At 37.5% G+C, this 144,179-nt stretch overlaps 1 protein-coding gene, 1 non-coding gene and 2 pseudogenes across 3 annotated transcripts; all 4 read right to left on the reverse strand.

Annotated features, from left to right (window-relative positions):
* Positions 1-6,818: 6,818 nt before the first annotated feature.
* LOC148210788 (uncharacterized) lies at positions 6,819-10,214 on the reverse strand (annotated as a pseudogene).
* Positions 10,215-38,427: 28,213 nt separating this feature from the next.
* Positions 38,428-38,534, reverse strand: LOC148210789 (small nucleolar RNA R71). Its single transcript, XR_015792005.1, has one exon. It is a non-coding gene; the product is annotated as a small nucleolar RNA R71 (small nucleolar RNA).
* Positions 38,535-69,750: 31,216 nt separating this feature from the next.
* On the reverse strand, positions 69,751-79,073 carry LOC111025445 (low-specificity L-threonine aldolase 1-like; annotated as a pseudogene). The gene is made up of 9 exons (XR_015791709.1): positions 78,435-79,073; positions 77,749-77,860; positions 76,607-76,657; positions 76,455-76,526; positions 75,089-75,221; positions 74,944-75,002; positions 72,814-72,917; positions 70,130-70,189; positions 69,751-69,796 (listed from the first exon to the last, which is right to left on the reverse strand). The product of XR_015791709.1 is annotated as a low-specificity L-threonine aldolase 1-like (transcript).
* A 34,034-nt stretch (positions 79,074-113,107) lies between these two features.
* Positions 113,108-113,482, reverse strand: LOC148210790 (uncharacterized). Its single transcript, XM_088125189.1, has one exon. The coding sequence runs from the start codon at positions 113,480-113,482 to the stop codon at positions 113,108-113,110; it is 375 nt and encodes a 124-aa protein (XP_087981315.1).
* Positions 113,483-144,179: the final 30,697 nt, after the last annotated feature.

Below are 144,179 nucleotides of genomic sequence, written 5' to 3' on the forward strand. Positions count from 1 at the left end.
AAAAAAACATGAGAGGCAAGAAAACGTACTTACTTTTTCGCGAGTCCCCACTATAGACATTAATTTTCTTTAAATGGGTGGTGTTAGCATCTTGGAGGGTAGTAGCCTACATATTAAGATGACTTCCTGAAAACCATTGTCGACGTCATTTTGTGCCAGGTTGCTACCTAACAAGTTTCTATGAGTGGCTGTGGTTTGAAACCGATGTCAGTGTGTGGAACACCTCAGGGGCTAGTAGCCATTCCACTTCTCTTCATGATGTAAAACTTTTTGAATCAAAATGGAAGTGTGCATATTCCTCGGTTTTGTAAAAAGTTTCGTGTTTTAGAAAAAAAAAAAGAGGATTTAGAATCATTTTTATTTTTAAAACAAATGATGGTCTATGGTTTATTGTCTTGAGATTAAAGTGAGGACGTTTAGCTTGTGGAGCCTTTCATCACACGTATATGATTCATTTACTTAGAATCTTTGGATTGTTGCTCATTCATATTTCTAGCATGTTGAGTATTTTAGATTTGTTGTTGCTGTTTTTGCTTTATGACGAGCAAATGACTAAGTTTGGGAGTGTGTTAGGGTTGACTTTTTACTGCATAAACATGTATTGGTAGCCCTGTTTGACCACATTTTTTACCCCTTTCCCATCATTACTTGCGAAAAAGAATTACATATTCTTAAAGTAGAACATGCATAGAACATTTTTGCATAAAAGTCAAGCTATGGTACTTTAGGAAAACTACGCGACAAATGCGAACAAATTTAGAAGAAAATAATAGTTTTCTATTTTGTAGGGATTGCGCCTGGCGCAATTTTGAAGTGCAATTTGGCAAAACACACATTTTGATTAATGAAGGGTAAGGATGACAGTTTCTACATGTTCAAAGCAACTCAAAACCGTGAGTCCAAGTCCAAGAGGGTTTGCTAGGTGAATCTGAACCCATTTCCTCCTGAAATGGTTGGGAGTTCAACCAACCCAAGGTGCTATATAAGGACGTCATCCCTCCACTTGCAAATCATCACTTCCAAACTCGTTTTCAGCTTCGTTTACATTCTCTTTTCGTTGTAGAACTCGTTATTAGTCTTAGATCCAAGTTTTAGTTATTATTTCCTTAAATTTTCATACTTTATTGCTTTTAGTTCAAGTTGTACCATTTGTTCTTCATTTATTATGTTATTCTTAAGTTCTTTAGCGAGTTTACACTCCCCTCACACTCGAGAAAGAAGAGGGCAAGCTAAAACTCATTGTACGGAAGGGATGTGATTCGCGGAGCAAAAGTGGATCTTCGTTGCTGATTTTCGAGATACAAAATTGAATTTCAAAGAAGGAAAATACAGAGGAAACCAAATACCTTTGAAGAACTTTTCTTCTACTGTTTCCCACGAACACCACCACGATGTCTTCCTTGCTACCCTATTGGGTCTCGGGATCGTGCTTATGGTAGCACCTTGATCGAAGAGAGGGAGAGATTGAGAGAATTTTTAGAGAATCGGATGGAAGTTTTTCTTTCTCTGTTCTATAACACCTGCTCCTCCTATTGTCCAACACTTGAAGAACAAGAAGGGTGACGTGGGGTAACTCTCCACGTCACAAAACCTCCCACCCCCTGCAATTTTGCAGGGGAGTAAATAATATTAATAATAATAATAATATATATATATAATAATTAAAATATATATAATATATATTAATTCATATATATAATTAATTTATTAATCAATCTTATTAATTAATTATTAATCTAATTAATAATTAACATATATATATATCAAATAAATAATTAACCCTTAATTATTTATTACATGAGTAGAATCATATTCTATATATAGCATTTCTCTCGTATAACCTATAGTTCTAATGTACATCTTATGCACATTATTATTTTTTAACCTATAGTTTTAATATGAATCTTATTCATATTAATTTTATTTGCATCTCATTCAAATAATTTCTCTCATAATATATAGTTTTAATTTATAATTAACTATATATTATAATGTATCAATATACATATAGTCCCTTAAGTAATTTGAACAGTTCAAATTCTTCCAAAAACTTGATACTCGTTTTACTCGTTATGAGCTAGCAAGGGGACCTAATGGACCTACAGATCATAAGCTCCAACGACGCAAGATTAATCGGTCAAACTCATTTACCGAGTTAGTCAAGATTCGTTAACTACGGGTCATTCCACTAAAGACCCGCAGTTGCACTCTTCTAACTGCCGAACGTTTTCGTGTCCATGGATATACGACCATTAATGACGAGTCAATCCTTCACGAGTGCTCGTAACTCAAGTTGGGTCAAATTACCGTTTTACACCTGAGTTACATCTTACTCCTTAAACACCACTGCTCCTCTAATGAACAACCCGGTTATGGTCCAACCAATAACCGGAAGTCCCTCTCGGCCAATGAGAGGGTGGGGCCCCCTTGTTCAAGTCCCGGAGTTAGTATTTAAGGGAACACTCATCTACTCCCCTAAAGTCGGGGAGGAGTGAATTCCATCTTGTGAAGTTATGTTCTCAGCTCCCCACTCGGTCTCGTCCCCAAAATGGTAGGAATGTTGAGTCGGCGACTCCGGCCACTCTCACCCATACAGATCAAAGGACGAGCCCTCACGGGCAGAAGTCCATAACTCACTCAGGATTGAGAATGAGTTGTCTGGTCATCCTAAGAAATAGCAATCTATTAGTTAACGATGTAACATCTAAAGGTTGCCTATTTCGCCGTCCGGTCTTATACAAACTCATTGTACAGGATACCCCCACTCGCATGTTTCCACACGAACGACCTGGATCGAGTCGTCTATAACCTTTACATAGTGGGCCGTATCCATGGTGTTGCCAGGATAAGGTACCCAGCCTTATCCATATACTATAGACCCTTTAGGTTATTCACGGGATATTATCCATTCATATATCAGGGGTATATCAAATATATACCCCGTATATCAAATATATACCCAGTATATATACTGTCCCGATTACATTAAAAATAACCTTGGATGTTTAGTTTATTGGATTTGGACAATGCAATGCTATGTTTCAACAACAAATTTATTGAATATACATTTGTTTTTACATAATACAAACTACAAGTTTAGGGCAACACACCCAACATGTACGACTTGTTAATTCGTATTAATTAAATGAAAAATACTTCCTTTATATCTTCATGCATTTTATTTCCTTTAAAAATGTTCTAAATTAGTTATCAACCTCTTTGTGGAATGCCTTTATCAAAATGATTTGATTTTCAACACGCTCGGGATTTGCCCAAAATTGTGTCTGACACTTTTTTGGATTGATTACAAAAAAGTTCTCTTTACGTGTTTTTTCCATTTGGCCAGTGGGAACTTGATTTATACACAAAAGCCAACCATTGAGTTAGGTAAAAAATATTAGGAAACCGATATGGGATGTGACTTAGACATAAACACATAACACATGGTTCTAGACATAGGCCCTCTGACCCATAATGCATGTGAGTTGATCATTATTATCTAGGATTATAATCACACGTAGACATAGGATTGTAGGTTACCCTAGCCTCTGCAGCAACCAAAGGCGGTAGTGAAAGAGTAGAACTCAGTTTCCCAAGAAAAGCTAGAATTGCACCTAGTGCATTTTCCCAACAAAGTGCGTTTTCCATGTTTTACATCAAAACTAAGGTAAGAAACAAAGAGGTTGAGTTTTATTACATTGCTTGATAGTTGAAACCCCAAACAGCAACATTTAATCACATTTTTCTTCCTAAATGACAATTGCATATTTGAACCATTTCATGAGTATTACTTGTGACTGTGTGTGCTTGCACGAGTCTTTAATCTATTTAAAGGTAGAGAAAGTCCCAACAGTTCTATACTTGAGTTACCATTATTGTCACCGAACATTCTTCTATTATTGTTCGTAGAAATTTGGACCATTTTAAATGAACAAATTGTTTTGAACCAAAGTGTTGTCAACTGAACCAAATCATATTGATATGAACCAAGGAGCTACCGTTGTTATGCCTCATGGACCGATTACAAGATTGAGAGCTAGGAAACTTCAACAAGCTTTGCTACTTCATGTCCAAGCGTTCTTGAACTCGACTAGAGAAATAAAGGAAGATGTGCAAGAAGTTAGAACTATGCACTTCAATTTGGTGCAAGTTATTCATTTTTAAGTGTTTTTATGGCAAGTTAAAGTCCACTTGGTTAAGGTCAAAGTCAACTCCATCTAGACAAGTCAAAGTCAACTTATTCAATTCAAAAAACCAAGTCAAACACTCACATCCCTCATTATGGACGGGATTGCAATTATTTTGGTTGGCTTTCCATGCTTTTAACCTTTTCATTTGCTTGTCTTTTCATTTCTCGTAAGTTATGTCTTTTCATTTACAAGTCTTTTCATTTCTTGTAAGTTACAAGTCTTTTCATTTGCTTAAGACTTTTCATATGGCTTGCTAGGATGGCTATATATAGCCTTGAGATGTCTTGTTGTAAGACAATTTGAAGTGGAATGAAAAGTGAGTTTTCTCATTAGCTTGGTTGAGAGATTTATCTCCCATTTCTTGTGCAATTTCTTGTGTCTTTAGAATTTGCATGTTAGGATCATTCAAGCGGTGTTGATCATACCTCTTGTGGAGTGATTCGAATCACGAGTTTAGAAACAAGTTTTCTTTAGTCTTGATATTGATCATCAAGGTAATCCGTTCTAAAACTTTTCCTTGGGTTGATTCCATACTTGTTTTCGGGGTTTTTGCGATTGAGTTCTATGGGTCTTGTTCGTTAGCAAGGTTCTTAGATCCAACTCTCAAGGGTTTCTTAACACATATTATAATTAACTAAACCGAATCTGGCAATAAAGAGATAAGGGAGAGCCAAACCAAACTAGAGGTAGACGAAACCAGCAGGACCAACTCACAGAACTTAACCAAACCACATAAACCGAACCAATCTAGTGTTTTTAAAAAAAAAAAAAAGAAACACACTTGAATCTAAAATCTTTTAGTTTTTAACATATGGATTTTGAGGAGGTGGCGGTTGCTGAGTCCACGAAGAATAGATCTGTGGATAATAAGTGGCGTACACGAAGTGTAACGCCCCAGGACTTCTTACACACTTTTAAGTCACATTAACTACCCACCTGTCTAAACTTAACCCCAAACACGAGATGACAACTCCCTGTGAAATATTTATATAAAATAAAGCTTCACCTCTCATCGATTTAACGATGAATCAACTCTATAGAATATCAATCAAACATCATCTGTGGACAACCTCATTAGGCAACTTTATAATTCCAGCTAGGATAACTCAATGAATGGAAGAAAACTAAAATAAACGCCTATTCAGCAATAAAGCAAACAACGAGTGGGAACCTCCCAATTATTCAAATAAGAACAAATAGTTTATTGACCAAAACATAAGATCTTAACCATATAAACTTAAGCTAAGCAAAAGTAACTACGCAACCTATGGTCCTCGCTCGTCATGTCTCCTCCGTCTCATCACCATGGTCGCCAACGAATCCTTCACCTGAAATAATAATTGTAGAGGGGGGGGGGGTGAGTATATAAAATATACTCCGTAAGTAGCCCTCACCAACAACACACACACATCATGCTCAACAGATTCATGAAACATTCATAGTCATGCTCTTCGTCACATTATGCAATCAAACATAGACACACTCTATAAGATTCGGCGTCAACCACAACCATGAACAAATTAGTTACCAACCTCGAGTCTCCCTAACATCTCAAGCACCTCTACGCTTATCACAGTTATCCTAGCCTTTCACAGCTAACTCCTTCGAGTACAATGACTCATCTAGTTGTAATGGTTCAGGATCCAAAAGGTGCGAAGGGTCACGAATGTACCTCCTCAGCATGGACACGTGAAACACATTGTGAACCGCAGCCAACGATGGTGGCAAAGCCAACCTATACGCGACTGGGCCGATACGTTCCAAAATCTCAAAAGGCCCAATGAACCTTGCACCGAGCTTCCCCTTCTTCCCAAAGCGTAAAATTCCTTTCACGGGTGCCACAAGAAGAAACACCCGCTCACCTACCATGAACTCGAGTTCCTTACGCCTGATGTCTGCATAACTCTTCTGACGGCTCTGAGCAATTTGCATCCTTCCCCTGATCTTTTGAATGGCACTGTTAGTCACCTGCACCAAATCCGATCCCAAGAGGACTCTTTCTCCGACTTCGTCCCAATTAACCGGAGACTGACACTTCGTCCCATAAAGTGCCTCATATGGAGCCATCCCAATCGTGGCCTGAAAACTGTTATTATAAGCGAACTCTATTAGGTAGAGATACTTGTCCCAACTACTACCAAAGTCTAACATGCAAGCTCTAAGCATGTCCTCTAAAACCTGGTTCACCTGCTCCGTTTGACCATTAGTTTGGGGATGAAACGTTGTGCTAAAGTCCAACTTAGTGCCAAGGGAGTTGTGTAAACTCCGCCAAAAAGTCGAGGTGAAACGCTGGTCGCGATCGGACACAATGGATACAGGTATACCATGGAGCCTGACAATTTCCTGTAAATACAGTTCCGCCAATTTTTCTACTGTATACGTGGCCTTGCCGGGAATAAAGTGAGCAGACTTGGTCAAACGATCTACAACTACCCAAATCACAGTAAATTCCTTAACCGTCCTTGGTAGTCTTGTAATGAAGCCCATCGCCACATCGTCCCACTTCCAGACTGGTATGCTCAAAGGTTGCAGCAATCCAGCAGGTCTCTGTCTTGAAGCCTTTGCCTGCTGGCATGTCAAACACTTGCTAACAAACTGAGTTATTTCTCTCTTCATGTTATGCCACCACTAATGTTTCTTGAGGTCTTGATACATTTTGGTGCTTCCTAAATGAACCGAAAATGGAGCATTGTGTGCCTCTCCCAGTAAGTCCTTCCTCAAAGAATAGTCTTTAGGTACACACAATCTTCCGCGAAAAAGCAAGGCTGCCTCACCCGAAAGAGTGAAATCTCCATGGCCCACCATACTAAAGCCTTTGGCCAAGCTAGGATCTTCCTTTTGGGCAAAAACGATCCTCTGTCTCAGGCTAGGTACCATTGAGAGTCGAGCCAACAACGCTGAGACATCATCCACTGCGAGCTCCACCTCCAAGCGTTCCAACTCGCTGTGCATTAGACTGCAGGTCACTACTAAAGATGCCACACTTGCCGCCTTTCTACTAAGAGCATCGGCCACAACGTTCGCTTTACCCGGATGGTAACTAATCTCACAATCATAGTCCTTCACCAACTCTAGCCACTGTCTCTGTTTTAAGTTAAGCTCATTCTGAGTGAAAAGGTACTTCAAACTCTGATGATCAGTGAAGAGCAGAATTTTCTCTCCTTAAAGGTAGTGCCTCCATAACTTTAAGGCGAAAACCACTATGCTAGCTCTAAGTCATGAGTGGGGTAGTTAAGCTCATGCACCTTCAACTGTCGAGAAGCATAAGCTATAACCTTCCCATGTTGCATCAGAACACATCCCAAGCCCTTTCACGAGGCATCACTGTAAACCACCAAACCTCCCGTCCCATTCGGGACAGTTAACACCGGTGCAGACACCAAACGCTTCTTTAGTTCTTGAAAAGTCTCCTCACACTCGCTGCTCCAAGTGAAGGTAGCATTTTTACGAGTCAACTGCGTCAACGGTGCCGCTAAACGAGAGAAATTATGGATGAACTTCCTGTAGTAACCAGCCAAGCCGAGGAAACTACGAATCTCTGTAACTGAACTAGGTCTTGGCCAATTGCTAACAGCCTCTACCTTGGCGGGGTCTACTGCAATACCATACCTGGTGACTATGTGACCTAAGAAAGCCACTTTGTCCAGCCAGAACTCACACTTTGAAAACTTTGCATACAACTTATTTTCTCGTAGTGTAGTCAAAACCTGCCTGAGATGCTCCTTGTGACACTCCTCAGTCTTGGAGTAAATCAGGATGTCATCGATGAACACAATAACAAATGCATCTAAAAAATCACTAAAAACCCGATTCATTAGATCCATAACGGCTGCCGGAGCATTTGTGAGTCCAAAAGACATTATGATAAACTCGTAGTGCCCATACCTCGTTCTGAACGCTGTCTTTGGAATGTCGGCCTCCTTTAACCTTAACTGGTGGTACCCCAAACGCAAGTCTATCTTCGAGAACACTTTCGCTCCCTGAAGCTGATAAAAAAGGTCATCAATGCGTGGTAGGGGATACTTATTCTTAACCGTCACTTTGTTTAGTTCCCTGTAGTCTATACAAAGTTGCATAGATCCGTCTTTCTTCTTAACAAAGAGCACGGGCACACCCCAAGGGGACACGCTTGGGCGGATGAAACCCTTGTCGAGTAATTCTTCTAACGTAACTTCAGCTCTTTCAACTCTGCAGGAGGCATTCGATATGGTGCTTTCGAGATGGGGGTCGTCCCTGGCAGCAACTCTATACAAAAGTCCACTTCGCGAAACAGAGGCAAGCTGGGAAGGTCTTCAGGGAACACGTCAGTGAACTCCTTAACTACACGAACCGCCTCAATGCTTGGCACAACTTTCCTTGCATCCACAACGATAGCCAAATAGGCCCAAGCACCACGCTGGAGAAGATAGCTGGCCTTCAATGCCGACACCACCATTGGGACCCCGGCCTTAACTCCTTTAAAGGTCAAGTTTTGTTCGGACGGCAAGCGAAAACTAACTTCCTTCTTCGAGCAATTAATATTGGCCCGGTTAGCAGCTAACCAGTCTATGCCTAGTATCACATCGAAATCCTGCATATCCAGTTGAATTAACTTTACCTCCAAGGTCTGACCATCAAAGGAATGCTGGCCTCTTTTCATCACTTGGCTAGTAACTAACACAGATCTTGACGTGTGGATACCGACAACAAAAGCCTAAAGATTCTAGCTCTAGGTCCGCATGTCGACCAAAGGTAGAAGCAATGAAAGAATGACTAGATTCAGAGTCAAATAATGCGTAAGCAGGCATACTAAGCACTAAAATAGTCCCTGCAAAAGTAACACGCATGCAATAAAGCACAAGCATATACACACAACTCAAGACTCACAAAGAGAAGGTACCTGTGACCACCGCCTCGGCACGCTCAACCGCCCCCTTGGTGAGAGCGAAGACGCGCGCCCTCTGGGTTCCACCTTGAGCTACAGCTGCCGCAGGGGTCTTCTGGCCTAACGCTTGGGTATTCGAGTCGGTCATCGGACACTCCCTTGCGAAATGTCCTTCCTTCTGGCACCTGAAACATATTCTTTATCCCAACCAACATGGCCCAGCATGGTTCTTCTTACAAGAAGGGCACACCGGAGGAGCAGTCTGTCTTTGCACATGGTGCTGGTGTCCTCTTGAGGGTTGACTGAAGGAGAACGATGCAAATTTCCTCTTGACCCCCGAGCTGGAGCCTATTACCTACTGAGACTGAGGCTCCTCGAGACATTTGTCCATAACCAACGCACACCTGACTGCCGCTGCGTATGTAGTTGGTTCCTTGAGAACAAGTAGCCCCTTGATCTCCCTACGCAAACCGTCGATGAACTTGTCAATCTTTAATTGCTCAGTAGGAATATATTGCATTCCAAAACGAGATAGTTCAGTGAACTTCCTTTCGTATTGGGCCACGGTTAGGCTCCCTTGAGTGAGATGGAGAAACTCTGCCCGTTTTTCATTCCTGACAGTCACGGGGAAATAGTACTCATAAAGTAGGTCTTTAAATCTTGCCCACGTGACGGGTACGTTGGCGTGATCCTCCGCTGCCACTACTGACTCCCACCAATTTACTGCTTCTCCCCGAAGCATAAACTGCTCCCCAGACCTTGAAATCGTCAGAGCATCCCAAATACACATAAAGGGCTTCCAGCTCCCTGACCCATTCCTCGGCCGCAGTACGCCTCTCACTCACCCCGTTGAAAACGGATGGCCCAAAGCGTTTGAAATCCCTGATAAACTGGACCTCATCTTGTGGAATTTGTGCCCGGCGAGGCTGCTGCACTTGACCTCCACCGACTCCATTCGCATTATCTAGTAGTACTTGCAATGCCTCAGCAAGCAACGCCACCTGGGGATTCACCTCGGTAACTCCCTGAGGAGCTGCCTGAGGGACCGGGGGTGCTACCCCTCCAAGAACTTCCGGGGGAACATTTGGATCTGCTGCTCCATCACCCCTAGGATTCGGATCCTCATAGTTGTGAGCTCTCGTGTTCCGCCGAAAAGCCATTATCTAAAAGAACAGAGCACCAAGGTCATTATCGCACTAACCGGGGTAGAACACAAGTGCAAAGTTCAAGCAAGTCTATATAATGAACCAAGGAAACACGCCAACCTATTTAACATCAGACAATAATGATATCTCAACCATAAGCAATGTAAGACATTCATGATCGAACAAACATAACTAGGAAACGTACCTGGTGATGATGAGGAGACTGACAAGGACCATACACTATCGACCTAGATTCTAGGACAGTCTACAGGAACAACTCCGCTCTGATACCAATTGTAACGCCCCAGGACTTCCTACACACTTCTAAGTCACATTAACTACCCGCCTGTCTAAACTTAACCCCAAACAGGAGATGACAACTCCCTGTGAAATATTTATATAAAATAAAGCTTCCCCTCTCATCGATTTAACGATGAATCAACTCTATAGAATATCAATCAAACATCATTCGTGGACAACCTCATTAGGCAACTTTATTATTCCAGCTAGGCAAACTCAATGAATGGAACAAAACTAAAATAAACGCCTATCCAGCAATAAAGTAAACAACGAGTGGGAACCTCCCAATTATTCAAATAAGAACAAATAGTTTATTGACCAAAACATAAGGTCTTAACCATCTGAACTTAAGCTAAGCAAAAGTAACTACGCAACCTATGATCCTCGCTCGTCATGTCTCCTCCGTCTCATCACCATGGTCGCCAACGAATCCTTCACCTGAAACAATAATTGTGGAGGGGGGGGGTGAGTATATAAAATATACTCCTTAAGTAGCCCTCACCAACAACACACAAACATCATGCTCAACAGATTCATGAAACATTCATAGTCATGCTCTTCATCACATTATGCCATCAAACATAGACACACTCTATAAGATTCGGCGTCAACCACAACCATGAACAAATTAGTTACCAACCTCGAGTCTCCCTAACATCTTGAGCACCTCTACGCTTATCACAGTTATCCTAGCCTTTCACAGCTAACTCCTTCGAGTAGAGTCGGCCCCTGACCATTTTTACCCAAAGCCCCAACACTCCTGCATCGGCCCTCGACCATTTTTACCCAAGGCCCCGATGACTTCACCATCTATCGGCCCTTAACCATTTTTACCCAAGGCCCCAATAGTTTTCTTTCCAACAGACTCCTCGCATCGACCCTCGACCATTTTTACCCGAGGCCTCGATACTCAATTAGTGACGTATCTGCCCCCGACCATTTATACCTGAGGCCCTGACACTCACCCTTTCACTTTTCCCAAGAATCCAACGTTCCTTATCATAACCCACTCCACATCAACCCCTAGCCTGCGAACAGGGTCCGAAAATATACTTTTATTACACCGACATCTGATAAGAAAATAATACGACTTAGACCTGCACGCTCGCATCATAAAGAAACGTTTATATATGCTCAACCAGCACGCTCACATCATAAATGAACATTTATATAAACTATACAAGCACGCCCACATCATAAGAAAGCATAATCACAATATTTCTATTTTAACGTGCATCCTTTGTAAACATACATTAGTCCTGCTAAGATTCTATCCCACGACGTTCAAGCCACGTACCAAAAGGTCTCCCAATAACGAAATCATTAGTCCTGTCTACCACCTCAGACAACTCACAACAAACAAAGCAACCAGTCTGTCCTATCACTTCAAATAAATCACAACTAATCTCTTAAAGGTATCGACAAGTCATTTTCATTCATACAAGGAGAGAAATAAAATTCACAGTTCTCAAACTAGAAAGTACCTGTCTCCTAATTCAACAATTATCATGTCCTAGTAATCATAGAGCTGGCACATACATCTAGATTCAGAACATGCATTCTATCACCCAACATGACCACTTCCAACCATTTTTAATCAGAAACCACCAACTACATCCAACGATCATGACTCAACACATTCACGTAATTTATAGGAACACAGCAAGATGCAAAGCCAACCGTATCTAGCAGAATTTCTCCAACCATGACCCACATCTATAAATATAAATGACACATGATTCATCTTAGAATGCAGCAACAAATCATTCCAATAACACAGCACAACGCACACACCCACCCCTGAAACTACTTACGCAATGGCCCTAACGCTACTAAGCTCGCCGAATGATTCCCTCAATCAAAGGCAACCAAGCTTGAGTTAGAGACGAACTAAAAAAACACTTAGTTTGCACCAACACTAATTTAGGAGAGTCGTTACCTACTAACTCACACCAAAACCTCTTGAGTTAAGAGTGGGTCAACGCCAAAGAGGTTCGGGCTTCCAAAACTGAGCTCGAATGTCCTTAGGCTTGCTGTTCCGATGTCAACAAGCGATGGGTAATGTTGGTTTGAGTACAAATAAGGGTGGGTACCGCGAATCGAACTCCGGATAGGTGTGGGTAAGTGTCTAAAGTCGTCAGAGGGGAACGAAAGCCACAAATCGGAGCTGTTTGTGGTCGTCGGAGTACACACGGCCAAGGGTCGTCGTCGGGACGTCGCAGAAGCGCCACTGCCACTGCAAGAACGCCGGAACCGCCCCGAGTTTGGATTCAAGACACAGTGTGAGACGCCGGAATTGGCTGGAAACGCGCCGCTGCTGCCGTCGACGACTGCCGAAGGGGTTTCGAAGTCGCGTCGCCGCTGAAGTTAAAACGCTGCCGTTGCTCGCGAACCCCGCCGATGGAGATCGTCGAGGGGTCGCGCTGCTGCTGGTTCGAGGAGACGTCGCCGCTACAGTTGCCGCCGTGAGGTGTGGTCGCCGGAGAAGAAACTCAACGAGGGGGGGTGACGGCGGCTAGGGCAAGAAAGGAAGAAGAAGATGGAAACCCTATGTCTTTTCTTTTTCTTTTTATCAATATTCTTTTCCTTTGTTTTAAAACCAAACCAACCCAAAAAGCTCAACATAACAAGGCCCAAGAGAAAAGAAACCCATCCCAACTTTTTACCAACCACGCGGAGCCCGATATATATAAATTTAATTAAAGTTTAATTTAAAAATAAATGAAAATCTCCTGATTCGAGACTAACTAACCTGAGGGACTCGGGGCGTTACACGAAGGGAATAGAACGACGGACGGTTGGTAGACAGAAGTGTATGACGATGAAGGGATGATGAACCGCGACCTAAGGAACGACAGACGGTGGGTGAACTGATCGAACAAAAAAATATATGTGAATGATGCCGACGAAATATGATTGCGATGGAGAGAATGATTGCGTAGATCTGCGTAGAGGACGATTGCGATAAGCTGGAGATCGATCAGTGTCGCGACGATAGGTGTGTAAATGTGACACTGCGGATTGACTGTGAGGATGGCAGATTGACGGCAACAGCTGCGTTGCCATGGGGACTTCGTCGGAGGTAGACTTACCAGAAGGAGGAATGGATGATTGCTATGGTTTAAAATTAGGGTTTGGTATTGTTTACAATGGCTACGGTTTAGAGAGTTATGGTTTATTTCCTAAGTTCTAAGAGGAGTAGTTCATGTTTATTATAAACCTATGCAAGGTACTCTTTCTTTTCAATATGGGTTCCTTAACATACCCACACAAGATCGTGGCTCTTTTGGCTCTTCGATCTTGGCTGGATTCCATTTTTGGACCGGTTGCTCATTTGAGCTTGTTGGGCTCTGATACAATGTCAATTTGAGTGAATATAAATATTATGCTATATTCAAACATATAACTTTTCTTATATAGGAGAATTACCTACTACAAACAAGGAAAGTAATAAATACCACAGAGACTAAATATCAACATTAAAGACTAAATATTAACAACTAATATTGACAACTAATATTTACACAAATATTGATAAATCCAACATAGAATTGTGTTAATTTCGCTAGATTAAGATAAATTAAGTTTTCAAAATTTGTAGGAGATTTTTAATTAAATCTTAAATCGAAGGTTTTGGGAAATTTAACTTTTTATTTATGTAATTTAGCGAGGAATTGAGTGAAGCTCCATTGAGGTACCCTACATATGACAAGGAACTCTATGCTTGTGTAAGAGCTCTTCAAACTTGGCAACATTATTTATGGCTTGAAGAATTTGTTATACATATGGATTATGAAAGTTTGAAACACTTAAACGGCCAAGATAAATTAAACCGTAGGCATGCTTGATACGAATCCATTTGTGACCAATACATGTACCAAATGAGCAATTACAAGAAGCAAGACAAGAAGATTCAAGAGGCTTTCACACCGCACCTTTAAAAGCTTGTTAATGCACAATAATCAACAAAGAGTTTTGAGCCCAAATTTGTTCATAATGTTACTTCAATGAGTAAAGAAGAGAATGGAGCAAAGATGGCATGGGAAAAGTTGTCTATTTTGAGAGATGGCACGGAGGACAAAAAATGTGTGCATAATTGTGAACAGGTGCCTTGGCAGATTACACCCCTTGGGAGTTTGTGAAGTCAAAGCTTGTCAAATGTCATCCAAATGTGAAGCGCCTCCTACAGCCCACAGATAAGACCATTTGAAGCGTGACTACGTTTTCTGATCTGCATTTAAATGTCTAGAATGATCTGCAATCAAGTTTTAATTTGCATGTCTTATTTTCTATAATTTGCATTAAGTAGTATTTTGAAAAACTTTTGGTGTTCTTATGTTGAACGACCATTTGGCCTATTTAAAGGCTTGTAATGCTCTTGTTATGGAGAACTTGAGATTAAACATATTGGAATTCAAGAACTTTTGTTCCTTAACACATCTGTTGTTGCTTCTTTCAAATCTTGCTTTAGGTTTGATGTTAAACCGATTCATTGGATTAGTCTTGATCAAGCTAATTCTGGAGTGAGTCGTCTTAGGATCTAGGAGTGACCATCGTAGATTCTAAGTCCGATCTAAGAGTGATTCATCTTCTAACCTTACTCTTGGTTGGAATCATTCGGTAAGTTAGTCGTTTTTGTGAATGTTTGCAAGGATCCTAGAAGGACCTCTAGCTTTGTAAACACGAGCAACCTTCGCGCTTATCACCAAAGCCCATTTAAACATAACCCAAATCAAGCCCACAAAAGCCCTAATCAGATTTCGAAAATCCTTTTTTTTCTTAAATTGCGACTGGCACAATTTTAAAGTGGCCAAGATCTCGATCCTGCAAAATTCAAATGCAAAAACAATATTAGATTTGAAACCTATACAAAAAAAATCCTTAAAGAAAGTGCAAAAAGTTTGCAAAAATAAGACCAAAAAATATTTTACATAAAGATTCCCTCAACAAGGTAATCAAGACTTGTGATTTCTCATTATTAGGCATGCTTAACAAATAGACAGTAGATTAAAGTGCTGCAAACAAGGTATGGAGTAAAATGAGGAGCATAGGGTCCGTGGAATGCTAATGTTTATATGACTCTAACTTGTAAGATTAAATATGAAACATGTTATCCACAACACATCTCAAGATGCTGTCTAACTAAAGGAAATACTTCTACCTATAAAATAACACAACTAAGCACACCTGAACAAAACAACATGCTTTCAACAATAAAACAAGGGTTAGAAAACTCCCTCAATTAATCTGATGAGAAAAACAAAAAAAGAGGGCCACCACGTGCCGCTTTTTCTAGGCATTCCATATTTAAATATTGTTTTATACCTTCTTATGGAAGAATGCTTGTTGCTCTTTGCCTTATGCCTTACTTATTTTATTGGGAACTCCAATCTTGTACTAAGAAAATGAAATTATTAAAATGTTCAGGACATAAAAAAGGAACTGAGAAGTAACCAAGCATGGAAGTAATGTATAAACTTCCCTTCTACTGATTTTTCTTTAAAGAACGTTGGAGGCTTTCAACTTTTACGCATTTCCTCAAACTCATTCGACCTCTCTTCTACTACTGTCATGTTGCAGTTTTGCTTTTTCAAAAGCACAATATGCTTGAAGGGGGTCAAGGGGAAGGTGACTCATTTGTATGCATTGGTTTATGAAAACTGGAATTTTGGGTGACACTTTGACGTAGAATCATTCGTCTGAACCTATCTCATCTTTTCCTAATTCTTCCTCTACTTGATCCATGAAATGTTGGGTCAACTCTCCCTTCTTTATGTCTTCATTGGTCTCCAAAGAATGTCAAGGAAAAGGGAAAAGTTGTCCACTATTGAGAGGTGACGGGTTTAGATCCATTTTAACCTCATGCACAATTCCCTCTACCTGTTTCTCGGGTTCAACTTCCTTATTCTTCTATACCTCGTTGATCACATCAGGGGTTGGTGGATCATCATTGTCCACTAGGAGCTAAGGTTTGCCATATTCAAGCTTGCTCGAAACATTGATTCCCTCACCTTGCTCATCTATATTGTTAGGCAATGCTTATGGTGGACTATTCCTAAACTCATCGACCATCAGCTCCACTTGGATCTGCAGCCTGCGTAACGCTTAATCATTTCTTGCCATAAAATCTATCATCGTCTCTTAAAGGCTCGAAATTTTCGATGATTTTATTTGCTTTGGTATCCATGGTTGTTCATACTCTTGTTGAGGTTGTGACGGGAATTCTAGCAGGAATGCATGATCATACGAATGGAATATACTTTCAGGTTTATGCTCTACCCACAAGAAATTTGAATCATCCCTCTAATCTTGGTTGTATGGAATTGAATGAGGGTTGAAATCTTAGTTCCCTTGCTGACCTAGATAATAAAAAGATGAAGGATTAGATGGACAATATTCAAATGAATGATTATCACCACAATTTAAACAATGGAATTGATTAGTAGGAACTTTCAGCATGTCACTTCTCATTTTAAGATTATACGTAAATTGGGACTTCATTTCAAACACTCCTGCTAGTTGTTGGTTCAATACAAGTAAGATCTCCTTTTTTTCATTTCTTTTTTTTTTTCGTTTTTCTTTTGTTTTCTTGACCTCTATTCTTGCCTTAATCTCCTTAGGGACTTTTCAAGAAAGCCTTTATGCTAAAAAAATAATGTACCCTTTAAGGTAAGATATAATAATTAATCTGAAGGAACAGAGGCATGCACAATCACAATAAAAACAATTCACTTAAAAAGAAAATGATTTTGAAAATTAAATCCCCAGCAACAGCGCTAAAAACTTGTAGGGACTTTCTCTAGAGACTTGTGCAAGTGCACACGGTCACAAGTAATAAGTGGGAATAATCCAAGGTCGAAATCTCAAGGACTTGTTGCTTTCAAAAAAGTTTTGAAGAAGTGAATGGTTCAAATATGCAATTGTTGTTTATGAAGAAAATAGTGATGAAATGTTGTTGTTTGCGGTTTTAACAATCAAGCAATTCAATAAAACTCAACATCCTTGCTTCCTACATCAGTTTTGATGCAAAACATGGAAAACACACTTTGTTGGAAAAATGCACTAGGCACAATTCTAGCTTTTCTTAGGATTTTGAGTTATACTATTTCACTACCACTTTTGGTTGCTGTTGAGGCTAGGGTAACCTACAATCATATGTCTATGTGTGATTACAATCCTAGAAAATAATTATCAACTCATTTGCATTATGGGTCAGAGGGCCTATGTCTAGGACCATGTTTTATGTGCTTATGTCTAAGTCACATCCCATATTGGTTTCCTATTATTTTACCCTAACTCATCCTTTTCAGGGTTGGGCTTTAGTGTATAAATCAAGTTCCCATTGGCCATTGGAAAAAAGACGTAAAGAGAAGTTTTTAAAACCCAACCCAAAAAAGTATCAGACGCAATTTGGGCAAAATCCTGAGCGTGTTGAAAATCAAATCTGACTGGTGGTTTATGCTGAACGCACGCACTAAGCGTGGTAACAATTCTATAGATGCAAGCGCACACCTGTCAGAGTAATATAAAATGGATGGAGTATCCAAGTATCGATCCTCAAGGACTTCTAAATAATTTCCAAACTCTAAAGTTTTAAAGAATAGTGAATGTTGAAATGAGTGATTCTTGTAAAATGGGAAGTGGTCACAAATAATGGTTTTGGATTTGGGATTTGGACTTATAATGGTAAAACCTAGCCCGAATTACTTCAAGTTAGCCAACAAATAATCAAGGATATGCTAAGGACGATATGCATTTTACTTTAGGAACCAACGACTACGCTTTTCACTTGACTTATGTCTAAGCAAGTTCAAAGTCCTAAGACATTCCCTAATATGTCTATTATGAGAGATATCTTAGTTTTAGGATGGAAATAGTCGCAACCTCGGGTTAAGGTCCTATGTCTAGGCTACTTAAGCGGAACCCTTATGTCTCAGGCGCTCCTCTCCTCGGTTTAACCACTCAACAATGCAAATAAGCAACCCTTTTTAGCAATAAAAGGCTAACTATCCATAACCGGGCTAGAGACGGGAATTTAGAAAGACATATTGAAGAAAATACAGCAAGTAAAATGGTTGAAATTGGAATGCATGTGTGAACAACAAAAGTTAACTAACGGAGAGTTTTTATCGGGATTGAGAGCTTCGCCCTTCTCTTTCAAGCAAGAGGGAGTGTCACGTGCTCTTTCCTCCAAAAACACAACTCTCTTAACTAAAAATAAAGTAAAGGCAAAGGGAAGATAAGTAAAGTGCTGGATTTTTATATATTTGAATAAGTAGAAAATAACTAAGTACAAATGGAAACAAAACAAAGCTCAATAAAGGAATGTAAAGTGCTCGGGATTTAAAAACCAAAAGCAACTAATGAAAGCAACTCAAAAGTACTTAGAAAGCAACAAAGAAACACTAAAAATGATCAAGAGAAGGAAGCAAGGCTTGATGCCTTTGGTGGAGAAGCTGCTGGAATTTATAGCTGTGCAGAATTGGTTAGGTAGGTCCTAAAACGATGGTGAATCACCCATTTCCAACTCTTTTGCTGACCAAATCGTGCTCAAACTGATAGTGGAACACTTCTTCTACACGTATGCATCGGTTGGAACCACCAAAACGCATTGGAAGACCGGTTTCATTAAGGGCAAAGTTGGAAGAAAAACTGTTTTTCTGCAGGCTTCCCAGGCGCCTGGCGCCTCCCATGATGTTTTTTCGTCTTTTTGCTTCTTTTGATTAATTTCCACTCCCAAATGGTCGTAAAATGTCAGAAATATAATATAAGCCAACGACAAACCATCATATATGAATTTTGCATGAATTGGAACTCAAACGACCGAGAAAAAGTCCGAAACAAAGTTAAAACATAGTAAAAACAGCATCTAAAACCTTCTTTTTACGCATGTAAACAAGCGTAATCACACCCCCAAACTTAACTTTTTGCTTGTCCTCAAGCAAAACATAGCAACTTTAATCAGCTTTCTAACACATGGACAAGGTAGAGCAAAAGCAACCGAGATGTTCAATCATAAACTGTCTCAGGGAAAAGATGTCAAAGCCTACCATTCTGTTGCCTTCGTAAGCTTGGTCACTATAAACCAAGTTTGAAATGATAAAAACTTTCTCTTTCAAAATCCTTTTTCCTTTCAAAAACATAAAACGTTTTCAAATACCCCTAAGGAATCTGCACACTCCCTTCTTACATTAAGACTTTTACATCTGAAAGACCGGCTACTAGCCCCTGAGGTTTCCACACACTAACATCGGTTTCAACCACAGCTACTCGTAGAAAGACTTTGAACTAACAGCTAGGTCATAAAACGACGACAATGAGAAACACGAAGCCACTTATCACCATCCTTACTACTATTTTCAAAGTCAACACCCAACCTAAAACTAAATGGGTGTCTACAGTAGGACTCGGAAATCATAAATACATTTTCTTTAACTCTCATTGTTTTTACCACTCTTTTCTTTCTAACACAAGTCTTTTCCCCACTCTTATTTTCTCTCAACAAGACTCTTTTTACTCTTTTGCAACCTTTTTTTTCTTTTTTTTCTTTTTAAGCTAAGTGCCTTTCAACACTTTCTTTCTGTAATAGCTTTTTCAAAAGAAAATAGCATGAGTTTTCAAATATAAATAACACTTTCTCTTTCTGAAACAACGACTGACACAACGACTGTCCCCCCCAAACTTAAGAGAGACAGTGTCCTCACTGGGAAAAGACTTTTGCATCGGATGAAAAAGGCTTAATAGTAAAAAGGACAAGGACTTCCTATATAGGGGTAAAGAAAAAGTTTAAAGTCTGTAAAGATCAAAAAGACATAAAAGAAAATGGGTTTATCACATAAACAAAGGAAATAGCTCAAAGCTTAGTCAGGCATAGAACAGAAAACTCAGCAATCTCTTAGAATCATCATCGACATGAAATCACATGCACAACACATATGCTTCAAAGTAGGCATGTGAAAAGCTAAACAAAGGCTAAGTGAAGGCATACTTTAAGTGATCAGAAGATAAACGATACTAATTTATACATGCTTCAACTAAGCTCGAAACATAATCAATACAAAAAAACATGCGTAGTAATGAGAATATGCAAACTACGTCATTAACCAAAAGAGTAATACACAAAAAAAATTAAAAAATAGCAAAGAAAGAACCTCCCCTTCATGAAGTCGGAGGTTGTGGACTAGGATCTGTGTCGGTACTGGAAGATGGATGACCAAGGATAGCAGCTAGCGCTGGAGGCCATGAAGGTAAAACCGCAAAATCCAATGAAGCATTCAAGTTGGATATGTTGCACGACTTCTCGAACCTGATCTCGCAGCTGTTGGTTCTCCTCTCGAAGACGACGGATCTCCGATGTAGGAGACATCCCAGTACCTTCCCTTCTTTGTAACGCATGGGCGATAATACGCCGAATATTCTTCTCTTCCACAATTGGGGCATCTCTCTTAATTTGATCCTGAAGGAGCTGTACACCTTGTCGCAAGCATAAAGAAGTGACCAAACGTGGGTGATAAAGCTTACCACGTGTCCGGTAGGCACACTCATGGATACTGGTATTGATCAATTCTCCATAATTCACATTTATGCCCTTTAGCATGGCATAAACCAGCAGTGCCCTATCCTGAGTGACATGCTCTGATTACGCTTGTTTACATGCGTAAAAAGAAGGTTTTAGATGCTGTTTTTACTATGTTTCAGCTTTGTTTCGGATTTTTCTCGATCGTTTGAGTTCCAATTCATGCAAAATTCATATACTATGGTTTGTGGATGGCTTATATTGTATTTATGACATTTTAGGACCATTTGAGAGTGCAAATTAATCAAAAGAAGCAAAAAGACGAAAAAGTATCATGGGAGGCGCCAGGCGCCTGGGATGCCTGCAGAAAAACAGGTTTTCTTCCAACTTTGCCCTTAATGAAACGCGTCTTCCAATGCGTTTTGGTGGTTCCAACCGATGCATACGTGTAGAAGAAGTGTTCCACTATCAGTTTGAGCACGATTTGGTCAGTCAAAAGAGTTGGAAATGGGTGATTCACCATCGTTTTAGGACCTACCTAACCAATTCTGCACAGCTATAAATTCCAGCAACTTCTCCACCAAATTCATCAAGCCTTGCTTCCTTCTCTTGATCATTTTCAGTGTTTCTTTGTTGCTTTCTAAGTACTTTTGAGTTGCTTTTGGTTTTTAAATCTCGAGTACTTTACATTCTTTTATTGAGCTTTGTTTTGTTTCCATTTGTACTTAGTTATTTTCTACTTATTCAAATATATAAAAATCTAGCACTTTGCTTATTCTCTCTTTGCCTTTACTTTATTTTTAGTTAAGAGAGTTGTGTTTTTGGAGGAAAGAGCACGTGACACTCCCCCTTGCTTGAAAGAGAAGGGCGAAGCTCTCAATCCCGATAAAAACTCTCCGTTAGTTAACTTTTGTTTTTCACACATGCATTCCACATTCAACCATTTTACTTGCTGTATTTTCTTCAATATGTCTTTCTAAATTCCCGTCTCTAGCCTGGTTATGGATAGTTAGCCTTTTATGTCTAAAAAGGGTTGCTAAGAAGTAGTGTTTTTTGCTTTCCATTCATTGCTCAACATGTTTTCCCAAAAAGTTAGGATTTAGAGAAGGCCACTGTAAGTCTTAACAAGTCAATACTGAAAAGGTTGCTTATTTGCATTGTTGAGTGGTTAAAACCGAGGAGAGGAGCGCCTTAGACATAAGGGTTCCGCTTAAGTAGCCTAGACATAGGACCTTAACCCGAGGTTGCGACTATTTCCATCCTAAAACTAAGATATCTCTCATAATAGACATATTAGGGAATGTCTTAGGACTTTGAACTTGCTTAGACATAAGTCAAGTGAGAAACGTAGTCGTTGGTTTCTAAAGTAAAATGCATATTGTCCTTAGCATGTCCTTGATTCTTTGATGGCTAACTTGAAGTAATTCGGGCTAGGTTTTATTATTATAAGTCCAAATCCCAAATCCAAACCATTATTTGTGACCACTTCCCATTTTACAAGAATCACTCATTCCAACATTCACTATTCTTTAAAACTTTAGAGTTTGGAAATTGTTTAGAAGTCCTTGAGGATCGATACTTGGATACTCCGTCCATTTTATATTACTCTGACAGGTGTGCGCTTGCATCTATATAATTGTTACCGCGCTTAGCGCGTGCGTTCAGCATAAACGCCCAGTCATGCTCATCATGCTCCGTTGGCAGAATTCTGTTTTTGACTATGTATAACCATCCTGCAGCAGCTAGGGAAACATCCTCGGGTTTTAGTCGTACCTTGCCATGAGTAGTCATATCCCAAGTGGTAGAGGGCTTCCCAACACATTCTAGAGCCTCATCAAGTTGTGCTAGAGTCGGAGTCACTAACATCTTATTGCCCACAGCATCTCTGATATTCTCAATGTTGAAGGTGTAGTTGATCTGAGTGGCATCAAACCGTATTTCCTTCCCTCGCACTATGGCTATATGTGACTGGGGATGGACAGCAGCATAGAACTCTCTCACTAACTCCAAAGCCTCACATTGTATGGGCTGAATGAGTGATCTCCATTCTTTGTCTCTAGCGGTCTCCCTCCAATCATTAGGCACATCTCCTAGAGTGAGATCGAATCCCAATTCTGTCATAATCTTACGGGATTTCATTAATGAAGTTCGAGTGGCTAAATTTGCCGCGTTTCATTTCGTCCCGACCTCCTCTCCCTCAGACAAGTCCAGTTCGATTGTATCAACTGGCCCAGGTGCCACTACCTTCTTCTTAGCTTCAGCTGCTTTAGCTTTCGCAGCTCTCGTTTTAGGTTCATTCACGGGCACTGTTGGCTTCTTAGCCTGAACTGCACGACGTTTTGAACTCTTTTTCTCTCGTCTCTTGTATTGGAACATTTCCCTTATCGTCTGCGTGTCCTCAGGATCTTCTTCGCTAGTAGGTTATTGAGTACTATTCTCCCCAACCTTGGATCTACCTGTATCACACCCAACGGGTTAACTGCATTAGAAGGAATTGTGTGAGCATCCCTTACCCCTGGTAGAGTGGCCATCGGTGTGACATACTCATCTGTTGCCAACGGAGTAGATCCAGTTGCCCAGTAGGCAACTCTTGGTGACTACAAAACGCTCCTTCTGTAGGTGTATCCAATGGAGAAGGTTACTTAGTATCTGTTCTCACCACTTCGTTCTCGGTATCCTCTGTTTCCGGCATATTTGAACAATGGCCTCGTGAAACCAGTAGAAAATCATCATTACCATCTTCCGGTGTAATAATCAATGGAGATGAATAAAACTGCTCCTCGTCCCTGTTCTCCATAGACGAATCCTTAGGCGTCAGACGCCTACTACTCCCATCTTCCTCAGTTTCTGGGTCTGTCATCACCTCCTTGCCCTTCCTCTTTTGCCCTATCGAAACCCCAGGCTCTAGCCTATGGCTATGGCTCTTCTCTTGCTCTCCTCCATGCTCATCTCCTGCATCCATTGGCATATTGGTTGGGGTTGGCATCCTAAGAGGCTCTAAGGGTTTTAGTTGTCCCATGTTGAAGGTACTCAATATGTTAGGGTTCAATTGTGGTGCTTGAGGTCCTTTTTCTAGGAATGGAAGTTGAGGTGGTGGGGGAACCCTAGGTGAAATCATCCCATAATTTTGTGGAGGTACCCAATGACCCATTCCATAATAAGGTGGAAGGCTAGGAAATAGATTAGATGGGTTTGGCATTCCATAAGGATGAACACGACCTGGAATTTGCATTTGGGACAAGGGAAAATGATAGGAAGGAACCAGGTTAAACATAAACGGTTGGTACATACCCGGATTGATCATTGGACGAAGTTGTTGAGGATTTTCAGCCCTAAACTCACTGTTTTGAGGTATATTAAGGGTGGGTAGTTGCTGCAAATTAACATAACCATGTGGGCTCATTATAGAATGTTGTGTAGGACCTTGGGATGGAGGACATTCAAATGTTTGAAGCGGGTTTCCTCCCCTAACAGTAGCTAGCCTAGAATCTGGAACCATGTGGTGTTGGAAGTTCTCCAATGGTGGAAAGGGAATGCTTGTGGCATTTGAAGCTTGAGTAGAAGAGGTAGGAAGTGAAGTATATTGAGAAGAAGAAGCCATAGATGTAAGCAAATGCTGGAAATTTCTTCTTCTTTTTGGTGGTGGCTGAAAATCGAAAACAAGGGTAATGAAGGGAGTGGGTTTTGCCGAAAAAAAACAAGGGGTAGAAGAGAGTTGTGTGGGTTTTCGTGGAATTGTAAAGCTTAGGCAATGGGTCTATTTAAAGCTTTCCCCAAACTAAATCCTAAATGGAAAGGGATTGAGATTTAAGTTCAACTAGGTGTCCTAAACCTAAAAGGAAAAGAAAACAAATTTGAATACCAAATAGGATTAGGGAAACAAAATTTGAGTTTGAAGAGAAGTTTTAAAGTTAAATCATAGAGGATTAATATTTGACCCAAAATAAAGCCCATATTATCGAAAATTAAAACCCAAACCGTGAAGGAAAATATTTTCGAACTTCTGAAAAACAGAGCAGGCGCCGGGCGCCTGCGTTAAAAAAATTTTTTCAACGTTTTTTTTTTCTTTCTTTCTTTTTGTTTTTCAACGTTTTCAAAAACATTCTCTTAATAAGAAAAACTTTTTATAATTAAATAAAAAGAATGTAACATACTAAAACTTCCTTCCTTTACTTTTGTTCTTTCAAAACGGATAAAAAGGAAAAACATTTTCGCAAACATTTATTGACCTGAAAGTTGAATAGAGGTTTTTCCTCTATCCACTGGTTCTCCAAAATATGGCTTAAGTCTCTGCCCATATACTTTAAAAACACTTCCCTTAGAGTCAACTAGATCCACTGCCCCATATGGGTAGACTTTAAAATCTTTAAAGGGACCAGACCATCTAGACTTAAGTTTCCCAGGAAAAAGTTTCAACCTAGAATTGAATAACAGAACCAGATCACCTTCTTGAAGATTGTTCGGCCGAAGACGCCTATCATGCCACTGTTTAGTTTTTTCCTTAAACAACTTAGCATTCTCATAAGAAAAGTGTCTGTGTTCTTCTAATTCCAAGAATTGTAACTTCCTTGCTTCCCCTGCAGCCAACAAATCAAAATTTAATTTCTTAGTAGCCCAAAATGCTTTATATTCTAGCTCAAGAGGCAAATGACACGCTTTTCCAAAGACTAGCCTATAGGGGGACATGCCGAGGGGAGTCTTAAATGCTGTCCTATATGCCCAAAGTAAATCATCAAGCTTCAAAGACCAATCCCTACGGTTAAGATTTACAGTTTTTTCTAAAATGTTTTTTATCTCCCTATTAGATATTTCGGCTAACCCATTCGACTGAGGATGATATGCTGTTGCAACCCTATGACGCACATTGTATTTAGTCAGCAACTTTTGCGGCCTATTCACAAAATGAGCCCCCCCATCGCTTATCAGACAACGCGGGGTTCCATAACGCTTAAAAATGTGCTTTTGCAGAAAACGAATGACAACTTTAGAATCATTGGTAGCAGTTGCAATGGCTTCTATCCATTTCGAAACATAATCTACTACTAACAATATATAAAGCTTACCATTAGAAGATGGAAATGGACCCATAAAATTTATACCCCACACACCAAATATTTCAATCTCCAGGATCGGGGTTTGAAGCATTTCGTGGCCTTTAGATATATTACCTGTCTGTTGGCATTTGTCACAAACCTGGGCAAACTTATGTGCATCTTTGAACAGAGTGGGCCAAAAGAACCCACTTTGCAAAACTTTGGCTGCGGTTTTGTGTCTTGCAAAATGTCCTCCATATGGAGACATATGACAAGCATCTAATATCGCCTCGTGCTCTTCTTCTGCGTAAGATATCGTCAGGTCCTAGCTTATATAAAAAAGGCTCATCCCAACGATAAAATCGAACTTCATTTAGAAACTTCTTTACCTGTTGCTTGTTGAACTCATAACGAACTATTCGACCTACCAAATAATTTGCTATATCGGCATACCACGGAACTGAATCAACTCGCAAGAGTTGCTCGTCAATAAACTGTTCACATCTAACAGTTCCATCATCACAGAGCGGGGATTCCAATCTAGACAGGTGATCAGCAACTTGGTTTTCAGTACCCTTCCTGTCCCTAACTTCAATATCAAACTCTTGAAGTAACAAAATCCACCGTATCAAACGTGGCTTCGCATCTTTTTTAGCAAATAAATATTTTAAAGCAGAATGGTCAGTAAAAACAACGACTTTTGTGCCTATTAAGTAAGACCTAAACTTATCAAAAGCGAACACAACTGCTAACAGTTCCTTTTCAGTAGTAGTGTAATTGAGTTGTGCACCGGTCAGAGTCTTACTAGCATAATACACAGGATGCAAGATCTTGTTTTTACGTTGTCCTAACATAGCTCCTATTGCATAATCACTGGCATCACACATGAGCTCAAAAGGTAAATCCCAATTAGGTTCGATAATTATAGGGGCTGAACTTAGAGCAACTTTCAACATTTCAAATGATTTTAAACAGTCATCATAAAAAACAAATGGTCTATCATGTTCTAACAATTGACACAAGGGTTTAGAAATTTTAGCAAAGTCTTTTATAAAGCGGCGGTAAAATCCCCCATGCCCTAAAAGCTTCTAATCCCTTTGACATTTGTAGGAGGAGGTAGCTTTGAAATGATGTTTATCTTAGCGTGGTCTACCTCTATTCCTTGCTTGGAAATTTTGTGACCCAAAACAATACCCTCTTGTACCATGAAATGACACTTCTCCCAATTTAGGACTAGGTTTGTTTGTTCACATCTTTCCAAGACTCTCTCCAAATTAACTAAACATGCATCAAAAGAATTTCCAAAAACAGAAAAGTCATCCATAAAAACTTCTAGAATATTTTCTACCATGTCAGAGAAGATGGCCATCATACACCTCTGAAAAGTCGCGGGTGCATTGCATAGTCCAAAGGGCATTCGCCTAAAAGCGAACGTACCATACGGACACGTAAATGTTGTCTTCTTCTGGTCTTCTGGAGCAATAGTAATTTGATTATAACCCGAATATCCATATAAAAAACAATAGAAATTCTTACCTGCCAGACGGTCGAGCATCTGGTCAATAAACGATAGAGGAAAATGGTCTTTCTTCGTTACCTTGTTGAGTTTGCAATAGTCAATGCAAACTCTCCACCCACTCACAGTTCGGGTTGAGATGAGCTCATTCTCCTCGTTGGCCACCACAGTTATACCCCATTTCTTTGGTACACACTGTACTGGACTTACCCAGCTGCTGTCGGATATTGGGTATACAACACCGGCGTCAAGCCATTTAAGAATTTCTTTCCTTACAACCTCTTTCATCTTCGGGTTCAACCGCCTTTGACTCTCAATAGAGTTCTTTGCATCTTCTTCCAATAGAATTTTGTGCATGCAAAAGGCCGAGCTTATCCCTCGGATATCTGCTATCGTCCATCCAATGGCCTTTTTTGTGCTTCTCCAAAATCTGCAATAAAGAATATTCATTAGTAGGTGATAAATTGGAAGCTATAATAACTGGTAAAGTGTCGTTATCCCCTAGATACGCATATTTCAAATGCGACGGCAATGGCTTCTGCTCCAACGTGGGTGGTTCCACTATGGACGGATGTAATGACTTGCATTCTTCTTTTTGTATTTTTTCAATAGGATTAGTCACATCTTCCGGTCCTTCTGCTATCTTATCAAGCTCTTCTTCAATCTCTGTAACTAACAAGTCACAAAACTCATCAAACATAACAGGATTCAAGCTATTTATAGCAGAGCATTCTTCAAAGTCTCCTGGTAATTTCATGGCGTCTAGAACGTTAAATTTAACTTCGTCATTATTTACCCTCATTGTAATTTCTCCCTTCCTCACATTAAAAACTGTATCCCCAGTGGCTAGAAATGGTCTTCCCAAAATAATGGGAACGTCTAAGTCCGCCTCGCAATCTAGAATGATAATGTCCGCAGGGAAAATGAATTTGTCCACCTGGACTAAAATATCTTCTATCTTTCCTTCAGGTCTTATGATAGATTTATCTGCTAGTTGGAGGGTAACCATAGTAGGTCTAGCTTCTCCTATGCCTAAAGATTTGAAAACTGATAATGGCATAAGATTAATGCTAGCGCCTAGATCACATAATGCCCTGCCTAAGTTTTTTCCTCCTATGGAACATGGAATGGTAAAACTGCCAGGATCGTTACACTTCATGGGTAGCGGGCTGCCTACAGCTTCACTACTACATTTTGTCATGGCTACCAGTTCATGCTCTCCTATCTTTTTCTTCCTAGAAACTATATCTTTCAAAAACTTAGCATAATTTGGCATATGTTTTAGAGCATCTACTAATGGTATATTTATATGCAATTGTTTTAAAATATCTAAAAATTTTCTAAACTGGGAATCATTATTTTTCTTAAATAATCTTTGTGGAAACAGGGGAGTAGGCGTAAAAGAAGGTTGTACCTATGGAGGAACACTCGAGGTTTCCTCATTACCTTTTCTAATATTTTCTTTTCCTGGTGTTGTTGGATTCTCTGGTATCTTTACAGTTGGTTCAGTGGACGGAATCTGTACATCTGTTGTTGGCATTGTTGGTCCATCATATGCCAGTCCACTCCTAAGGGTGACATCTTTGCACTATTCTTTCCCTTCTCGTCTTGGTAATTCAGTATGGCCTGGAAAAGAACCTTGATAAGCGCCAAGGTTGCTCGTGTTTACAAAGCTAGAGGTCCTTCTACGATCCTTGCAAGCATTCACAAAAACGACTAACTTACCGAATGATTCCAACCAAGAGTAAGATTAGAAGATGAATCACTCTTAGATCGGACTTAGAATCTACGATGGTCACTCCTAGATCCTAAGACGACTCACTCCAGAATTAGCTTGATCAAGACAAATCCAATGAATCGGTTTAACATCAAACCTAAAGCAAGATTTGAAAGAAGCAACACCAAATGTGTTAAGGAACAAAAGTTCTTGAATTCCAATATGTTTAATCTCAAGTTCTCCATAACAAGAGCATTACAAGCCTTTAAATAGGCCAAATGGTCGTTCAACATAAGAACACCAAAAGTTTTTCAAAATACTACTTAATGCAAATTATAGAAAATAAGACATGCAAATTAAAACTTGATTGCAGATCATTCTAGACATTTAAATGCGGATCAGAAAACGTAGTCACACTTCAAATGGTCTTATCTATGGGCTGTAGGAGGCGCTTCACATTTGGATGACATTTGACAAGCTTTGACTTCACAAACTCCCAAGGGGTGTAATCTGCCAAGGCACCTGTTCACAATTATGCACACATTTTTTGTCCTCCGTGCCATCTCTCAAAATAGACAACTTTTCCCATGCCATCTTTGCTCCATTCTCTTCTTGACTCAGTGAAGTAACATTATGAACAAATTTGGGCTCAAAACTCTTTGTTGATTATTGTGCATTAACAAGCTTTTAAAGGTGCGGTGTGAAAGCCTCTTGAATCTTCTTGTCTTGCTTCTTGTAATTGCTCATTTGGTACATGTATTGGTCACAAATGGATTCGTATCAAGCATGCCTACGGTTTAATTTATCTTGGCCGTTTAAGTATTTCAAACTTTCATAATCCATATGTATAACAAATTCTTCAAGCCATAAATAATGTTGCCAAGTTTGAAGAGCTCTTACACAAGCATAGAGTTCCTTGTCATATGTAGGGTACCTCAATGGAGCTTCACTCAATTCCTCGCTAAATTACATAAATAAAAAGTTAAATTTCCCAAAACCTTCGATTTAAGATTTAATTAAAAATCTCCTACAAATTTTGAAAACTTAATTTATCTTAATCTAGCGAAATTAACACAATTCTATGTTGGATTTATCAATATTTGTGTAAATATTAGTTGTCAATATTAGTTGTTAATATTTAGTCTTTAATGTTGATATTTAGTCTCTGTGGTATTTATTACTTTCCTTGTTTGTAGTAGGTAATTCTCCTATATAAGAAAAGTTATATGTTTGAATATAGCATAATATTTATATTCACTCAAATTGACATTGTATCAGAGCCCAACAAGCTCAAATGAGCAACCGGTCCAAAAATGGAATCCAGCCAAGATCCAAGAGCCAAAAGAGCCACGATCTTGTGTGGGTATGTTAAGGAACCCATATTGAAAAGAAAGAGTACCTTGCATAGGTTTATAATAAACATGAACTACTCCTCTTAGAACTTAGGAAATAAACCATAACTCTCTAAACCGTAGCCATTGTAAACAATACCAAACCCTAATTTTAAACCATAGCAATCATCTATTCCTCCTTCTGGTAAGTCTACCTCCGACGAAGTCCCCATGGCAACGCAGCTGTTGCCGTCAATCTGCCATCCTCACAGTCAATCCGCAGTGTCACATTTACACACCTATCGTCGCGACACTGATCGATCTCCAGCTTATCGCAATCGTCCTCTACGCAGATCTACGCAATCATTCTCTCCATCGCAATCATATTTCGTCGGCATCATTCACATATATTTTTTTGTTCGATCAGTTCACCCACCGTCTGTCGTTCCTTAGGTCGCGGTTCATCATCCCTTCGTCGTCATACACTTCTGTCTACCAACCGTCCGTCGTTCTATTCCCTTCGTGTAACGCCCCGAGTCCCTCAGGTTAGTTAGTCTCGAATCAGGAGATTTTCATTTAATTTTAAATTAAACTTTAATTAAATTTATATATATCGGGCTCCGCGTGGTTGGTTTTATCTTAAGTTGGGATGGGTTTCTTTTCTCTTGGGCTTGGTTATGTTGAGCTTTTTGGGTTGGTTTGGTTTAAAACAAAGGAAAAGAATATTGATAAAAAGAAAAAGAAAAGACATAGGGTTTCCATCTTCTTCTTCCTTTCTTGCCCTAGCCGCCGTCACCCCCCCTCGTTGAGTTTCTTCTCCGGCGACCACACCTCACGGCAGCAACTGTAGCGGCGACGTCTCCTCGAACCAGCAGCAGCGCGACCCCTCGACGATCTCCATCGGCGGGGTTCGCGAGCAACGGCAGCGTTTTAACTTCAGCGGCGACGCGACTTCGAAACCCCTTCGCCAGTCGTCGACGGCAGCAGCGGCGCGTTTCCAGCCAATTTCGGCGTCTCACACTGTGTCTTGAACCCAAACTCGGGGCGGTTCCGGCGTTCTTGCAGTGGCAGTGGCGCTTCTGCGGCGTCCCGACGATGACCCTTGGCCGTGTGTACTCCGACGACCACAAACAGCTCCGATTTATGGCTTTCGTTCTCCTCCGACGACTTTAGACACTTACCCCACCTATCCGGAGTTCGATTCGCGGTACCCCCCCTTATTTGTACTCAAACCAACATTACCCATCGCTTGTTGACATCGGAACAGCAAGCCTAAGGACATTCGAGCTCAGTTTTGGAAGCCCGAACCTCTTTGGCGTTGACCCACTCTTAACTCAAGAGGTTTTGGTGTGAGTTAGTAGGTAACGACTCACCTAAATTAGTGTTGGTGCAAACTAAGTGTTTTTTTAGTTCGTCTCTAACTCAAGCTTGGTTGCCTTTGATTGAGGGAATCATTCGGCGAGCTTAGTAGCGTTAGGGCCATTGCGTAAGTAGTTTCAGGGGTGGGTGTGTGCGTTGTGCTGTGTTATTGGAATGATTTGTTGCTGCTGCATTCTAAGATGAATCATGTGTCATTTATATTTATAGATGTGGGTCATGGTTGGAGAAATTCTGCTAGATACGGTTGGCTTTGCATCTTGCTGTGTTCCTATAAATTACGTGAATGTTTGAGTCATGATCGTTGGATGTAGTTGGTGGTTTCTGATTAAAAATGGTTGGAAGTGGTCATTTTGGTGATAGAATGCATGTTCTGAATCTAGATGTATGTGCCAGCTCTATGATTACTAGGACATGATAATTGTTGAATTAGGAGACAGGTACTTTCTAGTTTGAGAACTGTGAATTTTATTTCTCTCCTTGTATGAATGAAAATGACTTGTCGATACCTTTAAGAGATTAGTTGTGATTTATTTGAAGTGATAGGACAGACTGGTTGCTTTGTTTGTTGTGAGTTGTCTGAGGTGGTAGACAGGACTAATGATTTCGTTATTGGGAGACCTTTTGGTACGTGGCTTGAACGTCGTGGGATAGAATCTTAGCAGGACTAATGTATGTTTACAAAGGATGCACGTTAAAATAGAAATATTGTGATTATGCTTTCTTATGATGTGGGCGTGCTTGTATAGTTTATATAAATGTTCATTTATGATGTGAGCGTGCTGGTTGAGCATATATAAACGTTTCTTTATGATGCGAGCGTGCAGGTCTAAGTCGTATTATTTTCTTATCAGATGTCGGTGTAATAAAAGTATATTTTCGGACCCTGTTCGCAGGCTAGGGGTTGATGTGGAGTGGGTTATGATAAGGAACGTTGGATTCTTGGGAAAAGTGAAAGGGTGAGTGTCAGGGCCTCAGGTATAAATGGTCGGGGGCAGATACGTCACTAATTGAGTATCGAGGCCTCGGGTAAAAATGGTCGAGGGTCGATGCGAGGAGTCTGTTGGAAAGAAAACTATTGGGGCCTTGGGTAAAAATGGTTAAGGGCCGATAGATGGTGAAGTCATCGGGGCCTTGGGTAAAAATGGTCGAGGGCCGATGCAGTAGTGTTGGGGCTTTGGGTAAAAATGGTCAGGGGCCGACTCTACTCGAAGGAGTTAGCTGTGAAAGGCTAGGATAACTGTGATAAGCGTAGAGGTGCTGAAGATGTTAGGGAGACTCGAGGTTGGTAACTAATTTGTTCATGGTTGTGGTTGACGCCGAATCTTATAGAGTGTGTCTATGTTTGATGGCATAATGTGATGAAGAGCATGACTATGAATGTTTCATGAATTTGTTGAGCATGATGTTTGTGTGTTGTTGGTGAGGGCTACTTAAGGAGTATATTTTATATACTCACACCCCCCCCCCTCCACAATTATTGTTTCAGGTGAAGGATTCGTTGGCGACCATGGTGATGAGACGGAGGAGACATGACGAGCGAGGATCATAGGTTGCGTAGTTACTTTTGCTTAGCTTAAGTTCAGATGGTTAAGACCTTATGTTTTGGTCAATAAACTATTTGTTCTTATTTGAATAATTGGGAGGTTCCCACTCGTTGTTTACTTTATTGCTGGATAGGCGTTTATTTTAGTTTTGTTCCATTCATTGAGTTTGCCTAGCTGGAATAATAAAGTTGCCTAATGAGGTTGTCCACGAATGATGTTTGATTGATATTCTATAGAGTTGATTCATCGTTAAATCGATGAGAGGGGAAGCTTTATTTTATATAAATATTTCACAGGGAGTTGTCATCTCCTGTTTGGGGTTAAGTTTAGACAGGCGGGTAGTTAATGTGACTTAGAAGTGTGTAGGAAGTCCTGGGGCGTTACAATTGGTATCAGAGCGGAGTTGTTCCTGTAGACTGTCCTAGAATCTAGGTCGATAGTGTATGGTCCTTGTCAGTCTCCTCATCATCACCAGGTATGTTTCCTAGTTATGTTTGTTCGATCATGAATGTCTTACATTGCTTATGGTTGAGATATCATTGTTGTCTGATATTAAATAGGTTGGCGTGTTTCCTTGGTTCATTATATAGACTTGCTTGAACTTTGCACTTGTGTTCTGCCCCGGTTAGTGCGATAATGACCTTGGTGCTCTGTTCTTTTTAGATAATGGCTTTTCGGCGGAACACGAGAGCTCACAACTATGAGGATCCGAATCCTAGGGGTGATGGAGCAGCAGATCCAAATGTTCCCCCGGAAGTTCTTGGAGGGGTAGCACCCCCGGTCCCTCAGGCAGCTCCTCAGGGAGTTACCGAGGTGAATCCCCAGGGGGCGTTGCTTGCTGAGGCATTGCAAGTACTACTAGATAATGCGAATGGAGTCGGTGGAGGTCAAGTGCAGCAGCCTCGCCGGGCACAAATTCCACAAGATGAGGTCCAGTTTATCAGGGATTTCAAACGCTTTGGGCCATCCGTTTTCAACGGGGTGAGTGAGAGGCGTACTGCGGCCGAGGAATGGGTCAGGGAGCTGGAAGCCCTTTATGTGTATTTGGGATGCTCTGACGATTTCAAGGTCTGGGGAGCAGTTTATGCTTCGGGGAGAAGCAGTAAATTGGTGGGAGTCAGTAGTGGCAGCAGCGGAGGATCACGCCAACGTACCCGTCACGTGGACAAGATTTAAAGACCTACTTTATGAGTACTATTTCCCCGTGACTGTCAGGAATGAAAAACGGGCAGAGTTTCTTCATCTCATTCAAGGGAGCCTAACCGTGGCCCAATACGAAAGGAAGTTCACTGAACTATCCCGTTTTGGAATGCAATATATTCTTACTGAGCAATTAAAGATGAACAAGTTCATCGACGGTTTGCATAGGGAGATCAAGGGCCTAGTTGTTCTCAAGGAACCAACTACATACGCAGCGGCAGTCAGGTGTGCGTTGGTTATGGACAAATGTCTCGAGGAGCCTCAGTCTCAATAGGTAATGGGCTCCAGCTCAAGGGTCAAGAGGAAATTTGCATCGTTCTCCTTCAGTCAACCCTCAAGAGGACACCAGCACCATGTGCAAAGACAGACTGCTCCTCCGGTGTGCCCTTCTTGTAAGAAGAACCATGCTGGGCCATGTTGGTTGGGATAGAGAATATGTTTCAGGTGCCAGAAGGAAGGACATTTCGCAAGGGAGTGTCCGATGACTGACTCGAATACCCAAGCGTTAGGCCAGAAGACCCCTGCGGCAACTGCAGCTCAAGGTGGAACCCAGAGGGCGCGCGTCTTCGCTCTCACCAAGGGGGCGGTTGAGCATGCCGAGGCGGTGGTCACAGGTACCTTCTCTTTGTGAGTCTTGAGTTGTGTGTATATGCTTGTGCTTTATTGCATGCGTGTTACTTTTGCAGGGACTATTTTAGTGCTTAGTATGCCTGCTTACGCATTATTTGACTCTGGATCTAGTCATTCTTTCATTGCTTCTACCTTTGGTCGACATGCGGACCTAGAGCTAGAATCGTTAGGCTTTTTGTTGTCGGTATCCACACGTCAAGATCTGTGTTAGTTACTAGCCAAGTGGTGAAAAGAGGCCAACATTCCTTTGATGGTCAGACCTTGGAGGTAAAGTTAATTCAACTGGATATGTAGGATTTCGATGTGATACTAGGCATGGACTGGTTAGCTGCTAACCGGGCTAATATTAATTGCTCGAAGAAGGAAGTTAGTTTTTGCTTGCCCTCCGAACAAAACTTGACCTTTAAAGGAGTTAAGGCCGGGGTCCCAACGGTGGTGTCGGCATTGAAGGCCAGCTATCTTCTCTAGCGTGGTGCTTGGGCCTATTTGGCTATCGTTGTGGATGCAAGAAAGGTTGTGCCAAGCATTGAGGCGGTTCGTGTAGTTAAGGAGTTCACTGACGTGTTCCTTGAAGACCTTCCCAGCTTGCCTCTGTTTCGCGAAGTGGACTTTTGTATAGAGTTGCTGCCAGGGACGACCCCCATCTCGAAAGCACCATATCGAATGCCTCCTGCAGAGTTGAAAGAGCTGAAGTTACTGATTACGCTTGTTTACATGCATAAAAAGAAGGTTTTAGATGCTGTTTTTACAATGTTTCAGCTTTGTTTCGGATTTTTCTCGATCGTTTGAGTTCCAATTCATGCAAAATTCATATATTATGGTTTGTGGTTGGCTTATATTGTATTTATGACATTTTAGGACCATTTGGGAGTGCAAATTAATCAAAAGAAGCAAAAAGACGGAAAAACCTACATGGGAGGCGCCAGGCGCCTGGGAAGCCTGCAGAAAAACTGGTTTTCTTCCAACTTTGCCCTTAATGAAACGCGTCTTCCAATGCGTTTTGGTGGTTCCAACCGATGCATACGTGTAGAAGAAGTGTTCCACTATTAGTTTGAGCACGATTTGGTCAGTCAAAAGAGTTGGAAATGGGTGATTCACCATCGTTTTAGGACCTACCTAACCAATTTTGCACAGCTATAAATTCCAGCAACTTCTCCACCAAAATCATCAAGCCTTGCTTCCTTCTCTTGATCATTTTTAGTGTTTCTTTGTTGCTTTCTAAGTACTTTTGAGTTGCTTTCATTAGTTACTTTTGGTTTTTAAATCCCGAGCACTTTACATTCCTTTATTGAGCTTGTTTTGTTTCCATTTGTACTTAGTCATTTTCTACTTATTCAAATATATAAAAATCCAGCACTTTGCTTCTCTTCTCTTTGCCTTTACTTTATTTTTAGTTAAGAGAGTTGTGTTTTTGGAGGAAAGAGCACGTGACACTCCCCCTTGCTTGAAAGAGAAGGGCGAAGCTCTCAATCCCGATAAAAACTCTCCGTTAGTTAACTTTTGTTTTTCACACATGCATTCCACATTCAACCATTTTACTTGCTGTATTTTCTTCAATATGTCTTTCTAAATTCCTGTCTCTAGCCCGGTTATGGATAGTTAGCCTTTTATTTCTAATAAGGGTTGCTAAGAAGTAGTGTTTTTGCTTTCCATTCATTGCTCAACATGTTTTCCCAAAAAGTTAGGATTTAGAGAAGGCCACTGTAAGTCTTAACAAGTCAATACTGAAAAGGTTGCTTATTTACATTGTTGAGTGGTTAAACCGAGGAGAGGAGCGCCTTAGACATAAGGGTTCCGCTTAAGTAGCCTAGACATAGGACCTTAACCCGAGGTTGCGACTATTTCCATCCTAAAACTAAGATATCTCTCATAATAGACATATTAGAGAATGTCTTAGGACTTTGAACTTGCTTAGACATAAGTCAAGTGAGAAGCGTAGTCGTTGGTTTCTAAAGTAAAATGCATATTATCCTTAGCATGTCCTTGATTCTTTGTTGGCTAACTTGAAGTAATTCGGGCTAGGTTTTATCATTATAAGTCCAAATCCCAAATCCAAAACCATTATTTGTGACCACTTCCCATTTTACAAGAATCACTCATTTCAACATTCACTATTCTTTGAAACTTTAGAATTTGGAAATTATTTAGAAGTCCTTGAGGATCGATACTTGGATACTCCATCCATTTTATATTACTCTGACAGGTGTGCGCTTGCATCTATATAATTGTTACCACGCTTAGTGCGTGCGTTCAGCATCAACACCCAGTCAAGTTTTTGGCGCCGTTGCCGGGGACTTTAGTTTTAAAATTATTTTCAAATTCTTTTAGTTTTTATTTTTGTGAATTGTTGTTGGGTGTAATTTCCATCCACCGTTTTTGTTCTATATTTTTGGTCGTTTATCTCACAAGGGTAAGTTAAAGTGCATGAGCACAAGATCTTTTCTTCTACCCCTTGACCCTGAGATTGAGCGGACCCTTCGAAAAACTCGAAAGGAGCAAAGACTTCGAAAACAACTAGAAAAGCAAAAAGAGAGAGAGAAGGTGAAATCAGTCCTGAAAGTGAGGTAGAGAGTACGAGCACATCAATGGCAGATATTCCACCTCGTGATCCGGTTGATCCACCTGCTGTTAACGGTAATATGAGGGATCATGCGAGAAATGATGAATTCAACCATATCCAGATGGCGGACAACAGAGACGTGGCAATGCGAGAATATGCCGCCACGGCTTTTCAGAACTTTGATTCAGGGATAGTCAACCCTATTCCAGCCCACAAACTTTGAGCTTAAACCAATGATGTTCCAATGTTGCAGACAATTGGACCTTTTGGAGGGCAGGAACATGAGGATCCACATGATCATCTGAAATCATTCATTCAAATTGCAAATGCATTTCGATTACCTGGTATAACAGACGATGCTCTGAGACTAACACTTTTTCCATTTCTTTGAAGGACCAAGCTAGAGCATGGCTCAATGCATTTCCACCGGGATCCATCACCACATGGGGGTCGTTAGTGGAGAAGTTCTTAACAAAATTCTTCCCACCTACTCGCCACGCTGATATCAGAGAGGAGATCATCTCCTTTAGACAGTATGATCGTGAACCTGTTCACGAGGCGTGGGAGAGATTTAAAGAACTAATCAGGAAATGTCCGAACCATGGCTTGCCGGCATGCATCCAGATAGAACATTTCTTTAGAGGTTTAGATCATCCTACTAAGATGATGCTAAACAATGCTGCCAACGGAGCCTTTACAAAGAAGACATTCAACGAGATAGTTGACATCCTAAATGACTTAGCTTCACACAACGAACTATGGTGTTCGCAAAGATCTAGGGCAGCACCAAAGAAGCAAGATCCAGCTAGAGTTTTGGCTCTGGACATTGCGACCTCGATGCAAAAAGAGATGGTTACAATGAACCAGAGGCTGAAAGAGATGGCATTGGGAATAAAAAATCCATTAGCCACGCCGATACAACCTGTGCAGTCGGATTATTGCACTCCTGCCCCTGTTTGCCAAGTCAACGATCTCATTTGTTGATTTTGCAGTGAAAACCATATTTATGATAATTGTCCACATAACCCTGCTTCTGTTTTTTATGTAGGACATGGGAACAATAGGAACTTTAACCCATATTCGAACACGTACAACCCAGGTTGGAGGCACCACCCTAATTTCTCATGGGGAGGACAAGGAGGTTCGAGCGGTTTTAATCAAGGGCAGAGCCAGCAGAACAAGCAGCCCTATGTTCCACCTACACAGCAATACATCCCACCACCGCAACAGCAGTACAATCAGAGAACACAGACTCCACCAGTTCAAAATAACAACTCAAATCTTGAGAATATGATGAAGAGTACATGGCCCAAACCGACGCAGTGATACAATCCCAAGCGGCATCAATGAGGAATTTCGAGACCCAATTGGGACAGCTCGCCAATGAATTGAAGAATAGACCACAAGGTTCTTTTCCAGGCCATACTGAATTACCAAAACGAGAATGGAAAGAACAGTGCAAAGTTGTGACCCTCAGGAGTGGACTGGCATATGATGGACCAACAATGCCAACAACAGATGTACAGATTTCGTCCACTGAACCAATTGTAAAGATACCAGAAAATCCAACAACACCAGAAAAAGAAAATATTAGAAAGGTAATGAGGACACCCCGAGTGTTCCTCCACAGGTACAGCCTTCTTTTACCCCTACTCCCCCGTTTCCACAAAGATTAGTTAAGAAAAATAATGATTCCCAGTTTAGAAAATTTTTAGATATTTTAAAAACACTGCATATAAATATACCATTAGTAGATGCTCTAGAACAGATGCCAAATTATGCTAAGTTTTTGAAAGATATAGTTTCTAGGAAGAAAAAAATAAGAGAGCATGAACTGGTAGCCATGACAAAATGTAGTAGTGAAGCTGTAGGCAGCCCGCTACCCATGAAATGTAATGATCCTGGCAGTTTTACCATTCCATGTTCCATAGGAGGAAAAACTTAGGTAGGGCATTATGTGATCTAGGCGCTAGCATTAATCTTATGCCATTATCAGTTTTCAAATCTTTAGGCATAGGAGAAGCTAGACCTACTACGGTTACCCTCAACTAGCAGATAGATCTATCATAAGACCTGAGGGAAAGATAGAAGATGTTTTAGTCCAGGTGGACAAATTCATTTTCCCTGCGGACTTTATCATTCTAGATTGCGAGGCAGACTTAGACGTTCCCATTATTTTGGGAAGACCATTTCTAGCCACTGGGGATACAGTTTTTAATGTGAGGAAGGGAGAAATTACAATGAGGGTAAATAATGAAGAAGTTAAATTTAACGTTCTAGACGCCATGAAATTACCAGGAGACTTTAAGAGTGCTCTGCTATAAATAGCTTGAATCCTGTTATGTTTGATGAGTTTTATGACTTATTAGTTACAGAGATAGAAGAAGAGCTTGATAAGATAGCAGAAGGACCAGAAGATGTGGCTAATCCTATTGAAAAAATACAAAAAGAAGAATGCAAGTCGTTACTTCCGTCCATAGTGGAACCACCCACGTTGGAGCAGAAGCCATTGCCGTCGCATTTGAAATATGCGTATCTAGGGGATAACGACACTTTACCAGTTATTATAGCTTCCAATTTATCACCTACTAATGAATATTCTTTATTGCAGATTTTGGAGAAGCACAAAAAGGCCATTGGATGGACGATAGCAGATATCCGAGGGATAAGCCCGGCCTTTTGCATGCACAAAATTCTATTGGAAGAAGATGCTAAGAACTCTATTGAGAGTCAAAGGCGGTTGAACCCGAAGATGAAAGAGGTTGTAAGGAAAGAAATTCTTAAATGGCTTGACGCCGGTGTTATATACCCAATATCCGACAGCAGCTGGGTAAGCCCAGTACAGTGTGTACCAAAGAAGGGGGTATAACCGTGGTGGCCAACGAGGAGAATGAGCTCATCTCAACCCGAACTGTGAGCGGGTGGAGAGTTTTCATTGATTATCGCAAACTCAACAAGGTAACAAAGAAAGACCATTTTCCTCTCCCGTTTATTGACCAGATGCTCGACCGTCTGGCAGGTAAGGATTTCTATTGTTTTTTAGATGGATATTCGGGTTATAATCAAATTACTATTGCTCCAGAAGACCAGAGAAGACAACATTTACGTGTCCGTATGGTACGTTCGCTTTTAGGCGAATGCCCTTTGGACTATGCAATGCACCCGCGACTTTTCAGAGGTGTATGATGGCCATCTTCTCTGACATGGTAGAAAATATTCTAGAAGTTTTTATGGATGACTTTTCTGTTTTTGGAAATTCTTTCGACGCTTGTTTAGTTAATTTGGAGAGAGTATTGGAGAGATGTGAACAAACAAACCTAGTCCTAAATTGGGAGAAGTGTCATTTCATGGTACAAGAGGGTATTGTTTTGGGTCACAAAATTTCCAAGCAAGGAATAGAGGTAGACCACGCTAAGATAGACATCATTTCAAAGCTACCTCCTCCTACAGATGTCAAAGGGATTAGAAGTTTTTTAGGGCATGGGGGATTTTACCGCCGCTTTATAAAAGACTTTGCTAAAATTTCTAAACCCTTGTGTCAATTGTTAGAACATGATAGACCATTTGTTTTTTATGATGACTGTTTAAAATCATTTTGAAATGTTGAAAGTTGCTCTAAGTTCAGCTCCTATAATTATCGAACCTAATTGGGATTTACCTTTTGAGCTCATGTGTGATGCCAGTGATTATGCAATAGAAGCTATGTTAGGACAACGTAAAAACAAGATCTTGCATCCTGTGTATTATGCTAGTAAGACTCTGACCGGTGCACAACTCAATTACACTACTACTCAAAAGGAACTGTTAGCAGTTGTGTTCGCCTTTGATAAGTTTAGGTCTTACTTGATAGGCACAAAAGTCATTGTTTTTACTGACCATTCTGCTTTAAAATATTTATTTGCTAAAAAATGCTAAAACACGTTTGATACGGTGGATTTTGTTACTTCAAGAGTTTGATATTGAAGTTAGGGACAGGAAGGGTACTGAAAACCAAGTTGCTGATCACCTGTCTAGATTGGAATCCCCGCTCTGTGATGATGGAACTGTTATACGTGAACAGTTTATTGACGAGCAACTCTTGCGAGTTGATTCAGTTCCGTGGTATGCCGATATAGCAAATTATTTGGTAAGTCGAATAGTTCCTTATGAGTTCAACAAGCAACAGGTAAAGAAATTTCTAAATGAAGTTCGATGTTATCGTTGGGATGAGCCTTTTATATAAGCTAGGACCTGACAATATCTTACGCAGGTGTGTCGCAGAAGAAGAGCACGAGGCGATATTAGACGCTTGTCATATGTCTCCATATGGAGGACATTTTGCAGGACACAAAACCGCAGCCAAAGTTTTGCAAAGTGGGTTCTTTTGGCCCACTCTGTTCAAAGATGCACATAAGTTTGCCCAGGTTTGTGACAAATGCCAACGGACAGGTAATATATCTAAACGCCACGAAATGCCTCAAACCCCGATCCTGGAGATTGAAATATTTGATGTGTGGGGTATAGATTTTATGGGTCCATTTCCATCTTCTAATGGTAAGCTTTATATATTGTTAGCAGTAGATTATGTTTCGAAATGGATAGAAGCCATTGCAACTGCTACCAATGATTCCAAAGTTGTCATTCGTTTTCTGCAAAAGCACATTTTTACGCGTTATGGAACCCCGCGTTGTCTGATAAGCGATGGGGGGGCTCATTTTGTGAATAGGTCTATGCAAAGTTGCTAACTAAATACAATGTGCGTCATAGGGTTGCAACACATATCATCATCCTCAGTCGAATGGGTTAGCCGAAATATCTAATAGGGAGATAAAAAACATTTTAGAAAAAACTGTAAATCTTAACCGTAGGGATTGGTCTTTTAAGCTTGACGATTCACTTTGGGCATATAGGACAGCATCTAAGACTCCCCTCGGCATGTCCCCCTATAGGCTAGTTTTTGGAAAAGCATGTCATTTGCCTCTTGAGCTAGAATATAAAGCATTTTGGGCTACGAATAAATTAAATTTTGATTTGTTGACTGCAGGTGAAGCGAGGAAGTTACAATTGTTGGAATTAGAAGAACACAGGCACTTTTCTTATGAGAATGCTAAGTTGTTTAAGGAAAAACTAAACAGTGGCATGATAGGCGTCTTCGGCCGAACAATTTCAAGAAGGTGATCTGGTTCTGTTATTCAACTCTAGGTTGAAACTTTTCCCTGGAAAACTTAAGTCTAGATGGTCTGGTCCCTTTCAAATTTTTAAAGTCTACCCATATGGGGCAGTGGATGTAGTTGACTCTAAGGGAAATGTTTTTAAAGTAAATGGGCAGAGACTTAAGCCGTATTTTGGAGAACCAGTGGATAGAGGAAAAACCTCTATTCAACTTTCAGGTCAATAAATTTTTGCGAAAAATGTTTTTTCCTTCTTATCCGTTTTTGAAAGAACAAAAGTAAAGGAAGGAAGTCTTTGTATCTTGTATTTTTTTTTTTGTTTAATTATAAAGTTTTTCTTATTAAGAGAATGTTTGTGAAAACGTTGAAAAAAAAAAGAAAAAAAGAAAACGTTGAAAAAAAAAAATAAATCACGCAGGCGCCTGGCGCCTGCCCTGTTTTTCCAGCATTTCGAAAACTCTCAGGTTCAAGAAGTCGTGCAACATATCTACAACTTAAGGGCTTCATTGGATTTTGCGGTTTTACCTTCATGGCCTCCAGCGCTAGCTGCTATCCTTGGTCATCCATCTCCCAGTACTGACACTGATCCTAGTCCACAACCTCCGACTTCATGAAGGGAGGTTCCTTCTTTGCTATTTTTGTGTTTTTTCTTCTTTTGGTTAATGACGTAGTTTGCATATTCTAGCATTACTACGCATGTTTTTTTTGTATTGATTATGTTTCGAGCTCAGTTGAAGCATGAATAAATTAGTATCGTTTATCTTCTGATCACTTAAAGTATGCCTTCACTTAACCTTAGTTTAGCTTTTCACATGCCTATTTTGAAGCATCTGTGCTGTGCATGTGATTTCATGTCAATGATGATTATAAGAGATTGTTGAGTTTTCGGTTCTATGCCTGACTAAGCTTTGAGCTATTTCCTTTGTTTATGTGATAAACTCATTTTCTTTTATGTCTTTTTGATCTTTACAAACTTTAAGCTTTTTCTTTGCCCCTATATAGGAAGTCCTTGTCCTTTTTACTGTTAAGCCTTTTTCATCCGATGCAAAAGTCTTTTCCCCAGTGAGGACATTGTCTCTCTTAAGTTTGGGGGGGACAGTCGTTGTGTCAGTCGTTGTTTCAGAAAGATAAGGTGTTATTTATATTTGAAAATCATGCTATTTTCTTTTGAAAAAGAGTCAGTTGGAAAAACAAATGCTATTAAAAAAAGAAAGTGTTGAAAAAAAAAACACAAAACAAAAAAAAATAAAAAAATAAAAATAAAAAAAAAATTGCAAAAGAGTAAAAAGAGTCTTGTTGAGAGAAAATAAGAGTAGGGAAAAGACTTGGGTTAGAAAGAAAAGAGTGGTAAAAACATTGAGAGTTAAAGAAAATGTATTTATGATTCCCCGAGTCCTACTGTAGACACCCATTTAGTTTTAGGTTGGGTGTTGACTTTGAAAATAGCAGTAAAGATGGTGATAAGTGACTTCGTGTTTCTCATTGTCGTCGTTTTATGACCTAGCTGTTAGTTCAAAGTCTTTCTACGAGTAGCTGTGGTTGAAACCGATGTTAGTGTGTGGAAACCTCAGGGGCTAGTAGCCGGTCTGTCAGATGTAAAAGTCTTAGTGTAAGGAGGGAGTGTGCAGATTCCTTAGGGGTATTTGAAAACGTTTTCTGTTTTTGAAAGAGAAAAAAGATTTTGAAAGAAAAAGTTTTTATCATTTCAAACTTGGTTTATAGTGACTAAGTTTACAAAGGCAATAGAATGGTAGGCTTTGACATCTTTTCCCTGAGACAATTTATGATTGAACATCTCGGTTGCTTTTGCTTTTCCTTTTCCTTGTCCATGTGTTAGAAAGCTGATTAAAGTTGCTAAGTTTTGCTTGAGGACAAGCAAAAAGTTAAGTTTGGGGGTGTGATTACGCTTGTTTACATGCGTAAAAAGAAGGTTTTAGATTCTGTTTTTACAATGTTTCAGCTTTGTTTCGGATTTTTCTCGGTCGTTTGAGTTCCAATTCATGCAAAATTCATATATTATGGTTTGTGGTTGGCTTATATTGTATTTATGACATTTTAGGACCATTTGGGAGTGCAAATTAATCAAAAGAAGCAAAAAGACGGAAAAACCTACATGGGAGGCGCCAGGCGCCTGCGTGCCTGCAGAAAAACAGTTTTTCTTCCAACTTTGCCCTTAATGAAACGCGTCTTCCAATGCGTTTTGGTGGTTCCAACCGATGCATACGTGTAGAAGAAGTGTTCCACTATCAGTTTGAGCACGATTTGGTCAGTCAAAAGAGTTGGAAATGGGTGATTCACTATCGTTTTAGGACCAACCTAACCAATTCTGCACAGCTATAAATTCCAGCAACTTCTCCACCAAAATCATCAAGCCTTGCTTCCTTCTCTTGATCATTTTTTAGTGTTTCTTTGTTGCTTTCTAAGTACTTTTAAGTTGCTTTCATTAGTTGCTTTTGGTTTTTAAATCCCGAGTACTTTACATTCCTTTATTGAGCTTTGTTTTGTTTCCATTTGTACTTAGTTATTTTCTACTTATTCAAATATATAAAAATGCAGCACTTTGCTTCTCTTCTCTTTGCCTTTACTTTATTTTTAGTTAAGAGAGTTGTGTTTTTAGAGGAAAGAGCACGTGACACTCCCCCTTGCTTGAAAGAGAAGGGCGAAGCTCTCAATCCCGATAAAAAACTCTCCGTTAGTTAACTTTTGTTTTTCACACATGCATTCCACATTCAACCGTTTTACTTGCTGTATTTTCTTCAATATGTCTTTCTAAATTCCCGTCTCTAGCCCGGTTATGGATAGTTAGCCTTTTATGTCTAAAAAGGGTTGCTAAGAAGTAGTGTTTTTGCTTTCCATTCATTGCTCAACATGTTTTCCCAAAAAGTTAGGATTTAGAGAAGGCCACTGTAAGTCTTAACAAGTCAATACTGAAAAGGTTGCTTATTTGCATTGTTGAGTGGTTAAATCGAGGAGAGGAGCGCCTTAGACATAAGGGTTCCGCTTAAGTAGCCTAGACATAGGACCTTAACCCGAGGTTGCGACTATTTCCATCCTAAAACTAAGATATATCTCATAATAGACATATTAGGGAATGTCTTAGGACTTTGAACTTGCTTAGACATAAGTCAAGTGAGAAGCGTAGTCGTTGGTTTCTAAAGTAAAAAGCATATTGTCCTTAGCATGTCCTTCATTCTTTGTTGGCTAACTTGAAGTAGTTCGGGCTAGGTTTTATCATTCTAAGTCCAAAACCCAAATCCAAACCATTATTTGTGACCACTTCCCATTTTACAAGAATCACTCATTCCAACATTCACTATTCTTTAAAACTTTAGAGTTTGGAAATTGTTTAGAAGTCCTTGAGGATCGATACTTGGATACTCCATCCATTTTATATTACTCTGACAGGTGTGCGCTTGCATCTATATAGTTGTTACCACACTTAGCGCGTGCGTTCAGCATAAACGCCCAGTCACTGAGTAACGCAGGGCGTTACATCTCCTCGCTGCACTATCTCCCGTATAAGGTGGTACTTCCTTTCGATGTGTTTGCCTCTCTTGTGGCTTCGAGGTCTTTAGAATTTGCCACAGCACCACTGTTATGACAATAAAGTTTGATGGGCAAGTTCATGTTTGGAACGACTTCCAAATCTGTCAAGAACTTTCTAAGCAAAATCGCCTCTTTTGCTGCTTCACAAGCTGCAACATATTCAGCCTCCATGGTGGAGTCTGCGATACGTCCTTGTTTGATGCTTCGCCAAACTACCGCTCCTCCGTTAAGAGTGAATACTGACCCCGACGTGAATTTCCTTGAATCCTTGTCTGTTTCGAAGTGAGAGTCAGTGTATCCTATAAGGATCCAATCCTTAGCGCCATACACGAGTTTGTAATCCCTCGTTCTCCGTAGATACTTGAGGATTCCTTTAACAGCAATCGAGTGATCATATCCTGGTTGGATTGGTACCTACTGACTATCCCTACCGCATAGCAAATGTCAGGCCTAGTGCACAGCATAACGTACATCAGACTGCCCACTACTGAAGCATAGGGTATACGTCTCATATCTTCAACTTCTTGAGGTGTCTTAGGACACTGCTCCTTAGACAGATGAATTCCATGCCTGAAGGGTAATAAATCTTTCTTGGAATTCTGCATCGAATATCGAGCAAGCATCTTGTCGATATAAGTTGCTTGAGACAGCGCTAAAGTTCTGTTCTTGCAATCCCTTAGAATTTGGATGTCAAGAACATACTGAGCTTCTCCCAAATCCTTCATTTGGAACTCAGTCGCTAGCCACTTCTTTATGTCAGTAAGGTATCCTACATCGTTCCCAATGAGTAGAATATCATCCACATACAACACTAAGAAGGCTACAGTGTTGTTGACGATCTTCTTGTATACACAAGGCTCATCAACGTTTTGGTCAAAACCATAAGATTTGATCGCAGTATCGAACCTTATGTTCCAATATCGAGATGCTTGTTTTAGTCCATATATGGAACGTTTAAGCTTGCAAACCTTTTGCTCTTGACCTTGTTCTATGAACCCTTCGACTTGAGACATATAAATACTTTCTCCAAGATTGTCATTCAGAAAAGCAGTCTTGACGTTCATTTGCCATATCTCATAGTCATAATATGTGGCAATGGACAAAAGTATTCTAATATACTTAAGCATAGCTACAGGGGAGAAGGTTTCTTCATAGTCCACCCCTTCCCTTTGTGTGTAGCCTTTTGCCACAAGTCTCGCCTTATAGGTCTGTACCTTTCCTTCGGCGTCTCGTTTTCGCTTGTAGTGAAGGGATGTGAATCCCTGAGCGGAAACGGATTTTCGTTGCTGTTTTTCGGGATACAAAATCGAATTTTACAGAAGAAAAACACTGGGGAAAAACAAACCTTTGAAGAACGTTTCTTCAGTAAGTTCCCCTTGAACACCACTACTATGTCTTCTTCGCTATCCTCTTGGGTCTCGAGATCGTTCTGGTGGGAGCAATCCTTTGGAACGAGAGGGAGAGATTGAGAGAAAAATTTTTCTTTTGAGAGCTCTGGGAGATTTTTTTTATTTTTTTTTTGGTTCTGTAACACTATCCTTCACCTTCTCCAACACTTGGAGAAAAAGAAGAAGGGTGACGTGGGGTAATTCCCCACGTCACAACACCTCCCACTCCCCTGCAGAGTTAATATTAATAATAATATTAATATTAATATTAATATATATAATATATAATAATATATATAATATATATAATAAATATATATATATAATTAATCAAATTAATTAATATATACATAAATAATTAACACTTAATTATTTATTATAAAATTAGAATCATATTCTAAAACATTTCTCTCGTATAACCTATAGTTTTAATGTACATCTTATGCACATTATTTTTAACCTATAGTTTTAATATAAATCTTATTCATATTAATTTTATTTGAATCTGATTCAAATAATATCTCTCATAATATATTGTTTTAATTTACAATTAACTATATATTATAATGTATCAATATACATATAATCCCTTAAGTAATTTGAACAATTCAAATTCATCCAAAAATTTGATCCTCGTTTTACCCGTTATGAGCTAGCAAGGGGACCTAATGGACCTACAGATCTGAAGCTCCAACGATGCAAGATTAACCTGTAACGACCCAGAATTTCCCACACACTTCTAGGTCACGTTAACTACCCAACTGATTAGACTTAACCCCAAACACGTCATGCCACTCCCTATGCAACAATTATATAAAATCAAGTTCCACTTCTCATCAATTCAACAATAAATCAATTTCATAAAATATCAATCAACAACATTCGTGGACAACCTCACGAGGCAAATTTTATTATTCAAACTAGGCAAAACTCAATGAATGGAAGAAAACTGAGATAGGCACCTATTCCGAAATAAAATTAACAACAAGTGGGAACCTCCCAATTATTCAAATACGAGCAAATAGTTTATTGACCATAACATAAGGTCTTAACTAATAATTTAAGCTAAGCAAGAGTGACTAAGCAGCCTATGGTCCTCGCTCGCCATGTCTCCTCCGCCTCATCACCATGGTCGCCAACGAGTCCTTCACCTGAAACAATAATTGTAGAAGGGGGGGGTGAGTATATAAGATATACTCCGTAAGTAGCCCTCACCAACAATACATACACATCATGCTCAACTAAATCATGAAACATTCATAGTCATGCTTTTCAACACATTATGCATTCAAACATAGACACATTCTATAAAAATCCGGTGACAACCACAACCAGGAATACATTAACTACCAACCGCTAGTCTCCCTAACATCTCAAGTACCTCTACACTTATCACGGCTGTCTTAGCCTTCCACAGTTAACTCCTTCGAGTAGAGTCGGCCCCTGACCATTTTTACCCAGAGCCCCGACACTACTGCATCGGCCCTCGACCATTTTTACCCGAGGCCCCGATGACTTCACCATCTATTGGCCCTGACACTCACTCATTCATTTCCTCCAAGAATCCAACCATCACCAGAGTCTTACTATATACTTTCTTCAGCCATTACCCCTACATATTTCAACTCACAAATACAATTCAGCATGCTTCCACAACATAAACAACATTCTAATAATGAACTAATAGACCAATCATGCTCTCACAAAATAACTTTTCTTAACAACGGCTCCACAATGAGTTTCGTCGCAACAAAGCATAACCAAACAAATTTTAAACCATTGGAGTCCGACATAGTTCACCCAAAACACTTAATATCCAACATCAATATTCAATAAGCATTACTAAGTATAATAACACACAAGGCACACCAAACAACTCATGCATATTCAGACAACAAACCTTTCCACAGCACTACTCAGCAGTTTAGCAAAGAAGAAACCTCACCATTTTCCACCGACATATATCCAACACTACTCCAAGTATACCGAGTAACACAACGAGAGTTATTTAGCACAATGACGTAACAAAATTAATATTAAACGCCACAAAACCAGCACATTAGAGACCATTTAACATACATTAACGCACGCACACGCCCCTTGTCTAGTTACTCACAACCGCGCCCTTAAGTTTTTCGTCGATCTCACACCTAAGCACTAGAACAAAAAAATACAGCAAGTTACGTACACTATTTTAGCCTTCAAAACAAATTCTAAAAGGGTTCAAATGACTCATTACCACCAAAACCGACTTCGTACAGGTGTGGGTCAACGCCAAAGAGGTTCGGGCGTCCAAAATTGAGTTCGAATGTCCTTAGGCTTGCTGTTCCGATGCCAAAAGCGATGGGCAATGCTGGTTTGAGTCTAAATAGGAGTGGGTACCGCGAATCGAACTCCGGATAGGAGTGGGTAAGCGTCTAAAGTCGTCGAGGGGAAGCAAAAACCACATATCGGGGCTGTGGGTGGTCGTCGGAGCGCGCACGGCCAAGGGCCGCCGTCCGAATGCCGCAGAAACGGCACTGCCACCGCAAACTGAACGCGCGCCGCTGCTGCCGTCGACGACTGCCGATGGAGCGCCGCCGCTGCTGCTGTTCGATCCGAAGGAGCGCAGCTGCTGCTGCTGTTTGGTCCAAAGGAGCGTCGCAGCTGCTGCTGTTCGATCCGAAGAAGCGCCGCCGCTCGAGGGTGTCGTCGGCCGCCGCTGCACCTCGCCGGAAAACGGACTTGTGGCTGCCGAAAGTTTTCAACGAGAATGAGGGGGTGGGTGTGACGGTGGCTAGGGCAAAAGGAAGAACGAGAAGAAGAAGATGAAGTCCCTCCCTTTTTTGTTTTCTTTTTCCTTTGTTTTAAAACCAAATTAACCAAATAGAGGCCCAACAAGTCCAAGCCCAAAACATAAGAAATTCATCCCCCTTTAAAACAAGACCCACCACACGGAGTCCGATAAATATAAATTTAGTTGGAGTTTAGAGCCCGATAAATATGTATAAATTTAATTAACAATTAATTTAGAAATTAAATGAAAAATCTCCTGATTCGAGACTAACTAATATGAGGGGCTCGGGGCGTTACATAATCGATCAAACTCATTGACCGAGTTAATCTAGATTCATTAACTACGGATCATTCCACTAAAGACCCGCAGTTGCACTCTTCTCACTGCAGAATGTTTTCGTGTCCATGGATATACGACCATTAATGACGAGTCAACCCTTCACGAGTTTTCGTAACTCAAGTTGGGTCAAATTACCGTTTTACCTCTGAGTTATATCTTACTCCTTAAACACCACTGCTCCTCTAATGAACAACTCGGTTATGGTCCAACCAATAATCGGAAGTCCCTCTCGGCCAATGAGATGGTGGGGCCCCTTGTTCAAGTCTCGGAGTCAGCATTTAAGGGAACACTCATCTACTCCCCTAAAGTCGGGGAGGAGTGAATTCCATCTTGTGAAGTTATGTTCCCAGCTCCCCACTCGGTCTCGTCCCCAAAATCGTAGGAATATTGAGTCGGCGACTCAGGCCACTCTCACCCATACAGATCAAAGAACGAGCCCTCACGGGCAGGAGTCCATAACTCACTCAAGATTGAGAATGAGTTGCCTGGTCATCATAAGAAATGGCAATCTATTAGTTAACGATGTTACAACTAAAGATTGCCTATTTTGCGGTCCGGTCTTATACAAACTCATTGTATAGGATACCCTCACTCGCATGTCTCCACACGAACGACCTGGATCGAGTCGTCTGTAATCTTTACAGAGCGGGCCGTATCCATAGTGTTGCCAGGATAAGGTACCCAGCCTTATTCATATACTATAGACCGTTTAGGTTATTCACGGGCCATTATCCATTCATATATTAGGGGTATATCAAATATATACCCCGTATATCAAATATATACCCAGTATATATACTGTCCCGATTACATTAAAATAACCCTGGATGTTTAGTTTATTGGATTTTGGACAATGCAAAGCTATGATTCAACAACAAATTTATTGAATAAAACTTTATTAAATAGATATTTGTTTTTACAAAATACAAACTACGAGTTTAGGGCAACACACCCAACAAACTCCCACTTGAACTAAACTCGAGTGGGGTGTACATTATCATAAAGCAAAGGAAAAAACAATAAACTAGGGCATACACTATACCCAATTACATTTCTCCCACTTGTCCTAGACTAACTGTACAAAGCTCGTAAACCTAGACTTTCTAGATGGCCCTCAAACACTTTAGCCGTGAGTGCCTTTGTAAAAGGATCAGCAATATTGTGCTCTGTAGCGATCTTCGTGACAATCACATCTCCTCGCTGCACTATCTCCCGTATAAGGTGGTACTTCCTTTCGATGTGTTTGCCTCTCTTATGGCTTCGAGGTTCTTTAGAATTTGCCACAGCACCACTGTTATCACAATAAAGTGTGATGGGCAAGTTCATGTTTGGAACGACGTCCAAATCTGTCAAGAACTTTCTAAGCCAAACCGCCTTTTTTGCTGCTTCACAAGCTGCAACATACTCAGCCTCCATCGTGGAGTCTACGATGCATCCTTGTTTTATGCTTCGCCAAACTACCGCTCCTCCGATAAGAGTGAATACTGACCCCGACGTGGATTTCCTTGAATCCTTGTCTGTTTGGAAGTCAGAGTCAGTGTATCCTGTAAGGTCAAATCCTTAGCGCCATACACGAGCTTGTAGTCCCTCGTTCTCCTAAGATACTTGAGGATTCCCTTAACAGCAGTCCAGTGATCATTTCCTGGGTTGGATTGGTACCTATTGACTATCCCTACCGCATAGCAAATGTCAGGCCTAGTGCATAACATAGCGTACATCAGGCTGCCCACTGCTGAAACATAGGGTATACGTCATATCCTCAACTTCTTGAGGTGTCTTAAGACATTGTTCCTTAGACAGATGAATTCCATGCCTGAAGGGTAACAAACCTTTCTTGGAATTCTGCATCGAATATCAAACAAGCATCTTGTCGATATAAGTTGCTTGAGACAGGGCTAGCGTTCTGTTCTTGCGATTCCTTAGAATTTGGATGCCAAGAACATACTGAGCTTCTCCCAAATCTTTCATTTGAAACTCAGTCGCTAGCCACTTCTTTATGTCAGTGAGGTATCCTACATCATTCCTAATGAGTAGGATATCATCCACGTACAACACTAAGAAGGCTACGGTGTTGTTGACGATCTTCTTGTATACACAAGGCTCATCAACGTTTTGGTCAAAACCATAAGATTTGATCGCAGTATCGAACCTTATGTTCCAAGATCGAGATGCTTGCTGGAGTCCATATATGGACCGTTTAAGCTTACAAACCTTTTGCTCTTGACCTTGTTCTATGAACCCTTCGGGTTGAGACATATAAATACTTTCTTCAAGATTGCCATTCAGAAAAGCAGTCTTGACGTCCATTTGCCATATCTCATAGTCATAATATGTGGCAATGGACCGAGGTATTCTAATAGACTTAAGCATAGCTACAGGGGAGAAGGTTTCTTCATAGTCCACCCCTTCCCTTTGTGTGTAGCCTTTTGCCACAAGTCTCGCCTTATAGGTCTGTACCTTTCCTTCGGCGTCTCGTTTTCGCTTATAGATCCATTTGCACCCTATTGGTTTTATCCCGTCAGGTTGATCTACAAGTTCCCAAACGGAATTGAAGTACATCGACTCCATTTCCAGGTCCATTTCTTTGACCCATTTGTCCTTGTCAGTATCTTCCATTGCTTTCTTATAGATCAATGGATCCTCGACGCCGTCATCAGGTATGACAACTTGAGTTTCAGTTAAACCCACGTAGCGGTCAAGTTGTGACACAATCCTCCCACTACGTCGAGGCACCCTCAACACTTGAGGTGGATGTGACTGACGCGATGTGCTGGCTTGATCAACAACTCTTATTGTAGTGCCAGTTTGATCAACAACTCTTGTTGACGTGTTTGTAGCCTCTTTGGAAATCTCGTTAATTACTACCTTACTTCGTGGTTTATGATCTCAAACATGGCCTTCTTCTAAGAAAGTAGCATTTGTCGATACAAACACTCTGTTTTCTTTATGATCGAAGAAGAGACCACGTCTCGTCTCTTTAGGGTAACCTACGAATAGGCATACTTTTGAACGAGGTTCCAGTTTCTTCGGGTTAGTCATGAGCACGTGTGTCGGGCATCCCCAAATGCGAAAGTGACGTAAATTAGGTTTACGACCCTTTCACAGCTCAAAGGGTGTTTCGAAACACTCTTTGATGGAACTACGTTCAAAATATAAACTGCAGTCTCTACTGCATAACCCCAAAACGAGTTAGGCAACTGAGAATAGCTCATCATTGATCGAACTATGTCCAACAGGGTTCTGTTTCTCCTTTTTGATACACCATTTTGTTGAGGTGTACCAGGGGCTGAGAGTTGGGACGTGATTCCATGTTCTATCATATAGTCCTGGAATCTCAAGTCCATATACTCTCCACCCCGATCTGATCAAAGTGTTTTAATGGTTTTACCTCATTGATTTTCAACTTCAGTCTTGTACTCCTTGAACTTTTCAAGGGCTTCAGACTTATGTTGCATTAGGTATAAATAACCATACCTTGAATAATCATCGATAAAAGAGATGAAGTATTCATACCCTCCTCGAGCTGTAACATTCATCGGACCACAAAGGTCTGAATGTATAAGTTCTAAGGGCTCTTTGGCTCTATAACCTTTTCCATTAAAAGGTCTTTTAGTCATCTTGCCTTCAAGACAAGACTCAAATGGTGGTAAAGAATCGTCTTCTAACTTACTTAGAATGCCATTCTTAACCAACCTTCATGTCCTATTGAGATTAATGTGACCTAATCTTAAGTGTCAAAGATAGGTATCTTCCTTTTGAGAAACTTTTTGCCTTTTATTTTGAGTTCTAGCATTTTTAAACAAGTTGGTATTTAAAACTGCTTTCGTTATGGTTGGTCTTAGCACATACAAGTTGTTTTCAAATAAAGCTCAACAAATATTAACATCATTTCTTGAAATGAACGCTTCATTTAAATGAAATGAACTTGAATACATCTGTTCCAACAAACAAGAAATTGAAATTAAGTTCCTTTTAATTTTAGGAACAACGTACACATTATCTAATAATATATACATATTCTTGTTTGTAAACAACTTGAGCTCCCCTACCGCCACAGCTGAGACGACCTCTCCCGTTCCGACCTTGAGAGTCATCTCTCCGGCGTCAAGCTGCCTCCAGGAACTAATTCCCTGAAATGAAGAACAAACGTGATTAGTGGCTCCTGAATCCAGTATCCAGGCGGAGTCATCATTCTCCACTAAATATGTTTCCAATACAAGTAAATCATATTTACCTTCGTTGGCTTTCTTCTTCTCGGCCAAGTATTTTAGGCAGTTGCGCTTCCAATTGCTCGTCCATATTGCAGTGGAAACACTTTCCTTTCTCTGCAATCTTGACCTTGCCTTTCGGGCAGCAGCAGCTGAGTCAGGTTTAGACCCCTTACCAGCAGCTTTCTTCTTCTTAAAAGTCTTACTTCTAGAAGAAGAGGGCGCAGACTTAGTTCCAGAGGACGATCCTCTGTTGAACCACTTTGAGGTGGCAACATTTGCCTCCCCTTCTTGTCCCTTACATTTCATAAGAGACTGGTAGGTCTGCAGCTCGTTTAGGAGCGTGGTAAGAGTGTACTCCAGCTTATTCATAACCGCATTGCTACAGAATGGAAGGAAACTCTTCGGAAGAGATTCCAGAATAAAGCTTACTTTACTCTGCTCGTCTATGACGGCCCCATTCGACTCAGCCACGTTGAAGTGGACCATCAGGTTGAGAACGTGTTCTCGCACTGTTGAACCCTCCTTCATGCAGGAGTTGTAAATGAACTTAAGGGCTTCATGTCGAACCTGTGAGGACGGTTGTCCAAACATGCTCTGCAGCGAGTCCATGATCTCCTTAGTGGTGACCATGTCCTCGTGCTTCTTGGCAAGCACATCAGATATGCTCGCCAAGATGTAGACCTTGGCCTTGTCATTGGCCTTGATCCACCTGTCATAGGCGTTGCGCACCGCCACAGTGGCGTTAGGCGCAGGAGCTTGAGGACAATCCTTTTACAAGACGAACCTAAGATCATCTATCACGAGAATAGTATTTAGGTTTGACTTCCATTGTTTGTAATTTTCGCCATTAAGTCTTTGCGCGGCTAAGAGTGCAATAATAGAAGTAGACATGCTGAAACTAAAAACAACTCTATATTAGTTTCATGTGTTAGCCTTATAAACCCAATCAAAATTTTAGCAAAAGTAATTAAGCACCCTAACAAAATTGTTTTGCAACGACGCTTCAGTGATTTAGAGCAACAGCCACTGTAGGGCGGACAGGTACTCCTTCACTGAATTGAGACATTCTCAACTAAATTTTACACCAGAATAACTCTTATTCCTATAAATTTTAGCCATCGTTTATTTGGTCAAGAAATTGCTAACTAACTTAACAACTCCTCGTAAGTGTGACCCAACATTTTCGGACCTTAGAGGTCCACCCCAATAATCCTGCCGTAGGGAAGGAAAATATTGGAGCAAAACCTAAGAGACTCCTATCTATTTCTGGAGTTTGCCTTGATTTTGATTTCCATACAATGAACCCTCCATAGGGATGGTCGCTCCAGGACGACACGCAGGTCATGTATGAAACCTCACGGTGCAAACCAATGGCGTAGACCGCAGGATGTGTTGTCACACGTCCTTCTCCCACTTACTATGAACACTATCTCCATTCACCTCGATATTGAACCATGCAAACACCTTCCGTAGGGAGGCCGCACCCAGGGCGACACGAGGCCGAGCATGGAACTCACAGCGTGAATTTAAAGGAGAACGTGAGAGAGAGAGTAAAGTATGTTATATATACTTTGTATATCAAATATATACGCTGTATATTACATATTCTCTTTTGCCCCCACTTAGTATTCTAAGACTAGGCTATATTACTTAGATAAATCCCAGCTAAGTGAAATTAACTAAGTGAATTTTTAGTCGGCCCAATATAACTATTATATCGGAAGTTGTACAATAATGTTTTAGTTCGTTAAACACTTTAATAAACCAACGACATTATTGCTTGTATATAAAATATTGACTAATTCAACCCTCAGGTCGGTTCCCACGTAGAGGTGTTCCCTTACGGTCAGCTTAAATACCTCAACCTAGACAGAACCTTCCTTAGACAGGGTTCCCTTATAGACAACATTTTATATTTAGTCTTTTGTTATTTCATTTTAAACCTAGTTAAAACAAAATAAAAGACTACCCTCTAATCACATTAGAAGATATAATCTAAGGTCTAATTAATTTTAAACCCCTTTAAAATTAATTAACTTAGACCTTATGTTTGCATGCAACTCTTTATTATAGATTTTAATTTATATCTACCACATTTTATAACTCTTATAAAATTTTAAGAAATTAAAACTATAAACATTCATTGAAAGCATACATTAATATAACAATTATATTATCCAAAATAATGTCATGCTCAATGGAACTTTATTTTCATCTAATTAATACAACACTTATATTAATTATGTAAATAAAACATGCATACATACATTATAACATTTATAACTATATGATCCATGACCATACATACATACTATATATCAAACATACATATTATACATGTAACCTATGGTGGGATTTTAAAACTATATGGCATACAATATGCTATATGATTTTAATTAAAATATACATTCATAATGCATAAAATAATTAAATAGCAAAGTTGGAACGGTTTTTGGAACCCTAAGAAAACGAAATAATAAAAAATAAGAAAACCGACTGCATCCGCCCTCGAACCGCGAACTGGAGCCTCGGAACCGCGTCGAAAAACACCCGGGACAGCGCCTCGGTGCCTAAGGGCAACGCCACGGCACTGCTGCAGCAGCAGCGCCGCGGCGCTACAGTGCAGCGCCATGGCGCTGTGTGCTGTCCCCGCAGCGCCATGGCGCTGTCTGCGCAGTCTGCTTCGTCTACTTCGCTCTTTTCTGCAACTTTTGTCCAATCCGACGCCACGAACGACTTTCGAGCGACCCGGACTTGCAGAAACATAATGCCCAAAACACCGGGCCCTTACATGATCGAATCACGAAGAAAAACACTATCTAAGTACCAAAAATCAGAAATTTTCCAACAACCCATATTTCTAAAATATGAAATCACCCACCAAACTTAGCGATTTTGATCCCAAAAAATCATAACTACAACCTGGCTCTGATACCAATTGAAGGGATGTGAATCCCGGAGCAGAAGCGGATCTTCGTTGCTGATTTTCGGGATACAAAACCGAAATTGAAAGAGGGAAAATACAGAGGAAACTTTACCTTTGAAGAACGTTTCTTCAACGAGTTTCCCTCGAACACCACCACTATGTCTTCCTCGCTATCCTCTTAGGTCTCAGGATCGTGCTTGTGGGAGCGTCGATTTGGAACGTAAGAGAGAATTTTGAGAGAGAGAACTTTTTTCTTGAGAGAGATCTGGGAGTTCCACTTTTTTGTTCTGTGTTCTGTAACTTTTGTAGAACTGCAAAAAACAAAAGCAGTGACATGGGGTAACTCCCCACGTGACACTAACCTCCCACTCCCGTGCAATTTTGCAGGGGAGTTTAATATTATTAATATTATAATATTAATAATATATATATATATATATTTATATTTATATAAATAATTAATATATAATATATATATAATAATTAAAATATAAAATTAATTTATTAATTAATTATTAATTATTAATCCAATTAATAATTAATATATATATATATATAAAAATCAAATAAATAATTAACATTTAATTATTTATTTAAAAAATAGAATTATATTCTATAACATTTCTCTCGTATAACCTATAGTTCTAATGTACATCTTATGCACATTATTTTTAACCTCTAGTTTTAATATGAATCTTATTCATATTAATTTTATTTGAATCTCATTCAAACAATTTCTCTCATAATATATAGTTTTAATTTATAATTAACTATATATTATAATGTATCAATATACATATAATCCCTTAAGTAATTTGAACAATTCAAATTCTTCCAAAAAATTGATTCTCGTTTTACCCGTTATGAGTTAGCAAGGGGACCTAATGGACCTACAGATCAGAAGCTCAAACGATGCAAGATTAATCGGTCAAACTCATTGACCGAGTTAATCTAGATTCGTTAACTATGGGTCAGTCCACTAAAGACCCGCAGTTGCACTTTTCTCACTGCAGAATGTTTCCGTGTCCATGGATATACGACCATTAATGACGAGTCAATCCTTCACGAGTGTTCGTAACTCAAGTTGGGTCAAATTACCGTTTTACCCCTAAGTTACATCTTACTCCTTAAACACCACTGCTCCTCTAATGAACAACCCGGTTGTGGTCCAACCAATAACCGGAAGTCCCTCTCGGCCAATGAGAGGATGGGACCCCTTGTTCAAGTCCCGGAGTCAGCATTTAAGGGAACACTCATCTACTCCCCTAAAGTCGGGGAGGTGTGAATTCCATCTTGTGAAGTTATGTTCCCAGCTCCCCACTCGGTCTCGTCCCCAAAATGGTAGGAATGTTGAGTCAGCGACTCGGGCCACTCTCACCCATACAGATCAAAGGACGAGCCCTCACGGGCAGGAGTCCATAACTCACTATGGATTGAGAATGAGTTGTCGGGTCATCCTAAGAAATAGCAACCTATTAGTTAACGGTGTTACATCTAAAGATTGCATATTTCGTGGTCCAGTCTTATACAAACTCATTGTATAGGATATCCCCACTCGCATGTCTCCACACGAACGACCTGGATCGAGTCGTCTGTAACCTTTACAGAGTGGGCCATATCCATAGTCTTGTCAGGATAAGGTACCCAGCTTTATCCATATTCTATAGACCCTTTAGGTTATTCACGGGACATTATCCATTCATATATCAGGGGTATATCAAATATATACCCCGTATATCAACTATATACCCCGTATATATACTGTCCCGATTCATCATAAATAACCTTGGATGTTTAGTTTATTGGATTTTGGATAATGAAAAGCTATGATTCAACAACAAATTTATTGAATAAAACTTTATTAAATAGACATTTGTTTTTACAAAATACAAACTACGAGTTTAGGGCAACACACCCAACAGATGATTGGTTAATGTTTTAGTGTTGGTCTCAACACAGACAAGGGCATCTTCAATAACTGCATTTACCTCCGTCATATACATTTTAAGATCATACTTTAATATTCCACTTTTTTAATTGATGTGGTCATTCTTGCAGTAGTAAAAACATTCGACCTCTTTCTTTCGATTCCACTTGCTATGCTTTTGGTGTCGGTCGTCGGTTACAACCTTCTCTTTACCTTCTTGAACAGTAAATGTTGAGTCTTGTTTGGAAGTAGACTCTTTTTCGATCTCCTTCGTATGAATTTCTTCAGCAATTGCTGAATCACAAATTTCTGAAATATTTGTGATATTTATGTCATAATGAATTGCACACTGCAGTCTTCATTGTTTCCCAACTTTCAAGTAAAGATGTTAGCAAAAAAGTAACATTTACTTCATCACTGCAAGTAATCTTAACTTATATCAATTCATTGATTAAATTTAATACCTCACTTATATGGGGATTGACAAAAGTATTCTCTTCCATGCAAATGTTAAAAAATCTCCTTACGAGATATACCTTATTATTAGCTAAGGGTTTTTTTGTACCTATTATCCACTGCATTCATGAGACCTATTTCCGCAGTGTAATTTGCCACCAGACTTTCCACATTCATCGACAAATACAATCTGATAATGGCAACTACATCTTCGTTCGTCTCTACCAAATCTTCATTTTTCATCCTTGCTGGTCATTCCTTTAAAGCTTTTTGTAACTTATTGCATGTTAGAAAATCCTTCATCTGCATATTCCAATATCTGAAATTGATCCCATCAAACTTCATGATTCCTTCAAAACCTTACCTCTTTGCTGATCCCACGACCGTCTGAACCTAACGCTCTAATAGCAATTGATGGGGAAATATAGAAAGTTTTTCAAATAGGAACTATTTTATTTTCCTCTTTAAGGCTAAAAATAGATAGGTGAGTAACAATTACAAAGGAATAAGAAATAGGGATAGAAAAAGCTTAACACCACACGGATTATACTGGTTCGCTCCAATCGTGGGACTACGTCCAATCTTCTACAAAAAAGACAGGTTCCACTATAGTTGGGAATATTACAATGAAGATCTCACTCAAGATATCGTTATACAATGGCTACTTAGGATTACACAATTGAAAACACCTCACTAAACTCACGGGATACATACTCCTTTTCACACACTGCCCATAACCGCTCAAGGCTTTTATATTTGGATTCTGTACAAATAAACCTTAACAAAAGAACTTTATATATAGGAAGCTAAATATCCTAAACCTTATCAAAAAGAATAATATTGTAATCCTTATAAGACAAAAAATATCCTACTGCTTGTAGGAATTCATAGTAGTGTTGGAAAGTCTTATTCACGTAGGACATGGGTCATCTGTTTTGGTTCAATTATCCTAACAATTGTTTGGTTTTTAAAATGTGTAAACAAAGTCCCACATTGGATAAGGAAGAGAGTGATCCATGGTATATAGATTAGGACAATTATCTTCATTAGTATGAGGTTTTTTGGGTGAAACCAAAAGCAAAGCCGTGAGGGTTATGCCCAAAACAAATAATATATACCATTGTGGAGATACTTGGGGGTACGAGGATACCGTTTCCCTTAAAACGTGGTATCAGAGTCATGGTAAAAAAAACCTAGTTATGTGGGAGGAATCCTTAGGGGCCGAACAATATTAACTGGTAAGCCTCATAGTCATTACGAACTTGTGGATCGATCTCAAAATTGAACAAAAACTACTCGGGTGACGAGTAAGACATGCCCTATCAAGTTAGGGTAGATTGATAGTCAGCCTATCATAGTCGAGTAGATTGATAGGAATAATGAGGCATCTTTGTTCGAGGGAAGGAGATTGAAGGTGCGATAGAACGACACTTGGTGTTTGCAAAACGTTGGTCCGTGTAGCAAGTGATATATCTTGAAGGGCTCGATAGAAACAGACTCTCGTTGTCAGCCGGGAGTAAATGAATGCATGACTATTCGAGGCAAGATACAAGTGGCACGTTGTTCATTGGGAAGATTGTTAGGTTTGTAAAGTTTGCAAACAAAGTCTCAATATAGATGAGTACAATTATCTCCATTGATAAAAAGGGGCTTTTAGGTGAAACCAAAAGCAAACGATAGTAGCGAAACAGTTTAATATGTTTATCTTTGTAGTACATGATGCTATTTTTCAAGAAAATCCGAGAGAAAAGAAACTAAGTGGTGATGCACTCACCGCATCTAAAAAATAAAAAATCACGTTCTTGTGTTTTTTGAGTTTATGAATAAAGTGAATGTAATCTTCGTGTTAACTCTAAAAATCTTTTGTTTTAGCTGACTGCGAATCCTTTGGATGATGGCTAAATATAAATAAATCGAGTGGTTTGGTTCTTTTGCTTTTTCTATGCATAATGCCTACACTGAAACGTGAATTTTGCCTTTTATTATTCAACGATAACTTAAATTCATTTTTATTTGTACATGTGTTTTTGTTTTTCTCGTTTCTTTTATTTTCTTCATTTTGTTTTTATATGTTGGAAAGAGTAAAAAAATGAAATATCACCCTAGCAAAATATAGGAATTAGAAATCTGCCATAACAAAGAAAATGAATTTTTAGCATATACTAGTATCTTAGCACGTGCAAGGCACGTTGTACTTTAATTCTTTTAATCTAAGTGAATAGTTGTTATTATAATTACTTTAAATAAACATGTTTTAATAAACCATTTTTTTAATATTTAAATATGATCAATTATATTGTAATGAATTATGTGTGCATATATATATTTACCTTTTACCAAAGTTCATGACCACTGAACAACGACCAATATGAGTTCAATGGTAATTGACACCTATCTCTAGCTAAAAGGTAGTGAGCTAGAATCGTGTGTACCTATATTTACCTTTCATCGATGTTCAAGACTACAAAACAACTTTGCTATGAGAAATTTGAATGTAATCTACTCTAATTTCAAAATTAAGAAACCTTACAAATTAAAAATCTATCAGAGACTAAAGTAAAAACAATAATAATAAAATAAAAGTAGAAGAAGAAAAGGAAAGAAACCAACGTCAAATAATAAAATAAAAGTTGAAGAAGAAGAAACAAACAAACCTCAAATAATTAATTATGTGTAGGAAGTGATTGGAAGAGAGTCTTTTATAGTTGAAAGGAAGGAAGAGGTTTTAAAAATGTTGAGATTATAGACTATTTTAATATCCTTTAATTAAACACTATTAATTGAAATTTTTCATACAATCAATAAACATACATGTATATTATAAGTGAAATGCAGTTGTGTGTGACAATATCAAGTAAAAAAAATGCTAAATATGTTTAAAAACATTATTAATCTTTGATAAAAAAAACAAAAAGAAATTATTACTCTTTTGCTCAAAATAAACATATTTATAATAAACAAATTTTTGAATATTTAAACCTGATCAATTATGATATTCTAACGAATTGTGTGTACCTATATTTACCTTTCACCAATGTTCAATACTACAAAACAACGTTGCTATGATAAATTTGAATGTGATCTACTGCAATTTCAAAATCAAGAAACCTTACAAATTAATAATCATTAGAGACTAAAGTAAAAACAATAATAACAAAATAAAAGTAGAGGAAGAAAAGGAAAGAAACCAACTTTAAATTATTGTGTTAGAAATGAATGGAAGAGAGTCCTTTTTATAATTGAAAGGAAAAGGATGAAGAAGTTTTAAAACTTTTGAGATCTCACCTCTTTTAATATTTATAATGAAACAGTATTAACTAACGATGTGAAAAATATTTTTTATGGAAAAACGAATGCTAATAGAATTTCAAAATGCGAACATTATAAAATAATGATAGGAGATTTTTTCACATCCTAATTTTTTAAATTCAAAACAAAATGAATGTAAATAGAATTTCAAGAGACAACCCTATTAAACATGTTTAATTATATATAAGTGCTAAAAATAAATAAAGAAAAGTTAAAAAATTTAATGAAATCAAAATTTGCCAGCAAAATATAAAGTTTGAGAAGTTTATTTTTAATGTCAAAATATAATATTTTTGTGTTTTGAGGGAAAATGAAAAACTTTTGTATGAGTTCTTATAAATAAATGAGGTAGGGTGGAGAGTCTTTTATGGTTGAAAGAAAAGGTTTAAAAACTGTTGAGATTCTAAACTTTTTTAATATTATTTAACCAAACATTATTAATGGAAAATTTTTTCATATAATCAATAAAGATGTATGTATATTATAAGTGAAATGCAGACACAAACTCCTTTGGCCATAGGTAATGTTGCCAAGTTTGTAATGCTCTTACCAAAGCAACAACTCTTTATCATATGTTGGATAGCTCAAAGCAGCCTCATTCAACTTCTCACTAAAGTACATAATGGGTTTTTGTTCCTGCATTAAAACTGCTCCAATTCCTATTCCACTACCGTTACACTCATGTATTTTCAAAATTTGGCAAAGACAAAAAAGGTGGAGAACTTAATTTTTCTTTTAAAATAGCAAATGCCTTTTCTTGAGATTCTCCCCATTTGAAAACAACATTCTTTTTAACCATTTCATTAAGTGGTGCAGCAATGGTACTAAAATCTTTAATGAACCTCCTATAAAAACTAGCTAAGCCATAAAATGATCTCACTTCACTAGCATTTTTATGTTGTTGTCACTCCTTAATAGCTTTAACCTTGTCAATATCAACTTCAACACCATTTGCAGAAACAACGAATCCAAGAAAATTAATCCTATCCAAACAAAATGAACACTTTTTCAAATTGGCGAACAATTGAGCTTCCCTCAATGCAAGCAAAACCTTTCTAACATGCTCGACATGCTCTTCTAATGACTGGGAATAAACAAGAATATCATCAAAGTAAACTACCACAAATTTTCCTAGAAATTCACGCAAAACATGATTCATGAGATGCATAAACGTACTAGGTGCATTGGTAAGACCAGAAGGCATAACTAACCATTTATACAATCCATGTTTGGTCTTAAAGGCAGTTTTCCACTCAGCACCAACTTTCATCCTAATTTGATGATATCCAGATTTCAGATCAATTTTATTAAATAAAATAGACCCATGTAATTCATCTAACATATCATCAAGTCTCGGTATAAGATGACGATACTTTACCGTAATCTTCTGAACATTGACTAAGACTTTCCCTCACATATCCTTTGGCAAGCAACTCATCAACTTGTTGTTGAATCTCCTTTGACTCAGTAGGATTAGCTTGATAAGCTGGCCTATTTGGAATGGCTGCTCCAGGGATGAAATCAATTTGGTGATCAATTCCCCTAAGTGGTGGCAATCCACCTGGTAGTTCTTTAGGAAATATGTCCTTGAATTCCTGCAACAAACTCAGAAAAATACTAGGCAAAGAAGTTTCTAAGTCACAAGTTAGAAAACAAGGTCCTTTGCACAAAAGTACAAAGATCGGTTTTGTTGAAAACAAAGCTTTCCTAACCTCACTGTTTCTAGCTATCAAACTCTCATTTCTTACTTTTCTCTCTTTGAGCACTTTCTCACTCTCTTTGCTCTTTTCTTTTTTCCACAATTGTTTTTCTCACTATTTTTTTCTTTGAAATTCTTTTCTCTCTTGCTCTTTTCACTCAAAATATTTTTACTCTCTTGCTCTATTTCCTCAACCTCCACTCTCATTTTCTCTACCTTACATTACTCTTCAAATACATCCTTGGTTGACAAAGGAAGAAGAATTATCTTTCACCCATCCTTGGTGAATTTGTAGCGATTAAGATAACCATCATGCACAGTTCTTCTATCGAATTGTCATGGTCTTCCCAAAAGAATTTCTCCAGCATGCATGGGTGCAACATCATATAGAACATCATCCTTATATCTTCCAATAGAAAATGGCACAATGCATTGTCTATTAACTCTAACTTCCCCACAATTGTTCAACCATTGATGTTTGTATGGTCTAGGATGTGGTGTTGTAGGCAATCCTAATCGTTTGACAATCCCTACTTACATGCCCTACCCCGTGACATTTCCAGCATTTAATATCCCTAGTTCTCTCCTTATGTTCATCTACCTTCTCTTTCCCCTTCATTGAATTCTCCCATTTCTCAATTTTCCTCTTAGGTTTCTCATTCCCCTCTCGATTTCCATGATAAACATCACTATTCTTACTATCCTTTCTTCCATGTAGCACTAGAGTTGGAAAATTATTTAGAAGAATACCGTTGGGACTTCCGTTGGATTTGTCTCTCGATCTTGATTGCTAAATGCAACATCTCCTCAATGTCAAAGTAAGGTTGTAGATCAACCTTGTCAGCAATCTCTTTGTTTAGGCTATTAAGAAAACGCGCCATGAGTTGCTCCATGTCCTCATCTAGATCAAGTCGATCCATCAAAGTGTCCATCTCCTTGTAATAATCCTCCACTTACTTGTTTCCTTGTCTCAACGCTTGCAATTTTTGTGCCATGTCCCTTTCAAAATGTTTTGGAACAAACCGCTTCCCCAAAGACTCCTTGAACTCGTACCATGAAACAATTGGTGCTTCAAGATTCCTTCTTCTACGAGACATTAGCTTATCCCACCATGTTTGTGCATATTGTTTAAATCGAGCGACACATAGTTGTACCTTCTTTTCTTCATTGAAATTATGGCATACAAAAACCGACTCCACCTCCTTCTCCCATTGGATATATTCTTCTGGATCAGTCATGCCAAAGAACTTTGGAATCTTCAATTTGATGCTCCCTAGATTACGATCAACTTGAGCCTCTTCTCTCGGAGCTCTCCTCTGATAATTGTGTTGTCTTCCACGACCTCTCCCTCTATCCAAGCGATGTCCAGCACGTCTATCTCCCCTTCTATGCGCGGCTAACAAGGTAACTTGGTCATCCTCTAGTTGATCAGACCCACCTTCCTTAGATTCATTCACTCGATATAAAAGATGGTCATCCATAACACGTGGTGGTGGTGGTGGTGTCCTCTCCTACGCTTGGTTTTGAATCTCCAACCTATGCATTCGTTCCGATATGTCTTCCATGGTACAAATCATTCGCTCCATAGCTCTTTGTTGGGCCTCTCTCATCCTACCATTCGATATGTTACCTTCATTTTCTTCATTTGCCATGCTGCAAAAACAAACACAAAGTAAAAATGGACCTTACAAGCACTCCCTCACGTGTTTTCTCTCTTGTAGTCTTTTAGCTCTAGCTCTTGTGATTGGACATTGTAAATGAGTGATCACGGAGTGCACGGGGAAAGCCTATAAGAGGAGGATGCTCAAATCAGCTCAAATGAAGCTTATGCTCAAAGTCAACCCAATCATGAGCCAATCATTATGCCACAAGGTCCAATCACAAGAGCTAGAGCTAAAAGACTACAAGAAGGGTTGAATGGTCACTTCCAAACTAAGGTGTTAACAATTGGTGAAGAGTTGCATCCCTTAAAGCTTGAAAAGACATCTTGTCATCCAAGAAACTTCATGAATCTAAAAATCTAGATTCATCCACATATTTAACTTATTATGTATTTTTCAAGGGTTGTGTCTTTTCATCCAAGGGTTGTATCTTTTCATTGTGTCTTTTCAATTACTATAAATAGGGATGTACATTTGCTTTTCAAATACAACATTTGATGAATGAAATTTCAGATTGAGTTTAGTCTCTCTCAAGTTTTAAGCTTTCTTTGTATTCTTGTGTTTAGAATGCATGTTTAGAACTTTCAATCTAGTTTGATCAATTAGGTTGTGGAGAGTTCGAAATCTTGAAGATAGGAACAAGTTCTTTTTTCTTCTTGATCTTTGATCATCTTTTCCAAGCACAAATATGTTTAGCTTTCTTGGGGTTGATTCATTATCTTGTTATTGGGGTTATTCTTATTATTGTTGTGGGGACCTTGTATAAGAGAGTTGTCATGCATAATTGAGTTAGTTCCTTTATCATTGAGGCTTCTCAGCCGCAGGAATAGAGAACGAATCCTCCTCCGCCCCAAAACTGACCCATAGCACTTCGCGCGCAAGGTGAGAATATCAAATAAAAGAATGCTAAAGAGGTTTAAAAACATTATTACTCTTTGGTTCAAAAAAATTATTATTAATCTTTTGCTCAAAATAAACATATTTATAATAAACAAAATTTTTAATATTTAAACATGATCAATTATGATATTCTAATGAATTGTGTGTACGTATATTCACCATTTATCGATGTTCAAGACTACAAAACAATGTTGCTATGATAAATTTGAATGATATCCACTGCAATTTCAAAATTAAGAAACCTTACGAATTAAAAATCATGAGAAGAAAAGTGAAAACAATAATAAGAAAATAAAAGTAGAAGAAGAAGAAAGAAAATACCAACCTTAAATTATTGTGTTAGAAATGAGTGGGAGAGAGTCCTTTTTATAGTTGAAATGGATGAAGAAATTTTAAAACTTTTGAGATCCCACCGCTTTTAATATTTATAATTAAACATTATTAAATAATGATGTTAAAATCTTTACTATGGAGACATCAATGCTAATAGAATTTCAAGAGACAAACTCCACTATTAAATAATGATGAGAGAATTTGTCACATCCTAACTTTTTAAATGTAAAACAAAATGAATGCAAATAGAATTTCAAGAGACAAACCAATTAAACATGTTTAATTATATAGAAGTGTTAAACTTTTAAAAAAAAAAGGTAAAAATTTTAATGAAATCAAAACTTACCGACAAAGTTATGAAGTTTGAGAAGTTTCTTTTTTAATGTCAAAATATGTTTGTGTATTGGGAGAAAATAAAAAACTTTTGTATGAGTTTTTATAAATAAATGAGGTAGGGTAGATTGAATACGGGGTATGGACAACAAAAGGTGATTAAGAAAGTTTTTTTTTTTTTTTGCTTTTATAGTTTTTTTTTTATATTGTACAACTTGTATAATATTCTATAATTAATTATTATTAAATAATGATGATATAATTTTTCATATGCAAAACAAAATGAATGCGGATAGAATTTTAAAAAACAAACTAAAAATTTTTAATATCTATAGAAGTGTCAAAAAATAAAAACTGAAAAAATTAATGAAATCAAAGCTTGTGGCCATATTTAATATCTTTAGAACTGTTAAAGAAAAAGTAAAAAATTTTAGGAAAACACAACATAGAATTGTTGAAATAAAGGAAAAAAAAATTAACCAATGCCGTGTTAAAAAAGGAAAAAAAAAACAAGTAAAACTAAAAAATGAAATCACAAGTCGTTTAATACCTATTAAAAAAAAAGTAAAAAAATTAATGAAAGCACTTGTCACAATCTTTACAACCTATAGAAGTATTAAACAGTAAAAGAAAACAAACAAACAAATTAATGAAATAAAAAATTAACGCAATGGAGTATAAAAGATATACATGGTATTTAATAAAAAGTTAAGGATAATTTCTTCCATGTTCACGCTTTTATGTATCATAGATCTTTATGATAGATATAGATATAGATATGGAGAGATTATATTATGAAGCAACAGATTCCACTCTGTTTATTAGAGGGGGAGAATTTTCATTCTTTTTATTAGAGAGGGAAAGTTGCGACTAATTGCCATTTCCAACTAATATTCCACTCAGAGTTTGCTCCAAAAAGTCAAAGGAGAGGAGTGAGTTTATAAGTTACCTGTTGAAAGAAGAATTACAAGGGGTAGGTTTGTGAAGAAAACTTATTATTAAGTCCTTTTTAAAAAATAAATATCTAACATAGGTTGTAAAATATTTTAAACTATTAATTGAAATTCAAACAATTTTTAAATTCCTCAAAATAGATATATAAATCTAGATCTTATTAAACAAATTATTCTGTTAAAAACGTGTGATCTTTTGATATATTAAAAGAGGTACTGTACTTTTAAGAATAGCATTTGAAAATATATAACATTGTTATTAAAGAATCCAAGAATTAGTATAGATCATCTGGAAGCAAGATAAAGTATAATGAACATCACTTATTGATATGTGATGATGGACAACAATTCTAGCCCTGCAAAAATTAATTTGCGTAAATAATAAATCAATTTGATGACAAATTCAATATTTTCTTTTGGAATTATATTATATCATAAATATAGGGTGAGAATTTAAACCTAGGCTGAGATGTGTTAAATTATAATGTTAGAATATATTTTTTAGTCCATGTTTAAGGGGCTGTTTGGGTGGCAATCTACATCCTTTTTAGAGACACTTAATCAATTTATTCGGTAAATATGCATTTGTCAGATTTATTTTTAAAAAATGTTTTCGAATTTTGTAATCTAAATAGTGAAAATTCTGAGAACAATATTTTTGTTGTGTTGGTTTCATATTGTTTGGAACCTTGATTTGCAATCCCTGGCAAATCATACTGATTTTTAAATCATTTAGACTATTTGGTTTGAAAAAAAAAATTAACCAATTAGAAATCACATCTTTTGTCAAAAGAAAATTTTCATTTCAAATAGGTTGGATTTGGAATGATTTGAAATTAAAACCTAACAACTCCCAAATTTATGCTATTCTATAGGAGAAAAAATAGATATTTAATTTCTTTTAATTTATTCACATCACTCCACCTTACACCTTGATAATTATTTATGAACTTTTCTGTGCTAAAAATTTTCAAACATATTACAATTGTTTTCTCTTTTGCCCTTCCCCATACATCTTTTTGGATCACCATTCAATCTTTTTTTTTTAACACTAATTTGAGTTAAAAGAATTTTCGTTCCAAATACGATGGATTTGCAATGAAGTCGATAGTTTGATACATTTAAAATTTCTCTTTTGTTTTCATGGACGTGCACGCACACACATATATATATATATCTATATATATATATATAGATACATATGTATGTATATGTGTACACATATATTAGTTGAAGTATTGTTTTGTTTTTGTTTGTTTTTTTTTTTTTTTTGCATATTCTTGTTTTTAGTATGACATTTGTTATGTTGATTGGTTTTTTTCCTAATAAATAAAGAATTAGAATCAGGACAATAAGAAGAAAATAGTGAAAAATATGAGGAAATTTTGGTTTATGGTTTAAGGAATTTTAGTTATAAACATAATGCGCTTACATTTATATATATATATGAATTGAAATATATACACATTTTTTTGTTTTTTCTTTAATTTCATTGGAAGATTAAATTTATTAAGTTGATTTAATTAAAGGATTACATTTTATATTGGTTTCGTATTAAAATATTATATTATTATTAATAGAATACCATATAAAATAATAACGGCATAATAGTCAAATGTTATATTTTTTTTCAATTCTCTTCAAATAAGAAATTTTAATTTCAATAATTTAAAATCAATTTGTTCCAAACTCAATCATGAATTTGAAACTATTTCTATTATTTAAAATCTCGGAATTTGAAATCATTTACTACGAGCAAACGGAGCATAAAAAAAAAGTATACATATATTTTGGATGAATGGCTTTATTAGCATAGTTTTGAATAATACCCTCTAATTAATTTTTTTAAAAAAAATTCGTAAAAAGTCATTTTCCGAGTTAATTTTAATATTCCTGAAATTAAAGTTTCATTTCCATTAAATTCTAAACTTGAAAAATGATGAAACTAATACTCTCTCAAACTTAAATTAGAATTTTAGCCTCTGATTTTTTCATCACCTTGAAATATATGAATGAAAGGAAAATATTTAGGTGTAAAATTTTGTAATATTTCCATTTCTCATTTTTTTAAAAATATCTGAGAATTATCTTTTCGATTTAAAAATAGTAAATATTATTGTATGGACATATGTATAAATGAAGTGGGAAAATAATTCATTTGTTTTTTCTTATTTTCCATTTAAATTTTGTAAAATCATAAATCAAAATAATAGTTGAATAATTTAAAATGCATGTATATACCAACAATTAAATAGAACAATTTAATTTTTAAATTTTTTAAAACATATTTTTCATGTAAAACTTTTATTTTGTTCATTTAAAATTCGAGAGAACAAGGAAAAATCAAAGTTATTAAACATGTTTTTTTCTTTTTTGAAAACAGAAGCATGAAACAAGAGACCAGAAAATAAAACATTATCAAACTTACTTTGGTTTTTTTTTAGACCATGTGCACACGAAAATTTATATTTATAGCTAAGAAAAATCAAAACGGAAAGCCTATTATTAAGACCGAGTGAATTAGACATATTGTTTAGGGACAAATATTTGTAATTAAAGTAAAAAATAAAAATAAATTGAATTACTTTTTAAAGAAATTATTTGACTAATTCTTTTTTTTTTTCAACCGTTCCCATAAAAGATATATTTGGGAGTATTTTCAAAATATGTTACTAATCTTTAATATATGTGTGTGTAAAGTACAACATGTGGGAATGAAGAGTCGAGCTCGTGCCTTAACCACTTGAACTATGTTTATGTTGGCAAAATATTTTAATTATATAAACCTTCGTAAGAAGTGACTAATTTTTTATATTTTTTCTATACTTTTAAAAATAATTTTGAGTATGTTCCAATGAAGCACTTAGGCTTAAAGTAAGTTGCTTTTAATTTATCCAAAACAAGAAAAAATAACTATCATGAATGCAAGTATTCAAAATGAGGATAACAACATAAAAGGGATTGGATTTTAAGAGTAGACCTTGTTGAGCTTTCTTGCATCATAAAAATGCCTCGTTCTTCCAAACTTCTACAGAATTTTTCCACTGAGATTTTGCAGTCAACGTCTTCTAACTCAAAGAATATCTGGTCATAAAAAAAATTAAAGGAAAAAAAAGTGACAAGTTTTAGATCTTGTAATGATATTCCTTACTTAAAAAAAACAAAACAAAAAACAAAAATGAAAATTGATCAATTCATTAATACACAAACAAATATGGGTATTTGTGATGGGTAGCTAAATTGTTTCGCCATGTTTACAAATATGGTAACCCTTTTGCAAATATGATAAAATATTTAATTTTTTATTCTCGAAGTTTTGCTGGTTATAATTTTACCATTAGGTTTATATCTATATCATTAAGCTGGTATATAGGTATTGATGTACTCAATGCTAGGTATATCAGTTACTCATGTACCTTGATATACTTCATATTAGGTATATCAAATATATCACTTATATACGTTATTCGAAATACTTCATATAAATGATATAGATATATCAAGTATATCACTGTTATACCATATTCAAATATTATACTAATGATATATTTTATATTCCGTATATTTGTTATAACGTATATACGTTAATTCAAATGTACTACGTACTAGATATATCAGTTTTAATTAATATACTTAGTATTGAAATACATTATAACTTATTTAACTTATACAAAAGTATGTCACATATCAATCATTATCAATGATATAATACGTAGAATGTAGAACACCAAAGTATATCAGTTATAACCGATTTACCTTCTAAAACGTATATCATTTATATATTTCGTATATTTATATACCTTTGTATGGATAAAAAATTTAGTAGTCTTAAATATGTTTTAACCTCTAGATTTTTAAATATATTCATGGTATATCAAATAAGGTAAATCGTTATAACTTATTTACTTGATGTATTATATAATATGTATATATCAATTATAACTGATTTACTTTATAAAATAAATTGTTTTAGGCAAAACCTTGCTATATTTACTTAATGTTAATTAAAGGCCAATGTATCACTTGAAAGACATCCTTTAATTCTAAATGATAACAAATTTCAAAAGGTTCCTTCACTAAATAGTTCGTCTCGGGGAAAGAGTTTTTCTAATTTTCTAATGTTATTTAAAATTTAAAATTTTTGCTCCTTAACCCAAAATTCTAAATGAACTTTTGTTGGTGGAATAAAACTTAACATAAAGTATATAGTATACTAGCATTGAAATCAAATTGAAATGAGGTATATCAATGATATATAAAATTATTTTTTTTCAATTGTAGCGCATATATATATCAGTAATTAAATAAGGTATATCAATAGTATGACTCAATCGGATATCAACACACATATGTATCAATAATTAAATAAGGAAAATATTTGTCATATTTTGTAAATATTTGGCTTTTACGAAAAATATCTTAAATATGATCATTTTTCGGTTTTTAATACATATATATATATTTATTTATTTATTTCATCCTTCTAGATTTTTCAGATATATCAATGGTATATAAAATCAGGTATATCAAGTATATCATTGATATACCAGTATTCATATAAAATATATTGTTAAAATGAATTTACCTTAATGTACTGAATACAAGGTATATAAATTATAATTGATTTACCTTGTACAAAAAGTACCTTAGTTATAATTGTTGGGCTAAGTGTTCTTATAAGGGTAAATCAGACTTTTTCATATATGATGTATGAGCTGTATCTTCAAATTTTACTATTTTTGTAAAATTGAAATGTGATTGTTAATTCTGCAAATAGATACTTGTTTTTTTTGCTACTTTTTCAAATATTGAGGTAAAAGGATGACATTTAATCACCTAAAATTGATACTTTTAAATTGTTTAACCATATTCAACAATTTGTACTCGAGACCAATGAGCCACTTATGATAGTTACTTTTTAAGTGTCTAAACTTTCTAAAAGTACTTATTTCTATCCAAATATGAACGATATTTCGTATAAGAAATTAAAAAACAAATTTACAGTAGTTAAAAAGCATGCTCTCCAATACAGCTATCAATAAATCTTTGAAAGATTTTAATTACTATCCATAAATCTTCGAAAGATTTCAATTTTATTAAGGATACTCACAATATTTGTCTCAACTGATTTCGGATCCACCTTTAATCCATTGATTTCAGACAACCCACCTAAATTGACCCAAAATAGAATAAGAAAAAAGAAAGTGAATAATTTAAAATGTAGATATGAATGAGTGAAGAAAGTGAACACTCACTAGCAAGTAGTTTGGCTTTGTGATGATCATCTTCAAGTTTTGGAAGATTCTCTTTTATTGCTACAAGTGCAGCAGAGCAAAGGATGCCAATCTGCCTCATCCCACCACCCAAAGTTTTCCTAACCCTTTTAGCCTAATATTTAAGACAGAACAATTTCAACATACATAAAATCTCTTATATATGTGAGAATATAATAAACGTACGCGTGTGTCTACATATATATATAATTTGGAAAAATTACCAAAAAGGAAAAAAAAAAATTCTCTGAACTTTGTCTCTGCTACAAAAATACTTCTATTGTTTCAAAAGTTTAAAAGTTTAAGTAATTGTATTGAGCTTCCATAAATTAGTATAAAAATATTGTTTTAGCAAAGAACGGTTAAATGCTTTGAATGAAAAGTTGACACGACATAATCTACAACAACCTGCAAATTAACCATTCATTTTTGTCCTAAAAGTCTTCTTATTTTGGGAGAGTTTGTTTCTCAGCTGCCTGCCAAATTTGGCTCTTTTAGAAACAATAGTTTATTACCCACTTTTTCTCTTTTCATACTTAATTTAGGTAAATTTTCACATAATTGTCACATGTTTTTTAGATTCTGCGATGTCAACTTTCTGTTCAAAATATTATTGGATGTTTGTTTAAATGATATTTTTGAAATGTTTATGAAATGTCAAGAGTAATATTGAAATTTTGAAAGGATAGGGGTAAGTTTTTAAACTTATGACAAACTTCACGGGTTCTTTTTTTTTTTTTTTAACAGTTAGCCGCCTAATAGTTTTTACTAATTACAACCATGTTTCAATTTTTCACCATTTTTCGTCACATATATCAAAAGGTAGATCACTTTAGAAAATGGGGAAGATATTTTTGGAATAGTGGAAAGAGTTTTTTCTAGGCAAAATCACGTTTTGAATTTTGTATGATGTTTACTGTTTGATTTCTACAGTAAAAAATGTTGTGAAAATTGTCTAAAAACACTGGAAAAGCAATTTCAAAGGTGCGTTTAGAGAAATCACTTAATTAATGTATTTTTTTTAGCTAATGTTCTTAATCTATGGTAAGAGTTATAATTCTACTCTTAACAGCTTTAAAACTTTCAAGATTACCCCAATCTCTCAATTTATTTCAAAGAAAATTTTTTACGAACAAGTTCCATTAAAATATTTAATGATGTTAAAAGACTCAACATAGAATTAAGATTTTAAAAATATCATAAGCAACATTTAAACCGGTTATATATTATATTCAATCTTTTCAGAAGTCATGCTGAAAAGTATTCTATTTAAAACGCAGTAATACATCCCAATAGCATTCCCAAACATAGTATTAATATCACTAAAAAATTAAATTTAAATGTTTACTTTGGCAATAAAACTTTTGGAACCAACAATAACCGATCCAACCGGTGCACCCAAACCTTTTGATAAGCATACCTGAGTCAAAGAATCGTTTAGTCGAGACAATATAAAAGCTCGAGAAATATTCAAAAAACAATTAATGTAGATCAACATACTGATATTGAGTCAGCAGCTTGTACCAATCGATCAATTGGAACCCCAAGTGCCTGAGAATATTTTTTGTTAAACATATGAAAATCTCTTTTATAAGATGATTGTTTTTGTATGAAGGAAAAGATGGTTCAAAAGCTATATTTAAATAAGTTTAAAAAGAAGAAAAGATGTGCTTAGGTTTGTTTATTAATTTATATTGTTTATGAATCTACCACATTCTCTAACCAAATTAAATAAAGGAAAATACTTTGTTACATATAAGCCAGAACTAATTTTAACCACCTTTCAATGTTTGATTGACAATCAAGAGACACAAATGAAAAAACAGATTTTTTTTAAATAGTAATGAATTGTCAAATTTTCAATAGTAGTGAGACAATGATTTAACCGTTGTTAAGTAGCGAGTATTTTCCTTAAAAAATTGACAGCTGCACGGTTCCGTATATAGGTTTTCACATATTTTTCCGTCCTATATCCCGTTTTTTTATGTTTAAATTGAATCCAGATTTTGATCAATTTAATTTTGTGTAACAATATTGTTTGCGTAATCTTTTACAAAATAATTTAGAGTAAAGAGAATAATTGTAAGTTAAAGTATATAAAATTTAAAATAATTATCTTAGAGTTATGACAAATTTAGATAATAAAGTATCAATAAATCACAATAATTTAGTGTTAATTTACCAAACCGCCGTAACTTTCATTTTCATATATTCAAAATGAAAACATACAAGGACAATAATACAGTTGATTTTTCTACAGTACAGTTGCCGACCATTACTTTTAAACTTCCACCGTAATCCCAAACTAAACCTAGCATGACTACCAACGGTGGGAGAAAGAAAAATCATGACATGGTTGTGAAGAAAATCTGAAGTTGAATAGGAGAGTGAGAGAAAGAGAAAGAGAAGCTCAAGCTCGAGTAGAGAGATTAAAAAAACCCTATTAGTTAAAATTTATAGACTAAAAAATATATTTATTTTAAAATAATCTTGAAACTAAGAACAGAGCCTAACTCAACTAGTTAATGCATATATATATATATGTATATATATCCATCAAAAGATAGGAGGTATAGATCTAATTCATTCCTACATATTATTGAACTAAAAAAAAGAAACTCCCTTTATTTGGTAGTACTCACAATTGAGGCATTGAAAATACGAGCTCCATCGATGTGAAGTTTCAGACCATGTTTCTTAGCTAACTCTCCAACTTCATCAGTATATTCTACCGAAAGACATTTTCCTCCAGAACTGCATTTCACCGTATAGTTTCCATTAATCAACTATATCGTTTAAGAGAAAAGCAACCTTTCTACCATCTAAATTGTGGCTAATAGTTCATTAGTTTCGTCAGTTTAAGACTTATATCATATAACTATTTAAGTATTACATGGCAAATTCATTTCAAGTCGGTTTAAGCATTGGGTTGTGTAAGCATTACACTAATGGAGTAAATGATAGAGACCTATTTTATTGATCTTATTAGAAACCCTTTTAAAGTACAAGGACTGTATAGACAAAATTCTAAACATCACCCTAAAAGTTCACTTCATCGTCACCTTTTCAATGATAAGCATTTAAAAAAATCTTAAACTATTCCTTTTCTCAAGTACTATACTACTACATCTGGATTCCAAATGTAGACATCACATATCGGGTAACTAAACAAACATATAAAAATGTCAGGTTTTGTTAAATAATTCTAAAAAATTAACGACAATTAGTAAAGTAGGTAGCTTTTTTTAACGTAAACTTCAAGAGTAAAAATAAAATATTTGAAAGTTTAAAATGAACATGAAAGTCATAGATATTACACTATCCTTACTTCGCATGTGAATTCATATGAGCCTTGTTGTTGGGAAGAAAAGCTCGCCCTTTGGATTTCTAATGGCAGCTTGAATCAAATCAATGTCTATTGTTCCATCAGCATTATTCTTCACTGTTCTTGGATGAACTCCTCCAATGGTGGCAATGCCTCCATTTTCCAATATATGGATATGGGAACGGTCTCCTAAAATTACTTCACTCCCTCGAATCTCACAGTGAACAAGGACACTTATGAGATTTCCCATAGTGCCTGATGGAACAAATAGAGCTGCTTCTTTCCCCATCATCTTTGCCATCTCTTCTTCCAACTCCAAGGCTATGGGGTCATTTCCCAACACATCATCGTCAACCTCGGCCATCGCCATCGCAGCTCGCATTGCCTCGGTCGGTTTCGTCACGGTGTCAGACCGTAGATCTACAATTCTACTCGACATCTTTGCCAGCTTGTAGAGATCAAACTTTAAAGGAACATTAGTCATTTAAACAAATAGTTTTTTTTTTTTGTTAATAACATTATCTTTCTAGTTGCAAGAAAGATAAAATGTTAAATAAGAAACGGGAAAAATGGAGGGAAAAAAAAGAAGACGAAAGCGTTGCTAGATGGATAATAGCTAACAAATGAAGAACTAACAACAGAGAATAGCCACCGATCAAATATTTCTCATAAATTGGAAACAATAAATATCAACCTAATCTTTCATTTCATATTTTATATTTCTTTACAATTTTTGAGAAACATGATATCCACAATAAATAAATAAATAAAGATATATATATATATATATATATATTTAACCAATGCGACATTGTCGATGTTCTTGTAATTTTATAAATAATAGGAAAAAGAGAAAAAAAAAGTAACGAGAACATTATAAAATAAATAAAAGAATATAAGTGGTAGAAACCACAAGAAAAAGATAGAAGCTTTCTCTCTTTCTAATAGACCAACAACCAAATATTACAGCAAAAATAAGAGAAAACTTACTAGCTAGAGTTGATTTTAGAAGCAAGGCTCAGCTGCATAAAAGAAGCCCAAGAAGTGCTAACTTTTAAACCCAAAAGTAAATGAATTTCTTTGTGATGGTCCCAAGCCAAGAAAGCTACTCCAAAATGATAGATTACCACTCATTAATTATGAAATAGAAATTATTTAATTGAGGTAACCTGAGTGTATTATTGGAACTCTTTAAAAATTCAATAGATACATGTGAAACACGAATAGAACACATTAAATATGAACCGAACTTTTTTATCTTTAACTAAATTATTGAATTCGTGTCACAATATTTGTACTTTGTATCGGTATCTCTTTATAATTCTATATTTTATTATGTATCAAAGGAATGAAGCAAACGTGACCAATTTTGATTTTGTTTCTCATTGGATTTAGTTATGACTTGTTAAATTTTCCCACCATATCATAAAAGATAAGTATCCATGTCGATTTACATTTTAGGCCATTATAATGTGTCAAGTTTTCTATTTCATTCTATTCTTTAAAAATTATTTCTAACAAATAGATAACTACATAACCACTAGCTTTAAATTTATTTTATTTTATTTTTTGATACAAAGCTTTAAATTTAGTAAGCCATTTTCCAAGAAAAAAAAAACATCATTAAGACTTCTTTTTGTAAATATTTTTGTATTTTTAATTTTTTTATAAAGACTTCCTTTTTGTATTGGATCAGCATTAATTAGTCAACCTTATAGTCGGTTATCTAACCTGTACGTTATTATAAATTTACTTACATGAATTATTAAATATATATTATTTAAAATTTAATAAGCTCATAATAATTTTATTAAGTTATTGTTATATAATTTAGATTTCTCAATAATTAATCCTGATTTAGTAGTTTATTTTTTCCCCTGAAATACTGATTTAGTAGTTGTTATACATGCATGTAGAAAGAAATTAAAATCGTGGTCAAACTGATTGCAATATTTACAATTTTGTTATAAAAAAAAATAATTTTGCGTTCACGTCGACAAATCTCGATTTTTGATGATATTCTCGTAAAATATTTTATTTCGTGACAAACGGCAATCTATCAATTAATATCATTGTTAATGTATTTATATATGAATTTTTACATTTATGCTATTCTTGTAAAATATTTTATTAGGTGAAAAATTACGCCAAATATATTATTATGGCAAAAGTTGGATGTATGCATGTATGTACGTACAAACATATATCTTTTGCTTTCCAAATAAAGCCGCCTTAGGTAGCCTTTTTGTTTCCTAAATTCATAATATATATATATATATATATATAGAGGACTCCAGCTTGAAACCTACAAGCGGCAGGCTTACACACCTACAGATGAAGGCACCAACCACGGTCTGTCAGGAATGTCCATCCTCTGTTAGAGCCTAGTACAGCTCGGCACCCCTGTCCATCTACAATTGACCTCCTTCCTCGTTGGCCATTTGCACCTATAAAAGGGAAGGACTCTCACTAACACTAAGTAAGTGAAAAATCTATCACTGAAATCCCAAGGCGCACACTCTACTTTACTCCGATTAGGTGGGACATCGCATCGAGGTCGTGTTTTCTGGTTGTAAGTTCATTTACTCCTTGGCGAACACACTCATCCGTGAGACACGTGGACCTCTCCAAAATCACCATCAACAATTGGCACCGTTTGTGGGAACAATGTTTTCAAGCCAAACAAAAGCTCATTCCCATCACTAAGACACCTAGACGATGACTGCGGACAAGGAGTCATCCTTCAAACAATCCGTTGACGATGAGCGTCAACACGATGAGCCTATCGACAAGGCAGTCCCTACTCCCCATGCTCTGCACAAGGTTAAAGGAGCTAGGGATACTGCCTACCCGCTCTGCCGTTTTGGTCAACTCGGAAAATGAAAAGTAGGAAACCCCCATAGGAGAAGCTGGGGTTTCAGAGCGAAATATGGGGAATGAATGCCAAAATGTCCACCCATTGGGAAATTTATCGAAGTGATCTTGACTGACTGGGCTCAGAGAGCCCCAAACCCCGAGAACGAAAATGGGAATAACAACGAAACCACTGAAGGGGAGCCCCGGATGGCTCCAAAAGAGGGCCCTACCGACGAGGACCCCATCATGACACTCGAACTCCCCAAGGGATCGAGGGACCTCCAAAACAAGGTCAACGCCAAGCAAAAACAATGTGGGTTGACTGGCTTGAACGTGGAATCCCAAAGCGGTACCAAGACATCCAACCACTCGAGTGGGTCCCACGTTTGGATCGACTTGGAGGAGTTGGTTCGCATCAAGTAGGAAATCTTCAACCAGGTGCGAATCAAGCTCGAGACTGGGAGTAGAGGACCCACGATCCATTATGAGCCTTCAAAGATAGCGTAGGAGCTATTCACCGCCAGCGTCCTACCCATCGAACTCTCAAAAGGCTTCAAAAGACCGCAATTTGACAAATATGACGAGTTGACATATCTTGTAGATCACAAAACCTCATATAACGATGCCATGAGAAAGGTAGGATACATCGATGTCGAGAAGTACCGAGGTTTCTTCGGAACACTCATTGACTGTGCTAGGCAATGGTTCCAAAACCTGGCACAGTACTCCATCGCGATTTACTAGTTCCACTATTCGTGAGTCAACGGATGAATGGAAACCGTCCTAAACTCGTGGTTTGTAAATGTACAAAAAATCCACATCACAATCAGTGGCCACTCTTAACGGAAGGGCTGTAGTGTGGCTGAGCATCAAACAAGATGCATTGTAGGCTTCACTATGGAGGTCGAACACGTTGCTGCTAAAAGGCTGTATGGCTTACGAAGTTCTTAACTGATTTGGAAGTTGTTACGAATATAAACTTACCCATCACTCTTTATTGTGATAATAGTGGTGCTGTAACAAATTCTAAAGAACCTTGAAGTCACAAAAGAGACAATCACATCGAAAGGGAGTATCATTTGATATGGGAAATAGTGCAACAAGGGGACGTGATTGTCACAAAGATCGCTTCGGAGTACAACATTGCCGATCCATTTACGAAGGCTCTCACGGATAAAGTGTTCGAGGGTCATCTAGAAAGTCTAGGAGATATGTACAATGTAGTTTCGGGCAGGTGGGAGATTTGTAATGGGCATAGTCTATGCAATAGTTTATTGTTTGTACTATCGTACACCCACTACTTCAAGGTTTTGTACCCAACTAGCTAGAGTTTAAGCTCAATGGTGGTTTCAACCAAACTTTAGATTTATCTTTCAAGATTCTTTGAATCTCACACATTATTTTTAAACTAAAAAGATCTTTCTCGAAAAATTTGAATACAATCTTGAAAATATTCTTAAAGATGATAAATAAAAAATATTTTAAACTGAAAACATCTTTCCTCTAACAATTTGAATACAATTTTGAGAATATTTGTTAAAAATTATAAATAAGAAAGAGTGAATAGTTATGATAAAACAAATATTCTAATAATTTTTTTTACATGTAAATATTCTAATAAGTTAAAAACAATAAACCATAAATGGGAAGTGGAACATTACAAAAATTTATTCCTAAATATTTTCATATACTCATATGTTTATCTATTTATATTCATGTATGTTGGTGAGAAATTCAGAGGCTAAAATTCTAATTTAAGTCAGAGAGATATTAGTTTCTTTGTCATCTTTCAAGTTTAGAGTTTAATGTAATCAAACATAAATTCGAGGATTCAAATTGATTTGGTAAAATGATTGTTTAAAATAAATATAAAAAGTTAATGAGAAGGTATTATTCGAAACTATATATTCTAATAAATTGATAAACAATTATAAAAAGTTATCATCAGCAGAAGTTTTGCTTCAATTTTCATGGCGTAGTGATTTTTTATTTTTTAGATGCAATGAGTGCATCACCACTTAGTTTATTTTCTCTTGGATTTTCTTGAAAAATAACATCATCTACTACGAAGACACACATATCGAAATGTTCAGAAAAGAAAATACTAGATTTTAAATAAACATTAAACTAAAGTAAAGAACATCCATTCTATAGATTTTACTTTTAAGAACGTTTGGAGGCTAGCTTTCGACTTTCAACTCAACTCATGGCCATTCGATCTTTCTTCCACTACTGACTATTAAGGACAACGGTGTCCTCATACCCTTAAGTATCTCCACAATTGTATAATATTGTTCGCTTTGAGCATAACTGATTTTCCTTGTTTACATGGTAAAAAGAAGCTATTTTGGTGCTGTTTTCTAACTTTTTACATTCTGAAACTGTATTTCAAGCTTACTTTAGTGTCAAAACCTTTTCATTTAGAGTTATCTTAGGTTATACATACATATAGGACATTTTTACATCATTTAGAGTTGATTTCTAACTGAAATGGTGATTTTGTGTAGGAAAAATCCAAGCTAGGCGCCTGATGCCTTGCCCAATTTCGAGAATGCCCTTAATGTAAACGTAAGATTCGGTGTATTTTGAAGCTTCCCCCAGCCCTTCCACGTGTCTTCCATGTATTGATGATGGCTAATTCAACAACAAACCCAACTTAAAGATCTATCAAAGGAATGACCCTCCATGAAAATCTCGACCTCCTAGTGACTTCAAGCTCCCTATAAACATAGTATCTCTCTCTCATCATTCATCATCCCTAAAGTGATCATTACAGCTTTAGATATTTTACACTCAACTTATTTACGTTTTTCCTTTAAGTTTTTAGTTGTTGTTCTTTTAAACTTTGCTTATTTCAAGTTCATTCTTTATTTTTTGGTTTGTTACTCTTCAATTATATTTGCTTTCGATAAATTTACGTCTTATTTGATAGGAACAAACGTAATTGTTTATACTGACCACTCTACTTTGAAGTATTTGTTTGCAAAGAGGGATGCAAAACCGCGTTTGATACGCTGGATCTTGCTACTTCAAGAATTTGATATAGAAGTAAGGGACCGAAAGTGAACGAAGAACCAAGTGGCCAACCACTTGTCTAGGCTCGGAGTCCCCACTTCAGGAAGATCAAGCAAAGATTGGGGAATAATTCATAGATGAGTAGTTACTTCATGTAGAAAATGTCCTTCAGAATGCCGACATTGCAAATTATTTGGTAAGTCGTAATTATTCCCCATGAATTCAGCCTGCAGGAGGTAAAAACGTGTCTTCATGATGTTAGGTATTATAGGCAAGATGAGCTTTTTTTTTTACAAACTTGGTTCTGATGGAATCTTACGCAGGCGTGTAGCTGCTAATATCTTTTCAAGAAAATGGCGCGAGAATCCGCGGTGAAGAAACAAGGAAATCTTAGGCTTTGAAATAGGAATAGTTTGGAATCTTTTGAAAAAGTTTTTGATGAGGGGAATCACCAGCAATAGTCGATGATGGCAATCAGTAATTAATATGCACTACTTTATGAAATGCTTCGACCCATAGTAGTGATGAACTTTGCTTGCATCAGTTTGTAGTCGTCTAAGTGATGTGCCTTTGTTTAAGGGGGGCAAGCAAGCCACGAATCATTAAATCAATAGAAAGCGAAAGACTGTAAATTTGTTGAAGTTTTTCTACGTAGGTTCGAATCCGAAGAGCAAAAAGCAATCATGGAAGCTTGTCATACGTCTCCATATGGAGGTCATTTTGCAGGACAAAAGACCGCAGCAAAGGTACTTCAAAGTGGGTTTTTCTGGCTCACTCTATTCAGTGACGCCCATAGCTTCCCCTAGGTTTGTGATAAGTGCCAAACGACAGGTAATATTTCTAAACAACGAGATGCCTTTGAACGCCATCTTGGAAGTATAAATTTTCGATGTATGGGGTAATGATTTCATGGGTTCATTCCATCATTCATAAGGTAGGAATTATATTTTATTAGCTGTCGATTATGTGTCCAAGTGGATAGAAGCTGTTGCTACCCTCACGAATGATGCTAGGGTAGTTGTTCAGTTTTTACAAAAATATATCTTTACTCGCTACGAAACCCCACGATATTTCATAAGTGATGAAGGGACTCATTTTTTTAATAGAGCGGTAAAAAGCTTGTTGTTGTCCCAGTATAATGTCCGTCACAAAATATCCATAACTTATCACCGTCAATCCAATGGGTTAGCTAAGGTGTCAAATGGAGAGGAAGTCAATTTTAGAAAAATATGTCAATATCAATAGAAAAGATTGGTCTTTAAAACTAGACGATTCCCTATGGACATATAGGACAACATCTAAGACTCCTATCGGCATGTCCCCATATAGATTGATTTTTGGTAAAGTTTGTCATTTGTCGTTAGAGTTAGAATATAAAGCTTTTTGGGCGACAAAAATACTGAATTTTGATCTTTTTTTCCTGCAAGAAAATCAAGGAAGCTCCAACTCATGGAAATTGAGGAGCATAGAAATTTTTCTTATGAAAATGCAAAGATTTTTAAAGAAAAACTAAGCAATGGTATGATAGGAGGCTTAGGCCTAAATCTTTTCAAGTACGAGATTTAGTGTTGCTTTTCAACTCTCGTTTGAGATTATTCACAGGAAAACTAAAGTCCAGGTGGTTTTGACCATTTAAAGTTTAAAAAATTTGCCCTCATGGTGCCATTGTACTTGAAGAATTTAGAGGTAACATTTTTAAAGTTATTGGCCAGCGTGTAGAAAGGTATTTTGGAGAATAATTAGATAGAGGAAAAACCTCTATCCATTCTTCAGAAAAGTAAGAGATTGAAAAAAAAAATTTTTTTTTGCCCCTTCCTTGTTTAATTGTAAATATCTTTTAAAGGATTTTTTTTTTTGTGTGGAAATTAGTTTAACTTAGTTTTCTTTTATTTTTATTTTTGAATTCCACTTGTTTTCAATTGTAGTTAGGTGATTTGGGCTGATATTAAGGTTTTAACAAGTTGTTCGGGTGAAATTTTGGAAAATTCGAATCTTTTATGGAAGGGGCCTGGCTCCTCGTCCCGTTCCAAATATTCGAAAAATTATGACTTTAATTTTGGGAGTTAGTGTTGACTTGAAATAAAGGAGGGTGCAATCATTTTTCGTTTTTAATCAAGTTTAGGAGGTTTAAAAAAAAGTATGTGTTCTTTGGGCTTTAATTAGAAATGAAGAAAGTGGGCTTTTAATTGTTCAAATCTTTGTAAGTCTCTTTTTTCCAGAGGGGTTTTTGTTTAATTAATCTAAACTCTTAAACACTAATGTTTAAAAAGAAAAAAAGGGGACACATCATCTACCTCAAGGTCTAGTAATTTGGCTTTTGAAGATAGGGAGAAGATAAGGTTTTGATGATCTTCCTGAGACACCGCATGAAAAACAAGTCTAGTTTATCCTTATGTTCGATGTTGCTTATGGTTCTCGCATGTGATTTAAGAGATATTATCTGTTAAGTTTGCGTATTTACTTTTCTAGTTAGAGACCAACGTCTTGGAGCTAACGTTGGATTCGCTCAAGGACCTATTGGTTTAGGTAAATATCTAATGCGTTAAGGATATAGCAAGTAAGCAGCAAGATTCTCTTTTGTTGACCGACTACAACAAGCTCGCAATCACTCATTCTTAAAACCAGCATTCCTAAGACCAAAGAGGCGGGCGGAAAAGGGGGGAAAGCTCTCCGTTCTTGGTTCTCCTGTAGCTGGATTCTCCAGAACCACAAGAATCCTTAATTATAATGGGATTCTAACTCAGTACCTTTTGAGATTTTGAGAAGAGTTGCTCTGGAGGTGTGATTTCCGTTGTTTACAAGGATAAAAAAAGCTAGTTTGATGCTATTTTTTAACATTTTACATTTAGAAACCGTATTTTATGCTTACTTTAGTATCTAAAACCATTCATTCGGAGTTATCTAAGGTTATACATGCATATAAGACAATTTTACATCATTTAGAGTTGATTTCTAACTAAAATGACGATTTTGGGTAGAAAAAATTCAAGCTATACAATTATGTTTTGTTCATTAAGTATGAAGAGGGAGAGAGGGGTAGTAAGAGAGGAGAGGGGAGGGAGCGGAAAAAAATAGATAATTAAGATAAATTGCAATGGGTAGCAAAAATCATTTATGTATTTCAAAATATATCACGTATTTTTAAAATTTTTAAATCTAGCAAAAATTTTCACTTATATCAGTGGTACATCAGATGGTCATATCAGTAATGTATACGTAGTATATCAGATACTCATATCAGTAGTATATTAGATGTATATCACATGCGTATTGTACAGCCACTCATATTAGTAGTATATCAGATGTATATCATGTACATATTGTAAGTATATCAGACACTCATATCACTAGTATATCAAATGTATATCACATATATATTAGTAGTCAGATATATTACAAATATATTATAGATATATTACAAATATGTTATAGATATATTACATATATATTACAGATATATATCACTTGGGTAAAATTGTCATTTTTTAATTCGACTTTTGTTTTTTTATATAAAAAAAATGCTATATTTGAAAAAACTAAATGTGGTTGTTGTTTTACTAATTTTACAAAATGTTTTTCTATATTTGCAAGTGCCCATAATTTTTTCAATCACGATTGTTTGTGTATAATTTTTACTATTTGAAAGTTAAAGCATACAATTTATTCAATCACGAAAGTTTGGTGGTTTAATTTTAACCATTAAAAATCGATTGCTACATTTTGTCCACTTGTAAAAGTTCAATGGTTTAATTTAATTTTTACAATTAAAAGTTTGTGGGTGCAATTCTAACAATCATTTAAACTTAATTTACGGGTGGTTTGTGCAACTTGTCATTCTTTTTATTTTTGAAATAAATATTTTTAAAAATAGAATTTAGGGATGTTCAGCACACGTGCTAATAGCAAACCCAAGGAAATTGGAACCTCGTTCAAGAGTATGTCTATTTGTAGGTTATCCCAAAGAAACGAGAGGTGGATACTTTTTCGGTCCAAAAGATAATAAAATATTTGTATCGAAAAATGCCACCTTCTAGGAAGAAGACCACATTAGGGATTATAAACCACGAAGTAAAATTGTGCGAATGAAATTTCCAGAAAGCTATTGGTACATCAATAAAAGTTGTTGGTAATACTAGCACGTCAATGAGAGTTGTTGATAGTGCTGGTACATCGAGTCAAGGACATCATTTTCTAGAGTTGGGAGTTCCTCGATGTAGTGGACGGGTTGTATCTCAACCTGATCATTACATATGCTTAACAGAAGCCTAGGTCGTCGTACTTGATGATGACATTGGAGATCCATTGTCCTTTGAACAGCAATGAATGGTGTTGACAAGGATCAGTGGATGAAAGCCATGGATCGTGAAAATGAGTCGATGTACTTCAATTTTGTGTGGGTTCTTGTAGATCAACCCGATGGGGTAAAACCTATAGGTTTTGAAATGGATCTATGATAGGAAAAATGATGTAAATGGAAAGGTGCAAACCTTTAAGGCATGACTTGTGGTAAAGGGTTACACCCAGGGGGGGAGTGGACTATGATGAAACTTTCTCACCCATTGTCATGCTTCAGCCAATTCGAATTCTCTTGTCCATCGCCACATATAATGACTATGAAATATAGCAAATGGATATCAGGACTGCCTTTCTTAATGATAGTCTTTATGAGAGTATCTACATATCTAAACTAGAAGGATTCATCAAACAAGTTCAATAGTTGGAGATTTGCAAGCTTAATCGGTCTATTTATGGATTGAAACAAGTATCTAGATATTGAAATATAAGGTTTGATAACTGCAATCAAATCTTATGGCTTTGATCAGAATGTTGGTGAGCGTTGTGTTTACAATTAGGTCATCAATAGTACTCTAACTTTTCTAGTGTTGTATGTGGATGACATCCTACTCATTGGGAATGATGTAGGATTTCTAACTGACGTTAAGAAATTGCTAGCTGCTCAATTCCAAATGAAAGATTTAGGAGAATAAGAGTCTATTCTTTGGATTCAAATCACTAGGAATTGTAAGAACAAGTCGTTGACCTTGTCTCAGGCATCTCGTATATTGACAAAATGCTTGAGATATATTCAATCCAAAATTCCAATAAAGGTTTACTGCCTTTCAGACATGGAATTATTCTATCTAAGCAACAATGTTCTAAGACACCTAAAGAAATTAAGGATATGAAACGTATCCCCTATGATTCAACTGTTGTCAATCTTATGTATGCCATGTTGTATACTAGGCCTTATGCTATGCAGTTGGGATTGTTAGTAGGTATCAATACAAACCAGGATTTTATCACTAGACTACAGTTAAAACGATCCTATAGTATCTTAGGAGAACAATGGACTATATGCTAGTGTATGACACTAAGGATTTGATCCTTACAGGATAAGCTGACTATGATTTTATGACTGATAGGGATTCTAAGAAATTCACATAAGGGTCAGTGTTCATGTAACAACCAAAAAATATATATATATATATATATATGTGTATATATAAGTATACATATATTTAAATTATTATTTTTTTAGTTGTTTTCTTTTATTTTCTCAAAGATAAACCTTTTTTGTTTTAGAAATTATTTTTAAAAGATACTTTGTTCTTAGAATTTAGAAAATAAAAAGAAAGAGTTTTATTAAATCTTTATCTTTTTATTATCCTTTTTAAATAAGGATTCATTAGGGTTTGTTATAAAAGCCCTTAAACCCTAGATTTTATTTTCTTAAACGGTTAGACCTAGTTTTCTCTCAAAGAGAAAAAGAAAAGAAAGGAAGAAGAGTTTGGTATTTTCTCTCAAAGATTGGTAAGATTTTCTTCTCATTGTTTTAGTTTTATTTTTCTTGATTTGTAATTCTTTAATTCAGTTTATTGGGAAAAGTTTTGAGGTCTTTGCTTTTTAGAATAAAAGATTTTAAGGACTTTTGTCCTAAAAATTTTCCAGGATTTTTGGTTTGAATCTTTTTGTTTATGAGATTGTTTTTGGGCTATTTTGAGACTCTTTTTGCATAAAAAGTTTACCTATTTGTATCCTATAAATTATAGTTTGTTATGATTTTTACATGAAAAATTATATGTTTTTACCAAGTTTTAAAGGTTTTATATACGGTTTTCAGATCTGATTTTTCTATAGAAATTAGTAAATTGTTAATTGTTTTATGGAAAATTCTTGGAAGTTTTATTTTATAAAACGGAAAATTTTTCAGATTTAAAATCCCCAAATTTTCAATTGTTTAGAAGGTTTTTAAGCTGATTTTATTGAGAAACTTTTTGTAAATTTAGTTCGTATTGATTTATATCGATTCTTCTAATTTTAAAATTTGTTATTGTTGAATTTAGAGGCTTTTTAACCTAGTTTTCAGATCTGGTTTTGTAGCCCCAAATCCATACTTTCCTAATTATTTTACATAAAAAAGTGTTTTGAATGGGAAAATTGGGTAGATAAGATTTGAGTTAGTAATTGGTTGAATTTTGAATCCTTGGATAGGATTTAAGAATTGATTTTGGATACTGGTTGTTTCTAGGCTTCTAAGTTGACAACTACCAAGGAAGAAGTAAATTAGATTCATAGGATTTCTGAAAGAGGTAAGTAATTTGTCATATCCCTTCGAAAAAGTATTGTAAGTGATTTACCGTATCCCTTCGAAAAGTGTTGTAAGTGATTTGTCATATTTCAAAAACTAAAATGTATTTTGGATTTGATAGGAAGATTTGAAATTGATATCTTGCATATGGATTTGAAAACTAATTTGGCAATTGAAATTATGTTTATCTGCAAAGTATTTGAAGTATTTAAATGATTTGATAATGTTTTGTTTAGATTTATTTAAAGGTTTGAAATTGATATTTTGTTTATTTGTGAAGTATTTGAAATCATGTTTTAGAGGATTGATAAAGTTTGTTTAAATTAGTTCAATGTTTGGAATTAATTTAATATTAAAAGTAAGTATTTGTTTTGCATTTTATTTGAAAGATATTTGGATTGATTTGATACGGCTATCCGGATATGCCATGATTTTGTTTTGAGGAATGTTTTGCTTATTTGGGGTAGTAGCCTAATTTGGAATTGATGGATTTCTGTTCTGGCTTATTTGTGGGAAGACACTTTTGTGGTTTGACATTCCTTGGGAATGAAGATTCATGAGTGTGTTATTCACTCACATGGCCTGACACTTAAGTAACTCTGTTCTGGTCGATATTATTTCGACAACTCTGTTCTTGTCGATATTATTTCTACAACTCTGTTCTGGTCGATATTAATTCTACAACTCTAATAGAAGCTTCTGATTGATTTGGTGTTACCGACCAGTAACCACATATGTTCTGTAGGCTACCCAAATAATGCAATATTCCACTCTGATTTTGAAAGTATGAATGAATGTAAAATTGTTTTGAATGTTTGAATGATTTAGTTATTCAAAAGTTTGAAAGTTGTACCAAGTGTTTTAGAATGAACTTTGAAAGTTTTGAGTGAAAGAAAGTTTGTTTTGAAGGATTTGAAGTTTGATCGAATGAAAGTTTGTTTTGAATGAATGGAAGTTTGTTTTGAAAGAATGAAAGTTTGTTTTGATTGACTGGAAATTTTATCTTATTTGAAGACTTTTGTTTCTGAAAATTTAGTTTATTTTGAAAGTTTTGAAAGTTGTATTAAACATTTTAAAGGACTTTAAAAGTTTTGATTTGTTCGTATTTTTGTTTACGAATGTTTTGAAAGGAAAATGAATTTCGAAATTCAATATGGAAATTGCTTATTGAGTATTTTTGTAGTAATTTTTTTTTTCGGTTTTCTAAATGTTTTCAGATGAAGGTTCAAGTGACTGCTCAGATAGTGATTGAGGAATAGCGTTCTGGCATGAGGAGTTGAAATCTTTAGTATTTTCCATTGTTATTAGCTTATGATAACTTAGTTCTGGTAGTTATTCTTTGGCTTTATTATAGTGTAGGTTTTTTTTTTGTTTCAAAGTTGGACTTATCCTTATCTTTTGTCATAGTATCGTATTAAATAAAGAAGTCTTTCCGTTAATTTAGTGTTTAGTTGTTTACGCTTCCGCATTTTGTCAGAATGACCGTATTGGAAAATACGGGTTGTTACAGTTCACTCTTAATGAGGGGCTATAGTATGGTGGAGCATCAAACAAGGATGCATTGCAGACTCCACCATGGAGGTTGAATATGTAGCTGATTGTGAATATGGTTAAAGAGGTTGTGTGGCATAGGAAGTTCTTCGCTTTTATGAAGTTTTTCCAAATATAAATTTCTGCATCACGCTTTATAGTAATAATAGTAGTGTTGTGGCAAACTCAAACGAACCTCGAAGTCACAATAGAGGCAAGAATATCAAGATAAAATATCACTTGATACGTGAGATAGTGAAATGAGGGACGTGATAGTCACGAAGATAGCTTTGGAGCACAATATTACTGATTCATTTACGAGATACATCATCATGTCTACGGAAAGTCGGAGATTTTACGGGGTATATAATGTATGCCCTAGTTTATTGTATTATACTCTATTGTATTGTGCACCCCGCTAGCTTCAGGTCAAGTGGGAGAAGGTTGGGTTTTGTGCCCTAAACTCGTGGTTTGTAGTTTAAACAATTTATTTAGTGAATCAAATAATGGTTGTTTTGACTTTCATTATTTTTTAGACTTTCGTAATTCAAAATCTAATAAATGAACATCCAAAGACATTTAATGTAACTTGAATGGTATGTAGTTTACATATGGGTGGATCATGTTTAGGTAATAGTATATGAATTAGGTTGGGGGCCTTATCCTGGTGACAATATGGATACGACCAACTTTGTATTATATACAAACGATATGATCCCAATCGTTCATGTGGATACATATAAGTGGGGGTATCCTATACAATTAGTTTCTATAAGACCGGACCGCAAAATAATTAATCTCTCTTTGCAACACCGTTGAATGAATAGATTAATATTTCACATGATGACCATAAATAACTCGATCTTAATCCTGTGCAAGTTACAGACTCCTATCTATGAGGGATCGTTTTTAATTTGTATGGGTGAGTGTGGCTTGAGTTATTGACTTAATAAACCATTTCAATGACGAGATCGAGTGGGGAGCTGGAAACATAACTACAGAAGATGGAATTTAATCCTTCCCGACTTTAGGGTAAGTAGAAGAGTTGTTCCCTTAAGTGCTGACTCTGAGTATTTAACAAGGGGCCCCACCCTCTCATTGGTTCAAGAGGGGCTTCGTTTTATGGTAGAATAATAAACAAATTGTTTATTAGAGGGTCAGTGGTACTTAAGGGCAAGAGATAATTATAGGGGTAAAACGATAGTTTGACCCAACTGTAGCTATGAATGACTCGTGTGAAGGATCAATTTACTTGTAAAGGCGATATCCATGGACGCAACATGTTCTAAACTGCATAAGAGTGCATCTATGGGTCTTTAGTGGAGTGCCCCATAGTCAATTAAATTTAATTAATGTAATTAATGAGTTTAATTAATTAATCTCGGACCGTTAGAACTTATAATCTATAGGTCCGCGCTAGCTCACAATGTGTAAAATAATGATCAATTTTTTTTTATTATTTTTTTTAAGAATTTGAAGTGTTCAAATTCAATGCAAAGAGTTTTGATCATGGAAAGATTGGTGCATTTTGGAGCAAAATTGCACATTCAAAAGACACTTCCCATAAATCGGTCTTTACAAAAAGAATAGTGGGGACGACTTTTTGGTGGCGTTGGTGCTATTGTTGAAGAACGGTCTTGAAATGTAGGTTCTCCTTCTTTGTGTAGCTTATTTATTTTCTATGTAGTTTTTCCTAAAACAAAATTGAAGCACAAGCTTTCATGCGCTTCCACTACGGGATTCGATCAATTCACTTCACCCTTGTCATAAAAATTGTGGAGAATAGTAAAAGAATACTGCATGTTCCTACATTCAATCCACAAAAAACCTTGGAAGAATCTGTGCCAAGGGAGAATGTAGGTGGTGTGGCTACACTTAGGGGAAAAACATTCCAGAAAACATAGGAGAAAATGTTGGCACATTAGGTAAAAGAAAATGGTCTAGTCTCGGGGAAATTGAAGATTTAACTAAACAATGGTAAGTCACAATGGAGATGTCCCTACAAATCAACGAGATGATGTAAGAGGCTTTAGAAGAAATCGAGTGAGGCCCCCAACAAGTGACCCTTCAAACTTCACCCTAAACCGAGCCTATTTCATCATCCATTCCACCTTCTACTTCCATTATTGTCAATGAATGTGTTGGAGAGGCAGAGCAAGACAATGAACAATCTGACCACAACACAGAACCACTTGCTCACTCCAATTCTGGTGTTGTAGAGTTACAAGGCGAAGAAGTAAATAGTGCAATTTTGTTTAATAAACCACCAACCTCAATTTTGAATATTTCCTTTTTAAATTTGTCTGAGCAGCTTATTACAAAATTTCCTTTAAGCCTGGATGCTACAGAAGAGGAACAAGCAGGTCTGAAAATTGGTGAAAGGCATGAGGTCGTGGGAGAGACGTTTGGTGATGATGTGTTGGATGATGATGAAAGAATGGACATTGATGAACAACCAGCAACCCACTTGGTGGTGATGAATAGCATGAAGTTAGCCTTCAATAGATTTTTTGATAAATTCATGAGAGGGAGGGAGATGATTGTGAGGGTGATGACGATATCTTGAGATTTAAGGTTAGAACGTGAACACCAGAGCACCATGAGCATGAAGATACCGATGTAGAAGAAGATATCACTTCCCCTGTTGTGTAAGGTTCATCTGCTCCAGTGGATGAGCCCCGATACAGTTAGGATGCTACCCAATCCTCACCTCGAGGATTGTGTCATTCACACTATAGTTTTACTGATTTTGATCCGATGTAGAGAGCTTAGAAGATGGAATATGTTTAGCATATCTAGCAAAGAAACTTGAAAAAAGGAAGAAAACGGCCAAAGTAGTGCGTGGCGCTACTTCGAGACCACAACCAAGAGATAGTGTAGCTGGATTGGCAGCCTAAACACAAGCCTGTGCAGGTCCCTCCCAAAAAACCAAATGGTCCAATCTTGTTGGAGGAAGTACATCCCACTTAGTTGCACTTGAAAATGACAAAGGATGTGAACCAGAGGTGATCGGACAACAACTGGTTCAAGGCAAGAGGGTCCGTATTGAGGTGAAGAAAATAGACTCGGATAAGAGAAAACTTATAGTAGAAAAAGGTTTTGATGATGACCAGGAGCCTATCCCCGAGTATGTGAAACGTCAACTCGAGAAGCAAGGATGGGAAATACTATTTGCACCACTCCAGCACATATCATAAAATATGGTGAAAGAATTCTACGCGGCCATCCACCTACATCGAGGAGACTCTATGCGAGTAAAGGCTAAGTCGGCGAGTTTTCCTTTAAAGTTATTAACACGCATTTGGGTTTGCCATACGTATCCAGTGCATAAAGGAACGAGATTATCGTGCACCCATCTGATGTGCAAATAGAGAAAACCTGCAACCTCGTGTGTCGGCCTAAATGCTCTTAAACTGTATCAAAGAGCGGAATTGTATAATTGATGCCACTTGACAAAAAACGAGCAAGCAATAGCTTGGGCGTACATGGTCAAAAACCGCTTGATCCTGACTACCCACGATGCGTCCCTCAAGACGACTCGGGTCTTCTTCGTCTATTGTTTGATGAAAGGAATTAAGTTTGACTTTGGACAATTGATTTGAGATAAGATTTGACTTTGTGCTGAGAATACGATAGGGCACTATGTTTTCTTGAATTAATAATTAAATTATGCCTTAAAGTAGGGGTAATTGTAGATGCTGTGGATGTAGTAACTCCGAGAAAATCGGCCACGTCAGTAAGATGAGTTCGAGGATACTCCTTGGTGCAAGATGAGGATACTCCTACTAATGTTGCAGCACCTAAGACCCGAGACCAGTATCAAGCGTTGGAAATGATGTATGCTCATTTGTTGGTGGTTCAACATGTCACTTGTGAGTTCCTTAAGAAACCTAGGGAGAAGAAGCATATTCCATCCCATATGACATGAAGGTCGATCTCCTATCTTCTTCTTGATCATCCGCTTCTTCTAATGATGATTGCAATGAGAATTACGAGAGTCCCCTTTCTATATCTTTGTTTACTGACTTGTGACTGTTTTACTTAACTTAGTTAGATAGGTTAGTTTCTTTCTATATTAGAATTTGGATAGTTGATATGTTCTTTATTGATATGCATATTTTTGTAAGATGCAGTGTGATCAAGCATATCATAAGTTTAGGGGATGATGAGTTTGACTTCACAAAGTAAAAAATTTATTTTATTGGTATATTTGGATATGAAAATGACCGATTTCTTATCATATTTTGCTAAAAGTTATTACATATTGTTAAAGAGTGAAAAGAACTTATTATTTTTGTATAAAATGTAAATTAAAAAATTTTGTTATAAAGGTAGATATTTTGTGGTCAAACATAGCAGAAACTCACGTTTTTCTATTATCCATGAGAGAATTGCTGCCACTTTCTAAGTTTTATTTTTTATTTTTTATTTTTTTCTAATGAAACATACGTATTGGTATAAGGGCACAAATGACTTCTCCCAAATCAGTTGCTTCAGTCAAAATCGACTTGATCTGAATCGAATAATCAATTTGTTGAACAAATTCATAGACTTGAGCTCCACGTTCCTCATATTTTGGTGGGAAGTTTAACCCAACTCCAAGCCTATAAAATGGAGAGTTTCCTTAGCATAATTCATAATTCATTGACGGCGTTTTAGTCCTAGTTCATAGCTAGAACTCTTTCATTCTTACATTGCTACATTTTATGGGTTCTCAAGCATAGTCTTTTACCAAATTATTTGTTAGATTCTGTTATTAATTCGTTTAAAGTTTAATGTCATTTGTACTTTGTTTATTTAACTCCTTAAACCCTTTCTAGCGAGTTTGATCTCCCTCCAAGCTCGAAAGAGAATAAGGGTATGTCAGGACTCTTTATACCTTTGTTATTCTTTAATTTCAACCCATGACAATTATTTTCTTATTTCAATAAACAATTTCCATTCTTTAGTTATGCACTAATTTAGTTTTCAATATCTCTGTGAAATATTGGCTTAGGAAAAATGTTTTTTAATTTAACATGGGATAAAAAAACACAGTTAATGCCCGACGCTTTATTGGTTAGCTTCTCAACATACTAATTTCTCAGAGCAATTTCTTAAGTCGGCCACTTGGGAGTATTGCTAAACTGAAGCCTAATACTTAAAGGGTTATGTTATGTAAAATAGTTGAGGGTTAATATGAGATGTGACTTAGACATAAACATATAAAACATGATCGTCAACATAGGTCCTCTGACCCATAAAATTAGGTGAGTTGGTAATAAATTTATTGGATTGTAACGACGCATACACATATGACACTAGGCTACCCTAGGCTCCGAAGCAATCAAAAGCGGTTTGTGATAAGAGTAGAACTGTGTTTATCGAAATGTGTCAAGTAGTGCCCGACGTTTTTTTCACCAGTGTGACAGTTTGTCTAAAACTAAGGCATAAAGCATAGGGGTTGTAGTTATCGAGTATCTTGATATTTGCAAAATCAACTCACGACTTTGTCAACTATTTCTACCAATAAACCTGATTACAGTTTGAAACATTTCGTTGAATTCATTTCAAACCGAATATCCTTGAGGATACTAACTTGAAATTTACTTTTTCCTGTATTACTTGTGGCCGTGTGTGCTCGCACGCCTTCTGTTACCTATCGAGGTAGAGAATTCCCAACATATGTTTGGACTTGGACAAATTCTTCGTTCCTTCCAAAAGTGCTTCCAAACCCAATCACTTGGTTTGTTTAAATTGTGCTTGGATTTATTTTTCCTCCACTTGGTACTTTGCATTTGCATTATCCAACATAACATTCTGCTTTCTCGACCATCGAATTCTTTATATAAATTCTTGGACAAGTAGTTTTCCACAATGCTTTTCACCTTAGGTTTCTTATGTCCATGGTTACCTACACAATAAGGAAGCAAGTTAGTATCTTCAAAATCAAGATGTATTTTATACTTACCTTGTAAGACAATCTCAAGATCATGAGAAGATGATAGGATAACTCCTCTTGGCTCCTTTATAGCTTCCTTTGTTTCTTGTATTCGATCACTCTTGAATTGAAAAGTTGGAACTTCCTGCAAAAATCTTAGAAAAGTAGAAAGACTAGGATAAAATATGTGAGCTTGATAGTAAGGGTCCTTATGCAATAATGCTATAAGATTTGACTTATATTGACAAATGGATTGGATCTTGCTATTTTTCTCTTCTTTCTCCTTTGAATTCCTTTCTCTTTAACTCTTCTCTTTCTCTCTTTTATTTGAACTCACTTTCATCAAAATCAGAATCTTTGCGATCTTGTTCAATAAATTCATCAACATGTGCTTTAGAATCTTCCTCAAATTTTGCTTCATATTTCTCACAAGCATCATTTGAATCAACAACACCATTTCTTATTACCATGACTTCTTTATTGACACATTCTTTGCTCATGTGTCCAAACCCTTTGCACTTCCAACATTTAAGAGAATTAGTCTTCTCCCTTACCTCCTTTGGAGCTTGATTCTTTTTAGTATTGGAGCTCTCGATCTCCACTTGTTTGACAGCACCAAACTTCTCTTTTGGTTGCATGGATTCATTCCGTTTGGAATGCAGCAACTTTTCTTTTCTCAATTGATCTTTAATTTTGATAGCATGGTGATACATATCTTCCAAGTAAGGCGATGGATTTCTATCAATAGGATGAGCAATTTCCAGATTCAAACCTCCAAGAAATCTAGATATGGTGTCTTCTTCTTCTTCTTGGATCTTTGCCTTTTTCATTAAAATCTCCATCTCTTGATAATATTCAGCAACACTTTTTGTTTCCTGCCTCAAAGCTTGCAATATAGTTTTTAAATCATTTCTATAATGTTTGGGCAGTATACCTCTTTCTCATGGCTTCTTTGAGTTCTTCCCAAGTTTCTATTGGAAACTCCTCTTTCCTTCTTTTATCGGATTTGAGATGTTGATACAATTCATTAGCATGATTAATGAATTCGGCAATGACAAGTCTCATCTTCTTATTCTCACTATATGTATAGCAATGAAACACGTGCTCTATCTTCCTTTCCCATTGCAAGTAAGCCTCGGGGTCCACTGTTCCACGAAACGGTAGAATTTTGAGTTTAACTCTGCCATCTCTATTTTCATGAACTCTTTCCAATCTCCTCGGTTGCATAATGTTGGCAAAGTTATTCCTTCCTCTTCCTCCAACTTGTCTTTCTTGGACATCGAAGTCAAACATGCCTTTATCTTCTTGTAAGACTCGTTCTTCTCTTTGTTGTTGTGCATTTATTTCTTGCCTATCCTCCCTCATCTTATCCATCATACCTTTAATTGATTGAAGAATCGCCATATTTGGATCTTGTACTTGTGGTACTCCATCCCGTGACATTTTGTTAAAAACAATAATAACAATAATAATAAGGACCTCACCACTCTTCTCACAAAGATTTCACTCAAGAACACTCGTGTTTATCACTCAAGGGTAGGCTTTTGGTACTAGGTCAAAGATGTAAGGGTTGGCTTAAATTTTGGTGCAATCTTGCTTAAAGCTTGATATAACTAATTCAATGATCAACTCTCACAAACTAAGACTACAGCAACTCAATCTTAGGATAAACAACTTGATAATTTAAACAAAACACAACATAATGAAAAGAACTTTTCATGTGCCTCGGATCTTCGAATGTTTTTTTTTGTGCTACTGTTGTTTTCTTTTGCTACTGATTTTTGTTTCCTTTGCTTCTGTTTTTTTTTATTTGCTAATAATCCGAGAGCAAAAATCCAAGAATTTTAAGGCAAGTTATAGTATGCCTTGTTACACTTTGTAAGAAACAACTTAAAAAAAATAGCAGAAAATAAAATTAGACAAAATAAAGATATTTCACCTTTAGAGCCGGCCAAAGGATGTCGACCAATTCTCTGATACCAAATGATAAGTGTCAAGGTTGCTTGGGTTTACAAAGCTAGAGGTCCTTCTAGGATCCTTGCAAACATTCACAAAAACGACTAACTTACCGAATGATTCCAACAAAGAGTAAGGTTAGAAGATGAATCACTCTTAGATCGGACTTAGAATCTACGATGGTCACTCCTAGATCCTAACACGACTCACTCCGGAATTAGCTTGATCGAGACTAATCCAATGAATCGGTTTAACATCAAACCTAAAGCAAGATTTGAAAGAAGCAATACCAAAAGTGTTAAGGAACAAAAGTTCTTGAATTTCAATATGTTTAATCTGCCAAAACAAGGTGATTACAAGCCTTTAAATAGGCAAAAGGGTCGTTCAACATGAGGAACACCAACAGTCTTTCAAATCCTAGTTAATGCAAATTGTAGAAAATAAGACATGCAAATCAAAACATGATTGCACATCAAACTAGACAACTAAATGTTAATCCAAAAACGTAGAATTGCTTAAAATTGTCTTGGAAATCACATGTAGGAGGCGCTTTATGTTTGGATGAGATTTGACATGTTTTGACATCACAAAGCCTCTTGAATCTTCTTTACTTTGCTTCTTGTAATTGGTCACAAATTGATTAGTATCAACGAAGCCTCGTCGCGTTTACCTCCCAAGGCAATTACTTGAGGTCTGAGGGGGAAGAACCTGCTGTGGTGGTGAAGAAGTTCGATTTTGCCAGGGTGAATGTTTGGAAGGCCGAAGACTAAGCTAAGGAGGCTGAAGAACAAGCCAACAAGGCTATGAACGAGCTGGAGGCCGAACATGTAGCTCAAGCCAATAAGTGCTCTTCTTTCGATTAGATGGAGAAGGCCATAATGGTTTTGCCAGAGTTCGGTGATCTAGTAAGAAACATTGCAGACCGATGCTTTGATTTCAGCACCGACGGTGTGAGGAAACTTTGTCCTGAGCTGGATATCGCTTTAATCTATAAGGCTTAGCCCAACTGGATGATGAGGAGGATGAGGTGGAGGTCCGAGCTGAAGGCCCAGTCATGTGTTGACAGCTCGATGGCGACACTTTTCATGCTTTCAAAATTTTTTTTTTGTAACGAGTTTGAGCTTGTTCTACTTCGGCTCTTTTTTGCTCGCGTTTGTACTAGGCTGAGGTCTTTACGCCTCAATCATCTATTTTGAGAATTATTGAAAATTCCCTTTTGTTATCCTTTCTGCTTATATTTGGAATGTACGGCCGACCTGATCTTTGATTTGTGTCGCGTGTTAAGTTGGTCTTTTTAACCCTGTTAGTGAAAGAGGTATGACCCGGGTTGAGGCATGAACCGTTTTCTCATGCTCAGCTCTGATGTTATTCTTCGGCCCCATTTAATTGTAGCTCATGGATCTTTAAGTGTACTTAACTATTTGAATGTTTGCATTTATTAACAATGTATACGACATAGTTACACTTAGATTCTTTTACTATTGATAATAAAAACGTAAATTGTCAGCATTCCAAGGGTGAGGTAGCTTGTTACCATTCAGGTCGGCGATGATGTAGGTCCATGCCGACCCACCTCATGGACTATGTACGGGCTTTCCCAATTCGACTATACGGCACTGACGTGGTTCAGAACTTTCTTGAGGACAAGTTCTCCTGCCTTGAACACTCGAGGCTTTACCCTGACATTGTAGTACTGAGCCATGCGGTTTTGGTACTCGGAACTGTGACTGAATTCACTTCTCTTCAAGAAGATCGAGGTTAGGCATAAGAGGCTCATCATTTGCCCGCTAAACAAAATTCTCAACTCTCAACGTCGACAAGTCGATCTCCATAGGAATGACGACCTTCGAGATGAATGCTAAGCTAAACAAGGTTTCACACGGTGGTTCGGTACAACCATAGTACAACGGAGAGGTCCTCGGCTCAGCGACCCTTCAGTGCCTCCAATTTAGTCTTCAGTCCCCTCTCTATAATTTTGTTTATAGCCTCAATCTGGCCATTCGATTGGGGATGAGCTGAGGACGAGCTGAAGTGTTTGATGCCGAGGTCGTCACATAATTTGTTGAAACGATAGTTGTCGAACTGCTTCCCATTTTCACTTAGCAGGACATATGGAATGCCGAACCGACAAATGATGGTCTTCCATATGAAGTTTGTAACCTTTACTTCAGTGATTTTGGCAAGTAGGTCGGCCTTGACACACTAGGAATCGGTCACGACGATAGCATAATTCACCTGACCTTTGCCTGTTGGAAGAGGTTTGATCATGTCCAAGTCCCATGAGCGAAGGGCCAAGGACTCACAATCGATGTGAGCAACTCCGAGGGTCGGTGCAGTATGGTAGAAAACCACTGGCACTTGTCGTACTTCCTTACTAATTGCTTCATATCGTGGTCTAGGCCTGGCCAATAGTAACCCTGACGTATTATCTTGGTTGCCATGGACAGAGCTATAGAGTGGTTTCAATAAACACCCTCGTGAACTTTTCTCATCACGTAGTTTGCCTCGTCTGAGTCGAGGTACCATAGGGGGGGGGGGAGAGAGAAGCCTCACTTGTAAAGTTTTCCCTCTTCGACTACATATTGGCGGCTCTCCGCCCTAGTTTCCTCGTCTCATCTTGGTTATCAGGAATTTTTCCCTTTAGGTAGTCTTTGATGCGGTCCACCCAAATAAGGGACGTAGGCTGGACATCAAATACCTTTACCTGGTCAATGGATGGCTCATTCAGGACTTCCATCGGGACGGAACAAGGTTGCTCAATTTTGTAAGCTTACGCGAGGCGAGCCAGTGTGTAGGCAATGAAATTTTCTGATATTTGCACCTACCGAATCACATACTCCGAAAATTCGTTGAGGAGCTCCTTTGCTTTGCTCAGCTAGCGTTCCATCCAGATATCATTCGCCTGGTACTTATCCTTAATCTGATTAATTATGAGTTGCGAGTCACTGAGGATGAGGAGGTGGTTCACCCCGATTCCTTTAGCAACTATGAGTTTAGAGATCAGTGCATCATAATCTGCATCGTTATTTGACGTTCAAAAGCTAAACCTAAGAGTATACTCTAACTGACGTTCTCCTGGATCGAGCATAAGCATACCAACCAACCCTACACCCATTGTCGTTTGAATAACCATCGACGTATAAAGTCCACTGGTCCCTATCATTTGCCACAGGCCTGAAAGGGGTCAATTTGGCGATGAAGTCAGTTGCGGCTTGTCACTTCATGTCGGCTATGGGTTCAAAGCCAGCGTCGTACTTGGTGAGTTACAAAGCCCACTTACTGAGCCGTCCTGATGTATCGAGCTTGTGGAAGACTTGCCTTAGGGGGAAGTTCGTTCGAACTGTCATGTGATGTACTTTGAAGAACGGTCGAAGATGTCGACTCGATGTTAGAATGGCTAAGGCTAGCTTCTCGATACACGGGTACCTGATCTAAACATCAGTCAGAGACTTGCTCGTATAATACACCGGGTGCTGTTGGGCGTGATTTTCTTTGATGAGAACCGAACTAATGGCTTTCTCTGACACAACACGGTACATCAGTAGCTTGTCATGTGGGAGTGGTTTGGCCAGTAGTGGAGCTGAGCCGAGGTAGAGCATAAGTTGCTCGAACGCCTCTAAGCATTGTACTATCCACTCAAATTTTCCCTCTTCCTCTATACTTTGATGAATTGGAGGCACTTGTTGGTGGACCTTGAAATTAATCGGTTCAGCAAGGCTATGCGATCATTGAGGCGTTGAATCTGCTTCAAGTTCTTGGATGGGTCCATCTCAAGCACAGCTCGAATATCACATGGGTTTGCTTCAATTCCTTGTTGGTTCACCATGAAGCCTAGAAACTTACCCGAATGCCAAACGCAGACCTTTTTCGGTTCAGCGTCATGTTACAACATCGGAGGACTTCGAAAGCTTCAATTAGGTCGGCTATGTTTGAGTTGACATACTTGCTCTTAACCAGCATGTCATCCATATAAACTTCCATGTTTATGCCAATTTGCCTGATGGACATTGTATTCACCTTGTGCTGATATATGGCTCTCGTGTTTTTAAGGCTGAAGGACATAACTTTGTAGTATTAGAGCCCTGGTCGGTCAGGAACGAGGTTTGCTCTTGGTCAGGTACATGAATTTTGATTGGATTGTAGCTTGAGTACGTGTCGATGAACGTCAGTATCTCATGCTTGACGGTGGCATCGATGAGTTGATCTAGCTGAAAAAGAGGAAAGTTGTCCTTCGAACAGGCTTTATTCAGACTCGGCATCGACAGGTCGACGCTTTTGCTTTATAGGTCTAAAGCACAAATCTACATTTAACCTATTCACCATAATGCTCGGGCCGATCCCTGACACATTCTCACGTAACCACGCAAATACATCAGCGTTTGCTCATATAAACTCAATGAGCTCGGTCTTTATCTCTGCCCCCAGCTCGGTGCCACTACTGACCTTCTTGTCTGGGCTAAGTTGTGGTAGATAGAAATTTTGGTAGATAGAAACTAAAATCTATAATAAAGAGTTGTCTGCAAACATAGGGTCCAAGTTAATTCATTTTAAAGGCGTTTAAAATTAATTAGACCTTAGGTTATATCTTCTAAGATGATTACATGATAGTCTTTTATATTATTTTAAATATGTTTAAAATGAAATAATAAAATACCGAGTATAAAATATTGCCTATAAGGAAACCCTATCTTAGGAAGATTCTATTTAGGTTGAGGTATTTAAGCTGACCATAAGGGAACACCTCTACCAGGGGGTTGAATTAGTCAATATTTTAAAACGTTAATTTCACGTTTGATAAACAAAAACATTAATGTAAAACTTCCAATATAAATAGTTATATTGGACTGACTAAAAATTCACTTAGTTAATCGCATTTAGCCGGAATTTACCTAAGTAATATACCCTAGTCTTAAAATACTAAGTGAGAGTAAAAGAGAATGTGTAATATACCACGTATATTCTTGATATACAAGGTATATATAGCATTCTTTTTTCTCTCACAATTCTCCTAAATGTTCACACTATGAGTTCCATGCTCCGCCTCGTGTCGCCTTGGGCGCGGCCTCTGTACAAAAGGTGTTTGCATGGTTTAGTATTAAGGTGAATGGAGATAGTATCCATAGTAAGTGGGGGAAGAACGTGTGACAACATATCATACAGTCTCCACCATTAGTTTGCACCGTGAGATTTCATACATGACCTGCGTGTCGTCCTGAAGCGATCATCCCGACGGATGGTCCATTGTATGGAATCGAAACCAAGGCAAACTACAGAATGGACAATGGTTTCATAAGTTTCGCTCCAATATTTTCCTTCTCTACACTGGGATTATTGGAGCGGACCTCTGAGGTATGAAAATTGTGGGTCATACTTATGGCGAGTAGTTAAGCTAGTTAGAAATTTCTTGACCGAATAAACGGTGACTAAAGATTATAGGAATAAAGAGTATTCTAGTGTAAGATTTAGTGAAAACATTTCAATTCAGTAAGGGAGAGTAACTATATGCTCTACGATGGCTTATTATTCTAAATCACTGATGCATCGTTGCAAAACAATTTGTTAGGGTGCTTAATTATTTTTGCTCAATTTGATTGGGTTAAAGGACAATTGATGAAACTAATATAAGTTTGTTTTATTTTCTGCATGTCTACATCGATACACACTTTACCCTCGGGAAAACTTAACGGTGAGAACTACAAAACAATGGAAATCGAACCTAAACACTATACTAATGATATATGATCTTAGGTCTGAAGGGATCGAATCCCACATCGGAAGCGTGTGGATGCGTGTGATTCGATCTTGTTTTGGAATTACAACAAATAAAAGACATAAGCATGCTTAAAAGAAAGTTAGTGAAACATACTTTTGAAGACACCTCTTCAATGTAGACACCAACGCCACCCAAAAGTCTTCCTCACTATCCTCCAGATGTTAAGAACTCGGTTATAGGAACCGTCTTATAAATTGAGAGGGAATCAAGAGATGGAGAAAGCGTTTTCTAGTTAGAGTTTTGGGAAACTTATTAAAACTTGGTATAAGAGAGAATCTCACTTTTATAAGGGACGAAGAGTGAGGGGGAAGTCACCACTTCCCTACCCACCATTTCCCCACTTCCCACCATTAATGGTGGAAAGTGGGAGTTTTTCCTCCCATTTTTTTTGTTATTTAATTAATTTTTAAAACATTTTAATTGAATTAATAATCAGTTAAATAATTTATTAATTACAAAAAAAAATTTAATTCAACCAAATTATTATATTCCATCAATTAATAAATCATATTAAATTAAATTAAACTAAATTAATAAATCATCTTATAATCAATTATAATATCGATCTCTCATAATTTTGAATCCAATTCAAAATTAATCTTATACCATGATATATCAACATACATTATATTAATTTTATCTCATACAATTACCTTAATTCCCTTTAACTAATTTGAAACAATTCAAATTCTTTTAAAGACTAAATATTTTCAACTTTCCTGTACTAGCTAACAAGGAGACCCAATGGACCTACAGATCGGAAGCTCCAACGATACGAGATAATTTATTAAACTCATTAACCATATTAATCAACATTCGTTAACGGTTGGTCACTCCACTAAAGAGCCACAATTGCATTTTTCACTGTAAAATATTTTGCGTTCATGGATTTTGACCATTAACGGCAAGTTAAACATTCACGAGTGTTCGTAACCACAACTGAATCAAATTATCGTTTCACCATCTTGGACCTTAAGTATCGCTGATCTTCTAATGAACAACTTGGTTATGGTCCGACCATTAACTGGGAGTCCCTTCAGGACAGTTAGGGATGTGGCCCTGTTCAAGTCCTATAGTCCCTCTTAGGCCTCAGATTTTGACCAGTTAACAGAACACTCGTCTACTTACCCTAAATTTAGGAATGAGTGAATTCCATCTTTTGTAGTTATGTTTCCAGCTCCCCATTTGGTCTCGTCCCAAAAATGGTAGGAATATTGTGCCGGCGGACTCGGGCCACTCTCACCCATACAAAATCAAAGGACGAGCTCTAACAGGCAGAAGTTCATAACTCACTCAAGATTGAGATCGAGCTTGGTACCAGGTCATCGTATGAAATATTAATCTATTAGCTAACGGTGTTTCAGCTAAAGATTAATATTTCGCAGTCTGGTCTTATACAAACTAATTGTATAGGATGCCCCCACTCTCATGTCTCCACATGAACGACCTGGATCAAATCATTTGTAACTATTACAAAGTGAGCCATATCCATAGTGTTACTAGCATATGGTATACCCAATCTTATCCATATACTATAGACCTTTAGGTTACTACTGGAACATTATCCACCTGTATACCGATATATAATGTATATATATACATGTATATCAAATATATAGTTTTATATTAAATACATACTGTATTTCTGTTATATACTCTTTCAGTTACATGACATAACCTCGGATGTTAGTTTATTGGATTTGGATTAATGCAACTCTAAGAGAAACCTCAATGACAACCTTATTGAATGAATATTTGTTTATGTTTACAACTCACGAGTTTAGGGCATAAAACTCAACAAACTCCCACTTGAACTAAACTCTTGTGGGGTGTACAAAATCTAAAAGTAACGGCGGGTTGTACAATAAAGTACAAATACAATAAACTAGGGCATAGACTACCACCTTACAAGTCTCCCACATGCCCTATAATATATTTTACATATCTCGTCGGTCGACTTTCTAGATGACACTCGAACACTTTAGCCGTAAGAGCCTGTGTAAACGGATCAGTAATGTTATCCCCTAAAGCAACAACAAAGTCATGTTTGGAGCAACTTCTAAATCAGTTAAGAACTTTTTAGTACATCGCCTCTTTGCTGCTTCAAAAGTGGCAACATATTGACCTCCATTGTGGTGTCTGCGATGCATCTTTGTTTGATGCTCCGTCGTACTACAACTCCTTCATTAAAAGTAAAAACTGATCCCCAAGTGGATTTCCTTGAATCCTTATCACGTTGGAAGTCATAGTAAATGTATCTTGTAAGGATCAAATCCTTAGCGCCGTACACCAGCATATAGTTCCTCGTTCTCCTAATATACTTGAGGACTCGCTTAACGGCAGTCCAGTTGATCATATCCTGGATTGGATTGATACATACTAATAATCCCTATTGCATAGCAAATGACAGGCCTATTACAGAACATGGCATATATCAGGCTGCCCACGACTGAAGCATAGGGAACACATCTCATGTTTTCAACTTGTTGAGGTGTTTTAGGACATTGTTCATTAGACAGAGAGATTGTATGCCTAAAAGGTTGTAAACCTTTCTTAAAATTATGCATCAAATATATGACAAGCATGTTATCAAATAAGTCATTCCCCATAACAAACTCAGCGTCTCCGAAATATTTCATTTGGAATTCAGTTGCTAGCCACTTCTTAATGTCAGTTAGGAAACCTACGTCATTTTTAATAGGTAGGATATCATCCACACACAACACCAAGAAAGCTACAGTGTTGTTGATGATCTTCTTGTATAAATAAGGCTCGTCAACATTCTGGTCAAAACCATGAAACTTGATTTCAGTATCAAATCTTATATTCCAAGATGAAGGTGCTTATTTTAATCCATAAAATGGATCTTTTAAGCTTGCAAACCTTTTGCTCTTGACCTTGCTTAATGAACCCTTCTAGTTGAGACATATAAATACTGTCTTCAAGAATGCTATTAAGAAAAGCAGTATTGACATCCATTTGCCAAATTTCATAGTCATAAAACGTGGCAATGGACAAGAGTATTATTATAGACTTTAGCATGGCAACCGGGGAGAAGGTTTCCTCATAATCAACCCTTTTCATTTGGGTGTAACCCTTTGCCACGAGTCAAGCCTTAAAGGTTTGTACCTTTCCTTCGATGCCTCGTGTCTCTTGTTGATCCACTTACAACCTATAGGTTTGACCCCATAAGGTTGATCTATAAGGTCCCAGACGGAATTGAAGTACATAGAATCCATTTCAAAGTCCATAACTTTGACGCATTTGTCCTTATCAACTTCTTCCATTGCTTTTTGTAAGTCAATGGATCCTCAAACCATCATAAGGTATGACGACCTGGGTTCTATTAAACCCATGTAGCGATCAGGTTGTGACACAATCCTCCTACTACGTCGAAGCACTCTCAACTCTTCAGATGGATGTGACTGACGTTAAGTACTAGAGCCATCAACAACTTTGTTGAAGTGCTAACTTTATAAACAACTCTTGTTGATGTATGTGTAGCTTCCAAGAATCTAGCGTTTGTCGATACAAACACTTTGTTTTCTTGTGGATCGAAGAAAAGTCGACCTTTCGTTTCCTTGGGGTAACCTACGAATAGACACACTTTTGAACGAGATTACAGTTTTCGGATTTGTCACTAACACATGTGCTGGACATCCCCAAATCCTGAAGCGATTGTTGTAAACTAGATTTATGTCCTATTCATAGTTCAAAAGGGTTTCATAAACACTTTTGATGGAACTGTGTTCAAAATGAATACTGCGGTCTCTACTACATAATCACATAACGAGGCAGGCAATTAAGCATAGCTTGTCATAGATTGAACCATGTCTAACAGGGTTCTATTTCTCTTTTTTTGTACACTTATTTGTTGAGGTGTACCAAGTGTTGAGAGTTGGGATATAATTCATGTTCTCTCATATAGTCTTAGAATCGCAACTCCATATACTCTCCACCCTGATCAGATCAAAGTGTCTTTATCGTCTTATCTAATTGGTTATCAATTTCAGTTGTACTCCTTAAACTTTTAATGGGCTTCAGACTTATGTTGAATTAGGTAGTGATATCCATACCTTGAAAATCATTTATGAAGAGATGAAATACTCATACCCTCACCTTGCTTTAACATTCATCAGATCACAAAGGTCTGAATGTGCCAGCTCCAAGGGTTTTTTGGCTCTATAACCTTTCCTAATAAAAGGTCTTTTTTCATCTTATCTTCAAAACAAGATTCACATGGAGGTAAGGAGTCATCTTCTAACTCGCTTGGAAGTCCACTCCTAACCATTCTCCCAATTCTATTGAGATTTATGTGACTTAATCTTAAGTGGCAAAGATAGGTATTTTCTTTTGGAGAAGTTTTTTGCCTTTTGTGTTGAGTTTTAGCATTTTTAAACAACATTGTATTTAAATTGTTGTAGTTATGGTTCGTCTTAACACATATTGAAGGTACAAATGTGCAGTGGAAACGACGATCTTGTTCTTGAATTTTGAGAAACCAAACCCACATATGGAAAAGAGGAAAAATACAGGGGAAAGTTTTTCCTTTATATTTGAAGAACTTTTCTCCTGTTAAATCAACAACGAACACCACCACCGGCATTCCTGCTATCATCTGGGAACGAGAATCTTTGCTTCTGGGAGCAACGAATTGGAAGCCTAAAGGGATTTTGATAGCGTTTTTTCCAAGAGAGAAATCGTGGACGGAAGTTCATCAGTCCTGTTTTTTGTAAAACTATTCTGTAGACAAAACAAAGATGACGTGGGGTAACTCACCACGTCATAACCATCCTCCCACTCCTATGCAATTAAGCAAAGGGGTGTTAATATTAATATTATTATCAAATTAGTATTAATTACATTAATATTAATAATTAATAATTTATATAAATTAATTTAGTCTTATTAATTAATTAAGATTATTAATTATTATCTAAAAACAATTAATATATATCTAATTATATATATATATATATATATATATATTGATCAAATAATAAATAATTAACAATTAATTATTTATTTCAAAAATAGAATCATTTCTAATGTTTTTCTCGTATAACCTATAGTCATAATGTACATCGTATGCACATTATTTTTAACCTGTAGTTTAATATGAATCTTATTCATATTGATTTATTTGAATCTCATTCAAATAATTTCTCTCATAATATATAGTTTTAATTTAGAACTAACTATATATTAATGTATCAATATACATATATATACATTCGCTGTATCTAATTAGAACATTTCAAATTATTTCATAATTCTTGATCCTCGTTTTTACCCGTTCTAAGCTAGCAAGGGGACCTGATGGACCTACAGATTAGAAGCTCCAACAATACGAGATTAATCGGTCAAACTCATTAACCGAGTTAATAAACATTCGTTAACTAGGAGTCACTCCACTAAAGACCTACAACTGCACTCTTCTCACTACAGAATAATTTCATGTCGACGGATGTACAACCATTAATGGCAAGTCAATCCTTCACGAATGCTCGTAACTCAAGCTGGTCAAATTACAATTTTACCTCTGAGTTACATCTTACTCCTTAAATACCACTGCGCCTCTAATGAACAAATCGGGTATGGTCCGACCAAGAATCAGAAGTCCCTCTCTGGCCAGTGATAGGGTGGGGCCCATTGTTCAAGTCCCGGAATCAACATTTAAAAGAACACATCTACTCTCTTAAAGTCGGGGAGGAGTGAATTCCATCTGTGTCGTTATGTCCCCAGCTCTGCACTCGTTCTCGTCCCCAAAATAGTAGGAATGTTGAGTCGACGACTCGGGCCACTTTCACCCATACATATCAAAAGACGAGCCCTTATAGGCTGGAGTCCATAACTCACTCAGGATTGATAATGAATTGCCTGGTCATCCAATGAAATAGCAAGCTGTTAGTTAACGGCGTTACATCTAAAGATTGGCTATTTCGTGGTTCGATCTTATACAAACTCATTGTAAAGGATACCCCCACTCGCATGTCTCCACATGAACAACCTGGATCGGGTCGTCTGTAACATTTACATAGCTGGCCTTATCCGTAATGTTGCTAGGATAAGGGACCCAGCCTTATCCATATACTATAGACCTTCTAGGTTATTTCCGGGACATTATCCACTTGTATATCGAGAGTATATCAAAATATACCTAGTATATATACTGTCCCGGTTACATGATAATAACCTTGGATATTTAGTTTACTTGATTTAGACAATGCTATGCTATAAAGTCGACAAAAAATTTATTGAATATTAAACAACAACTTTATTGAATATAAATTTGTTTTTCCATAATTACAACTTTCGAGTTTAGGGCAACACACCCAATGCATATAAGTTGTTTTCGAGTTTTGCATAACAAATATTAACATCATTTCATGAAATGAACACTCGCGCATAATGGAAAGGAAATAACATAACATTGTTCAGTAGACAAGAAATTGAAATTAAGTTCCTCTTTATTTTGGGAACTACATACACATTATCAAATAATATATATGTATTCTTGTCTAAAAACAAATTTAGGTCTCCCACTACGATTGTTGAGACGACATCTCCCCAACATCAAGCTACCTCCAGGAATTAATTTCCTGAAAATAAAAGGAAACATGGTTAGTGGCCCCTGAATCCAGTATCCAGGCAAAATCATCATTCTCTACTAAGCAAGTTTCAAGAACAAGTAAATCATATTACCTTCTTTGGCTTTCTTTTTCTCAGCCAAGTATTTCAGGCAGTTTCTTTTCTAGTGCCCATCCACGTTATTGTAGAAAAATTTCCTTTGTGTGCAACTTTGGCTTTACCTTTCTTTGCAGCAGCAGTAGGGTCAGCTTTAACCCCCTTACCACTGTTCTTCTTCTTCTTCTTGAGAGTCTTACTTCCAAAAAGAAAATGCATAGATTTGGTTCCTGAGGTCGAACCTGAGATGGCCACATTTGCCTCCCCCTCCTGTCCCATAGTTTTCATTAGAAACTGAAAGATCTACAACTCATTCAAGAGCGTGGTAAGGTTGTACTCTATCTTGTTCATCACAGCATTGCTGCGGGATCGTAGGAAACTCTTTGGAAGAGATTCCAAGATAAGCTGACCTGGCTCCCTTCGTCTATGACGGCCCCATTCACTTCAGCCACATTAAAGTGGACCATCAGACTGAGAACATGTTCTTGCACTGATGTTTCCTCTTTCATATGGGAATTAAATGAACTTGAGAGCATCGTGCCGAGCTTGAATGGACAGTTGTCCAAAGATGTCCCGCAATTAGCGATGATCTCCCTTGCGGTGACAATACTCTCATGCTTCTTGGCTAGCACATCATATATGCTTGCCAAGATGTAGACCGCCTTGTCATCGGCCCTGATCCATCTGTCATAGGTATCCCGATTCGATCGGACTGCATTAGGCATGGGAGCCTGAGGACACTCGTTAATTAAGATGAAGTTGAGATAATCTACCACAAATATGGTGTTAAGGTTCGTTTTCCATTAGTGGAGTGTCCCGTAGTTAACGAATGTTGATTAACTCGGTTAATGAGTTTGACTGATTAGTCTCGTATAATTGACGCTTCTGATCTGTAGGTCTATTATGTCCCCTTGCTAGCTGACAACAGGTAAAATGAGGATCAAGTTTCTTGGAAAATTTTTATATGTTCAAATTGCTCAAGGGATTATATGTATAATGGTAAATTATAATATATGGTTAATTCCACATTGAAACTATATACCATGTGATAAATTTTTTTAATAAGATTCAAATAAAAATCAATATGAATAGGATTGATATTAAAAAATAGGTTAAAATAATGTGTAAGACATACATTACAACTATAAGTTATACATGATAATTGCTTTAGAATATGATTCTATTTTGGGAATAAATAATTAAGTGTTAAATTTTTATTCAATTAATATATATATAATTAATTAATTAATTTTAATTAGATTAATAATTGATTAATTAATAAGATTAATAATTTTCATATATGTTAATTATTAATTATTAATATCAATTATATTAATATTAATCATTACTCTGCTTAATTTAAGGTGAGTGGGGTGGTTTGCTATGACGTGGGGTAACTCCCCATGTCATATTGTTTTTTGCATAAACATTCTACATAAAACATAATAGAAGAAGGGAAAACCTCTCCAACAATTTTCTCTTCTCAAGCTCTCTCTAACCCATTTTTTCAAGTTCGTTGCTTCCACAAGCAGATTCTCGTACCCCAGAAATAGCCGAGAAGATCGGTGGTGGTGAAATGGATTGATTATTGGGGAATCTTGAAGAAAATGTCTTCAAAAGTAAGTTAATTTCTTCCCCTTTATTTCCCTTTGTTGGGTGTGTTGCCCTAAACTTGTAGTTTGTATTATGTAAAAATAAATGTATATTCAATAAAGTTTTATTCAATAAATTTGTTGTTGTTGAAACATAGCATTGCATTGTCCAAATCCAATAAACTAAACATCCAAGGTTATTTGAATGTAATCGGGACATAATATATACTGGGTATATAGTGATATACGGGTATATATTTGATATACCCTGATATATGAATGGATAATGTCCCGTGAATAACCTAAAGGGTCTATAGTATATGGATAAGGCTGTGGTACCTTATCCTGGCAACACTATGGATACGGCCCACTCTGTAAAGGTTACAGACGACTCGATCCAGGTCGTTCGTGTGGAGATATGCGAGTGGGGGTATCCTATACAATGAGTTTGTATAAGACTAGACCACGAAATAGGCAATCTTTAGATGTAACACCTTTAACTAATAGGTTGCTATTTCTTAGGATGACCAGGCAACTCATTCTCAATCGTAAGTGAGTTATGGACTCCTGCCCGTGAGGGCTCGTCCTTCAATCTGTATGGGTGAGAGTGGCTGATTATGCTTGTTTACATGCGTAAAAAGAAGGTTTTAGATGCTGTTTTTACTATGTTTTAACTTTGTTTCGGACTTTTTCTCGGTTGTTTGAGTTCCAATTCATGCAAATTCATATATGATGGTTTGTGGTTGGCTTATATTATATTTATGACATTTTAGGACCATTTGGGAGTGGAAATTAATCAAAAGAAGCAAAAAGACGAAAAAAACATCATGGGAGGCGTCAGGCGCCTGGGAAGCCTGCAGAAAAACAGTTTTCTTCCAACTTTGCCCTTAATGAAACGCGTCTTCCAATGCGTTTTGGTAGTTCCAACCGATGCATACGTGTAGAAGAAGTGTTCCACTATGAGTTTGAGCACGATTTGGTCAGTCAAAAGAGTTGGAAATAGGTGATTCACCATCGTTTTAGGACCTACCTAACCAATTCTGCACAGCTATAAATTCCAGCAGCTTCTCCACCAAATGCATCAAGCCTTGCTCCTTCTCTTGATCATTTTTAGTGTTTCTTTGTTGCTTTCTAAGTACTTTTGAGTTGCTTTCATTAGTTGCTTTTGGTTTTTAAATCCCGAGCACTTTACATTCCTTTATTGAGCTTTGTTTTGTTTCTATTTGTACTTAGTTATTTTCTACTTATTCAAGTATATAAAAATCCAACACTTTGCTTATCTTCCATTTGCCTTTACTTTATTTTTAGTTAAGAGAGTTGTGTTTTTGGAGGAAAGAGCACGTGACACTCCCCCTTGCTTGAAAGAGAAGGGCGAAGCTCTCAATCCCGATAAAAACTCTCCGTTAGTTAACTTTTGTTGTTCACACATGCATTCCAATTTCAACCATTTTACTTGCTGTATTTTCTTCAATATGTCTTTCTAAATTCCCGTCTCTAGCCCGGTTATGGATAGTTAGCCTTTTATTTCTAAAAAGGGTTGCTAAGAAGTAGTGTTTTTGCTTTCCATTCATTGCTCAACATGTTTTTCCAAAAAGTTATGATTTAGAGAAGGCCACTGTAAGTCTTAACAAGTCAATACTGAAAAGGTTGCTTATTTGCATTGTTGAGTGGTTAAACCGAGGAGAGGAGCGCCTTAGACATAAGGGTTCCGCTTAAGTAGCCTAGACATAGGACCTTAACCGAGGTTGCGACTATTTCCATCCTAAAACTAAGATATCTCTCATAATAGACATATTAGGGAATGTCTTAGGACTTTGAACTTGCTTAGACATAAGTCAAGAAAAAAAACGTAGTCGTTGGTTCCTAAAGTAAAATGCATATCGTCCTTAGCATATCCTTGATTCTTTGTTGGCTAACTTGAAGTAATTCGGGCTAGGTTTTACCATTATAAGACCAAATCCCAAATCCAAAACCATTATTTGTGACCACTTCCCATTTTACAAAATCACTCATTTCAACGTTCACTATTCATTAAAACTTTAGAGTTTGGAAATTATTTAGAAGTCCTTGCGATCGATACTTGGATACTCCATCCATTTTATATTACTCTGACAGGTGTGCCCTTGCATCTATAGAATTGTTACCACGCTTAGTGCGTGCGTTCAGCATAACGCCAATCAGTGGCCCGAGTCGCCGACTCAACATTCCTACAATTTTGGGGATGAGACCGAGTGGGGAGCTAGTAATATAACTTCTCAAGATGGAATTCACTCCTCCCCGACTTCAGGGGAGTAGATGAGTGTTCCCTTAAATGCTGACTCCGGGACTTGAACAAGGGGCCCCACCCTCTCATTGGCCGAGAGGGACTTCTGGTCATTGGTTGGACCATAACCGGTTGTTCATTAGAGGAGCAGTGGTGTTTAAGAATAGATGTAACTTAGGGGTAAAACGGTAATTTGACCCAACTTGAGTTACGAACACTCGTGAAGAATTGACTCGTCATTAATGGTCGTATATCCATGGACACGAAAACATTATGCAGTGAGAAGAGTGCAACTGCGGGTCTTTAGTGGAATGACCCGTAGTTAACGAATCTAGATTAACTCGGTCAATGAGTTTGACCGATTAATCTTACATCGTTGGAGCTTCGGATCTGTAGGTCCATTAGGTTCCCTTGCTAGCTCATAACGGGTAAAACGAGGATCAAATTTTTGGAAGAATTTGAATTGTTCAAATTACTTAAGGGATTATATGTATTTTGATACATTATAATATATAGTTAATTGTAAATTAAAACTATATATTATGAGAGATATTATTTGAATGAGATTCAAATAAAATTAATATGAATAGATTCATATTAAAAACTATAGGTTAAAAATAATGTGCATGAGATGTACATTAAAACTATAGGTTATACGAGAGAAATGTTTTAGAATATGATTCTAATTTCATAATAAATAATTAAGTGTTAATTATTTATGTATATATATATTATTAATTGGATTAATAATTAATTATATTAATTAATTTGATTAATTAATTATATATATAATAATAATTATTATATATATATTTTAATTATTATATATATATTATATATATATTTATATTAAATTATTATTAATATTAACTCCCCTCCAAAATTGCAGAGGAGTGGGGGGTTTGCTGTGACGTGGGGAGTTATCCCACGTCATTGTTCTTCTTCTTCAATGGTTGGAGAAAACAGAACACAACTAAGGAAAAAAAGACCATTGTTTTTCTCTAAAAAATCAAGCTCTTTCTCTTGATTTTTCCTTCTCGTACCAAAGGATTGCTCCCACCAATACGATCCCGAGACCCAAGAGGATAGCGTGAAGAAATCCCCTTTAGATCGTTCTATTCGTGCTTTGAAAAGACCCCATCGGTCCGTGGGGCAAGTCGAGGCATGTCTTCTTTCTTTCAAGCAAGAAAGAGTTAGCTACCTTTTAGCGTGAATGGATAAAGAAAGGCCCTCAAAGAGCTCGGTACCAAATTAGTGGTGGTGTTCGAGGAAAACTCGTGTTGAAGAAACGTTCTTCAAAGGTAAAGTTTCTCTGTATTTTTCTTCTTTGAAATCCGATTTTGTATCCCGAAAAACAGCAACGGAGATCCGCTTCCGCTCCGGGTTGGTTCACATCTCTTCACCCTTTTCATTTGTGTGTTTTGTTCCTCAAAATTCAAGAACAAGATCTTTGTTTCCGTCGTGGGATTAACATCCATTCAAATCAACCTTGAGCTCGTTCGGGAGGGAAGGCGCACCATCTCCATATAGCTTGTTGATAAACTCACACGTTGCGTGTTGATTAGCCAAAGAATTGTAACTCCCCCGAATTTCACTACGACAAACGAGGTAACGTTAACATATTACCTATTCACCCTTTTCCATTAAGGGAAACATAAAGTATGATGTCCTTGAAATTTTCGACATGAAATTTCGAGGTAATGCTATCACCTTCCCTATTCAGCCCCTCTCCAACAAAAAGACACAAAGCAATTGTTTTAAGAACAACCGTGGGGTTCATACCACAACCAATTCCTAAAGAACGCATGTTCTGCCTCAGTGGCTAGTAATCTAATAAGAGAAAAAGAACAATCAATTTGTCCAACAAACCCAAAATACATTAGGGACTCAAGTAATTAAAAAAAAATAACGGTTCGCCAAAAAGAGAAAAACGTTCCGTGAGTCAAAAACCAATATCTAGTACACCATTTCAATAAGTTCCTAACGCCTAGCAATGAAACTACAATTCAGCTATCCTAGACAAAACGCAGCTAGTGGTCCTCCCTCGGTCAAACCTTCTTCATGTCATCACCACGGTCAAAGATCCTGTTTACACGTGAAACAATTAAGGTAGAGGGGGGGGGGTGAGTATATAAAATACTCCGTAAGTAGCCCTCACTAACTATTCACAAAACAACATGCTCGTAATCACAGCAACATCCAACACAATAACTAGAGAATAAAACATCGAGAAATACTAACAGTAAATTAACATTTCAACACAAACATCCAAACGCCAGAACTCTTGTGGCTTCGATCACACGGTCCACTAGTCTCTAACTCCCTCGAGTTGCTTCTCGCCCAACACCCTGAGTTAGTACTGAAAGCCTAACTCTTCGAGGCGTATCGGCCTTTAGCATTTATCCCCAAGGTACCGACATCCCTCTACAGAAGCTTGGCGTTCGACCTTGCCATTTATCCCTAAGGCCATGAACTGTTGCTTATAACCATCACACTATGTTAGTCTTCCAAGTCTAATTCTTCTAGTCATATCGGCCCTTGACATTTATCCACAAAATCCCGACACTCATCTACAGAAACTTGGTGTTCGACCTTGCCATTTATCCCCAAGGCCTTGAACTGTGCATCGACCCTTGACATTTATGCCCAAGGCCCCAACGACTACTCAGCGTATTGGTCCTTGACCGCCACCACGTCAAGAACCAATACTCATAATCAATTAGACTCATCATGCCCAAGGCCTTGAGTTGCTTCTCGCCCAACACCCTCGAGACTCAGCTCTACCAAGACTGGTCTATCAAACCCCAGCCTTTTGCTCCTGGAGCCTCGACACCTAGTAGTGATGTAACTGCCTCGACCATTGCCCACGAGGCCATGAAACTCGTATATCAACTTTTCATCACACGATAAACCACACATTTGAATCATAGTCCTCCGCTAGGATTCTATCACATAATCCGAAACTCACCCACTGTAAGAGCTTTGAATAACCAAACGACTAATCTGCATTTTCACTTTAGGCATATCACAGAATAACAAGCAACTAGTCCGTTCCACCACTCTAGACAACTCTAACTAATCCCTCCAAGACATCTATAAGCCATTCACCCTTCTAGTCACAACACAATTTTCCAGCATGGTTTTCATCGTACAAAGCAAAAGCAATAACCCAACAGCTTCAACTAAGTAATCCTAAAACTAAATAATATAAAATTTACACATGTATTTCATCTAAAACATGTTTTCAAACGTCAGAGATTAATCACTTCCAACCATACTAATAAAAAACTTTCCAGTCATACCTAACAATTAAAAGCGATACGTTTTCATAATGTATATAAAAAAAAACATGCAACCCAACATTATCCACTATTAGTTGACAAACCAAGCCTACCAATTTCTATATACATGAGATAAATTAAGATACAAAACTTAGCACGAAACCCTTCCATTAACACTCAATAACGCACGAACCCACCCCTTGGTGCTACTTACCCACAACTACGCTTCTAAATCTTGCGTTGATTCAATACCTAAGCATCAATAGACAAACAAAAATAATTAAAACAAAAATTCCAGTTGAAATCCATTATAAAGGGTCTTGCAACATCCATTACTGCAAAATCGACTTCGTTTAGGTGCGGGTAACTCAGGCCTAACTCGAGTGGATGTGGGTTGCGTATATCGAGCTTCTAAGTGTTATGGATAGATGCCGAAAGCCACCAACTGCTGCTGTTAGTGCTTTTGTGTTAGGGTTGACTTTTTACTGTAGAAACATGTGTCGGTAGCCCTGCTTGACCACATTTTTTACTCCTTTCCCAATTATTATTTACCAAAAAGGACCACATTTTCTTAAAGTAGAACATGCATAGATTATTCTGCATAAAAGTCAAACTATGTTACTTTAGGAAAAATATGAGATAAATGCAGTCAAAGTTGGAAGAAAATAACAGAATTCTGTTTTTGCAGAATTGCGCCCGAGCGCATTTTTGGAGGACAAATTGTCAAAACGCACGTTTTGATTAATGAAGGGCAAGGAGGACATTTCCCACATGTTCAAAACGCGTGAGTCCAAGTCCAAGTGAGGTGGTCAGGTGGATCTCAACCCTTTTCCACCTAAAATGGAAGGGAGTTTCAACCAACCTATGGTGCTATAAAAAGGAAGCCATCCATCCATGAGCAAATCATCCTTTCCAAGCTTCATTTCATCTTCTTTTAGATACTCTCTAGTTGTAGAACACGTTTTTAGGGTTTATATTCATGTTCTAGTTGTTAATTTTTTGTATTTCACGCTTTACCTTTGTATTGCTTTTAATTCAAGTTCCTACTTCCGTTATTTGTTCATTTTGTTCTTTTAAAGTTCTTTAGCGAGTTTCAACTCCCTTCACGCTCGAGAGAGAAGAGGGTCAAGCTATAACTCCTTGTACGACTTATTATTCATTTAAATTCAACGAAAAATACTTTCTTTATGTTTTCGTGCATTTACTTTCATTTAATTATGTTCTAAATTAGTTATCAACCTCCTTGTTGAATGCCTTCGTCAAATGATTTGATTTTCAACACGCTCGGGATTTTGGCTAGATTGCGCCTGACACTTTTTTGGGTGGTTTCTAAAAACTTCTATTTAGTCCTTTTTCCATTTGGCCAGTGGGAACTTTATTCATACACTAAAGTCCAACCTTGGGAAAGGTGAGTTAGGTAAAATAATAGGAAACCAATATGGGATTTGACTTAGGAATAAGCGCATAAAACATGGTCGTAGGCATAGGCCCTCTGACCCATAATGCAAATGAGTTGGTAGATATTCTCTAAGATTGTAATCACACATAGGAATATGATTGTAGGTTACCTTAGTCTGTGCATCAACCAAAAGCAGTAGCGAAAGAGTAGAACTCAAATCCCAAGAAAAGTCAGGAATTGTGCCTGGTGCATTTTCCCAACATAGTGTGTTTTCCATGTTTTGCATCAAAACTAAGGTAGGAGACAAGGAGGTTGAGTTTCATTAAATTGCTTGTTAGTTAAAACCTCAATCGACAACATTTCATCACATTTTTTCTTCCTACATCACAATTGCATATTTGAACTATTTCACTGCATTACTTGATTTTGAAAAGCAACAAGTCCCTGAGGACTCGACCTTGGATTACTTCCAAGTATTACTTGTGACCGTGTGCACTTGCACGAGAGTATCTATCTTTTTAAAGGGAGAAAGTCCCAACAAGTTTTTGGCGTCGTTGCCGGGGACTTAAGTTTTCAAATTATATTCTTATCAAGTGAATTGTTTCATTGTGTGTTGTTGCATACCTCTGTCATTGGACTTAATTGTTATATCTAACATTTAAGGGAGTTGTGTATGAGCACAAGGTCTGATTGGTTGACCTTTGATCCAAAGATGGAAAGAACCCTTAAGAGGAGAGAAGGCATGAGCAGAGGTTGAGAAAAGAGAAAGAAAGTAAAAAAAGAGAAAGAAGTTGAAGAAGAAGAGACCATCAAGATAAATAGAAATCCACAAGATCCTCCACCACCACAAAATCCACCTGTGAATGGAGATATGGCAGGTGAAGGAGCATTAAACCGAGCAGGAGAAATTCCCAATCTGATCCTTTTAGCAGACATCGAGATGTAGCCATGCGGAATTATTTCACTCATGCGTTCCACAACCTAAATTCACGGATAAGTAAGCCTTTACCCCAAGCCGCACAGTTCGAGCTCAAATCAGTCATGTTCCAGATGTTACAGACAATGGGCCAGTTCGGAGGATTGACTAATGGAGATCCTTAATTCCATCTCAAATCCTTTATTGAAATAGCTAGTGCATTTCAACTTCCTGGCGTCTCTAAGGATGCACTAAGATTAAAAATGTTTCCTTTTTCTCTTAGGAAAGGTCCAAGGACTTGGCTAAACGCGTTAGAACCAAATTCTATCAACACATGGGCGGAGCTTACGGAGAAATTTTTGGCAAAGTACCACACCTTGATTAGGAACATGGACCTTCGAGAGGACATTGTGTCTTTTCACAGAAGAGAGGAGAACGTAGCAGTTCAAGAAGCCTGAGAGTGTTTAAGTATTACTGAGAAGATGCCCGAGCCATGGATTGCCCGCATGTGTGCAGATTGAACAATTCTATAGAGGACTGGATCGTTCATCAAGGATGATGTTAAACACCGCAGCCAATGCTCGTTGTTAGAGAAGTTGGTAAATGAGATCGTTGATATCTTGAATAAGATGACAGACATTAATGACCAAGGCGAAATAGGAAGGTCATTACTAGAGAAGCAAATATCAGCCGGAGTCTTTGAGTTAGACACAGTAGCTTCAATGCAAGCCCAAATTGCAGCTATGAACCAGATGTTTAAAGCAGTTGACAATGGAGAAGGAAACAAAAACCGTCGTTCGGCGATACCTGAACCCTCTCATGTTTTACAAATTTCGGATATATCTTGTGTCTATTGTGGCGATAACCATTTGTATGAGAACTATCCAGCTAATCCAATGTCTATTTTCTATGTAGGTCAAAGTGTCCAGTGGAACTTCAATCCATATTGAAACACTAGCTAGTAGCGGTGCGCAAGCACCCGCTCAACAATACAAGCAAAACTACAGTCCTTCTGCTTTCCAACTCAACCAGCGTCGCAGCCTCAACAATACAATCAGCAAAGTGGTCAAAATACTACTCACCAAAGTGGTAGCAATGCAAGTTTGGAGGCCATGATGAAAGAGTTCGTGACAAGAACTGATGCTGCGATAAAAAGCTTGGGATGCAAGTGGGGCAGATAGCTAATGACCAGAAATGTAGACCCCAAGGTACATTACCTGGACACACAGAAAACCCAAAGCTAGATCGTTAGGGAAAGGAGCACTGTAAGGCGGTTATCACGAGAAGCGGAGTTATGATGGACCTTCACTCCCAAACGAAGAAATTGATGCAGTTACACCTGTTCCTGCATCCACCTCCAATCCACAACAAGAAGAGAAAGCAGAACCGTAAGTTTCAGAAGAAACAGGTAAGAAAGCGGAAAAAGGTAAGCATAGTAGCCAACACTACTCCACAGGGAGGTAATATTAAGATTCCTCCACCTTTCCTCCAAAGGTTAGATAAAAAATCAGGATAGTCATTTTAAGAAGTTCTCTGAGATTCTAAAACAGTTGTATATACATATACCTCTCATAGATGCTTTAGAACAAATGCCTAACTACACTAGTTTTTAAAAGACATCATATCTGGCTAAGAAGTTAGGTGAGCATGAGACGGTAGCCTTAACAAAGTGTAGTAGTGATGCTCTAGGGAATCCATTGCCTGTTAAGTGTAAGGACCCAGGTAGTTTTACTATCCCTTGATCAATAGGAGGTAAAAACCTAGGAAGATAATTGTGTGACTTAGGAGCAAGCATTAATCTTATACCTCTTTCTGTCTTTAAAGAGTTAAATATAGGAGAAGCTCGTCCCACTACTGTCACTTTACAACTAGCTGATAGATCAATAAAGAAACCGGAAGGAAAAAATGATGAAGATGTGCTTGTTAAAGTTGATAAGTTTATTTTTCCCTCCGATTTCATAATTTTGGATTGTGAAGCAGATCTTGAGGTGCCGATTATTCTTGGGAGGCCATTTTTAGCAACTGGAGATACGATTTTCAATGCTAGGAAAGGAGAGATCACGATGAAGGTCAATGATGAGCAAGTAACCTTAAATGTCCTCGATGCGATGCGTCTCCCGGATGAAGTCGAGGAGTGCTCTACAATAGGGGCAATCATGAAAGAACTCAAGTAAATGATGGTGGAATACTTAGAAGTAGATTTGGAGGCCGTAGAAAAAGAATCCAAAATTGCGCCTGGCGCAATTTTGCCCCAATTTGAGCATTTTGAGTTTTTGCTGCCCGATAATAGTGGATTTGAAGGCCTTGCAACCTTCCATCATTGAACCTCCAGAATTGGAGAAGAGACCCCTACTTTCTCATTTAAAATATGCTTATTCAGGTTTGAACGATCTTTGCCCGTTATCATTTCTTCATTTTTGTTTAATGAACATGAATTTTTGCTTTTGCAGGTTTTATCAAAGTACAAGAGGGATATCAGATGGACCATAGCAGATATAAGAGGAATTAGCCCTACATTTTGCATGCACAAAATCATCCTGGAGAAAGGAGCCACAAATTCTATCGAGTGCGAAAGGAGGCTGAACCCCAAAATGAAAGAGGTGGTCAAAAAGGAAATCATAAAATGGTTAGATGCTGGAGTGATCTACCCCATCTCGGATAGCAGCTGGGTTAGCTCGGTCCAATGCGTTCCCAAGAAGGGTGGTATGATGGTGATTACAAACGACGACAACGTGTTGATCCCAACTAGAACGGTGACTGGTTGGAGAGTGTGTATGGACTACCGTCGGTTAAACAAGGTAACTCGTAAAAGACCATTTTCCATTACCCTTTATTGACCAAATGTTTGATCGTCTTACAGGGAAAGAGTGCTATTGTTTCCTCGATGGGTACTCTGGTTACAACCAGATTACTATAGCTCTGGAGGACCAAGAAAAGACCACGTTCACGTGTCCTTACGGGACATTTGCATTCCGGACGATGCCGTTCGGTCTTTGTAATGCTCCCGCTACCTTCCAGATATGCATGACCGCTATTTTTTTAGACATGATAGAAAGCACGGTAGATATTTTCATGGATGATTTTTTGTATTTGGTGAGTTGTTTGATGTTTGTTTAGAGAACATAGAGAATGTTTTAAAAAGGTGTGGTGAAGAAACTAACCTTGTGCTTAATTTGGAGAAGTGTCATTTTATGGTACGTGAAGGTATAGTCTTAGGTCACAGAATTTCAGAAAAAGGAATCAAGGTTGATAGGGCTAAAATAGATGTGATTGCTAACTACCCCCTCCCAGCACATGTGTTAGTGACAAACCCTGAGAAACTAGAATTTCGTTCAAAAGTGTGCCTATTTGTAGGTTACTCGAAGGAAACGAGAGGAAACTTTTTTTGGATCCACAAGAAAATAGAGTATTTGTATCAACAAACGCTATATTCTTGGGAAGAATAACACAAGAGAGATCATAAACCACGCAGCAGGGTGTGTTAAATGAGATTTCCGATGAAGCTATAAATCCATCAACGAGAGTGTTGATAGAACCAGTACTTCAACAAGAGTTATTGATGGCGCTAGTACATCACGTCATTCATATCCATCTCAAACGTTGAGAGTGTCTCGACGTAGTGGGAGGATTGTGACACAACCTGGTCGTTATGTCAGTTTAACAGAAACCTAGGTCGTCATACCTAATGATGACGTTGAGGATCCATTGACCTGCAAAAAGTTGATAATGACAAATTGGTCAAAGTTATGTACCTTTAAATGGAGTCTATGTACTTAAATTCCATCTGGGATCTTGTAGATCAACCTGATGGGGTCAAACATATAGGTTGTAAGTGGATCTACAATAGAAACGTGTAACACCCCGCGTTACTCAAGTTAGTTATCTCGAGTCTCCGGACCTTTTTTTTTCTTAGAAATTTCTTTTTATTTAATTTCATTCTTCATTTCATTTTAGTTCGAGCCGCGTGGGTTATTGTTATAGTGTCGAAGTGCAGTAGCAGTTACGTATCCAATTATTGGTAACGAGGAAATTGCTTTCTCTATAATTGTTCTGGTCCGTTGGGCCCAATTTGAGTATTTAAGTAAGTGGGTTCTTTCTTGTTTTAAAATAGGAGGGAAGGAGAAAAGGGCCTAGCCTAAGTGGGCCCTTCTTGTTAAAAAAAGGGGAACAAAAAGAAGGCAAGAGGCAACCCTAGCCCCCAACATCCCTCCTCCTTTTCGTGAGCCTCTTCTCTCCCTTCCCATTTTAGTTTTCGTGTGTTCCTTCTTCTACCGGCGCCTCAACCCTCACCGAAACACTCGACGGCGGCGACCACCGGCGACTCGACAGCAGCAACGGTAGGCGACGGCGGCGGTGACTTCGGGCAACGGCGACGTGCGGCGTCAGCAGCAACTGGCACAGCAGCTGCCCGCGGGTGACAGCGGCAGCAGTTCGTGGACGGCGGTAGCAGCGGTGACCAGGCTGGGGGGGGCAGCAGCAGCATCGCGCGGGTTCCGGGCAGCGGCGGAGGTGCACGCGCGTTCGGACAGCAACAGTGGGCGTGGTTCTTACAGCAGCAGATCGTGGCGCGGGTTCTTGCTGCGCGCAGCGTCGTGGGCATCGTTTGACGATTTTTACTGATAAATTAGTCCAGACAGCAGCAGAGTTTTCGATCCCGACACCTACCCATACCCATTAGAGGCTTGATTTACACAACCCACAACCATTCGAGTTAGGCCTATGTTACCTAACCTAGACGAAGTCGATTTTTGCGGTAATGAACATTGCAAAATCCTTTAGGATGAATTTAGATGGCTGGAAATTTATATTAATTACTTTATTGCTTATTGTTGTTTAGGTGGTGAGTTGACACAGGATACAGGAGCATAATAGTGTTGTAAGTAGCCCGGGGGCGAGTGCGTGTGTACCTTGTGTTAACGGAATGGATTTTGGTGCTGATTTTTATGTAGTTGCATGGTGTTGGTACTGATTTTTAATTAGTTGAAGGGATTTTAGTGCTGATTTTTATTTAGTTGTATGGTGTTGGTGCTGATTTTTAGTTAGTTGAATGGTTTTGGTGATGATTTTTAATTGAAATAAATTATTTCATGCCTTAGGAAAATAGTTAGACGTGGTTGTGCACTCACAGTAATTATCGTTGCGTTACGTGTTATCGTCATTGCTAGACATTATGAGAATGCATGATTTCTTGTTGTTGGTTGTGCTTGGTTGGTCCGGATTATTGTAGTGGAAGTTGTTACGTATTGTCATTTCATTGCTAGACATTATGAGAATTCATGTTTTCGTGTTGTTGGTTGTATTTGGTTGGGTCCTGATTATTGTACTTGGAGGTAGCTAAACCATGACGTTGTAAACGTGTCGGGGACGACCATTTGGCCTATTTAAAGGCTTGTAATGCTCTTGTTATGGATAACTTAAGATTAAAACATATTGAAATTCAAGAACTTTTGTTCCTTAACACTTTTGGTGTTGCTTCTTTCAAATCTTGCTTTAGGTTTGATGTTAAACCGATTCATTGGATTAGTCTCGATCAAGCTAATTCTGGAGTGAGTCGTCTTAGGATCTAGGAGTGACCATCGTAGATTCTAAGTCCGATCTAAGAGTGATTCATCTTCTAACCTTACTCTTGGTTGGAATCATTCGGTAAGTTAGTCGTTTTGTGAATGTTTGCAAGGATCCTAGAAGGACTCTAGCTTTGTAAACACGAGCAACCTTGGCGCTTATCAAGAACGACTCGAGGGGTTAGGCTCGAAGGACTAACGCGAAGGGGGTGCTAAAGGGTAATAGTTCTAGACCTTGGGGATAAAAGGCAAGGTCGAGCACCAAACGTGGTGGAGAAAGGTCGGTATCTTGGGAATAAATGTCAAGAGCCGTTACGCCTCGAAAAGTTAGACTTGGAGTACTAACATAGTGTGGGGGTCCCGGGAGTCTAGGCGTTGGGTTGCTTGTATGTATTGTTAATTCATTGTTATTGTCTCGTGTTGCCTATCTGTTTGTTCTGCTATTGTCTTTGATGTGGTGTGTTGACGAGCATGTTGTGATGTCTAGTTAGGGTGGGCTACTTACGGAGTAATTATGTACTCACCCCCTTCTACCTTATTGTTTCAGGTGTGAACCGGGCCGGCCGTGCGATGACGTGGAGAAGGTTTGACTGAGACGGGATCACTACCTGTGTCGGTTAGACAAGAGAATTGACCACTAGCTGTGTCGGTTAGGCTAGGGAATAATGTCGTGCAATGCAGACATCGTTAAGATTCCACCACTATGAAATAAAAAAGGGAATTAGACATTGGGCTAACGTCAAGGACCTTCTCTTATTGCTTTATGGGTATTTGTTTCTGTTTTTTTTTTAAATTCTGTCGTGTTGGGATTACGAGTCAAAATGATTATATTATTGATTGGAGACCTGACCACTGAGGCGAGGTTTATCTCCTAGTATTCTAGTATTGTGTATCTCCATTTTTTTTTTTGTTGCATTAGAGGAACATTACTTTTCATCACTTTAAACGGGAGGGTTCAGTAAACTATATAGGACCGTTACTTCGTGGACCATGCCATAAATCTGGGCTTTGACAAAACGAGAGGCCAAAGGAAAGGTATAGACCTTTAAGGTTAGACTCGTGGCAACGGGTTACACCCAAAGGGGAGGGGTGGACTATAAGAAAAATTCTCCCCAGTTGCCATGCTAATGTCTATCAAAATACTATTGTCCATTGCCACATTTTATGACCGTGAAATTTGGCAATTGGATTTCAAGATTGCTTTTCTGAATGGCAATCTTAAAGAGAGTATTTACATGTCTCAACCACAAGGGTTCATCAAGCAAGGTAAAGAGCAAAAGGTTTGCAAGCTTAAACGATCCATTATGGATGAAAACAAGCATCTCAATCTTGGAATATGAAATTTGATACTGCAATCAAGTCTTATGGGTTTGACCAGAATGTTGATGGGCCTTGTGTATACAAGAAGATCATCAACAACACTGTAGCCTTCTTGGTGTTATATGTGGATGATATCCTACTCATTGGGAATGATGTAGGTTTCCTAACTATTATTAAGAAGTAGCTAGCAACTGAATTCCAACTGAAAGATTTGGGAGATACTCAGTTTGTTCTTGGGATTCAAATCATAAAGAATCGAAATAAACAAAATGCTAGCCCTGTCTCAGGCAACTTATATCGACAAAATGCTTATCATATATTCGATGCAGAATTCCAAGAAAGGTTTACCACCATTCAGACATGGAATGTCTCTGTCTAAGGAACAATGTCCTAAGACACCTCAAGAAGTTGAGGATATGAGATAGTGGGCAACCTGATGTATGCCATGTTGTGTACTAGATATGCCATTTGCTATGCAATAGGGATTGTCAGTATGTATCAATTCAATACAGGATATGATAACTGGACTGTCGTTAAGGGAATCCTCAAGTATTTTAGGATAACGATGAACTATATGCTTGTGTATGGCGCTAAGGATTTGATCCTTACAAGATCCACTGACCCTGATTTCCAAAGTGATAAGTATTCTAGGAAATCCACTTCGAGATCAGTGTTCACTCTAAGGAGGGAGGTAGCTGTAGTATGGCGAAGCATCAAACATGGATGCATCGCAGACTCCACAATGGAGGCCAAGTACGTTGCCGCTTGTGAAGCAACAAAAGAGGCTGTATGGCTTAGCAAGTTCTTAACTGAATTGGAAGCTCTTCCAAACATGAATTTACCCATCACCCTTTATTGTTATAATAGTGGTGTTTGAGCATAAGAGTGGTGATCTATTTACAAAAGTCTGTCACAGCTAAAGTCTTTGAGGGTCGTCTAGAAAGTCTAGGCCTACAAGATATGTACAATATAGTCTAGGGCAACTGGGAGACTTGTAAAGGGTATAATGTATGCCCTAGTTTATTGTATTTGTACTTTATTGTAGAACCTACTGTTGCATTTAGATTTTGTACACCGCACTAAAGTGTAGTTCAAGTGGGAGTTTGTTCGGTTTTATGCCTTAAACTCGTGGTTTGTAAACATAAAACAAATAATTATTCAATAAAGTTGTTAATGGTGTTTCATTTAGCATTGCATAAACCAAGATTCAATGAACTAACATCCGAGGTGATGTCGTGTAATTGGAACAGTATATAAAAGATATACAATATATATTTAATATACAATGTATATATTTGATATACAGTGTATGTAACACCTGCGTTCTTTGACTCGTTTTAAGAGATAAATAATGTCTTTGGATTTTTCCTAAGTGATAACTTTAATTATTGGACTTCTAATTTTGAAATTCTAATTTTTTGATAAATTAGAATTAAGTTTTATTTCATTGGAATAAGATAATTTAAAGTTCTCGACTCGTGCACGAAATTCTTAGCGGCTGCATCTCCCCTAATCGGCAGCGGCGGCGTCTCGCCAAACCAGCAGCTGCAACAGAAGATTTGCGTGACCCAGCCCACCACAGCAGCGTTCTCCTTTGGGTAGCAGCGGATTGCGGCGGTTCTGGTGGTTATGTTTCGGCGTTTCTGCTTTTCTGGCGACCCACGGTTGTGTGTGTTTCCAATGACCACGAACACAACTCCGATTTGTGGCTTTTGCTCCTTTCCGGCAACGTTAGACAATTACCCACACATAATCGGAGAGTTTTATTCATGATGATACCCACTCTTTTCGGTATTGGTTCGGCATTGACCCACCTGTAATCGGACCCAAATCTGTGTTACCCATCAGTTTTAGGCATCGGGACAGCAAGCCTAAGGCCATCGATTTTCGTTTGGGAGCCTGAACATCCTCGGCGTCGACCCACTCCCAACCCACGAGGTTTTAGGGTGAGTAATAGGTAACGAATCACCTCAACTTAGTTTTGATGCAAGTTAAGTGTTTTTTTTGAGTCGGATTCTAACCCAAAGCTTGGTCTCTTTCGATTTAGGGAGCCTTCGGTGAAGTTTAGGAGCTTTAGGACCTTGTGTAAGTAGTTCTTACTTGGGAGATGTTTGTTGTTTGAATATGTATGAATTGTTGGTGCTTTCGGTGTGTTTATTATTATTAATATGTAAGTTTATTGTGTCTTTGTGAATATTGGCTAATGATTATACGTAGTTTGAATCAAATCATGTTGGTTCTGGTTGTTCATAACTGATTTGCTTTGTGTTGTTGAATTTGATGTAGTGGTATTTATGAAAGCATTATGGATTATGAATGGTTTTATCGTTGTATGGTTGTGTTCATAAAAGCATACTGAAACAGTGTGGAAACAATGTGGAAGAAATCTGTGGTGTTGCGCATGCATGTTGGACATGTCATTTCATTTTAGCTTACTGTTTTTCGTTCTGGAAGCATACTGGTTTTATTGTGAGTTGAGTGCTGCATGGGTCATGGCCTAGAAAGTATGTAGTATGACTCTGGTGAGAGTTTGGTCCTTAATGAAGTGAATGGGTTATGTTGTGTTCTGATTACTATGAAATTTTTTAGAGTGTTGGATGCGCATATGGATATATGTCGGCTACGTCTCTTTTGTGAATTATCTGCGCTGTGTGTGTGTAAAGCATACTGAGTGTTGAGAAAAGGGTGTCCTCGTGAGGTTGGATGACCATGTCTGGATGATAGTGACATAGGTTTTGTGTATAACGTATGTTCCATTGTTGTGAGATAGTTTCTGCATGGGTCATGGCTGAAAATCATGTACGTCTCTCGTGAGAATTCCGGGATGTAATAAAGTAAATGGAGAACTAAGAGGGCCAAAAAGGCTGGCACGTCACTAGTTGGGTATTGAGGCTCCAGGTGCAAAGGTCAGGGATTGATACCCCAACTTGGTAGAGATGAGTGTTGAGGCTCCGGGTACAAAAGGTCGGGGGTCAGCATGGTGATTCTATTTTGTTGATTTAGTATTGGGTTCTTAATGTGGTGGCGGTCAAGGACCGATATGTTGAAATAGTCGTCGATACCTTGGGGTTAAATGTCAAGGGTCGATGCACAGTTCCAATCTTTGGGGATAAATGGCAAGATCGAACGCCAAGCCTCTGTAGATGAATGTCGGGCTTTGGGGATAAATGGCAAGGGCCGAAACGATTCGAGGAGTGAGACTTGAGGAACTAACATAGTTTGTGATAGGTTAGGAGTTGCTGGGAGGCCAAGGACCATACGTTGAGTAGTCGTCGATACCTTGGGGATAAATGTCAAGGGTTGATGCACAGTTCAAGACTTTGGGGATAAATGGCAAGGTCGAAAGCCAAGCTTATGTGGATGAATGCTGGGTTGGGGAGATAATAATGGCAAGGGCCGAAACAATTCGAGGAGTGAGACTTGGAGAACTAACATAATGTAATGCACAATTCAAAGCCTTGAGGAGGATAAATGGCAAGGTCGAACGCCAAGTTTCTGTAGATGAATGTCGGGCCTTGGGGATAAATGGCAAGGGCCGAAACAATTCGAGGAGTGAGACTTGGAGAACTAACATAATGTGATGCACAGTTCAAAGCCTTGGGGATAAATGGCAAGGCGGACGCCAAGCCTCTGTAGATGAATGTCGAGCTTGAGGATAAATGGCAAGGGCCGAAACGATTCGAGGAGAGACTTAGAGGACTAACATAGTGTGATAGGTTAGGAGTTGCTGCGAGGCCAAGGACCAATACGTTGAGTAGTAGTTGAGGCCTTGGGGATAAATGTCATTGTCTAATGACTGGCGTTATGCTGAACGCACGCACTAAGCGTGGTAACAATTCTATAGATACAAGCGCACACCTGTCAGAGTAATATAAAATGGATGGAGTATCCAAGTATCGATCCTCAAGGACTTCTAAATAATCTCCAAACTCTAAAGTTTTAATGTATAGTGAACGTTTAATTGAGTGATTTTTGTAAAATGGGAAGTGGTCACAAATAATGGTTTTGATTTGGGATTGGTCTTATAATGGTAAACCTAGCCCGAATCACTTCAAGTTAGCAACAAAGAATCAAGGATACGCTGAGGACGGTATGCAGTTTACTTTAGGAACCAACGACTACGCTTTTCACTTGACTTATGTCTAAGCAAGTTCAAAGTCCTAAGACATTCCCTAATATGTCTATTATGAGAGATATCTTAGTTTTAGGATGAAAATAGTCGCAACCTCGGGTTAAGGTCCTATGTGTAGGCTACTTAAGCGGAACCCTTATGTCTAAGGCACTCATCTCCTCGGTTTAACCACTCAACAATGCAAATAAGCAACCTTTTCAGTATTGACTTGTTAAGACTTACAGTGGCCTTCTCTAAATCCTAACTTTTGGGGAAAACATGTTGAGTAATGAATGGAAAGCAAAAAACTACTTCTTAGCAACCCTTTTTAGAAATAAAAGGCTAACTATCCATAACGAGCTAGAGATGGGAATTTAGAAAGACATATTTGAAGAAAATACAACAAGTAAAATGGTTGACATTGGAATGCATGTGTGAAAAACCAAAGTTAACTAACGGAGAGTTTTTATCAGGATTGAGAGCTTCGCCGTCTTTTTCAAGCAAGGGCGAGTGTCACGTGCTCTTTCCTCCAAAAACACAACTCTATTAACTAAAAAAAGTAAAGGCAAAGGGAGATGATGATAGCAAGTGCTGGATTTTTATATATTTGAATAAGTAGAAAATAACTAAGTACAAATGGAAAAAAACAAAGCTCAATAAAGGAATGTAAAGTGCTCGGGATTTAAAAACCAAAAGCAACTAATGAAAGCAACTCAAAAGTACTTAGAAAGCAAAAAAGAAACACTACAAATGATCAAGAGAAGGAAGCAAGGCGTGATGACTTTGGTGGAGAAGCTGCTGGAATTTATAGCTGTGCAGAATTGGTTAGGTAGGTCCTAAAACGATGGTGAATCACCCATTTCCAACATATTTGACTGACTAAATCGTGCTCAAACTGATAGTGGAACACTTCTTCTACACGTATGCATTGGTTGGAACCACAAAAACGCATTGGAAGGCGCGTTTCATTAAGGGCAAAGTTGGAAGAAAACCAGTTTTTCTGCAGGCACCTGGCGCCCCTCCTGAGGTACTTTTCCGTCTTTTTGCTTTTTGATTAATTTTTTCACTCCTAAATGGTCCTAAAATGTCATAAATATAATATAAGTCAACCACAAACCATCATATATGAATTTTGCATGAATGAAACTCAAACGACCGAGAAAAAGTCCGAAACAAGTTAAAACATAGTAAAAACAGCATCTAAAACCTTCTTTTTACGCATGTAAACAAGCGTAATCACACCCCCAAACTTAACTTTTGCTTGTCCTCAAGCAAAACTTAGCAACTTTAATCAGCTTTCTAACACATGGACAAGGTAAAGCAAAAGCAACCAAGATGTTCAATCATAATTGTCTCAGGGAAAAGATGTCAAAGCCTACCATTCTATTGCCTTTGTAAGCTTAGTCACTATAAACCAAGTTTGAAATGATTAAAAACTTTCTCTTTCAAAATCCTTTTCCTTTCAAAAATAGAACCGTTTTCAAATACCCTAAGGAATCTGCACACTCCCTTTTTACACTAAGACTTTTACATCTGAAAGACTGGCTACTAGCCCCTGAGGTTTCCACACACTAACATCGGTTTCAACCACAGCTACTCGTAGAAGACTTTGAAACTAACAGCTAGGTCATAAGATGACGACAATGAGAAACACGAAGCCACTTATTACCATCCTTACTGCTATTTTCAAAGTCAACACCCAACCTAAAACTAAATGTGGTGTCTACAGTAGGACTCGGACATCATAAATACATTTCTTTAACTCTCATTGTTTTACCACTCTTTTCTTTCTAACACAAATATTTTCCCCACTCTTATTTTCTCTCAACAAGACTCTTTTTTACTCTTTTGCAACTTTTTTTTTTCATTGTTTTTTCTTTTTCTTTCTCAAGCTAAGTGCTTTTCAAACTTTCTTTCTGGAATAGCATTTGTTTTTCCAACTGACTCTTTTTCAAAAGAAAATAGCATGAGTTTTCAAATATAAATAACACTTTATCTTTCTGAAACAACGACTGACACAACGACTGTCCCCCCCAAACTTAAGAGAGACAGTGTCCTCACTGGGAAAAGACTTTTACATCGGGATGAAAAAGGCTTAACAGTAAAAAGGACAAGGACTTCATATATAGGGGCAAAGAAAAAGCTTAAAGTTTGTAAAGATCAAAAAGACATAAAAGAAAATGAGTTTATCACATAAACGAAGGAAATAGCTCAAAGCTTAGTCAGGCATAGAATAGAAAACTCAACAATCTCTATAATCATCATCGACATGAAATCACATGCACAGCACAGATGATCAAAGTAGGCATGTGAAAAGCTAACTAAGGCTAAGTGAAGGCATACTTAAGTGATATGAAGATAAACGATACTATTTTATACATGCTTCAACTGAGCTCGAAACAAATCAATACAGAAAAAAACATGCGTGGTAATGCTAGAATATGAAACTACGTCATTTTAACAAAAGAGTAATACAGAAAAAAAAATAGCAAAGAAAGAACCTCCCTTTCATGAAGTTGGAGGTTGTGGACTAGGATCAGTGTCGGTACTGGAAGATGGATGCCAAGGATAGCAGCTAGCGCTGGAGGCCAGGAAGGTAAAACCGCAAAATCCAATGAAGCCCTCAAGTGTAGATATGTTGCACGACTTCTCGAACTTGATCTCGCAGCTGTTGGTTCTCCTCTCGAAGACGACGGATCTCCGATAGAGGAGACATCCCAGTACCTTCCCTTCTTTGTAGCGCATGGGCGATAATTCTCTGAATATTCTTCTCTTCCACAATTGGGGCATCTCTCTTAATTTGATCCTCAGGGAGCTGTCAACCTTGTCGCAAGCATAAAGAAGTGACCAAGCGTGGGTGATAAAGCTTACCACGTGTCCGTGGGCACACTCATGGATACTGGTATTGATCAAAAATTCTCCATAATTCACATCTATGCCCTTTTAGCATGGCATAAACCAGCAGTGCCCTATCCTGAGTGACATGCTCAACATGCTCCGTTGGCAGAATTGTGTTTTTGACTATGTATAACCATCCTACAGCAGCTAGTGAAACATCCTCGGGTTTTAGTCGTACCTTGCCATGAGTAGTCAAATCCCCAAGTGGCAGAGGGCTTCCCAACACATTCTAGAGCCTCGTCAAGCTGTTCTAGAGTCGGAGTTACTAACATCTTATTTTCCACAGCATCTCTGATATTCTTAATGTTGAAGGTGTAGTTGATCTGAGTGGCATCAAACCGTATTTCCTTCCCACGCACTATGGCTATATGGGACTGAGGATGGACAGCAGCGTAGAACTCTCTGGACTAACTCCAAAGCCTCACATTGTATGGGCTGAATGAGTGGTCTCCATTCTTTATCTTTAGCGGTCTCCCTCCAATCATCAGGCACATCTCCTAGAGTGAGGTCGAATCCCAATTTTGTCATAATCTTACGGGATTTCATTAATGAAGTTCGAGTGGCTAAATTTGCGGGTTCCATTTCGTCTCTACCTCCTCGCCTTCAGACAAGTCCAGTTCGATTGTATCAACTGGCCCAGGTGCCACTACCTTCTTCTTAGCTTCAGCTGCTTTAGCTTTCGCAGCTCTCGTTTTAGGTTCATTCATGGGCACTATCGGCTTCTTAGCCTGAACTGCACGACGTTTTGAACTCTTTTTCTCCCGCCTCTTGTATTGGAACATTTCCTTATCGTCTGCGTGTCCTCAGGATCTTCTTCGGGTTAGGGTCTTGAGTACTATTCTCCCCAACCGTGGATCTACCTGTATCACACCCAAGCGGGTTAACTGCATTAGAAGGAATAGTGTGAGCATCCCTTACCTCTGGTAGAGTGGCCATCAGTGTGACATACTCATCTGTTGCCAACGGAGTAGATCCAGTTGCGCCAGTAGGCAACTCTCGGTGACTACAAATGCTCCTTCTGTAGGTGTATCCAATGGGAGGTTCCTGAGTATCTGTTCTCACCACTTCGTTCTCGGTATCCTCTGTTTCCGGCATATTTGAACAATTGCCTCGGGAAACCAGTAGAGAAATCATCATTACCATCTCCCGGTGTAATAATCAATGAAGATGAATAAAACTGCTCCTCATCCCTGTTCTCCATAGATGAATCCTTAGGCGTCAGATGCCTACTACTCCCATTTCCTCAATCTGGGTCTGTCATCACCTCCTTGCCCTTCCTCTTTTGCCCTATCGAAACCCCGGGCTCTAGCCTCTGGCTATGGCTTTTCTCTTGCTCTCTTCCATGCTCAACTCCTGCATTCATGGCAAATTGGTGGGATTGGCATCCTAGGAGGCTCTAAGGGTTTTAGTTGTCCCATGTTGAAGGTATTCAATATGTTAAGGTTCAATTGGGGTGCTTGAGGTCCTCTTTCTAGGAATGGAAGTTGAGGTGGTGGGGGAACCCTAGGTGAAATCATCCCATAATTGGTTGGAGGTACCAATGACCCATTCCCATAATAAGGTGGAAAGCTAGGAAATAGAGTAGATGGGTTTGTTTGGCATTCCATAAGGATGAAGACTAGCTGGATTTGCATTGGGACAAGGGAAATGATAGGAAGGAACCGGGTTAAACAAAACGGTCGGTACATACCCGGATTGATCATTGATGGAGGAAGTTGTTGAGGATTTTCAGCCCTAAACTCACTGTTTTGAGGTATATTAAGGGTGGGTAGTTGCTGAAAATTAACATAACCATGTGGGCTCTTATAGGATGTTGTGTAGGAGCTTGGGATGGAGGACATTCAAATGTGTTTGAAGCGCGTTTCCTCCCTAACAGCAGCTAGCCTAGAATCTGGAACCATGTGGTGTTGGAAGTTCTCCAATGGTGGAAAGGGAATGCTTGTGGCATTTGGAACTTGAGACTGTAGAGGAGGTAGGAAGTGAAGTATGTTGAAGAAGAGAAGCCATAGAAATAAGCAAATGCTGGAAATTTCTTCTTCTTTTGGTGTGGTGGCTGAAATTGAGAACAATGGTGGGGAGGGAGTGGTTTTTTTTTCGAAAACAAAGGGGAGGAAGAGAGTTGTGTGGTTTTGGTGGAGGTGCAAGGCTTAGGCAATGGGTCTATGAAAGCTTCCCCCAAACTAAATGCTAAATGGAAAGGGATTGAGATTTAAGTTCAACTAGGTTTTCCTAAACCTAAAAGGAAAAAAAAAAGTTTGAATTCCAAATAAGATTAGGGAAACAAGAATTGAAGTATTTTTGAGTTTAAGGGAGATTTGAAACTTAAATCACAAAGGATTAAGTTTGACCCAAAATAAAACCCATAAAAGTCGAAAAAATGAAACCCAAATCCGAAGGGAAAAAGATTCGAAATAATATGGAAAAAACAGAGCAGGCGAGGAGCCTGGCGCTGGGTCATTTTTTTGTTGTTCTTCAACGTTTTCTTTTTTCTTTTTTTTTTTTTTTTTTTTAACGGTTTCAAAAAACATTCTCTTAATAAGAAAAACTTTTTATAATTAACAAAAAGAAATATACAAGATACAAAGATTCCTTCTTTTACTTTTGTTCTTTCAAAAACGGAATATAAAAAAAAAAAACATTTTTCGCAAACATTTATTGACCTGGAAGTTGAATAGAGGTTTTTCCTCTATCCACTGGTTCTCCAAAATATGGCTTAAGTCTCTGCCCATTTACTTTAAAAATACTTCCCTAGAATCAACTAGATCCACTGCCCTATATGGGTAAACTTAAAAAATTTTAAAGGGACCAGACCATTTAGACTTAAGTTTCCCATGAAAAAGTTCTTTCAACCTATAATTGAATACAACCTGATCACCTTTGAAGATTTTTCGGTCGAAGACGACATTATCATCACAAGGTTTAGTTTTTTCCTTTAAACAACTTAGCATTCTCTGAGAAAATTGCCTGTGTTCTTCTAATTCCAACAATTGTAACTTCCTCGCTTCACCTGCAGCCGACAAATCAAATTTAAATTTTTAGTAGCCCAAAATGCTTTACTAGCTAAGAGGCAAATGACATGCTTTTCCAAAACTAGCCTATAGGGGGACATGCCGAGGGGAGTCTTAAATGTTGTCCTATATGCCCAATGTGAATCATCAAGCTTCAAAGACCAATCCCTACGGTTAAGATTTACAGTTTTTCTAAAATGTTTTTTATCTCCCTATTAGATATTTCGGCTAAACCCATTCGACTGAGGATGATATGCTGTTGCAACTCTATGACGCACATTGTATTTAGTCAGCACTTTTGCATAGACCTATTCACAAAATGAGCCCCCCATCGCTTATCAGACAACGTGGGGTTCCATAACGCGTAAAAATGTGCTTTTGTAAAAAACGGAGACAACTTTAGAAATCATTGGTAGCAGGTTGAAACAACTTCTATCATTTCGAAACATAATCTACTGCTAACAATATAAATAAAGTTACCATTAAAGATTGAAATGGACCCATAAATTCTATACCCGACACATCAAATATTTCAATCTCAAGGATCGGGGTTTGGGCATTTCGTGGCGTTTAGATATATTACCTGTCCGTTGGCATTTGTCACAAACCTGGGCAACTTCTTATGTGCATCTTTGAACAGAGTGGGCCAAAAGAACCCACTTTGCAAAACTTTGGCTGCGGTTTTGTGTCCTGGCAAAATGTCCTCCATATGGAGACATATGACAAGCGTCTAATAATCGCCTCGTGCTATTCTTCTGCTACACACCTGCGTAAGATATTGTCAGATCCTAGCTTATATAAAAAAGTTCATCCCAATGATAAAATCGAACTTCATTTAGAAATTTCTTTACATGTTGCTTGTTAAACTCTAAGGAAGGAACTATTCGACTTACTAAATAATTTGCTTATATCGATACCACGGAACTGAATCAACTTGCAAGAGTTGCTCGTCAATAAAACTGTTCACGTATAACAGTTCCATCATCACAGAGCGGGGATTCCCATCTAGACAGGTGATCAGCAACTTGATTTTCAGTACCCTTCATGTCCCTAACTTCAATATCAAACTCTTGAAGTAACAAAATCCCCGTATATCAAACGTGGTTTCGCATCTTTTTTTAGCAAATAAATATTTTAAAGCAGAGAAATGGTCAGTAAAAACAATGACTTTTTTGCCTATCAAGTAAGACCTAAAACTTATCAAAGGCGAACACATCTGCTAACAGTTCCTTTTCAGTAGTAGTGTAATTGAGTGTGCACCGGTCAGAGTCTTACTAGCATAATACACAGGATGCAAGATCTTGTTTTTTACGTTGTCCTAACATAGCTCCTATTGCATACATTCTAGCATCACACATGAGCTCGAAAGGTAAATCCACAATTAGGTTCGATAATTATAGGGGCTGAACTTAAAGCAACTTTCATTATTCAAATGATTGTAAACAGTCATATAAAAAAAATGGTCTATCATGTTCTAACAATTGACACAAGGGTTTAGAAATTTTTCAAAGTCTTTTATAAAAGAGGCGGTAAAATCCCCCATGCCCTAAAAAAACTTCTAATCCCTTTAACATTTGTGGGAGGAGAGGTAGCTTTGAAATGATGTCTATCTTAGCGTGTTCTACCTCTATTCCTTGCTTGGAAATTTTGTGACCCAAAACATTACCCTCTTGTACCATGAAATGACATTCTCCCAATTTAGGACTAGGTTTGTTTGTTCACATCTCCAATACTCTCTCCAAATTAACTAAACATGCGTCAAAAGAATTTCCAAAAACAGAAAAGTCATCCATAAAAACTTCTAGAATATTTTTATACCATGTTAGAGAAGCTGGCCATTATACACCTCTGAAAAGTCGCGGGTGCATTGCATAATCCAAAGGGCATTCGCCTGAAAGCGAATACCAACGGACACCTAAATGTTGTCTTCTCCTGGTCTTCTGGAGAAAATAGTAATTTGATATAACCCGAATATCCATCTAAAAAACAATAAAAATCCTACCTGCCCAGCCATCGACATGAATAAACGAGAGATGGTCAAATAAGATTCTCGTTGTAGAGGAAAATGGTTCTTCTTCGTTACGTGTTGAGTTTGCGATAGTCAATGCAAACTCTCCATCCACTCACAGTTCGGGTTGAGATGAGTTCATTCTCCTCGTTGGCCACGACTGTTATACCCCCTTTCTTTGGTACACACTGTACTGGACTTACCCAGCTGCTGTCGGATATTGGGTATATAACATCGGCGTCAAGCCATTTAAGAATTTATTTCCTTACAACCTCTTTCATCTTCGGGTCCAACCGCCTTTGACTCTCAATAGAGTTATTAGCATCTTCTTCCAATAGAATTTGTGCATGCAAAAGGCCGGCCTTATCCCTCGGATATCTGCTATCGTCCATCCAATGGCCTTTTTGTGCTTCTCCAAAATCTGCAATAAAGAATATTCATTCGTAGGTGATAAATTGGAAGCTATAATAACTGGTAAAGTGTCGTTTATCCCCTAGATACGCATATTTCAAATGCGACGACAATGGCTGGCTCCAACGTGGGTTGTTCCACTATGGACGGAAAGTAACTGATTACGCTTGTTTACATGCGTAAAAAGAAGTTTTAGATGCTGTTTTTACAATGTTTCAGCTTTGTTTCGGATTTTTCTCGATCGTTTGCGTTCCAATTCATTGCATGCAAAATTCATATATTATGGTTTGTGGTTGGCTTATATTGTATTTATGACATTTTAGGACCATTTGGGAGTGCAAATTAATCAAAAGAAGCAAAAAAAAAAACGAAAAAAGCATCATGGGAGGCGCCAGGCGCCTGGGAAGCTGCAGAAAAAATGTTTTTCTTCCAAACTTTGCCCCTTAATGAAATGCGTCTTCCAATGCGTTTTGGTGGTTCCAACCGATGCATACGTGTAGAAGAAAGTGTTCCACTATCAGTTTGAGCACGATTTGGTCAGTCAAAAGAGTTGGAAATGGGTGATTCACCATCGTTTTAGGACCCTACCTAACCAATTCTGCACAGCTAAAATTCCAGCAATTCTCCACCACAAATCATCAAGCCTGCTTCTTTTTCTCTTGATCATTTTTAGTGTTTCTTTGTTGCTTTCTAAGTACTTTTGAGTTGCTTTCATTAGTTCCTTTTGTTTTTAAATCCCGAGCACTTTACATTTTTTTATATTGAGCTTGTTTTGTTTCCATTTGTACTTAGTCATTTTTCTACTTATTCAAATATATAAAAATCTAGCACTTTGCTTATTCTCTTTTGCCTTTACTTTATTTTCAGTTAAGAGAGTTGTGTTTTGGAGGAAAGAGCACGTGACACTCTCCCTTGCTGTGAAAGAGAAGGGCGAAGCTCTCAATCCCGATAAAAACTCTCCATTAGTTAACTTTGTTTTTCACACATGCATTCCACATTCACATTTTACTTGTTGTATTTCTTCAATATGTCTTTCTAAATTCCCGTCTCTAGCCGGTTATGGATAGTTAGCCTTTTATGTCTAAAAAAGGGTTGCTAAGAAGTAGTGTTTTTACTTTCCATTCATTGGTCAACATGTTTTCCCAAAAAGTTAGGATTTAGAGAAGGCCACTGTAAGTCTTAACAGTCAATACTGAAAGGTTGCTTATTTGCATTGTTGAGTGATTAAACCGAGGAGAGGAGCGCCTTAGACATAAGGGTTCCGCTTAAGTAGCCTAGACATAGGACCTTAATTCGAGGTTGCGACTATTTCCATCCTAAAACTAAGATATATCTCATAATAGACATATTAGAGAATGTCTAGGACTTGAACTTGCTTAGAATAAGTAAAGTGAAAAGCGTAGTCGTTAGTTCTAAAGTAAAATGCATATTATCCTTAGCGTGTCCTTGATTCTTTGTTGGCTAACTTGAAGTAAATTGGGCTAGGTTTTATTATTATAAGTCCAAATCCCAAATCCAAAAACCATATTTGTGACCACTTCCCATTTACAAGAATCACTCATTTCAACATTCACTATTTTTTAAAACTTCAGAGTTTGGAAATTGTTTAGAAGTCCTTGAGGATCGATACTTGGATACTCCATCCATTTTATATTACTCTGACACGTGTGCGCTTGCATCTATATAATTGTTACCACGCTTAGCGCGTGCGTTCAGCATAAACGCCCAGTCAGTAACGACTTGCATTCTTCTTTTTGTATGTTTTCAACAGGATTAATCACATATTCCGGTCCTGCTGCTATCTTATCAAGCTTTTCTTCAATCTCTGTAACTAACAAGTCATAAAACTCATCAAACATAACAGGATTAAAGCTATTTATAGCAGAGCATTCTTCAAAGTCTCCTGGTAATTTCATGGCGTCTAGAACGTTAAATTTAACTTCTTCATTATTTACCCTCATTGTAATTTCTCCCTCCTCACATTAAAAACTGTATCCCCAGTGGCTAGAAATGGTCTTCCTAAAATAATGGGAATGTCTAAGTCCGCCTCGCAATCTAGGATGATAAAGTCCGCAGGGAAAATGAATTTGTCCACCTGGACTAAAACATCTTCTATCTTTCTCTCAGGTCTTTTGATAGATCTATCTGCTAGTTGGACGGTAACCGTAGTAGGTCTAGCTTCTCCTATGCCTAAAGATTTGAAAACTGATAATGGCATAAGATTAATGCCAGCGCCTAGATCACATAATGCCCTACCTAAGTTTTTTCCTCCTATGGAACATGGAATGGTAAACTGCCAAGATCGTTACACTTCATGGGTAGCGGGCTGCCTACAGCTTCACTACTACATTTGTCATGGCTACCAGTTCATGCTCTCCTATCTTTTTCTTCCTAGAAACTATATCTTTCAAAAACTTAGCATAATTTGGCATCTGTTCTAGAGCATCCACTAATGGTATATTATATGCAATTGTTTTAAATATCTAAAAATTTTCTAAACTGGGAATCATTATTTTTCTTACTAATCTTTGTGTTGAAACGGGGGAAGAGGGTAAAAGAAGGTTGTACCTGTGGAGGAACACTCGGGGGTGTCCTCATTACCTTTTCTAATATTTTGTTTTTCTGGTGTTGTTGGATTTTCTGGTATCTTTTCA

The sequence above is a fragment of the Momordica charantia genome (assembly GCF_013281855.1).
Source record: "Momordica charantia cultivar OHB3-1 chromosome 6 unlocalized genomic scaffold, Mcharantia_2.0 BLBB01000006.1, whole genome shotgun sequence".
Classification (NCBI taxonomy): domain Eukaryota; kingdom Viridiplantae; phylum Streptophyta; class Magnoliopsida; order Cucurbitales; family Cucurbitaceae; genus Momordica; species Momordica charantia.

Excerpts from the sequence above, each read along its gene's own strand:
- LOC148210790 (XM_088125189.1), bottom strand. The coding sequence starts at position 113,482 with ATGCCTAATGCAGTCCGATCGAATCGGGATACCTATGACAGATGGATC.